The 144,179-nt window shown below is 41.8% G+C and overlaps 1 protein-coding gene across 1 annotated transcript; it reads left to right on the top strand.

The window, feature by feature from the left end:
* Positions 1-65,224: 65,224 nt before the first annotated feature.
* On the top strand, positions 65,225-135,350 carry LOC123747144 (uncharacterized). Its single transcript, XM_069336674.1, has 3 exons — positions 65,225-65,333; positions 66,190-66,365; positions 134,952-135,350. Exons 1-3 carry the CDS (start codon positions 65,225-65,227, stop codon positions 135,348-135,350), a joined length of 684 nt encoding a protein of 227 aa, XP_069192775.1.
* Positions 135,351-144,179: the final 8,829 nt, after the last annotated feature.

Raw genomic sequence — 144,179 nt, 5'->3', positions numbered from 1 at the left:
TTACTATATCCTATCATAATGCATCTTAAATTAATAGAACTTAAATTTACCTAAATCCAGCAAAATTCAACTTGTCCTAAAATTTTACCCAAACTCAACCTAACAGAGCTAAACTAATTAAATATCAGCACCCATATCCTCACATGTAAGTTTATGTGACCTCTGTCCATCAGGAGCTAGCTACAGTTCGAACCAAAATAGGTTAATTGACACTATTTTATGAACATGCTAGTTCATTACCCTTAAGGTATCCTTCCCAAAACAACCTTACCTAACCTTACCCAACACATCCCAAGCTAGATTTGATTAGAGTTGGCAAAATTTAAGCTGTCCCACTTAAATTTAACATAATTCAAGACAATTCCCACCAGTTTTATCAAACTTTTACCTACATATATGTACCTGAATACACTTTCCATCAAATTTACCCAAATTTACCGTATCATAGCACAGCCAAAGCCCAATTTACCCAAGTTTCACCTATTCCATATAAATCTGAATGTGTATTTCGAATATCCAATAACCAGTCATCGCATATCATACCCCCATTCCCAAGACCTTAGCACACATATCCTCACATTCAACCTTTAGTAGGCACCCCAGAAGGCAGCTAAATACAGTGACCCAAATGTGATTGAAACTAACGACTAGACCAACCCATAATATCCCATTTCAACTTCACTAACGTGTTGCTCCCTGGAGGTGTGCTGCCCGATGTTTCATTGTTTCCAAATCAACGAGTTTTCCCCATTTATTCTACTTCCATGTATACCAAAACAAAATATAGTAAGGACACTAAGAAAAACAGCACACCTTTAAGGAATAACCCAGCTTCCCATGCTAATAAAAGGAAAAGTGCAATTGTCCCGCCCTCGGGGTCCGCCGAGGGGGTGGGAGGGGTCGTGGGTGGGGAGGTACCGACTCTTCCCATCAATAACAACTCACCATCCCAACTGGGTGGCTTGACGTCTTCGGCGTGTTCGACACGGGCCATGCCACAATTTAGTCAACACTTGGAACACCTTAAACGGGCTGCTAGCCCTCGTCCCGAATTCAAGCGCTTTACGACAACCCATGGGTCAGGTTATTAGCTCAGATACTTGAAGGTTAAATGACGGTAATCGAAGAGCAGTCGACCCTAAAAATAAGCCTGCACTGAAGCTAAAGCCAGGCTTAAGGAAAATCAAGATCTTCTAGAGTCGGCCTCCTTGAACAGGAAATAAGCTCTATTAAGGACATAGTCACAAAATTAGAATGCGCAGAAACCATTAGAAAACAGGAAGAAACGTTGGAAAAGTTTGAGAATCATTTTAACACCCCACAGCAGCAACACACTGTTTCTCAAAGGAACTTGATCTACAAAAGCTCATTGATTTTGTCATTATGTCCTCACAAAATATCCCCCAATAAACCTGTGCTACCATCGTGATCCGGGAATTACGTGATAAGATGAATTTTGAAATTCAAGCAAGAGATATCAAAACAGCATATAGAGTGGATACCATATCATCTGGTGTATATAGCAGAAGAATTCGTGTGAAACTAGATAGCTGTTCACGCAAATCAGACCTTATCAGAGTTGCAGTGTCTTACAAACCCTCTGTTTATGTGAATGAATGTTTGATCTGGAAGAAATTATCACTGATAATTTTGTTTAACTCTTGTGAGTGAGTTAAACAAAATTATCAGTGATGAACTGCACATATGAATTGTATCAATGAAAAATCTTGAGCCACTAACCAACTTAAACTTAAGCTCAAGAATACCTCTTAAAAGTAATAAACTCGCCAAACTAATTATAATCCTTAATAGAAGATTCATGTTGACAATGAAAAATATACCCTGCTGTTAATATGAACATGTAATATACAGCTAAATCATATTCCGTAATATGTTTGAAAATTGGGCAACATTCGAACACTGGTTAATTGACATTTTTACATGAATGTTAACTGAGACATGAAGAACGTTGTTTAAATGGAGTGTTTAGAACGAATGTTAATTTGACATTGAAGCTTGTTGATTCATTGGTCGGTATTACACGAACGTTAATTGGACAATGAAGCATTTTGCTTGATTGGATCATATAGCAATCTAATTTTTAATTGTTCCATGTAATGCACTATTTAATTGGTAACTATGACTTCCAATTTAATTTAAACATATGCAAGTTAATTGGACAAAGTAGTACTCTGATTACTTGGACTGTGTAGCACATTGGTTAATTGGACTATGTAGCACAATATTTCTTTGATAAATGTTATTTGAAACTTCTCTATTAAACATTGTGAGGTGTTTATCTTATGAAAATATTAATTATTGAGAGAGAGAATATTTCACAATATGCTTCTATGGAGGGAGCACCAACAATAAAACCTTAACTGACATGTACAGTCCTCACTATTGTCACTCACCTCCAGTAAATTACAATGTTTCAGTCGTCCACAAAGGTCTCGCTCCGACATTCATAGTTAATAGTCTCTGATCAATGATTTTTGCCTCATGTTGGGTGGGTGATTTCGGGACTCAGAGCGGTCCAGTCCATGGTCGAAGATGGTGAGGTCCCTCTCCAGTACTCACTAACTCTGCAGTACCCTCAAGTCCGCGTCCCCACTTACAACAGTTGTCTCTGTTCCCTATCGTCTCCAAAGAACCAGTCCCTACGGTTCTCCAGTTCCCACAGTTTTCAACTCTTCGGGATCCTCAGTGAAGGAAGTTCCATTAATATTAATTCTTGCAGCTTAACGGAAGTGACTCTTCACCATGAGGTTGTTGAGTCTTTCTCTGTGGTTCCTCGCCGCTCAGGTCATCCTTGGGTTCCAGGCCACCTGGAACATGTCAGGTGAGGTCCACCTTATATTACAGTTACAATGTTTTCTGATCATCTTAGGAACGGTTCTATGAGGGGAAGTGAACAATTCACTTTTAGGGAGTGAACAGTTTACCTTTGGGAAGATTAATCAACGCCTACGATTACAGCTGTGATAACTATTTACACTCTCGTATGTACTTTAATTAATATTGTTACATTCTTAAACATTATTATTATTATTATTATTATTATTATTATTATTATTATTATTATTATTATTATTATTATTATTATTATTATTATTATTATTATTATTATTATTATTACTATTATTATTATCATTGTTATCTTTTTTGCCGATTAGAGTTACTTTTAAGTTAGGAAGTGAGAGTTGCACTTTTCGTGTAAAGATATCGCTAACTTTTCAGGGATGAGTATTATTAATGGATATTACTGTGCCCTTAGCAATACTTATCTTGAGGTTATCTTGAGATGATTTCGGGGCTTAGCGTTCCAGAAGCCCGGGCCTCGACCAGGCTTCTTTTTTGTTACACATTCCCAAGGAAGCAACCCGTAACAACTGTCTAAATCCCTGGAACCTATTTACTGCTAGGTGATCAGGTGCACCAGGGTGAAAGAAAACTCTGCCCATTTCTTTCCGCCTCCGCCAGCGATCGACATCGGACCTTAGGACTAAGAATGCTGAACGCTTTTCACTCAGCCGTCAGTCTTCCCTTTTTTATGCAGGGTTGGCACATATTTGCTGCCGAAACTTCCTTAGACAAGCTGGCTTCCAGCACATTTACAGACAATATTTTTCATGCATTTTGTCAAGGGCAAACTTTCATAAATGTTCACTGCGAGAAGGGAAACTGATGGATCATATTTGTGTGTTTTCTTGTCAAGTCTTGTGACATTAAATGTAATGGAGCGTCTGAGAGGTCGCCATCAGTTGGATCTCATCTTGGATCATATTAACTTGCTACTGTCGTCCCAAAGATAAGACAGTTTTAAAGATTTAATTCTGTGATTTGTACACCGAAAACGTTCGTGTACAATCATGTACATAGGTACGAGCTTCTGGTATTGGCTTCAGGATGCCATGGCAATAAATGTTGGGTCCACAGCCGGAATGATTGTTTACGTCAACCTAGAAAGTTCTGTTACTTAATTAAGTAGTTTCCAGTGAGGTGAAGACGATTCCCATAAAGACAAAACTCTTATGTTTACTCTCCAGTATTATTTGCCAGCTCCACCAATAAGCGCAAGAAATGTCCATGGATGTGACATGTGTATCCTCTCCACACTCGTGGCTCTTGTTCCATTTTACGAACGACTGTATTAGCAGATCTGATGAGATTTGTTCTCTAAAACTATATTGTTTCTTACTTAGCAAGTAGCTTTTGTTCATATATCTTTCCTGTGGCCTATATCTTTCTGCTCACATTGAAATCTTTTCTAGTGATGTCTGCTACAAGCCAGACCTTCTTGCAGATTAGTGGCCAGGTTTACTGGTCAAAGTCTGCTTAGAGAAGGGCTGCAACTGAGAATGCACGTTTCAGGATGTAGGGTGCATCCCTACATCCAGTCTTGGCTTTGCTTACATACGTTTTAAATAAGAATGTTTAAAATTGTCTTTTGTGATGTTACAATAAGTGAGAATGTAGGTCAAGTAGAGAAAGAGGGGGGGGGGGGGGGTCAGTAACTTGCCTCTTACTTGTTAAATGAGAAGCAGGATGTGCAGCCTTTTTTTATGTCACTGGTCTCTACAGAGTTATCAGGTCTGCATTAAGGTAGGCTACAGAGCTATCATATCTGTATAGAGCTAGTATGGTCATTAGATGCTATTCCTTGATCTACTTTTATTATGCACCACCAATAACCCATTTTTGCAATTGATATATTTAATTTCCTAACTTATCATAAAGAACGATGTCTTATAGGGATTCCAGGCTCTTAACTTCTCATCAGCTGCAATTCTACACTGATACCCAAACTAGGATTGATATCCTGGTGTGCATTTTTAATTATTTCTTGAATATGCGCATTTTGGTGTTTCAGGAGTTAAGATGGGAAACTGTGGCTGTCAGCATCTCCTGTCAGGACAACATCCCCATTTTCGTTCTCTACGAGGTCACACAGTCTCTGCCAGTCTACTGGATCTCAGAGCTAAAAGGTCTTCTTAGTTTATTTTCTTCCTCGGGACTTGGTCATTCATTTAAAATGCTAATTATGCTATATACATTGCATTCTGTCGTCCGTGGACGGGAATAATGATTAGTTAGACATCATATAGATCATATAGTGTAGTGAGTTACTGAACACTCATCTACAGGTGATTGTTGTTCTCTTAACATGCTGAACTGCAGTCATACATTCTCGTCTGTCTAACATTTACGGGGCTAGTGATCTGTTCTCCTGCATATAGCATAGTGGGTTATTGATCACTTAACAACGGATGGTGGTCCAGGCGCTTGATTTACAACACGTTCATTGACAATTTCAATCTTGATGTTAGTGTCAGCTGTCTGATGGTCCAAAAGTCCCACACAGCTCAGAGAAAATCACTTTTCAAGGGTTTCTGCCAGTTCAGTGATCAACGGGTCAAGTGATGATGCTGATAAGTAGGACGAAAAGTTGACATGGTTCATTAGACCGAAGAGAGCTTGGGAATCCTCAGTTGCTCCTGCGATCTGGTGATGGTTCATGTCTCCCATGAGCATGAACTGATGACACTGGTTTGGATGTATAAGCTCAACTAAAGCACTTGTCCATTAACGGCGTTAGCCTAAAGAAGGACAGTTATAAGAGACTGGGTGCTGCACCTGGAGTGTTTAATGAATGCTGACAGCAACCATTCACCTCTGACAGATTGTCTGTCTTTCCTTTTGATATTTAGAGAATTTAGTGACTCACTCAAAGATACTTGGGATCGAATCAAGAAGAATCAAACAGTTGCCACTATGTCAGGTTTATTAGGTATTAAGTAGCTTTGTGTTAGGTCTCCAATGTTTGTTCGGAACTCCTGATGTTAACAGAGACAATAGACAAGCTGTCTGTTGTTACTCCTCTACTGCTTGTTATTATTATGCTCGTGGTGCAGGGCATTCACTGTTTATTTGTATTCCATTGTGATGGAGTATCTAGATTATTGTTATTATTATTATTATTATTATTATTATTATTATTATTATTATTATTATTATTATTACTACTACTACATAGAGAGTAATCAGTCTAACGTGACTGCATCAGTTTCAACCCTCATTTGATATGACTTAATTTGAACCAATTTGAATCCTTAGTGACAGGCTCCAGTATGTTACTGTGAATGGCTCCGATTTTCCCACCTTACTCATCAACATTAATGTTCCACAGGGCAGTATACTTGACCCTCTCCTCTTTCTCACCTACATTTATGACCTTCCAAATTCTTCTCAACACCTAAAACCAATTTTGTTTGCTTATGCCACAACCTTTATTTTCTTCAGTCCCCGCGGCCCGGTCCTCGACCAGGCCTCCACCCCAGGAAGCAGCCCGTGACAGCTGACTAACACCCAGGTACCTATTTTACTGCTAGGTAACAGGGGCATACGGTGAAAGAAACTCTTTCTCGCCGGCGTCCGAGATCGAACCCGGGACCACAGGATCACAATTCCAGCGTGCTGTCCGCTCGGCCGACCGGCTCCATACAGTGTTGAACTACCTTACTGCACCAGAGTGCTTGGGGGGGGCATTCGTGGAACTTGGACTGGCTTCAGAAGATGCCTCCAGACTTCCTGTGATTTTACTGCTTTTTACATTAGCCCGACTTGATAGTAATGTTCTACAATCTAAAATGTATTCATATAACTGCTGTCTATAAGCATCGGAGCTGTACAACTCGCCCAAGTTTTCGCACCTCTTGATTAGATGGTTACTGTCAGCGGAGGCGGCGTAGCACAGTCCCGCGACATCCAGATGGAACCCGAACTTGGTGTCAATATCGGGAAAACAGGCGAACCTTACATCGATTTCTCTGTAAAGACGGTCGAGTGTTATCTTCATGACTCTTTCCATTTCCTCATTGGCTGTTACCCAGCGTCTCTACAGTTCTCATCATCCACTCATTTCTTTCGTCTTCGGGCCCCTTTCATCTTCAATATTCCATTTTTGACAGAGACCGATTCCTTCTTCGCGTGACTCACTGAACAACATTTCTCTTACATCATGAACATGATCTTGGAGGGCTTCAACTCCAGGGCAGCATCATAGAAGTTCATGCTTAGGCTTTTATGCAAGGTTAAATGAACATGAATATTGTTTTTTGTATATACGTGAGTTATGCAATATGTTTAATGTAGAAAATAAATCCTTTTACCTTATATTATAATAATACAAGCAAAGATAGATGATACATCTCAAGATTTTTTTTCACTATACGATGATAACTATTCTGACTTTAATAAAGCTACCCGTCCTAAACTTAATCAGTTCACTAAAAAATTATAAACACACGTAGTATATTATCTAACATTGACATAAGTATGTTAAGACACGATACATATTGTCAAGTTCGATTCTTTTAAACGTTATTAAGGTTACAATAAGAGTATTTTGGAAACATAACAAGTGGATGTTTGTCGTAAACAGACATTATTCTCAAAAAATAACTATAAATCTCATTATCGAAAGGAGTCTAGGCTAAAGAGTGCAGCGTAAATGAGTATAGGATAACCCGTTTATTTTTATATTACTTTGGTATGCCGTTTTCTCTTGTCAGTTTTGCGCACACACAAGCTAGTATGTTGAGGTTACTTGAACATGTGGTACACACCACACTCTAATAAAGCTTAAATATTATATGCCTAAGAAAGATGCAGAGATAATTGTTGTTGTGAATGCATCACAGGGAATATATTTTATGAGAGAACAAAGATATTTCAATTTTAAAGAACATTTCCTACACCCCATCGATGTTATATGTAAATTCATAGAAGATCAATGATTAGTAATAAATGTAATTTTGATATGTCATCAGAAAAATAGAACATGGAGAAAAAGCATTGACTGCGAAGTGCTTACATAAAGTAAAACTCTATGAATTATCACTCAAGCCTTGCCCTGTCAACACTCAAGCCTTGCCTAACTCTCAACACTCAAACCTTGCTTAACTGTCAACACTTAAGCCTTACCTAGCTGTCCACACTTAAGCCTTACCTTATTGTCAACACTCAAGCCTTGCCTAACTGTCAACACTCAAGCCTTGCTTAACTGTCAACACTTAAGCCTTACCTAACTGTCAACACTCAAGCCTTGCATAACTGTCAACACTCAAACTTTGACTAACTGTCAACACTCAAGCCTTGCCTACCTGTCAACACTCAAGCCTTGCCTACCTGTCAACACTCAAGCCTTACCTAACTGTCAACACTCATGCTTAGCCTAACTGTCAGCTGTGGTACAGTGGTAGAGTATGCGGCTGGCAATGCCTTGGTCGCGGGTTCGCGCCTCCTCACATTCCCCGGTAGATCTTAGCATTGATGTGTATCATGTTAGTGTGATTTTCTCTGTGTATCTAAAGTTGAGGCATATACGGAGTTGAACTACTTTGCCCTTCACACGAGAGTTTGAGGTCATATGTATAACTTGATCTGGCTTCAGGAGGGTCTCCAGATTTCCAGTGATTTTAGTAGAAATCTGGTAGTATATTATAATCACAACAATGGTATAGTATGCGGCTGACAATGCCTTCCATGGTAACGGGTTTGTGTTGCCTCACAACCTCAGTGGATTTTCTCAATAATAATTCAAAATACAATTCTAATATAAAATAAAATATTAATAATAATAATAATAATAATGATAATGATAATGATAATGATAATGCACAAAGGAATCACATTAGCGTGATGTATCAATGAGAAAATTAGTTTTTCTCCTTGATGAATCAATGAAATTGTCAATCTAATTGATATCAATGATTTTTGAATGACGATCATTGAAGGTCAATGATATCAATGATATTTGAATGACGATCATTGAAAATCAATTATATCAATGATATTTGAATGACGCTCATTGAAGATCAATGATATCATCTGAGATCATTGAATCTGAATATCTGTGTAACATAATGGAATAATATAGAAAGATGGAAAGATAAAAACGCAGAGGTGGAAGGGAGGAGTGAGGAAGGGTGATCAGGAGAAAGGGAAAGTTTAGAATGAGAGAAAATGGGTTAGAGTAGGTAAAGTAGACGGAAATAGAGTAGGTAATACATGACAATAACAACGGTACGGTACGTTAATTCCTGAGTGTCACGCCAACAGCTAAACAATACCAGTTGTAGCAGGATGCGGTCCCACCACTCTGGTAATCACGAGACCAAGTCTCTAGCCCTCTTGCATAGGCTAACAAGGAACAAAGTTAACTAACTAAACACTAGTGACCACTCGGACTTAACTACAACCGAAACTTGCAGGGGCAATCAACAATGATGGTAACACAAAACAATAACAATAATTAACCAACTTCAAACATTGAATCCCTTGTCACTTGGGCTGCAATCAATCAATTATATAATTACATTAAAACACACTGTCACACAGACAGTTAACCAAAGATAATGAACAATCTTACGTTAATCACACTGTCACGCAGTCAACATTCAATTTAACTATTATGTTAACACTTGTCCCTAAAGCATGCAACAACAACCAATAATACTTAACACTGCAATGTAACACAACACAATAATCAACACAACACAGTAATCAATATAGTGAAAAAATGAATCGCAGGTGTCACCTAGACACACACTCAATTACTTACACAACCACTGGTGGAATAAAATATGCAATGTATCACACAGACACAGGGATAACCAATAATGAAATGATAAAATAATATACTGTCAATAACAACACCGTACAACTTAAATGCACATAAAATGTGATGTATACGAAATGTGTGGCGTGTGTGTAACATTTATACCAGTGACCGTGAACGCATACAGTATCACTAGGACTGTTGTACCGACATCTGTCCCCTTGTTCCCACGACCAGTTTAACTCTCACCTGTTACGGGAAATGACGACATAACTGCCGATCATATGCTTGATCCTAGATCAACACAAGGAATCACTTTAAAAACAAGATAAATAATTTTACTCACTTTATGGCCGGCCGGTCACTCACACCTTGCCTACATGCAACTTTGAATTGTAGATGATCCGATGAAATACTCCACCAATTTCTGCACGTGGTGACATGCCAGTAACATGGTTTTGACACCAGGTGGCAGGTGAAAACTACCCCAGCAATGACCTCCACGTGATTCATGTAATTAACTCCGTCTACACTGGGTGGCGGGGCAACTACTCCAGAAAATGAGCCCACATGGTACCTGTGAGTAGCTCCGTAGTTCACTAGGTGGCAAGTGCAAACTGGACGATCAGGTGCACTGTGGTCGCGCGTGTCACGAAAGACCCTCTCTGTTTCAGTCTCTGTCTCTGTCTCTCTGTCTTTGTCTCTATATCTGTCTGTCTGTCTGTCTGTCTGTCTGTCTGTCTGTCTGTCTGTCTGTCTGTCTCTCTCTCTCTCTCTCTCTCTCTCTCTCTCTCTCTCTCTCTCTCTCTCTCTCTCTCTCTCTCTCTCTCTCTCTCTCTCTCTCTCTCTCTCTCTCTCTCTCTTTTTGTCTCTCTCTCTGTTTTTCTCTTTGTTTCTGTCTGTCTGTCTGTCTCTCTCTCTCTCTCTCTCTTTTTGTCTCTCTCTCTGTTTTTCTCTTTGTTTCTGTCTGTCTGTCTGTCTGTCTGTCTGTCTGTCTGTCTGTCTGTCTGTCTGTCTGTCTGTCTGTCTGTCTGTCTGTCTGTCTGTCTGTCTCTCTGTCTGTCTGTCTGTGTCTGTCTCTCTCTCTCTCTCTCTCTCTCTCTCTCTCTCTCTCTCTCTCTCTCTCTCTCTCTCTCTCTCTCTCTCTCTCTCTCTCTCTCTCTCTCTCTCTCTCTCTCTCTCTCTCTCTCTCTCAATGTTCAGATTGCTCGGGTATATAAGAGGGATCGGGGGATCGGGAGCTAAACCCAGTCTACCAGGAGATAGCCCCTGGCAATCTTCCTACCTCACCTACACAGATGACTTGTTTGATGGAAGAGACCCAAGCAACCGCCTGCAATAATCAGCTTAGAAGAAAGTCAAGGTCACTTGACCTGGCATGACCTAGGGAAATTTAAGGAAAATTTGAACTGTAGTCTCAAGGAGGAAATCAAAACTGAGCCACACACAGAAAGAATTTGGCTAGAATTAAACAAAAAATCTAAATATCTTATAATAGAAGTTATATACAAACCACCAAACTTAGACTGGAAGCAAAGCATCTATGGGATGACATATGTAGAACATTTAGGTCAAACAGTATTTGTGTCATGGGTGACTTTAATTTTAGTGGAATAAACTGGCTTAACAGAACAGGGAATAATGAAGCAGAAGATTTTCTATAATTAATTGACGATTGCTTCCTTGAGCAACACCTTAAGAAACCAACTCGTGGAAATAATATTTTAGACTTAGTGTTAACTCAGAGGGAAACGCAAATTAATGACATCGAAATAGGAAGTGAGCTAGGGAACAGTGACCACAAAGATATCATATTTTAGCATAGAATGGAATAGATTTGTAGGAGAAAATTCTGTTAAAGTGCCAGATTTTCGAAAAACTGATTTTCATGGCCTAAGAAATTTGTTGGGTAAAAACAAATGGAAACTCCTGGGCATGAGGGGTGGGCTGGTCTTGGACCGAGACGTGAGCCCAACGATGGTGATGTAAAAGGAGATTTTAATGTGGATTCAAAATATAACTTATTTATAAATATTTTAAGCAAAGTACAGGAACATAGTATACCATACAAACTGAAGAGATCGATTAATAATGACGCAAAATGGATAACAAAGGATCTGAAGAACTTTATAAGTAGAAAGAGAGCTTGGGATAAAAGGATTATGATTGGAAAAGTCAGTTTCGAACAAGAATTCGAGCAACCAGTTAAAAATGTTAAATAAGAGATAAGGAGGGCAAACGGAAACTATGAAATGTGCATAGCAGGGCAAGCAAAGACAAACCCTAAAGTTTTTCAGTTATATTGAACAAAGATTAGGGAAAGAATAAGTCCATTAATAACTGAGACAGGTTAGATAACTGATAATGATGGAGAGATGAGTAGCATTTCTAATAAATATTTTATGTGTGCATTTACTAAAGAGGAACTAAACATCATGCCTTCAGCTGAACAAGTCTAAGTGGGTTGGACAGGTTGACTAGTTTAGCAGTTACCATGGAGGATGTTATTAAACAAATAGTGAAACTCAAGCCAAACAAATCCCCAGGGGATTTGTCATTTGGGCCGGACGAAGTGTTTGCCAGGGTGCTTAAGGAATGCAAAGAGGAACTTTGCTAGCCATTGTCTACCACATTTAATAAATCATTAGAGTCAGGCAGAGTGCCAGAGTCGTAGAAGGTTGCTAATGTGGTACCAATTTTCCAGAAACAAGATAGATCACTTACGCCAAACTATTGCCAATTAGCTTAGCGTGTCGGAAAATCCGACACCATTTAATATATCATACAGACAGATAATAATTGCTGCTGTATTACCAACAAGTTACCCATAGAAAACGTAACTTGTAGTGGAATTACCGTCTATAGAAAACGGGATATCATCACCACATACTATTTTATATTCACCACCTATTATGGTGGGAATTATTCTTAAATACATTAGTCTTTGGACTTTACCATCATAAAAACATCTCATATAAATTAACTTAATTATCAATATTAAAGTAGAGTAAATGTGACCCTTCTATCACTTTCTGTTATCTGGACAATGTAAGCCAGGCGTGAGTGAGGAAGGAGGGGCAGCCATTGTTGTGTCACCTCCGAGACGCGTGGAGCAAATTCGGCTCCTATCATATCTGGACAATGTCGGCCAGTAGCGTCAGTAGTATGGAGTGTTAGACATTGCCATTGTTTGTACTAGACCAGAGGCTCACGGGAGCAAAAACGGCTCCTGTTAATTTTACTTGGACGTAGTGTTATGGAAACCAAAGGTGTACCATCTTCAACACGCTGTCAACAAATTCAAGTTAAGTGTTCTTTCCGAAACCCGTTTATCTATCATTAGTGGCCATTAATGTCATTGGGTAGGGTGGACAGGTTAGAGCACGACATAGCCTCAAACTAAAGGTAATTAAGCCAGGTCTTTATTGTTCCATGTATAGTGTTTCTCTGATATACCTGTCATATATAGGATTCTGGCTTTACAGCTAGCGCCCTTTTAACAGGTCAAGACGAGGAAGCATGCTTTGTACATCAGTTACCAGGGTGATGGAAGCTACCTCAAAGAGGGAAAATGTGGTGTCTACATCCTGGTTATACCTGCTGTACAAATAAGATAAGGAACCTCTTCAATGTATGTAGTCTAATACTGTAGTTTGATTGGCTGCATATATATAAATTTAATTAATATAAACCCCCCCCTAATGTGTAGAGGATCGATTTGTGAGATTGAGATTATTGCAGAAATACAGTCCACTTAACATCATACAAATTGCTATCGAAGTATATAAATTAACGTAAATATAAATTCATATAAATTACATAAATATAAATCTCACAGGTCGGTTCCCACATTATTTGGTCCTTCGAAACCGAATTATTTGGACCTTCGGAACCGGAATATTCGGTCCTTTGAACCCACATTTGGTCATCTTAGTACCGGATGAACCAGTTAACCAGTGGATTCATTAAATATACTAGTGCAGTGTGATTTAAACAAAGGCCAGCAGTCAAAGACGGCAGCGTAGCCTCGAGGGAGCTCAGAAGCCTCCCTCAGCCCAGTTAAGCCTTAGTCAGTGGTTTCATGTACACCCACAGATTTGGTGGTGTGTTATTCTGTGAAATGACAGCGCTAATATAGAAGCCAGCCAAATTAGTGACTGTGTCGCGAGATTGTTCACGGATTTCGTGGTGTTAAATTTCGCGAGAGATTATCTACGAATTTTGTGGACTTTATTTCGCGAGGTCACTAATAATATTTAATACTTCTTGATAATATTAGAAATTTCATAGAGGCTATTATCAATAATTGTATATATTATTTCTCCAAAATAGAGAATTATTTAATATATTGCACTAGTGATCACAGTATAATATTTACTAATTGCCAACCCACAACAGGGTAGGATATTAACCATTGACTAGTTGAACTATTATTGCTCATCCTAGTCCCATTATTACCATAGTCAGTTGTACTATATTGATCAACCTAACACCATTAATGAATGGTGCAGACCCTATTTTGGGTGTAATTTTTATCAACTCGAGTTGAGTTGTATATATAATAATTTACTTATGATCATTACACCTTTGAGTGATTAATTAGTGTCTCTACCATCCTAGGGTGATATAGAAGAGCTAACCTAAAGGTACTTCCAGTGACACTGGTTTATCACTCAAATCATTAGTGTGTATGATTGTATATATATAATGTGCATTAATTTTAAGTGCTAACCTCTAGTGGAGGTAGGATTACAGCCTAGTGAGTGCAGAATTTTCCCTAGGCTACCATCAGTACTTGTTCAGTATTATGAGCGACCCAAGTACAAGTCCCACAAGGCTTCTCCAACTAGCCAGTATGGATAATGCAGGGAGAATGAAAAGAGCCCTTGCAGGTCTTAAAGGCCACTTAACAAGTCAGATCAAGAAATGTGAAGATTTGTCACAACAATCTCAAGTTGATTATGCTGACCTGGAAAACTATTATCAAGCAGCTGCAGGTAAATTTGAGCAAATCAAATGCCAAATAGCAACATATGTGGCTGAACTTGCCAACACCAATTTATCAGAAACAGAAATAGACGACATTATGGTTGATCTTGCGAATTATGAAGATCACACTCAGGCCACGTTACAGCCTTATGTCAAATTAATTGCCCAGAACAAGGCAACAACAACAGTTGCATCTAATACGAGTCAAGCAGAAGCTCGACTCCCTCCAATTAATTTACCCACTTTCTCAGGAAAAGATGAGGAAGATTGGGACGAATTTTGGAACAAATTCGTTGACCTTGTAGACTCAAAACAATCTTTACCAAAGAGTAGTAAATTCTCTTATTTGCAAGGTCAATTATCAGGTGAGGCTAAAACAGTAGTATCCCATCTGAGATTAACTAATGACGGCTATGATCTGGCAGTAAAACTCCTCAAGGATAATTATGCTGATCCAGAAGTAAGAACATCACATTTAGTTCATGAGCTGTTGCATTTACCCCCACCGGAGGCTTCAGCTGATTCACTCCAAGTCTTCAAGCTGGAGGTAGAATCATTGATCAATGCCCTCAGCCTGACAGCAGATAAAAACGGGGCTGAGTGGGTCTTGAAAATAATTGTCCAGGAGAAAATACCTAGGGACGTATTGAGACAAATGAGTGCTCATTACAATAAAAGCATCTTATCCATGAATGAAATATCTGAAGGTTTAAAGTCAGTAGTTCATCAATTACGAACACATGACAAATTAAAACCACCAAGTAAACCCTCAGAAACCAATAATAGTAAATCACAGAGTACCAAAGGTACTCCAAATCAATCTAGACAATATAATTCAACACCAAAGTGGAACAGTGGCAGTGTGGGCGTATATGCAGTGGAACCCTCCAAGCCTATAGTTACTGTGTCACCCAAGAACGTGACACCAAAGGGTACTGGAAGCTATGGAACATGTTTGTTCTGCAATGAGAAACATTCAATGTACCACTTCCCTAATTTTCCTGATAGTGACGCCCGTGTTGAGCGACTCAAAGATTTGCAACATTGCACGAGGTGCCTCAGGAAACATAACATCAACGACTGTGATACCCAATTACACACCTGTAATAGGTGTAACAAAGGTCAGCACCATGCAGCATTGTGCAGAGACACCAAAACAACGTCTCCAAACCCCAAGGTGGAAGATAGCATTCCCACCTCAGTACAGTACTGCAAGGTGCAACAAACAAAGAGTGTCCAATCGGCAAAGTCTAAAGGTAATACGACTTTGCCTACTGCCCAAATTACCATCCTGAATAAGAGGGCCAAGGTCCATACCCGTGGGTTGTTTGACCAAGGATCCCAGAGAACATTTATCACTAAAAAGTTGGCAGATGAATTACAATTAAAGCCTGTAGCCCAGATGACATTCAACATCTCAGGGTTTGTAACAGATGCAGGACCTCAAGTCTACCAGGTGGTACAACCATCAGTACGTTTAGGCAGGTACATCTGTCGAGTACAAGCCATTGTGGTGGACAAAATACCAGTAGAGCTACAAGTTCAAGGTCTGAGAGCAACAGCCAAATTCCTGAGAAATAGAGGAATAAAATTGGCAGATAATATTAAGTCTGATTACCTCACCGACTTCGGTCTCCTTGTAGGGACAGACTATTGTCATCGATTCATCGGTAGCCCTACTAAATATCAGGGTATAACCATGTTAAACTCTGCAGGAGGTAAATTACTCTCAGGCCCAGTATCAAACCTGAGGAGACCTATGCCTGCAGATAAACAATACCAATAGAAATCTAAATTTGTCAGCTGATTACATTTCTCCAGTAGCATTATACTAAGGAGATTACAGCTGACTATACCAACAGAGGTTGATGTTAGTATCATCATTTAAAGCTGAAGATGAGTTCATGAGGCCTCAGTGGCAAATCAGTGAACAGTAGCCTAAAACAGCTACAAGTCACTACGACCAATGTCACTGAACCCACTGCAGTCTCAGAACCATACTTTACTTTAATGATGAGCTATTCAATCTTCTGAATCAATTAACTAAATTAAACCCCAATAAATCTGATGACTGATTTGATACATTTATTATTTAATCAAGATGTATTCCATGGGCCTCAGTGTTTATATGTCAGTGACCAGTTACCTGAACAAACTTCAAGTTATATCTAATGTCACTGATCTCACTGCAGTCCCTGAATCATACTTGACTGTAGTACTTGATCATATCCAGTCTTCTGGGTTAAATAATATGTAATTAGGCTTGAATATTAGCCTTTCAAGAGTTGACAGGGAAATGAAATCGCTTTAGGCTTCTAACCCCTGCAACTCTAGTATGGGACATCCGTCCTGTACGAACAGATGCACAAATGTGTGATTACTAACTACTAACATCAAATTAATCTAATAATCCAAAGGAGGAGTATCGGTGTTCGTCTGTTCTAAATAGGACTTCGACACGTGAGCAGCCACTGGGGAATTATGTCGGAAAATCCGACACCATTTAATATATCATACAGACAGATAATAATTGCTGCTGTATTACCAACAAGTTACCCATAGAAAACGTAACTTGTAGTGGAATTACCGTCTATAGAAAACGGGATATCATCACCACATACTATTTTATATTCACCACCTATTATGGTGGGAATTATTCTTAAATACATTAGTCTTTGGACTTTACCATCATAAAAACATCTCATATAAATTAACTTAATTATCAATATTAAAGTAGAGTAAATGTGACCCTTCTATCACTTTCTGTTATCTGGACAATGTAAGCCAGGCGTGAGTGAGGAAGGAGGGGCAGCCATTGTTGTGTCACCTCCGAGACGCGTGGAGCAAATTCGGCTCCTATCATATCTGGACAATGTCGGCCAGTAGCGTCAGTAGTATGGAGTGTTAGACATTGCCATTGTTTGTACTACACCAGAGGCTCACGGGAGCAAAAACGGCTCCTGTTAATTTTACTTGGACGTAGTGTTATGGAAACCAAAGGTGTACCATCTTCAACACGCTGTCAACAAATTCAAGTTAAGTGTTCTTTCCGAAACCCGTTTATCTATCATTAGTGGCCATTAATGTCATTGGGTAGGGTGGACAGGTTAGAGCACGACATAGCCTCAAACTAAAGGTAATTAAGCCAGGTCTTTATTGTTCCATGTATAGTGTTTCTCTGATATACCTGTCATATATAGGATTCTGGCTTTACAGCTAGTGCCCTTTTAACAGGTCAAGACGAGGAAGCATGCTTTGTACATCAGTTACCAGGGTGATGGAAGCTACCTCAAAGAGGGAAAATGTGGTGTCTACATCCTGGTTATACCTGCTGTACAAATAAGATAAGGAACCTCTTCAATGTATGTAGTCTAATACTGTAGTTTGATTGGCTGCATATATATAAATTTAATTAATATAAACCCCCCTAATGTGTAGAGGATCGATTTGTGAGATTGAGATTATTGCAGAAATACAGTCCACTTAACATCATACAAATTGCTATCGAAGTATATAAATTAACGTAAATATAAATTCATATAAATTAAATAAATATAAATCTCACAGGTCGGTTCCCACATAGCGTCTATTGTGGGAAAGTTACTTGAATCGATAATTTTCAAATACCATTCGCCTTCATCTTGAAAAAAATAAAATAATAAATGATTCACAACATGGTTTTACAAATGGACAGTCCAAATTTACAAATAATTTTATTCCAACATAGTTGAGGCAGTTGATAGTGGTAAGGTTTGTGATGTCGTGTACCTTGACTTTAGCAAAGCTTTTGATACAGTACCACACGAAAGACTGATTAAAAAGTTAGAGGCTTACAGTATTGGGTGTGCTATATTAAGTTGGATTAGGGCATGGTTATACTGAAGGAAACCAAGAGTTAGTATAAATGGGGTTAAGTCAGAGTGGGCAAATGTTGCAAGTGGAGTGCCTCAAGGCTCTATCCTGTGATTTTCTATCTATCTACTCTATGTTTCTGATTGCAATGACAAAATGAATTTTCATAGATTTCGATATATTTTTACTTTGATTTAATTGGTGTGACATTGGATAGGAATTGAGCTGTGTTGTTTACAATACCGTTAATTTCGTGAGTATAAGTATAGATGCCACACCTGTGACAGGTAAAAACATGTTTATTTTTTTTTTAAACAGCGCCATTTGTTTCATGTAAGAGCAACACACACACTATACTAAATATGTTACGATTTCATTTCAGTGTTTCCGATTTCATTGATAAATTAAATTTTCATAGATTTCAGTTTATTTCCCTTTTGATTTAATTATTTTGTGTGGCATTATTTTGGAATTGAGCTGTGTTGTTTACTATACCATTCATTTCGTGAGCATAGTGTATTTTTTATTCTTTCATTGTTTTTCATTTTGTTTTTTAACTGTTTTTCCTATAGGAACTTCAGATCTTTGGGAACTTCAGATCTTTGGGAACATCAGATCATTTGACGTTCCCAATTTTCTGATGAGAACAGCAGATCATTTGACGTTCCCAATTTTCTGATGGGAACATCAGATCATTTGGGAATGCATTGGAAGAGGTTGTGGAGAACGGTGGGAAGGACGACAGGACGGGAGTGGGGGATGGTGGGGAGGACGAGGGGCACAGGAGAGGGAGTAATGGTGGGAAAGACGTGAGATAGGGGAGTTGGGAATGGTGTGGACGTGGGGGATAGGGGAATGGAGAATGGTGGGGAGGACAAGGGGACAGGGGAGTGGGGGATGATGGGGAGGGGAGGGGGGATTGGTAGGTAGGACGAGGAGATGGGGGAGTGGGAGATGGTGAGGAGAACGATGGCACAGTGGAGTGGGGAATTGGTTAGAAGGACAAGGGGACAGTGGAGTGGGGGATGGTGGGGTGGACAAATGGACGTGGGAGGGGGGGGGGAATGGTGCGGAGGACGATGGGACAGGGGAGTGAGGAATGGTTGCGAGGAAGAGGGGATGAAGGAAGGGGGAATTGTGGGGAGGACTCAGCAATGCACATGCGTTGTTGAGCATGGCACAACGCACATGCGTTGCTGAGGCACAGCAAAGCGTGGCCGGGTACAGCTAGTAATATATTTATATTATTTAGATTCATGTTTGAGCAACAATATTTGCAAATTTGCCTATGATATAAAAATCGGGAGAGTAATAAATCTGGAAAAAGACTCACTATTACTTCAAGACGACCTACATAATGGTTTGAAATGATCAAAAGATTGGCAGATGCAGTTTAATGCTGACAAATGTAAGGTTTTGATGCTAGGTAATGATGACAGAGTTACAAGATTCGAGCTAGATGGTGTAGAGATTACGAAGTCAGATTGCGAAAGGGAGCTGGGAGTTATGATTAGTAAGAATTTTACACCAGAAAAATCAATGCATAAATGTTCGTAATAAGGCTAATAGGACACTGGGATTTATTAATCGAAGCGTTAGTAATAAAAAACCTGGTGTTGTTCTTCAGCTATATCTTGCTCTGGTTAGGCCCCATTTAGATTACGCAGCTCAGTTTTGGTCGCCGTACTATCTAATGGATATAAATTCACTAGAATGCGTTCAGTGTAGGATGACAAAGTAAACCAAACCACACACTAGAAAGTGAAGGGATGATGACGTTTCGGTCCGTCCTGGACCATTTTCAAGTCGATTGAGAATGACTTGAGAATGTTCTCTCAATCGACTTGAGAATTGTCCAGGATGGACCGAAACGTCGTCGTCCCTTCACTTTCTAGTGTGTGGTTTGGTCAACATATTTCAGCCACGTTATTGTGACTCCTCATCTGCACGACAAATTTCGAAGAGACCACGACGTTTCGGTCCGTCCTGGACCATTATCAAGTCGATTCTTAAATTACAGTCTTGAGAAAGGAAAAGAATTAGGGGTGACATGATATGGTGTACAAATGGATGAATGGACATAACAAAGGGATATTAATAGGGTATTAAAAGTATCAACACAAGACAGAACTAGAAACAATGGGTATAAGTTGGATACGTTTAGATATAGGAAAGTCGTGCGTAAATACTGGTTCGGTAACACGATTGTTATTTTGTGGAACCAATTACCGTGTAGCATAATAGAAGTAGGATCCCCTGATTGTTTCAAGCAAAGGTTAGAAAATTATATGAATGAGATCTGTTGGATATAAATAGGAGCTGTTTTGTTTGGGCCAATAGGCCTTCTGCAGTTACCTTCATTCTAATGTACTTATGTTCTTATGATCTCTGCCAGACATGTGGTCATTAAAACACTGCAGGTGAGACTTTTGAAATGCGAAGGGCCTACAGCCGGGTGCAGCCAATATCCTGCATGAACTGACTCTACTTGTATGTGAAATATTAAATACAACAGGACACGTTCCAGAGAAAACTAGTTATTTTTTTCATGAAGTGCCAGACCAACCGGGCTGTGGTAGATATGTGGGCCTGCAGACCACTCCAAGTAACAGCCTGTTGCACCAAGCTCTCACATGTCAAGCCTAGCCCCGGGCAGGCTTCGGGAGTAGAACTCACAGAACCCCATCCAGGTACCCTTAATGGTTTTACATCTGAATAATTGATCTCATTGATTATTGATCAGAATCATTTATATCTGAATATCATCTGAGATATCAATGATGACAGTGATATCATCTGATATCAATGATATCAGAATGAGATGAACAAATCCACAAGCACCGTGATGAGGGTTCGAGCCTACGTCTGGAATGATCCCAAACACGCCTTAGTCGACTGCGCCACAACATGGTTAAAAGAATCATGAAGCACTCCAGGTTGCAATTCTTTTAACCATGTTATGGCACAGTCAACTAGGGCGCGTCTAGGATCGTCTCAGACTTAGGTTCGATTCCTTTCCCCGGCCCTTGTAGATTTGTTCATTTGATATATCACGCTATTGTGATTTTTGTGTGTATTGAAGTAAAGGCGAAGAGGTAGAATATCTGGTTGACAGAGCCCGGGTGCATGGGGAAATTGTGTGAAACCACGGTTTGTGCTTCGGAGAAGCTGCGGAATCCTCGTGAGGGTAGTAGCACGCCAGGTTGCAATTCTTTTAACCATGTCGTGGCGCAGTCAACTAAGGAGCGTCTGGGATCATCCCGTACGTAGGTTCGAACCCTCATCACGACTCTTGTGTAATTGTTCATTTGATATATCACGCTATTGGGATTTCTGTGTACATAAATAAATTTTTATTATGACTGTAAAATCCCTGATTTTTTTTATTGAAACATCACGTTAATGTGATTTCATTGAACATTTGAAGAGAAGCTTTGGAGGTGGAACTCGTGGACTACGAGTGTATGGGAGCGTCATGTGAAACACTGACTATGTGTCAGTGGAAGCCTCACGAACACAAGAGGATTAAGTTGAATCGCAGGTTGCAATGCTTTTGAGCATGTCGTGGTGCAGTGGTCTAGAGCTTATGCCTGAGAGTATCCAGTGCATAGGTTCGAATCCTTCTCCTGTCTCCTACTGATTTTCTAGGTAATAATAATAATAATAATAATAATAATAATAATAATAATAATAATAATAATAATAATAATAATAATAATAAATAATAATAATATAAACAATAATAATAATAAAGCTGTTGATGCGTGGGTTTCGTGCGAGAAAACTATACTGTATCATGCGTTTGACTTCCCCTCAGCTCTCTCCCTCACAAATCAACAAGTACATTAACGATGCATCATTTAATTACTAGTCAGGTGTTCCATGTGCACGAGCAGACCGGCATCGAAACTGGTCTATCGAAATGTTTCTAAATCATTGACGTCGTCTCGACAACAGGTTTGCCGCCATCACAGTCAGTCATACAATAATTCAAGTGTCGTCTAAATCAATGGATAATGACACAAAATTACACACCATAAATTTCAAGAATACCCTGAGAAGTGAGGACGTATTGACATGAGGTTGAAGAAGTGTGGAGTGCCAGTGGATTGGAATGTGGAATCAACTTTTAACTGATCTAATAGAAATCAAATTAAGGCCTATGAACAGAGTATCCCATTTACATTGAGGAGGTGATATAACAATGACGGACAATGGATGGTCATGGAACTCAAAATCTTACTGGAAATGAGAAAGATCTATATTATCGCATTAAACAAAGGGGAAAAAATTAGTTGCTTCCTAGATAGGAAGCAACTAATTTTATTATCAAAAACAGTAAACAAAATATGAAGTGCATGTACAAGAGCGGGCTGAAAAAGAACCTAAATGGCTCTTCCATATACTTCAAGCAAAAGCCATTGAGAAGGCTGATACTTAAACAACTAAGATTGATCAAGTAACTGATAAGGCCAAAGAAATATGAAGCATTCCTAATACTAAGTCTCTGTTTATAAGAGAAGGACCATGGAGGAGATTATTTAGTAGAGAGAAAAATTAAAGACAAGCAAATCCCGAGCAACAGATTATGTCTCTGCTTGGGTGCTTAGAGAATGTGAAGATGAACTACGTGACCCCTTGCCGTAGTTTGATATTTGATATATATGATATATTATATAGTACAGCAAAGGACAAGAATCGTAATCTGGACTTTTCAGCTCAATCAGCTACGTTTTAAAATATAGATTAATAAAGAATTATCAATATGGCTTTAAAATGGGCCACTGTGACTATGTCAATGCCATCTATTGAGCGGACCACACCCCATTTTCTGTTCCCAGGTGGAAGGCTGTGATCTTTCTGACACCTGTGTAGTTTCCTTCTCACTATTCATACTTTACTCCACAGATGTGATGTAGGTGGTAATTTGGTCGACAGAAATCAGTTCACCCAGGGCAGTCCCGAACTCAAGACATGTTCCAGTGGGAACAAGTGGCCGAGTCGGTGTAGACTGTGATTTGTTTGTGATACTTAGTGAAATATTGATGATTGAACCAACGTACAAGGATGTCCTAGTTGAGTTACGAGATGGAATTAATGTCCGTCTGTTAATGCTTGTTATAACGGAAGCCTGTGTGGAAGCCTTCCAGCGTGTTGCTGGAGACCCCTGCCAGTGTGTTACTGGTGACCCCTGCCAGTGTGTTGATGGAGTTCCCTACCATTGTGTTGCTGGAGACCCCTGCCAGTGTGTTGCTGGAGACCCCTGTCAGTGTGTTGCTGGAGACCCCCTGCCCGTGTGTTGCTGGAAACACCTGCCAGTGTGTTGCTGGAGACCCCCTGCCAGTGTGTTGCTGGAGACTCCTGCCAGTGTGTTACTGGCGACCCCTGCCAGTGTGTCGCTGAAGACCATTGCCAGTGTGTTGCTGGAGACCTTTGCCAGTGTGTTTGTGGAGATCCCTGCCAGTGTGTTGCTGGAGACCCTTGGAAGTGTGTCGCTGGAGACCCCTGCCAGTGTGTTGCTGGAGACCCCTGCCAGTGTGTTGCTGGAGACCCCTGCCAGTGTGTTGCTGGAGACCCCTGCCAGTTTATTGATGGATACCCCCCTGCAAGTGCGTTGCTGGAGACCCCCCTGCCAATGTGTTGCTGGAGACCCCCCTGCCAGTGTGTTGCTGGAGACCCCCCCCCTGCCAGTGTGTTGCTGGAGACCCCCTGCCAGTGTGTTGCTGGAGACCCCCTGCCAGTGTGTTGCTGGACACTCTCTGCCAGTGTGTTCCTGGAGACGCCCCCCCCCGCCAGTGTGTTGCGGGAGACACCTGCCAGTGTGTTGCTGGAAACCACTGCCAATGTGTTGATAGAGATCCCTGCCAGTGTGTTACTGGAGACCCCTGCCAGTGTGTTACTGGAGACCCCTGCCAGTGTGTTGCTGGAGACTCCTGCATGTGTGTTGCTGGAGACCCCTGCCAGTGTGTTGCTGGAGACCCCTGCCAGTGTGTTGCTGGAGACCCCTGCCAGTGTGTTGCTGGAGACCCCTGCCAGTGTGTTGCTGGAGACCCCTGCCAGTGTGTTGCTGGAGACCCCTGCCAGTGTGTTGCTGGAGATGGAGAAGGAGAAGGGAGCCGGTCGGCCGAGCGGACAGCACACTGGACTTGTGATCCTGTGGTCATTGCTTCGATCCCAGGCGCCGACGAGAAACAATGGGCAAAGTTTCTTTCAACCTATGCCCCTGTTACCTAGCAGTAAAATAGGTACCTGGGTGTTAGTCAGCTGTCACGGGCTGCTTCCTGGGGTGGAGGCCTGGTCGAGGACCGGGCCGCGGGGACACTAAAACCCCGAAATCATCTCAAGATAACCCTGCCAGTGTGTTGCTGGACACCCCTGCCAGTGTGTTGCTGGACACCCCTGCCAGTGTGTTGTTGCTGGAAACCCCTGCCAGTGTGTCGATGGAGACCCCCTACTAGTAGGTTGCTGGAGACCTCCCTGCCAGTGTGTTGTTGGAGACCCCCTACTAGTGTGTTGCTGGAGACCCCTGCCAGTCTGTTGCAGGAGGCACATGCCAGTGTGTTGCTGCAGACCCCTGCCAGTGTGTTGATGGAGACCTCCTACCAGTAGGTTGCTGGAGACCCCCCTGCCAGTGTGTTGTTGGAGACCCCCCTGCCAGTGTGTTGCTGGAGACTTCTGCCAGTGTGTTGATGAAGATCCCTGCCAGGGTGTTACTGAAAATCTCTGCCAGTGTGTTACTGGAGACCCCTTCCAGTGTGTTGATAGAGATCCCTGCCAGTGTGTTGATGGAGTTCCCTACCATTGTGTTGCTGGAAACCCCTGCCAGTGTGTTGCTGGAGACCCCCTGCCAGTGTGTTGCTGGAGACCCTTGCCAGAGTGTTGATGGAGATCCCTACCATTGTGTTGCTGGAGATCCCTGCCTGTGTGTTGCTGGAGATCCCTGCCAGTGTGTTGCTGGAGATCCCTGCCAGTGTGTTGATGGAGACCCCTGCCAGTGTGTTGCTAGAGACCCTTTGCCAGAGTGTTGCTGGAGACCCTCTGCCAGTGTGTTGAAGGAGACCCCTGCCAGTGTGTTGCTAGAGACCCCTGCCAGTGTGTTGCTGGAGATCCCTGCCAGTGTGTTTCTGGTGACCCTTGCTAGTGTGTTGCTGAAGACCCCTGCCAGTGTGTTGCTGCAAACCATTGTCAGTGTATTGCTGGAGACCCCTGCCAGTGTGTTGGTGGAGATCCCTGCCAGTGTGTTGCTGGAGATCCCCTGCCAGTGTGTTGCTGTAGACTCCCTGCCAGTGTGTTGCTGGAGAACCCTGCCAGTGTGTTACTGGAAACCCCTGCGAGTGTGTTGCTGGAGGCTCTCCGGCAGTGTATTGATAGAGACCCCTGCCTGTGTGTTGCTGGAGATCCCTGCCAGTGTGTTGCTGTAAACCCCTGCCAGTGTGTTGCTGGAGACTCCCTGCCAGTGTGTTGCTGGAGATTCCCTGCCAGTTTGTTGCTGGAGACCCCCTGCCAGTGTGTTGCTGGAGACCCCCTGCCAGTGTGTTGCTGGAGACCTCTGCCAGTGTGTTGCATGAGACCTCCTGCCATTGTGTTGCTGGAGCCCCCTTTCCAGTGTGTTGCTGGAGACCCCCTGCCAGTGTGTTGCTGGAGATCCCCTGCCAGTGTGTTGACGGAGATCCCTGCCAGTGTGTTGCTTGAGACACCTGCCAGTGTGTTGCTGGAGAAACCTGTCAGTGAGTTGCTGGAAACCCCTGCCAGTGTGCTGCTGGAGACCTACTGCCAGTGTGTTGCTGGAGAAACCTGCCAGTGTGTTGCTTGAGACACCTGCCAGTGTGTTGCTGGAGACACCTGTCAGTGTGTTGCTGGAGATCCCCTGCCAGTGTGTTGCTGGAGACCCCATGCCAGTGTGTTGCTGGAGAGTCCTGCAAGTGTGTTGACGGAGATCCCTGCCAGTGTGTTGCTGGAGACCCCTGCCAGTGTGTTGCTTGAGACACCTGCCAGTGTGTTGCTGGAGACACCTGCCAGTGTGTTGCTCTATGGTACCTGTCTATGGTAAGGACCATAGAAGACAGACTACGGAGGGAACCTTGAGTGGTGTAAGATAGAAGATAGAAGTGGACTCGTCAGGAAAGAAGATTCGAGACGTTTATTTAAAGTGTCATGAGACATCTGAGAGACATCTGCTGTATTATGTGCTGTTCATAATTGTATGTAGTTAAGAAGTACTCATGGTGATTTTATTGGTTTAGTGTTGTTTACACCCCATTTCTGTTGAACTATTACTACCAGTTCTTAATAACTTACCCTATGACTCGGGGTTGGATCAAGTAAGAAGAGGCATTAAAACCCCACATAAAGTTTGACATAAAAAGAACCCGGTTATTGGCTAAGTGACACACATCACTACACACAGAGGTCACACTAACGTGATGCATCAAATGAACAAATTCACAAGGGCCGTGACGAGGATTCGAACCTGCGTCCGGGAGCATCCCAGACACTGCCTTAATCGACTGAGCTTAAAGCTCGAGCTTAGGGTAAAAGGGTTGAAACCGAAGTTCTACTGAACTTACTGGATCCCGTAGCCTCTCCGAGGCACAAACCAGGCTTTTACACAACCCCCCCCCCCCTGCACCTCGGGTGCATGGGGGGGGGGGTTGTGTTCAGTAGAACTTCGAAGTACAGTAGAACTTCGGTTTCAACCCTTTTACCCTGTCGTAGCTCAGTCGATTAAGGCAGTGTTTGGGATGCTCCCGGACGCAGGTTCAAATCCTCGTCACGGCCCTTGTGGATTTGTACACATCACTAGCTTAAAGTAAAAAATATTGGTTTTCATAAATAGAGAATTTTTTTTATTTGTACTGTTCTTGCCGAATTCATATGTATTGTTATTTTTTTGTATCATACAAGATTTTTTTAGTTAAACACTGGTTGATTTTGACTAAATCGTAGATACATATATTACAATATATTACAAAATACAAACAATTGGTAAATGGAGAATTTTTATGATACTGTATATTTTTCCTGGGAAGCATCCCTGGTGAGTGTCCGGAGCAGGTAGCCAGCATAATCGAACTTCTCGATTCTGGTCCCATTTTCCCATGATCTAAGTGTTCTGTGAAATCGTTCACTAAGTTCGTCACTGTCAGAACTCAGGGTTTCCTGGAAAAAATCCATGTTGTGAATTTTTGAGACATTAAATCCCAGATCTTTATGAGCTCAATAGTTCACACATTAAATTACGATAGTTTTCGGTTATTGAATTGCCCAAAATTATTTTTATGACATTATTGAAAGATGTCCAAAAGTTCAACACAGTTCAACTTTAACTCAAACTTTTATCTTGCATTGTCTCTCATCTTTGAGGACCTTCTAAAATCCTCCTCCCCCCACCCCTCCGCCCCCCCCCCCCCGTTATTTTTACTTCACAAATTCTTTGAACTTTGTCTTTTAAATATAAAAATCGGTACCATTTGTGTCCCTCGACATGACTAAGGTTATCAAAAGGTATATATATATATATATATATATATATATATATATATATATATATATATATATATATATATATATATATATATATATATATATATATATATATATTATTAAATATGACCGAAAAAGTAAGATTAATAATTCTAACACGAATTTTCTCAATCTTTCGTACATTACGCTTCACTGTTGGAGGTAAATCAAAAATCACTTCTCCAAAATTCATTTTTATTTCTAGTCTGACGCGACACGGGCGCGTTTCGTAAAACTTATTACATTTTCAAAGACTTCACAAATACACAACTGATTAGAACGTATCTCTGATTTTATATCTACATTTGAGTGAGGTGGGAAGGGTGATGTGGCATTAACACAAGACAGAACAGGAGGGGATATTAATAGGGTATTAAAAGTATCAACACAAGACAGAACAGAAACAATGGGTATTGAATAGAAGTGTTTGTAGAAAGCCTATTGGTCCATATTTCTTGATGCTTCTATATTGGAGCGGAGTCTTGAGGTGGGTAGAATATAGTTGTGCAATAATTGGCTGTTGATTGCTGGTGTTGACTTCTTGATGTGTAGTGCCTCGCAAACGTCAAGCCGCCTGCTATCGCTGTATCTATCGATGATTTCTGTGTTGTTTACTAGGATTTCTCTGGCGATGGTTTGGTTATGGGAAGAGATTATATGTTCCTTAATGGAGCCCTGTTGCTTATGCATCGTTAAACGCCTAGAAAGAGATGTTGTTGTCTTGCCTATATACTGGGTTTTTTGGAGCTTACAGTCCCCAAGTGGGCATTTGAAGGCATAGACGACATTAGTCTCTTTTAAAGCGTTCTGTTTTGTGTCTGGAGAGTTTCTCATGAGTAGGCTGGCCGTTTTTCTGGTTTTATAGTAAATCGTCAGTTGTATCCTCTGATTTTTGTCTGTAGGGATAACGTTTCTATTAACAATATCTTTCAGGACCCTTTCCTCCGTTTTATGAGCTGTGGAAAAGAAGTTCCTGTAAAATAGTCTAATAGGGGGTATAGGTGTTGTGTTAGTTGTCTCTTCAGAGGTTGCATGGCTTTTCACTTTCCTTCTTATGATGTCTTCGACGAAACCCCATCTACTTGTATAAGCAAGTAGATGGGGTCGCCATGGGTTCTCCCCTAGGTGTCCTGTTTGCAAACTTCTACATGGGTACCATCGAGCAAAAAGTCTTAGTCGACATGAACTTGAAACCGGCCATATACTGCAGGTATGTTGACGGCATTTTTACACAGGTACCTGATGTCAGACATCTGCAGGAGCTGAAGGAGGCATTTGAGCAGTTCCGTGCTGCGTTTCACTTACGAGATGGAAAAGGATGGGAAGCTGCCCTTTCTAGATGTAACAGTCATGGAAAAGGGCGGAGGTTTCCACACTGCAGTCTACACTAAGGAAACAAACATAGGAATGTGCCTAAATGCCAACAGCGACTGCCCAGACAGGTACAAGAGGAGTGTTGTTAACGCATATGTCGACCGTGCTCTCAGCCACAGCTCAGAATGGAAGCAAGTCGACGAAGAACTCTGTAGGGTAAGGCAGGTCCTAGTCAATTACGGCTTCTCCAATGGTTTCGTCGAAGACATCATAATCAGAGGATACAACTGACGATTTACTATAAACCCAGAAAAACGGCCAGCCTACTCATGAGAAACTGTCCAGACACAAAACAGAACGCTTTAAAAGAGACTAACGTCGTCTATGCCTTCAAATGCCCACTTGGGGACTGTAAGCTCCAAAAAACCCAGTATATAGGCAAGACAACAACATCTCTTTCTAGGCGTTTAACGATGCATAAGCAACACGGCTCCATTAAGGAACATATAATCTCTTCCCACAACCAAACCATCGCCAGAGAAATCCTAGTAAACAACACAGAAATCATCGATAGATACAGCGATAGCAGGCGGCTTGACGTTTGCGAGGCACTACACATCAAGAAGTCAACACCAGCAATCAACAGCCAATTATTGCACAACTATATTCTACCCACCTCAAGACTCCGCTCCAATATAGAAGCATCAAGAAATATGGACCAATAGGCTTTCTACAAACACTTCTATTCAATATCCATTGTTTCGTGTTCTGTCTTGTGTTGATGAAATTAATACCCTATTAATACCCTTGTTCTGTCTTGTGTTGATGAAATTAATACCCTATTAATACCACATTTTGTTCTGTCTTGTGTTAATGCCACATCACCCCTTCCACCTCACTCAAATGTAGATATAAAATCGGAGATACGTAAGTTCTATTCAGTTGTGTATTTGTGAACTAAAGTCTTTGAAAATGTAATAAGTTTTACGAAACGCGCCCGTGTCGCGTCAGACTAGAAATAAAAATGAATTTTGGAGAATTGATTTTTGATTTACCTCCAACAGTGAAGCGTAATGTACGAAAGATTGAGAAAATTCGTGTTAGAATTATTAATCTTACTTTTTCGGTCATATTTAATAATATATGTCTACAGGAAAGACTGCTACCAAAATATACTAATATATATATATATATATATATATATATATATATATATATATATATATTTTTTTTATATATATATATTTATAAATATATATTTATATATATATATATATATATATATATATATATATATATATATATATATATATATATATATATATATATATTTATGATCGATGTTCCCTTCGGGAATCTTAATTTTAAGATGAATAGGAAAACCAGGGATATACTGAACATCTTGTTTCAGATTCTTTACTTTAAAATGCATAACGTTTCGAATACTTGAATACTTGAATACGAGAACATGATGAATACGAGAAGTATTCGAAACATTATGCATTTTAAAGTAAAGAATCTGAAACAAGAAGTTCAGTATATCCCTGGTTTTCCTATTCATCTTAAAATTATATATATATATATATATATATATATATATATATATATATATATATATATATATATATATATATATATATATATATATATATATATGTATATATATATATATATATATATATATATGTATATATATATATATATATATATATATATATATATATATATATATATATATATATATATATATATATATATATATATATATATATATATATATATATATATATATGTTTCATTGAATATGACCGCATATTCTGTATTTATTATTTTCTGGTTTAGGGCTTCTATCCCTCTAACTATTTTCTTAGCATCAGGGCTTAATTGAAATAGGAGTTCTCCAAAACTCATTTTCGTACTTTTAAGGTGAAGAAAAGAAGTGATTTACTATAGAGTGTATTACACTTATTTGTATAATTTGCACGACGTTTCGAACCTCCATGGTTCATTCTCAAGTGAACAGATCTTACAATACTAGTTGATTTTATACCCGCATTAGGTCAGGTATACCTGACCTAATTAAGCCCTGATGCTAAGAAAATAGTTAGAGGGATAGAAGCCCTAAACCAGAAAATAATAAATACAGAATATGCGGTCATATTCAATGAAACATGTTTGAAAGAAAACCTGCTGCCAGTATACACCAATATATATATATATATATATATATATATATATATATATATATATATATATATATATATATATATATATATATATATATATATATATATATATATATATATATATATATATATATATATATATATATATATATATATATATATATATATATATATATGTCGTACCTAATAGCCAGAACGCACTTCTCAGCCTACTATTCAAGGCCCGATTTGCCTAATAAGCCAAGTTTTCATGAATTAATGTTTTTTCGTCTACCTAACCTACCTAACCTAACCTAACCTAGCTTATTTTGGCTACCTAACCTAACCTTACCTATAAATATAGGTTAGGTTAGGTTAGGTAGGGTTGGTTAGGTTCGGTCATATATCTACGTTAATTTTAACTCCAATAAAAAAAAATTGACCTCATACATAGAGAAAAGGGTTGCTTTATCATTTCATAAGAAAAAAATTATAGTAAATATATTAATTCAGGAAAACTTGGCTTATTAGGCAAATTGGGCCTTGAATAGTAGGCTGAGAAGTGAGTTCTGGCTACTAGGTACGACATATATATATATATATATATATATATATATATATATATATATATATATATGTCGTACCTAGTAGCCAGAACGCACTTCTCAGCCTACTATGCAAGGCCCGATTTGCCTAATAAGCTAAGTTTTCATGAATTAATTGCTTTTCGACTACCTAACCTACCTAACCTAACCTAACTTTTTCGGCTACCTAACCTAACCGAACCTATACAGATAGGATAGGTTAGGTTAGGTAGGGTTGGTTAGGTTCGGTCATATATCTACGTTAATTTTAACTCCAATAAAAAAAAATTGACCTCATACATAATGAAATGGGTAGCTTTATCATTTCATAAGAAAAAAAATAGAGAAAATATATTAATTCAGGAAAACTTGGTTTATTAGGCAAATCGGGCCCTGCATTGTAGGCTGAGAAGTGCGTTCTGGCTACTAGGTACGACATATATATATATATATATATATATATATATATATATATATATATATATATATATATATATATATATATATATATATATATATATATATATATATATATAAAGAGAGAGAGAGAGAGAGAGAGAGAGATACAAAAGTTGTTACATTCTTGTACTGCCACTAGTACACTAGTACACGTAGCGTTTCGGGCAGGTCCCTGGAATACGACCCCCTGCCGCGAAGAATCATTGTTACAACTAAGTACACATTTTACTGTTGCGTTAAACAGAGGCTACAGATAAGGATTTGCGCCCAGTAAATCCTCCCCGTCCATGATACGAACCCATGACAAAGCTCTCGCGGCACGCCAGGCAAGTGTCTTACCACTACACCAAAGAGACTGTTGATATATATATATATATGTATCTATATATATATATATATATATATATATATATATATATATATATATATATATATATATATATATATATATATATATTTATTTATAAATATATAAAAATATATATATATATATATATATATATATATATATATATATATATATATATATATATATATATAAATATATAAATATATATATATATATATATATATATATATATATATATATATATATATATATATATATATATATATATATATATATATATATATATATGTCGTACCTAGTAGCCAGAACGCACTTCTCAGCCAGCTATGCAAGGCCCGATTTGCCTAATAAGCCAAGTTTTCATGAATTAATTGTTTTTAGACTACCTAACCTACCTAACCTAACCTAACCTAACTTTTTCGGCTACCTAACCTAACCTAACCTATAGAGATAGGTTAGGTTAGGTTAGGTAGGGTTGGTTAGGTTCGGTCATATATCTACGTTAATTTTAACTACAATAAAAAAAAATTGACCTCATACATAATGAAATGGGTAGCTTTATCATTTCATAAGAAAAAAAATTGAGAAAATATATTAATTCAGTAAAACTTGGCTTATTAGGCAAATTGGGCCTTGCATAGTAGGCTGAGAAGTGGGTTCTGGCTACTAGGTACGACATATATATATATATATATATATATATATATATATATATATATATATATATATATATATATATATATATATATATATATATATATATAAATGGAAGGGAGTACCACTTCTAGCTGGAAGAAGGGGGACCCTTAGCCTCGGAGGAAACCACGCATAACGCATTAGAGGGAATGTTTAGATCCCCTCCAATACAGTTTCTGTGTGCTTTTCTCCTACCATATATATATATATATATATATATATATATATATATATATATATATATATATATATATATATATATATATATTTATATATATATATATATATATATATATATATATATTTATATATATATATATATATATATATATATATATATATTTATATATATATATATATATATATATATATATATATATATATATATATATATATATATATATATACTAGCTGTTCCCGGTCACGAATTGCAACCTTCCCCTGTCTCATCTCCCCCCCTCCCAGTCCTCTCTTCCATTCTCTTTATCCCCATCCCCTCTTCCTGCCAACAATTCCCCCCATCCGCTCGTCCTCCTAACAATTCCCCACCTCACAGTCTCCCTCGTTCTCCCCACCATTACCCCTCTCCATCCCCTTGTCCTCCAAACCATCTCTTACTCCACTGTCCCCACTATTCCCTTGTCCTCCCCACCATCCCCAACTCCCCCTTCCTCTCGTCCTCCCCACTATTACCTCCATTGCCCCTCATCCTCCCCACCCTTCCCCATTCCTGTCCCCTCATCCTCCCCACCATTCCCTACTCCCTCGTCTGATGCATTCCCAAATGATTTGATGTTTACATCAGAAAATTGGGAACATCAAATGATCTGATGTTCCCATCACTGAAAAAAGAAGAACAGTTACTAAACGTAATTAAAAAAATATAAAAATAAAAAATAAACTAGTCTCACGAAACGAACGGTATAGTAAACAACACAGCTCAATTCCAACGCAATGTCACACAAAATAATTAAACCAAAATTGAAATAAATCGAAATCTATGAAAATTCAATTTATCAATGCAATCGGAAACGTTGAAATCGAATTGTAATAAATTTAGGATAACGTGTGTTACTATTACATGCAACAGATGGCGCTGTTTTTCAAAAAAGCTTGGTTTTACCTGTCACAGGTGTAGCATCTATACAGTAGGTATATAAAAACATATTCGTATTCGAATTGAATGTTGTGTCAAAATTCCAAAGAAATAGGTGAAAAACTTTCTGAGATTCCAGCGTGTGTTGCTCTTAGGTCTAACAGATGGTACTGTTTAAAAAAAAAACATATTTTTTCCTGTCACAGGTAAGGCCTGTACATAGTAGGTATATAAAAACACGCGCCTATTCGAATGCAACGTTGTGTCAAAATTTCAAACCAATCAGTGAAGAGGTTTTGAAGATTTCCCTCACATGAAAACACAATTTTTCAGAAACAGCATGTTTCTTCCGGTCACAAACATGACATCTATATAATATGTTTATAAAAACTCGCTCGGATGCGAGTGGAAAGTCGTGTAAAAATTTCAAAGCAATCCGGGTATAACTTTCGGAGATTAGCGATTTTGAACAAACGAACATTTCCATTTTTATTTATATACTAGCTGTACCCGACCACGCGTTCCCGTGGCTCAGTAATGCATGTGCGTTGCTGAGCAACAGCAACCTTCCCCCTGTCTCCCAGTCCTCTCCACCATTCCCCCCTCTTCTTTCCCCTCGTCCTCCCAACAATTCCTCACTCCCCCTTCCACTCGTCCTCCCAATCATTCCCCACTCGCACGTCCCCTCATCCTCTCAACTATTTCCTACCTCTCCCATCCCTATGTCCTCCCCACCATCCACTACTTCACTGTCCCCTTGTTCTCTCCACCATCTCCCACTCCCTCGTCCCCTCGTCCTAACTACCATTCCCCCCTTCCCAATCCCCTCGTTCTCCCTACCATCCCCCACTTCCCTGTCCCCTTGTCCTCCCCCACCAATCTCCATTCCCCTGTTCCCTCGTCCTCACCATCCCCAACTCCCCCATCTCCTCGTCCTCCACACCATTAGCCCATTCTCTTTCCCCTCATCTTCCCGAACATCTCCCACCCCCGTCCCTTCGTCCTCCCCACCATTCCGCACTTCCTCGTCCAATACATTCCCAAATGATCTGATGTTGTCATCAGAAAATTGGGAACATCAATTGATCTGATGTTCCCATCACTGAAATATAAGAAAAACAATTAAAAAATGAAAAAATAACAAAATAAACTACACTCACAAAATTAACGGTATGGTAAACAACAAAGCTCAAATCCAACACAATATCACACAAAATAATTAAATCAAATTGAAAATAATTCGAAATCTATGAAAATTCAATTTATCAATGAAATCAGAAACATTGAAATGGAATGGAAACATATTTAGTATAGCATGACCTGCTCTTACGTGCAACAGATGGCGCTGTTTTTTTTAAGGTTTAGTTGAAAGTTGTTCAATGTCAACCAATATTATTTTACTAGTTGTATATGAAAAGTGCTGAAATTGTCCCAAGTTTCAGTACTGCAGCGTAAATAAGAAGGGAGATTTTTTTTTTTTTTTCAACGTTCTTTACACATTTTCAAGTCCACACTTCAGAACACACGTTTCAGATATAACTATTCTGTGACACTTTTCTGACACATTAGCATATAATAAAGGATTGTGGGCTTTATAATTTCCAAAACATTTTTTTTAGTTTTCCAAATACAAATGTTCAAAGTTCCCCAAAATTTTTTTGCAAATATGGCATGTTTATTGCTATTATAAAATCAATAAATAAACTTAGAGAAAAATGAAAGCCCCCCAATGTAGAGAGATGCCCTCCACATATACTATGTAAGTTTCATGTAAATTGAATAAAAAAATGAATCAGTTTTGTAAACGTTTGTGTCAATTGAAAAAAAACAGAAATGAATAAAGTCTAAGGTTCTAAAATCTGTGGCTGGATTTGACATCAACCGATTTTCTCCAAAATTGGCATCCTTACAGATAGGCTTACGTACAGTCAGGTGTGTAAGTTTGATGCAAATCGCCCGAAAAGAAATGAAAAAAAAAATATTGAAAAAAAAATCCTTTTTTTTTTCTTCAAATTTTTTTCCGATTAAACTAATTATATTATTTGTTAAATATATGCTATTGTGATAGCAAAGAGTCGTAGCTATGATTTCAGTTGACACTTTTGATTGATAATCGAATTTGACCATTTTTGCATAATTTTCACAACTACTTCAATATTTTTTTTCTCCCTTCCTATTTATGCTACGATGCTGAAACTTGGACCAGATAAAACACTTTTTATATAAAACTTGTCAAAAAAGTTTGATTGAAATCGAACGAGTTCTCATTTATTGCATTTTTGGAACCTAACGCACCCTTAAATCATGTTTTTACCTGTTAAAACTATAGGAGTGGCATCTATACTTATATTCACGAGATGAACGGTATGGTACACAACACAGCTCCATTCCAACCCAATGCCACCCAAAATAATTCAATAAAAATTAAATAAATAGAAATCTTTGAAAATTAAATATTTATTATTGCTTGTGTGTTGCTATGAAGTGCAACAGATGGCACAGTTTTTGAAAAAAAATTGTTTTTATCTGTCACAGGTGTGGCATCTATATAGTAGCTATACAAAAACATGCACATATTTGAATGGAACCTTGTGTCAGAATTTCAAAGCAATCGGTGAAGAACTTTGGAAGATAACAGCATGTGTTGCTCTTACATCCAGCAGATGACGCTGTTTAAAAAAAAAAAAACATGTTTTTTTTCCTGTCACAGGTAAGGCATGTATATAGTAGGTATATAAAAACATGCGCCTATTTGAATGCAATGTCGTGTCAAATTTTCAAAGCAATCAGTAAAGAGGTTTCGAAGATTTCTCTCACATGAAAAACACAGTTTTTCAAAAAAAGCATGTTTTTCCATCACAGACGTGACATCAATATGGTGTGTATATAGAAACCTGCTCGGATGCGAATGGAACATTGTGTGAAAATTTCTAAGCAACCGGTGAAGAACTTTCGGGGAATAACGATTTTGAACAAATGAACATTTCCATTTTTATTTATATAGAGAGCGTGATTTGCTCTTACGTGCAACAGATGGCTCCGATTTTTTTTTTTAAATCATGTTTTTACCTGTCACAGGTCTGGCATCTATACTTATACTCACGAAATGAACGGTTTGGTAAACAACATAGCTCAGTTCCAATGCTATGTCACTCAAAAAAATTAAATCTAAATGAAAATAAATCGAAATGTATGACAATTTGATTTGTCAATGCAATCGAAGACATTGAAATAGAATCGTAACATATTTAGTATTTGTGTGGCTCAAATGTGCAACAGATGGCGCTATTTCTCAAAAAAAAAAAATTTACCTGTCACAGGTGTGGCATTTATACTTCTACTTATAAAATGAATGGTATGGTAAACAACTCAGCCCAATTCCAACACAATGTCACACAAAATAATTCCATAAAAAATAAAATAAATGGAAATCTATGAAGATTAAATTTATCAATGCAATCAGAAACATTGAAATGGAATTTGTAACATATTTAGTATTGCGTGTGTGTGTTGCTATTATGTTCAACCGATGGCGCAGTTTAAAAAAAAAACATGTTTTTATCTGTCACAGGTGTGGCATCTATATAGTAGCTATACAAAAACATGCACATATTTGAATGGAACCTTGTGTCAGAATTTCAAAGCAATCGGTGAAGAACTTTGGAAGATTACAGCATGTGTTGCTCTTACATACAGCAGATGACGCTGTTTAAATAAAAAAAACATGTTTTTTTTCCTGTCACAGGTAAGGCATGTATATAGTAGGTATATAAAAACATGCGCCTATTTGAATGCAATGTCGTGTCAAATTTTCAAAGCAATCAGTAAAGAGGTTTCGAAGATTTCTCTCACATGAAAAAAACAGTTTTTCAAAAAAAGCATGTTTTTCCATCACAGACGTGACATCAATATGGTGTGTATATAGAAACCTGCTCGGATGCGAATGGAACATTGTGTGAAAATTTCTAAGCAACCGGTGAAGAACTTTCGGGGAATAACGATTTTGAACAAATGAACATTTCCATTTTTATTTATATAGAGAGCGTGATTTGCTCTTACGTGCAACAGATGGCTCCGATTTTTTTTTTAAATCATGTTTTTACCTGTCACAGGTCTGGCATCTATACTTATACTCACGAAATGAACGGTTTGGTAAACAACATAGCTCAGTTCCAATGCTATGTCACTCAAAAAAATTAAATCTAAATGAAAATAAATCGAAATGTATGACAATTTGATTTGTCAATGCAATCGAAGACATTGAAATAGAATCGTAACATATTTAGTATTTGTGTGGCTCAAATGTGCAACAGATGGCGCTATTTCTCAAAAAAAAAAAATTTACCTGTCACAGGTGTGGCATTTATACTTCTACTTATAAAATGAATGGTATGGTAAACAACTCAGCCCAATTCCAACACAATGTCACACAAAATAATTCCATAAAAAATAAAATAAATCGAAATCTATGAAGATTAAATTTATCAATGCAATCAGAAACATTGAAATGGAATTTGTAACATATTTGGTATTGCGTGTGTGTGTTGCTATTATGTGCAACCGATGGCGCAGTTTAAAAAAAAACATGTTTTTATCTGTCACAGGTGTGGCATCTATATAGTAGGTATATAAAAACATGTGCATATTCGAATGGAACGTTGTGTCAGAATTTCAAAGCAATTAATGAAGAACTTTGGGAGGTTTCAGCATGTGTTGCTCTTACATCCAACAGATGGTGTTGTTTTTCATAAAAAAACGTTTTTTTCCTGTCACAGGTATGGCATGTATATAGTATTTATGTAAAAACACGCACTAATTTGAATGCAACGTCGTGTCAAAATTTCAAAGCAATTTATAAATAGGTTTTGAAGGTTTCTCTCACATGAAAAAGCATAGTTTTCAACAAAAAATAATTTTTTGCCATCACAGACGTGACATCAATATGGTATTCATATAAAAATCTGCTCGGACGCGAATGGAACATTGTGTAAAAATTTCAAAGCAATTGGTGTAGAACTTTCGGAGATTATCGATTTTGAACAAACGAACATTTCTATTTTTTAATTATATAGACTAGCAGTACCCGGCCAAGTGCTGCTGTGGCTCAGCAACGCACATGTGTTGCTGAGTCACAGCAACCTCCCTAGTCCTCCCCACCATTCTCCCCTCACCCGTCTCTTCGGCCTCCCAACCATTCCCCAATCCACAGTCCCCCTCGTCCTTCCCACCATTCCTCACTCCACCAATCCCTCTTCCTTCCCACTGTGCCCCACTCCCCTGTTCCTTTGTCCTCCCCATCATTCTCCATTAGCCCATCCCCTTGTCCCCACCATTCAAACTCCCCCATCCCCTCGTTCTTTCCCACTATTACACCCTCCCTTGTCCCCTCATCCTCCCCACCATCTCTCACTTTCGTCCCCTCGTCATCTCCCACCATTCCCCACTCCCTCGTCCGATACCCTCCCAAATGGTCTGACGTTCCCATCAGAAAATTGGAAACATCAAGTGTTCTGATGTTCCCATCACTGATATATAAGAAAAACAGTTAAACACTTTAGCGCTCCCGGCAAACAAGAAAAAAACTAGCCCAAGTGCGCTCGGCGTTTCGGGCGATCGAGCGGCACCACTGAAAAGTGTATACTCCTTCCACTGTCCTGACATTAATTTTTGATGAACGTATTTCATTTTTTTACCAATGTGTTCGCATTAGAATATTCTAGAACATACGTATAAAATGTCACCAAAGCATGAGTTAGACCAGCACCAAATAAAGAACTACGCTGATCACTAGCTGTGAGCGCCAAACAGTGACAAAATGTTTCTACTTTCTTCAGGGTTGTCAACTCCACACTTGTCCTACAGCGTTAAATTTGGTATCACTGAGATCGCAATACAATTCCCTACACGAACATATGCATATAAATGTAGAATCAATGTCGCAGCCCACCCGCAAGAGTGTGGGAAGTGGCTGAAGTGTTACCCGTGACGGAACATGGGCAAAACCCCTATTGAAAAGTGTATATTCTTTTCATTGTTCTGACATTAATTTTCGATATACTTATTTCATTTTGTACCAATGTGTTCGCAATACGATGTTCTAGAAGAACATAAGTATAAAATGTCACACAAGAACGCGTTAGACCGGCACCAAATAAAAAACTACGTCGATTACACTCTTCGCGTCAACAATACAATGGTCTTACCACGATGATGCAATGCTATGCCGATCTCCCAAAAAGGCTATGCAGGTATTAGAGAAAACGAAAATTTCATGTAGAACATTTTCAAACTATCCCAAAGTCGATCGCATAACAAATGGAGTTTATAGAAATATTTTTTCTTGTCACTCGTGAGCGAGTCCTCTGTGCTACCTCAACACAAAAGGTGGTAACGCTCTCGAGCGCCGCGATTAAAAATGGAATGAAAAAATGAAAAAATAAACTATACTCACGAAATGAACGGTATGGTAAACAACACAGCTCAATTCCAACGCAATTCTCACAAAATAATTAAATCAAAATGAAAATAAATACAAATCTATGAAAATTCAATTTATCAATGCAATCAGAAACATTGAAATGGAATTGTAACATACTTAATATAGCATGTGTGGTGCTCTTACATACAACAGATGGCGTTGTTTTTCAAGAAAAGCACAGTTTTACCTGTCACAGGTGTGGCATCTATACTTATATGTACGAAATGAACAATATGGTAAACAACACAGCTCAATGCCAAAATAATTCAATACAAAATAACATAAATCAAAATCTATGAAAATAAAATTTATCAATTGGAAACATTGAAATGAAATTCGTGACATATTTAGTTTAGCGTGCATGTTGCTATTATGTGCAACAGATGACCCTGTTTTACAAAAACGCATCTTTTTACTATTCAGAGGAGTGGCATCTATATAATAGGTATATAAAAAGACGTGCCTATTCGAATGCAACGTTGTGTCAAAATTTCAAAGCAATCAGTGAAGAACTTGTTGTTGCTCTTACGCTCTGTGTTGCTCTTACGTCCAACAGATAGCGCTGTTTTTCAAAAAGATAATGTTTTTCCCTGTCACAGGTGAGGCATGTAAATAGTAGATATATATATATATATATATATATATATATATATATATATATATATATATATATATATATATATATATATATATATGTATATATATATATATATATATATATATATATATATATATATGGAATGTCGTGAATGAAATGAATATACATATACATATACATATACATATACATATATATATATATATATATATATATATATATATATATATATATATATATATATATATATATATATATATATATATATATATATATATAGGCGCGTCTTTATATATATATATATATATATATATATATATATATATATATATATATATATATATATATATATATATATATATATATATATATATATAAAGACGCGCCTATTCGAATGCAAATTTAAAAACAATCGGTCAAGACGTTTAGAAGATTTCCGTCACATGATAAACAAATGAAAAACAGTTTTTTTTCAGAAAAAGCATGCTTCTTCCGGTCACAGACAAGACATCTATACAGTATGCATATACAAACTTGCTCGGATGCGAATGGAAAGTTGTAAGAAAATTTCAAAGCAATCGGCGTAGAACTTTCGGAGATTAGCGATTTTGAACATGTAAACATTTCCATTTTTATTTATATACTAGCTTTACCCGGCCACACATTGCTGTGGCTCAGCAACACATGTGCGTTGCTGAGCAACAGCAACCCATCTTACAGTAGCCAAAAACTAGGTGAGTATGACCGGTTACTGAAATCAATGCAAGAAAAAGCCCTTAACCTCTCTCTTGATGACCTACAGTGGAAACAAGCCTCTCTTCCCATAAGACTTGGGGGCCTCGGAGTTCGAACAGCAAAGCAAAAATCTGTTACAGCCTTCCTGTCCTCCTCATCGGCATCCGACGACCTTGTGAAGGAAATTCTACCTGCCTACTTACATCAGCTGGCAGGTGTACATGATCCCAATTTTACACGCTGTGCCACAGAGTGGGCCTCTCGTGCAGACCAATCACCTCAACCACCATCCCCAAAAGCCCACAAGCAATCCAGCTGGGATGGCCCCATTGTAGACCAAGTTGCTGCAGAGTGCCTGGGTGCTGCAACAAGACAACACGACATTGCTCGCCTCACAGCAGTAGCAGCCCCACATGCAGGGGATTTCCTGTTAGCAACCCCAATGTCAGCAACTGGCACGCGTCTCACACCACACGCCCTCCGAATTACTGTGGCCCTCCACAGTAATTCAGTAACACAGTAACAAATACAGTGTTACCAGTGTCGTGATTAGTGTTGCCAGTGAACTCAGTGAACAGTGACAGTGTTACCCAGCAGTGCAGAGACTGAAATAGTGAAACAAGTGTGATATTAGTGCTATAGCTCAATTATAGAGATGGAGACCGATAAAGTGAATAAATTAACTGTGACGAGGGATGAGGAAGTTTTGGAAGAGTGTACCAAAGCCCAGCTCCAACAAGTAGCAAACCACATTGGGATCCGAATGAGGACAACTAAGGTAGCGGAGAGTAGGATAGATATAATGGCAGAACTCACAGCTTGAGAAGAGACGACAGGAGAAGAGCCGTCCCAAGAGGGGCCGTCCCAAGGTGGGCCGTCCCAAGCACCTGCCAGCGTGGAAAGAACCCGTAGTGAACGGGGAAGCAGTGGAGGGTCGAGTTGAGACACGTTGAGTGCCGGCTGCCCTGACTATCTGCACGGCGGGATGACCTCAAGGTCTTATCTACGTGTCTTACCTACTTTAAAACCTCAGGAGGCCGAGGGGTTCTTAAAACACTTCGAAAGGATAGTGACTTTGAAAGAGTGGCCAGAAGATGATTGGGCTGCTCTGGTCCAGGGCAGGTTGAGCGGTGAGGCCCGGGAAGGCTACAATATGCTGGACCTAGAGGAGTGTGCTAGTTACGATACGATTAAGAGTGCGTTACTCCACTCGTTCAGGCTGACTCCAGAAATGTACCGGAAGCGGTTCAGAGAGTGTACGAAAGCGTTGGGAAGATCATAAGCCGAGACAGCCCGGGATATGGAACGGAAGTTTCTACGATGGTTGAAAGCAGAGACGGCGGGTTAGATCAAATGACTGATGGTGATGGAGAAGTTTATGTCAGTGCTCTATCCTGAGTTACGAGTAAGAGTGAAGGAAGCAGGTATTAAGGACCTTAAGCCTGCTGCAGAGAGAGCTGACATGCTGGAGTAGGCAATGCAGCTCTGGAGGGAGGGACTACCCCAGACACTCGCCTTACCCAAGGTTTGGAGGGAACTTCAGGAGTTCAGGAGGAGCGAGGACTGGCGGGGACTCTCCCAAGAGTGGTTTACCCAGTCAAGTTAACCGGTTCAAGAGCTCGAGGAACGCGGGTAGGAAACCCCAAGCTGTGAGCGGAGGACCTAGCTCAGGAGCAGGTGCTGCTGCCCGGAAACCGACGACGGGGAGTCCAAGGAAGACCCAGGGAACGTCTGCTGTTGGTATTGCCAGGGGGACTGGCGAGTGGTCGCCCAGAAGAGGAGGCCGATGCTACAACTGTGGTGTAGGACATTATACCCTTGAGTGTGACGAGAACCAGAAGAATATGGGACTGATGTTAAAAGAGGAGAGAGTATTTATTCACACCCCGTACTATAATGGACCCAATGTGAATGGTTGGGAGATGAAGTTGGGTGAACACCCATTCGTTTTTTGGGGCAGCGTGAAGTTTAGGAAGTCAGATCCAGTGGAGGTTGCAGTTCTTCGAGATACGGGTGCTGACATAAGCATGGTAGCCAGGATAATTCCTCCCAACGAACTTAATGAATCACCTATGGGAGTGGTGAGAATACGTAGTGTGGGGAAGGGGCACAGGTTACCACTTCATGAGGTACAGCTGATTGCCGACTATGGAGTCGAGAAGGATATTGTAGCTGTAGCCCCTAAGTTACCTTAAGAGTATGTACATATTGTGCTTGGTAACGACCTCGGTGTAGGCAGGATACAACCCGATTGGGCCTGGAGCGCTTATGTATCAGGCAGTGGTACAGTCATGCCAGGCGAGGTGTCGGTGGACTCAGGTAGTGGTGAGAAAACTGACCGCACCAATGATAACGTCGCCAGGAGGGAGGACGACGCTGAGGCCGAGAGTGCAGAGTGCTCGTCGGAGGTCGTGGAGAACCCCGACGAGGACCTGCGGCTAAGCCTAATGATGCGTGAGGAGGAGTGGCGAGGAGCAGCTGTACAAGCGCCTGGAATGGTGAAGGTGCTGCAGGCCGCATTCCCTACACATAAAAGTGTGACTAAGGTGAGTTCAGTGGATGATCGAACGGTGTTGAGGGGCAGAGTGGAGAAACCGCGACGCATTGCAACCTACGCCAGCAGGATAGGAAGTTGTTGGGGTAAGAAGAACCACCGTGGCGAGGTGAGCCACAGTGAGGTGGATAAATTCAACCCCAATCCAAAGAAGGCGTCTACTAGGAAAAGAATCTCATGGAGGAATGAAGATGTTCGTCAAGAACGATGGAACGAATGGTATGGGAAAGGTAATAGGAAGAAAGCAGGGAACAGGTATACCCAGGGAAGGCGCCAGCCTAGCCAGAGGGACACTGGGCCACCGCAAAAGCCTAGTGTGGAAGAGAGGAAGTTGCTGGATGGAGGACAGGTAACAGATGTCGCTGTGAGGAGACAACGTACTTACGAGAGAAAAGGAACCGAGAAGAAAGAAGATTGAAGAAGAGGAGATCATGAGAGGAATCATGGAGTACCTGTAGGACGCAGTGGAAATGCAAGGGGTACCTCAGAATGTACGATGCAGTGGAGGCCCTATGTGCATTGAACCTTGCAGTGGCAACGAGTCGTTGGAATGTACTCGTAGATGCGGAAGGAGGATTCCTTATAGGTGTTCAGGGAACACCCACCCCACCTGGTCCTATGCAAGGTGGAAGAATAAGAATGCAAGTGACTGGCGAGGTGGTATGAGCCACGTCATCAATTGGAGGTTATCTTGAGATGATTTCGGGGCTTTAGTGTCCCCGCGGCCCGGTCCTCGACCAGGCCTCCACCCCCAGGAAGCAGCCCGTGACAGTTGACTAACACCCAGGTACCTATTTTACTGCTAGGTAACAGGGGCATAGGGTGAAAGAAACTCTGCCCATTGTTTCTCGCCGGCGCCCGGGATCGAGCTCGAGACCACAGGATCATAAGTCCAGCGTGCTGTCCGCTCGGCCGACCGGCTCCCATAACTTCAGGCAGGAGTGGCACTTCAGGAATGGAGGGATCAAGAGCATAGGTTGCCCTCTCCAGTGCTGTTCATTCGATATAAATCTTATTTTATGGGAAGAGTGGTAGTGATAATGCCCACTCCTATTTCTCTCCAAATCCGGCTTTAAGAGTCATATCTTAAGGCCAGGTATAAGGACATGATAAGGTAGATAATTTTTCCCTCCCGTATTTCCCTTGATGTTAGGCAAGATAGGCCTACTGTTATATGTAGGTATTTGCTACAGTGTTCTAAGACTCATAGGAGTAGATTAGGCTGTGGAACAGCACGTAGAATTTATCTCCTGGCTGGTGAACAAAGCAAGTGGCATGAGTAGCCAACCTGTGGAGGACTGTGGACCTACACTGACGGAGTCGCCCTTTCCAGTGAGGCGGCCAGTGGTCCATATAAACTGGATCAGCTGATGCGAGTTACCGGCGGCCACCAGAGGAACGCTGTTGTCACCATTATCATGTCTAATAATATTCATACTTTATATATATATATATATATATATATATATATATATATATATATATATATATATATATATATATATATATATATAATATATATATTGTGACGGTAACGCGTTGGTGTTCGGCTGTTCAAAGCTAGGGGTATGGCCTCGTCACATAGAATTAAAAAAAAAATAGAAAATCTGGAACTTCGTCTGTGGTAAGGTAAGGAGAAGACACACAAAACACAAGTAAATTTTAACAATGGAATTTTAATTACGTTAGATAAACAAAACATGAATAAAATGGACATACAAATTCGTATAATAAAATCAATCAATCAAAATAATAAGAATAATTAAATGACAAAATGAAAAGTTACGTTAAGACAAGTGAGCAATAACTAGCTGTGCAATATACAATAAAATGAGAGGTGCAGGAATATTGGCTTTAAGCTATCACCTCTCTTAGTACACGTAAGGCAAAGCTTAGTCTACCAGGAAGAAGTGTTAACCGTATGAAAGCACTGAATATTCTGAAGACTGAGGTCATGGTGGCCCCAGACATCAAGTAGTATGGTGGGTGGAGTGCAGTTGCAGCCAGACCGGCGGCCAATCAGCGAGGAGCCGGCAACAAGACAGGTAGTTTGGCGGTTTGAGGTTGTTACGACCCTCTCGGGACGCAACGGGGTTCTCACTCTGATGTTGTTAGAGGAAGATATATGTATCCGTTCCCAAGCCAGTAGTGGCTATCAAGGGATGAGATCCGTGACGCAAGTAACTAAAAGGGAGTAGGGAAAGAAATCTAAGAACTTAATATTATAATATTCACCATCACCGATTAAATATATAAAATAAAGAGTGCACAAGGGGGAGGGATATTAACACTTTACAAGGGGATTAATCCTCAATCGATGTCTTCTGCTGAAGACGCTGGTGCCATAACTCTCGGTGCCGAGTCCTTGATGCTTTCTTCGTGGCCTCAAGATTAATTCTCCAAAGAAGTTGAGCCTACCCTGGCCACAGGTCAGCCAAAACACGGGTCCACTGGGGGCACCGCCGTGGAGGCCGTCAACCACATGTCCAGCTGGTCCGCTGGCAGGTTCTGAGCCCACAAGGCTGGTACGGCCACTCCACGGACGATAAAAGGGGAACGCCCTAGACAGGAGCTTCGTGTGACACCACAAGTCACTCTCCTGTCTTCAGTACCCCAGTGGATGATCGTCTCCAACCGTCGGTCCCGGGTAAATCCTTTTACTGCCACTCCACTGGCAGGCTAACACACCACAGTGTTCTTCCGGGGGGGGGGGGGGACGACGTCACAACAGCTGCAGCAAGGTTCAAGGTATGGAGACTGGCTGCCTCGGGTAGACTGACTCAACTCCCTTAACAGTAGTCCCAGGTCGACTCTGTAAGCAGACACGTCATCAATAACTGGGACACTAAAACACCTCACTTACGGGCTCGGGCGCAAACACCTGACGTATCCAGTCCATAGATGGCGCTGTCGTCGGAGCACCACCTCACCAGAGATCATGAGCGGCGGTGTTGAGCGCTGAACCCGACTGGAAACTGGTCCTCGAGGCCAGTACACGCTGTCCTCACCAGGTGTCGTCGTCCGTTTGGCGGGGGTTTCGGGAGCTGACTCACAGATGGCGTGGTTGTCACTGCTCCAGGCTCGGACGCTGGATCCGGGTTCGTAACAGAGGTGAAGCAGGTGTTCCTGGCTGCATACGTTTTGCTCTCTGGCAAACCTTGGAGATGTTGTTGTCGTTGTTGGACATTTCTTCCATAGTAGTTTTATATAGATGTATCGACGTATTTTTGGAGGGAAGAGCAGGCTCAATCTCTTGAAGGAGATTATCGTCACAATATATATATATATATATATATATATATATATATATATATATATATATATATATATATATATATATATATATATATATATATATATGTTTCATTGAATATGACCGCATATTCTGTATTTATTATTTTCTGGTTTAGGGCTTCTATCCCTCTAACTATTTTCTTAGCATCAGGGCCTAATTGAAATTGGAGTTCTCCAAAACTCATTTTCGTACTTTTAAGGTGAAGAAAAGAAGTGATTTACTATAGAGTGTATTACACTTATTTATATAATTTGCACAACGTTTCGAACCTCCATGGTTCATTCTCAAGTGAACAGATCTTACAATACTAGTTGATTTTATACCCGCACTGGGTCAGGTGATAATACAATAAAGGTGAAAACATGGGGGGATACATAAGGGATAAATGTGAGGTGAAACATAGAGGCTGCAGAAGGCTTATTGGCCCATACGAGGCATCTCCTATCTAAACACAAAGATTAATCCAGTGTAATTGGCCTATTATGTTGGACATTGTCTTCTGTGTTGGCATCGATATGTTCTTGTCTTGTCCTTACTCTCATGGTGGGTAGAGTAAATAGTTCCGTGATTTGGGTGTTCATGGTAGGTCGCTTTATTCTTATGTGAATTGCCTCAAGAATTTGTAATCTTCTTGCATGTTGGGTTTTGTCTATTATGCAGGTATTCTTGTTCAACATTTCTCTTGTTAGAGTAATGTCATGGGCTTGTCTCATGTGATTCCTAGGGGCACCAGATTGAAGATGGCATGTCAAACGCCTCGTCAGCTTGGTCGACGTCATACGTATGTACTTACATTGAAGGTTACATCCTTCGTGGGGGCAAGTGTACATGTATACAACGCTTGACTGCTGTAGAGGGTTCTCCGTCGGCTTCGGGCTGTTTTTGATAAGGAGTTCGGAAGTCTTCTTGGTTTTGTAGAATATTATCAGGTTTATGTTTTGGTTAGGAGTAGTGCTTTTTACTCCTTTACGGATTATTTCTTTCATTATTCTTTCCTCTTTTATATGTTCACTGTGCATGGTTGATTTGTAATATAATTTTATTGGGGGTGTTGTGGTTTCTGTTCTAGGTTCTGAATTATACCAACGGTCCAAGTGTCTTCTTATAGCAGCGTTTATTTCCGCGTTGCTATATCCGTTGTTCACCAATACCTGAGTTACTCTTTCAAACTCTACTCACGTTGCTCCATTCAGAGTAGTGGGTAAGCGCTCGACGAACATAAGCATTGAGAACACTGGCTTTGTATCTTTGGGGGCACTCATTTCTACCGTTCAGGCATAATCCTATGTTGGTGGGCTTGGTATATACGTTGGTGCTTAAAGAGGTTCCTGTTTTTGTTATTAGTACATCCAGGAATGGCAGACTGTTATTTTCACTATTTTCATGTGTAAATCGGAGTACTGACTCTCTCTCTAGGTGTCTTTTTAGGTCAATTAGTTCATCTGAGTCTTTTACTATTACGAATATGTCATCTACATAACGGCAGTATACAGTTGGTTTTTGTCTGCTACTGAAGACCCTGTCTTCGATGGTTCCCATATAAAAATTAGCAAATAAAACTCCTAAGGGGAAGCCCATTGCTACTCCGTCTATTTGTAAATACATGTCTCCTTGTGGACTGATGAAAGGGGCTTCCTTTGTACATGCTTCGAGAAGACTTTTCAAGTGTGGCTCAGGTATGTCTAATTTGGGGGTGCTCTCGTCTCTGTATACTCTGTCCAGTATCATTCCTATGGTTGTGTCGACTGGGACGTTGGTAAATAGGGATTCAACGTCCAGGGAAGCGATGATTTCATCGGGCTGGGTAGATTTGATCAATTCTAGGAAATCTGCTGATGATTGTAGACTAAACTTACTTGGAGTGTATGGAGTTAGGAGTTCATTGAGTTTCTTTGCCAGGTGATAAGTTGGGGTTGGTATTTGGCTGATTATAGGGCGTAGTGGGTTACCTGGTTTATGCGTCTTAACATTGCCGTAGGCATATCCTAAGCCATAGTCGCCTTGAAGTTTATTGAAATGCACACTACCTTTCTTTGCGTTGATTGCTGTAATTGTTTTGTTTACTTTCCGCTTATGGTCTTCTACGGGGTTCCTCGTGATTCGTTGAAATTTGGAAATTTGAAAAAACAGAATATGCGGTCATATTCAATGAAACATGTTTGAAAGAAAACCTGCTGCCAGTATACACCAATATATATATATATATAGATTTACTATATATATATGTTTCATTGAATATGACCGCATATTCTGTATTTATTATTTTCTGGTTTAGGGCTTCTATCCCTCTAACTATTTTCTTAGCATCAGGGCTTAATTGAAATAGGAGTTCTCCAAAACTCATTTTCGTACTTTTAAGGTGTAGAAAAGAAGTGATTTACTATAGAGTGTATTACACTTATTTGTATAATTTGCACGACGTTTCGAACCTCCATGGTTCATTCTCAAGTGAACAGATCTTACAATACTAGTTGATTTTATACCCGCATTAGGTCAGGTGATAATACAATGAAGGTGAAAACATGGGGGGATACATAAGGGATAAACATAGGGGCTGCAGAAGGCTTATTGGCCCATACGAGGCATCTCCTATCTAAACACAAAGATTAATCCAGTGTAATTGGCCTGTTATGTTTGGACATTGTCTTCTGTGTTGGCATCGATATGTTCTTGTCTTGTCCTTACTCTCATGGTGGGTAGAGTAAATAGTTCCGTGATTTGGGTGTTCATGGTAGGTCGCTCTATTCTTATGTGAATTGCCTCAAGAATTTGTAATCTTCTTGAATCTTGGGTTTTGTCTATTATGCAAGTATTCTTGTTCAACATTTCTCTTGTTAGAGTAATGTCATGGGCTTGTCTCATGTGATTCCTAGGGGCACCAGATTGAAGATGGCATGTCAAACGCCTCGTCAGCTTGGTCGACGTCATACCTATGTACTTACATTGAAGGTTACATCCTTCGTGGGGGCAAGTGTACATGTATACAACGCTTGACTGCTGTAGAGGGTTCTCCGTCGGCTTCGGGCTGTTTTTGATAAGGAGTTCGGAAGTCTTCTTGGTTTTGTAGAATATTATCAGGTTTATGTTTTGGTTAGGAGTAGTGCTTTTTACTCCTTTACGGATTATTTCTTTCATTATTCTTTCCTCTTTTATATGTTCACTGTGCATGGTTGATTTGTAATATAATTTTATTGGGGGTGTTGTGGTTTCTGTTCTAGGTTCTGAATTATACCATCGTTGGTATAATTCAGAACCTAGAACAGAAACCACAACATATAAACACAATAAAGTTTACTCAAAGGTAAACTACAGACACATGATATATATATATATATATATATATATATATATATATATATATATATATATATATATATATATATATATATATATATATATATATATATATATATATATATATATATATATATATATATCATGTGTCTGTAGTTTACCTTTGAGTAAACTTTATTATTTTATTTTTACTTTAGGTGTCACCTCCATCTCATTGAGCATTGTCACTAAATGATATATGATTATACCAAACTGGGACTGTCATTACATAGAAAGAGACCCTGGGTCGGCAACACGACATTATATTTGAATTCTAAGACTGGCATTATATAGAACGAAGTCCTGGTCTGTCAATACGACATTATATTCGAACTAATAGCGTTGCTGGGACGCAGAGAAGATTACCCAACTGGCGACCGGAAAGGAAGAGGAAGAATTGTGGATACGGCCGAAAGTCCGGCTAAACTTTGTACGCACAGGTGGGCAGGCCTGGTTGGGGGAGTCACACATTGCAGGATTGAGATCAGGCAGTGTGTGCTGGGCCTTCTCCTCTCTCCCTTGGGTCCAAGGTCTAATTATGATGACCGGTCTTGAGGCATGACTTGGAGAGCTCCCTGGGTGTGATGCATGATACCCTAGTGGAGGGAGCTAAGTCCCACTGCGTGGGGTTACAGGATCAATAGCATGATCCCCCGCTGTTTACCTGTAATCTCACGTAACACGAGGCCAAGGTGAGTGATGCGTGACATTGGCTTGCTTTCAGAGCACTGGATCTCAATTTATATTTTCTACCAAAGAATAAATCTATATAAATTAAAATGGAAATGTTCGTTTGTTCAAAATCGCTAATCTCCGAAAGTTCTTCACCGATATCTCTGAAATTTTCACACAATGTTCCATTCGCACCCGAGCAGGTTTATATATATATATTATATAGATGCCATGTCTGTGTCGGAAAAAAGAACATGCTTTTTTTTTTAAAACTGTGTTTTTCATGTGAGTGATATCTTCGAAACCTTTTTACCGATTGCTTTGAAATTTTGACACAACGTTGCATTCGAATAGGAACGTGTTTTTATATACCTACTAAGTACACACCTCACCTGTAACAGGAAAAAAACATGCTTTTTTTTAAACAGCGCCATCTGTTGGACGTAAGAGCAACACACGCTCCTATCTCCGAAACTTCTTCACCAATTGCTTTGAAATTTTGACACAACGTTCCATTCGAATATGCCCGTATTTTTATTTATGTACTATATAGATGTCAAACCTGTGATGGGTAAAAACTTGTTTTTTTTTTAAACAGTACCATCTGTTGCACGTAATAGCAACACACACAAGCTATACTAAGTATGTTATGATTCCATTTCAATGTTTCTAATTGCATTGATAAATTTAATTTTCATATATTTTCATTTTGATTTAATTATTTTATGTGACATTGTGTTAGAATTGAGATGTGTTTTTACCATCCCATTCATTTCGTAAGTATAAGAATAGATGCAACACCTATGACCGGTAAAATCTTTTTTTTTTTTTTAAGAAACAGCACCATCTGTTGCATGTAATAGCAACACACGCTATTCTAAATAAGTTTTGATTCAATTTAAATGTTTTCGACTGCATTGATAAATTGAATTTTCATAGATTTCAATTTATTTTAATTTTGATTTAATTATTTGTGTGACATTGCATTAGAATTGAGCTGTGTTGTTTACCATATGGTTAATTTCGTAAGTATAAGAATAAAGGCCACATCTGTGACAGGCTAAAATATTTTTTTAAGAAACAGCGCCATCGGTTGCATAAAGGAGACACACACGCTATACTAACTATGTTACGATTCCATTTCAATGTTTTCAATTGCACTGATAAATAGAATTTTCAGAGATTTCGATTATTTTCATTTTGATTTAATTATTTTGCGTGTCATAGCATTGGAACTGAGCTGTGTTGTTTACCATACTGTTCATTTCATGAGTATAGTTTATTTTTTTTATTTTTTCATTGTTTTTCATCTTGTTTTTTTTCAATTGTTTTTCTTATTTCTCAGTGATGGGAACATCAGATAATTTGGGAATGCATCGTACGAGGGGACGTGAGAGGGGAGTAATGTTAGGGAGGCCGAGGGGAGAGGGGAAGGGAGAATGGTGGGGAAGATGAGAGGACTGGAGTGGGGGATAGTGGAGAGATCGAGGGAACAGGGGAGGGGATATTGGTGGGAGGATAAGGGGATGGGGGAGTTTGGGATGGTGTGGATGAGCGGACAGGGGAATGGAGAATGGTGGGGGAGGACAAGAGGACCGAGGAGTGGGGGATAGTGGGGAGGATGAGTGGATAGGGGAGGGAGGAGAATGGAAGGTAGGACGAGGGGACGGGGGAGTGGGAGATGGACGGGATGATGAGGGGACAGGGGAGTGGGGGATGGTGGGGAGGACAGGGGGGGGGGAACGTGGGAGGGGAGAATGGTGGGGAGGACTGGGGGACAGGGGAAGGTTGCTGTGGCTCAGGAACGCACATGAGTTGCTGAGCCACAGCAACGCGTGGCCGGGTACAGCTAGTGTTTTTATACATTAATTAGCCTAATAATATACAAACTCTTAATATATATATATAACCAAGAATACTAAGTGAGGCATGTTTCCCAGGCGATGATGGTTGGGGCAGTGAGTAATGGATATTGTGCCTCAGTGCTGAGGGGCGTTGCATATAAGCTGGAAGTTGATGGTTGACTGCGAGTTTTTGATATGATTCGTCCATGAATCGTTTCCTATTATCGTTATATATATCATTATATTTCAATGTTGATGGTCAGGTTCTCTTGTGACATTATTGGTTTGAGATGAAATTATATTTTCTTTGGTGGAGCTATGTTGTTTGTGCATTGTCAAGTGCCATGAAAGCTGTTATCAGAGGGACTAAGAGTTCTCAAGTGGACGCGTGAAAGCATACACAAGACATTTTGCTTGGTGCTGAGAGAAGACTTCACGTGCGATATTGTGGACATCTTGCTCCTATTGAAGATTGTCAGCTCTGTCATCTGGTTACTATTTCGATCAATAATCTTTTTCAAGACTCTTTCCTCCATTTTGTGCGACGTTCACTGTAGTGTTGATAGTTCTATCACATTTAGCAATACTGTTTAATTGATTTTAAATGCTATCTTCCACATATTCGTTAGAATACCTATAACCGACAAGAATAAGTCCTACTTCTCTTGCCTCTACGTTAGCTAGTGGTGATAATGTTGCAAAACCCGGCTATTGGGTTTGTTGAGATTTTAAAGCAATGTATGTCTATTTTCATGACTGTTGAATTAACACAGGGCGGGTAATTTTGGAGCAGATTGGGGATTTGCGTAATTTTCGAGGTCTGGGGGTGACTATCGTACGACCCGGGAAGTAGGTACTATCCTGCGGAGTGGCCAGACGTATGATCTTGTTAAACTGCAGTACAACATTTGGCCAACAACATATTGAAGATGGTCTAGAAAAGTAGGTGTTTGTGAGTTTGTTTGTTCGCTCCATATACTCTTGAGGTTAGGTTAGTTCCACAGTCATGATTTTTAAGGTGCCAATATTTATTAAAAGTTTTTCAATGTCCACCAATATTTTTTTACTAGTTGTATATGAAAAGGGCTGCAATTGTTCCAAGTTTCAGTACTGCAGCCTAAATAGAAAGGGAGATTTAACTTTTTATGTTTTTTTCAACGAATATTACACATTTTCAAGTGTGTATATACAACAACATGTTTCAGATATAATCATTCTATGACACTTTTCTGGCGCATTAGCATATAATAAAGTATCTGAGGCCGGAGATTTTCCAAAACATGTTTAGTTTTCCTAATACAAATAGTCAAAGTCCCCCCCCCCCCACACACACCCCCCAAAAAAAAATATGCACATGTAACAAGTTTATTGCTATTATAAAATCAATCAATGAACTTAGGAAAAAACGCTGGCCCCGGATTTTAGAGACATAAACTTTACATATAAGGTGTAAGTTTCATGTAAATTGAATAAAAAATGAAAGAGCTATATGAATGTTTATGTTACTTGAAATATTTATCAAAAAATGAAGTCTAAGGTGCTGCCATCTGTGGCTGAGGTTGACATCAACCAATTTTCTCCAAAATTGACACCCTTACAGATAGGCTTACGTGCAGTCAGGTGTATAAGTTTCATGCAAATCGTCCGATAAACAAATAAGAAAAATAAAATTAAAACAAAAATCAATTTTTAACATAATTTTTTTAATAAAACTAATTATAATTTTTTTTAATATATGCTATTGTGATAGCTGAGAGTCATAGACATGATTTCAGTTGACACTTATGTTTATTAATCGTTTTTGACCATTTTGTAAAATTTTTGACACCTAATTCAATATTTTTTTCCTTCCTTCCTATTTATGCTATGATGCTCAGACTTGGACCAGATGAAACCCTTTTCATGTACAACTCCCCAAAAAAGTTTGATTGAAATTTAACAATATAAAAAAACTACCTATTGGCCCCTAAAGATAATTATATCGGTTGCTCTGGAGATTTCATTGCAATGAGTAATGACATTGTAATTTTAACAGCAGTTAGCTCAGATATTTAAAGACAATGAGTAATAGATCCAAAATTTAAGTATTTTGTGTAAATGTGTGTGCTAGGTTTGGTCAGGTCATGTTAATGATTTGTATTTAAATACAATCATTTGCAAACCGATTGCAAGATATTATTAATAAAATATATGTTGATTCTAGTCATGATGCTGCATTTGACATCACACTGGTGACGTCATACTGTTAGATACTAATGACTCTTGGGTGCTAACGAATCTTAATACTGTTTGGGGTGAACTGAAAGGCGTTGTATCCAAGTTATTTGTTAAAATCTCCATTTATGAATTGCAGAGTATCTTGCTCTGCATAATAATGAATTAATAACAATATATTGGGCATGATGAATTGACAAAATGTAATTGAAAGATTGAATTATTTATATGGGTACGATGAAATGACAAAATATAATTAAAAGATTTAATTAATTAGATGGGTGTGATATATTGACAAAATATAACTGAATGATTTAATTATTTATGTTGGTGTGATGAATTGACAAAATATAATTGAAAGATTAAATTATTTATGTGAGTGTGATGAATGGACAAAATATAATTGAAAGATTCAGTTATTGTTATGGGTGTGATGAATGGACAAAATATAATTGAAAGATTCCATTATTTATATAGGTACGATGAACTGATGAAGTATAATTGAAAGATTGAACTATTTATATAGAAACAATGAATTGACAAAATATAATTGAGTGATTTAATTATTTATATGGGTGTGATGCATTGGCAAAATATAATTGAAAGATTAAATAATAAAATCTCATTTGTTAAGATTTTTTGTTGAGATATATACAAGAGTTGTTACATTCTTGTGCAGTCACTAGTACGCATAACGTTTCGGGCAGGTCCCTGGAATACGATCCCCGCCGCGAAGAATCGTTTTTACAACCAAGTACTCATTTTACTGTTGAGTTAAACAGAGGCTACAGTTAAAGATTTGCGCCCAGTAAATCCTCCCCGGCCAGGATACGAACCCATGACAAAGCGCTCGCGGAACGCCAGGCGAGTCTTTTACCACTATACCATGGAGACTGGTAGATGAGAAGGTGGGATATCCAGCTACTGAAAGCATTTAATATGGTAAAACCATGCTCCTAATGACATTATCTGAAACGGTGTTACAAAAAGCATTGTGACTTTAAGAGAATGTTGTTGTGAATTGTGTATATATTTTTATATATATTTTACTGATAGCTTGGAGATTTTAACACGGCATTGAGTCATGAACTCGCTGGTACAGTGTGCTGTTAAGATAACTTTAATGTGCAGACTAGACTCCTTGTGTGTATGTAATCTGTTTGAAGATTGGTAATTTATCATAGGACTTAGTGGTGATCTTAAATATAGATGTGAATGTTCACAGGGGAGTGTAGATCTAAACATTCTGGTGTACAGTATGGGGATTAAATACCCCCTCCTAAACCCCCAGATTTAGTCAGGGTAAATATTGGAATGCTATTACAACAAGACAAATGGATATAAATTAATTAAGATATGTTATGAATATATATTTGGTTTGGGATATTACTGAATGATTCGACAGTCACAGTGAGAGGGTGTGTTAGCTGGAGCTCCGATTGTAGTAATATTATTACAGCAATAATGGAAGGATTAGTGAAGGAACTGATGAATCTAGTTGGAGCTCTGAGGACAGAGTTGGATTCGCTACGGGAGAAGGTACGACAGCTGAAACAACATCAGGAAGAAACAAAGGAGGAGACCAGTATTAAAAAGATCTCGTCTTGGCAAGTGGTTATGGACAGGGGTCTTAAGAATTCCTTGGCAAAACCGACAACTAATATCCTAAGGACTTCTAACGCATTTGACGTGTTAGAGGACGAGTGCTGTGGTGAACCTGTAGATCAACGAGGAGGCAAAGGCAAAGCATTGAAGCGCAGGTCCCTCAAAGTGCTCAAAAAGAAAAGGGATGAACGAAGCGAATTTTGGTTGTGGGAGATTCCCAGGTGAGGTATTTAGACAGACCGTTTTGTGCCAGAGACAGGGGGAACAGGTTAAGGGTTTGCTATCCGGGAGCTGGAATTGGTGATATTGTTGGAAACATGAATGATATTATGACGGGAAATGGTAACAAACACATTATTTGTATTAGTGCAGGGGGAAATAATGTTGGACGAGTTAGGAGTGAGGAACTAATAGAGAGATTCAAGACAGCCATAGAATTAGTTAGGAGCAATGAAGGAATCCCGATCATGTGTGGCATTCTTCCAAGAAAGTGAGTAGGAAATTAATGGATGTCGAGGGCACTTGGTGTCAATTGCAGGCTGGAAAGATATTGCAATTCAAATGCAATATCTTTCATAGACAACTGGGAACACTTCTATGGAAGAAATGAAATGTATGCTCGTGATGGTGTGCATCTATCGAGAGCTGGGGTTGTTGCTGTTGTGAACTCGTTGGAACCAGTGGTTAGAGGGGTTTGTTTGGGTTTAAACTGTTAGTAGATAGTGGTACGGGAATTGATTTGGAGGAAGGAGTAATAAATGTATGTGTTTGTGGGAGAAAGAAATTGGCAAAGTGATCAGGGAAAGAGAAGGGCCTGAAAGTAACAATTCAAATAGGGTATATTACACTAACTGTAGAAGTCTAAGAAACAAAATAAACGAATTAAATGCTTTTGTCTGCACAGAAAAAATATATATTATTGCACTTACCGAAACGTGGATGAATGTAGAAAATAGAGAACTATTAGCTGAATATCAAATAAATGGATTTAAACTATTTCACACAGATAGATATATTAGACGAGGAGGGGGAGTAGCCATATATGTTAGGGACAATTTGAAATCTAGTCACAAAGAGGGAATCAAAACTGAGCCACACACAGAAACTATTTGGATAGAAATAAACGAAAAAGCAAATAATATTATAATAGGAGTTATATATAGGCCACCAAATATAGACAGAAGGGAAGTAAAGCATCTATGGGATGAAATATCTAGAGCATCTAGATCTAACAGTATTTATGTCATGAGTGACTTTAATTTCAGTGGAATAAACTGGGTGAACAAAACAGGGAATAATGAAGCAGAAGATTTTTTTGAATTAATTGACAATTGCTTTCTTATGAAACACATTAAGGAACCAACGCTGGAAAATAATATTTTATTATTTAGTGATAACTCACAGGGAAACACAAATTAAGGACACCGAAATAGGGAGTGAACTAGGGAACAATGATCACAAAAGATCAGATTTAGCATAGAATGGAATAGATCTGTAGGAGAAAATTCTGTTAAAGTGCCTGATTTTCGAAAAGCTGATTTCAATAGCCTAATAAATTTTGGGGGTGAATTAGATTGGAAAGTTTTAGGTATGGGGTGTGGGCCGGTCTTGGAGATAGACGTGAACCCAGCGATAGGTGACGTAAAAGGGGTTTTCGACGTGGATTCAAAATGTAACCTATTTCAAAATATTCTAAGCAAAGCCCAGGAACGTAGGATACCATATAAAATGAATAGATCGAATACTAATGATCCAAAGTGGATAACAAAGAATCTGAAGAACCTTATAGGTAAAAAGAGAGCGTGGTACAAAAGGATTAAGTATGGGGAAGTCAGTTTAGAACAGGAATTCGTACAACTGGTTAGAAATACTAAAAAAGAGATAGGGAAAGCAAAAAGACACTATGAAGTTCGCATAGCAGAGCAAGCAAAGACAAATCCTAAAGGGTTTTTCCAGTTATACCGGACAAAGATTAGGGAAAGGATAGGTCCATTAAAAACTGAGACAGGTCAAATAACAGATAGTGATGAAGAGATGAGTAGTATTTTTAATCAATATTTTGTATCTGTATTTAAAAAAGAGGAACTTAACAATATGCCTTCAGCCGAACAAGTCTATGTGGGTGGGGATGAGGACAGGTTGACGAGTTTAGCAGTTACCAGTGAGGATGTTCTTAAACAAATAGTAAAACTCAAACCAAACAAATCCCCAGGGCCGGATGAAGTGTTTGCCAGGGTGCTTAAAGAATGCAAAGAGGAGCTTTGTGACCCACTGTCAACCATATTTAATAAATCAATAGAGTCAGGCAGAGTGCCAGAGTCATGGAAGATTGCTAATGTGGTACCAATTTTTAAGAAAGGAGATAGATCACTTGCATCAAACTATCGGCTAATTAGCCTAACGTCTATTGTGGGAAAGTTTCTTAAATCGATAATTTCAAATAAAATTCGTCTTCGTCTTGAAAAATATAAATTAATAAATGAGTCGCAACATGGTTTTACAAATGGCCGTTCATGTTTAACAAATTTGTTATATTTTTATCCCAGCATAGTTGAGGCAGTTGATAGTGGTAAGGATTGTGATGTTGTGTACCTTGACTTTAGCAAAGCTTTTGATACAGTGCCACATGAAAGACTGATTAAAATGATGGAGGCTCATGGTATTGGGGGTGCTATATATAAAGCTGGATTAGGGCATGGCTATACCAAAGGAAACAGAGAGTTAGTATAAATGGGGTTAAGTCAGAGTGGGAAAATGTTGTAAGTGGAGTGCCTCAGGGCTCTGTACTGGGACCTCTGTTGTTTATAATATATATAAATGATTTAGATTCAGGTTTGAGTAGCAACATTTGCAAATTTGCCGATGATACAAAAATCGGTAGGGAAATTAACACGGAAGAAGACTCACTATCACTTCAAGTTGATCAAATAGGGTTTGGAAATGGTCAAAGGATTGGCAGATGCAGTTTAATGCTGATATGTATAAAGTTTTGAGGCTAGGTAATGATGATTAAGTTACAAGATACGAGCTAGATGGTGTTGAGATTGCGAAAGAGATCTGGGAGTTATGATTAGTAAGAATTTAAAACCAAAAGATCAATGCATGAATGTTCGCAATGAGGCAAATAGGACACTGGGATTTATTAATCGAAGCGTTACTAACAAGACACCTGGTGTTGTTCTTCAGCTATATCTTGCTCGTGTTAAGCCCCATTTGGATTATGTAGTTCAGTTTTGGTCACCGTATTATAGAATCTCTCAGTCTGTCAGGTGCAGTCGCAGTGAGAGGTTGTGTTAGCTGGAGCTCCGATTGTAGTAACATTATTATAGCAATAATGGAAGGATTAGTGAAGGAATTGATGAATCTAGTTAGAACTCTGAGAGCAGAGATGGATTCCCTACGAGAGGAGGTACGACAGCTAAAACATCGGGAAGAAACGAAGGAGACCAATATTAACAAGACCTCTTCGTGGAAAGTCGTTAAGGACAGGGGACTTAAGAAGACCTTGACAAGGCCGCCTACAGACGCCCTAAGGACATCAAATTCATTTGCCGTGTCGGAAGACGAATGCTGTGGTGAGCCTGCAGTTCACTCGAAACGGAAATCAACGAAGAGCAATGAAGCACAGGCCCCTCAAAGGGCTCAGAAAGTTAAGGAGGTACCTAAACGAATTTTGGTTGTGGGAGATTCCCAGGTGAGGTATTTAGACAGGACGTTTTGTACCAAAGATAGGGGGAACAGGTTAAGGGTCTGCTATCCGGGAGCTGGAATTGGAGATATTGTTGACAACATGAAAGATATTATGACGGGAATTGGGAATAAACCCATTATTTGTATTGGTGCAGTGGGTAATGATGTTGGACGAGTTAGGAGTGAGGAACAGATAAATAAATTTAACAAAGCCATAGAATTAGTTAGGAGCAAGGGAGGAATCTCGATCAAATGTGGCGAATGAATGTTCGTAATAAGGCAAATAGGACACTGGGATTTATTAATCGAAGTGTTAGTAACAAGACACTTGGTGTGGTTCTTCAGCTATATCTTGCTCTGGTTAGGCCCCATTTAGATTATGCAGTTCAGTTTTGGTCGCCGTACTATAGAATGGATATAAATTCACTTAAACGTGTCCAGCGTAGGATGACTAAGTTAATTCCCCAAATTAGAAATCTTTCATATGAAGAAAGATTAACAAAGCTTAAATTGCATTCACTGGAAAGGCGAAGAGTTATAGGTGACATGATAGAGGTTTACAAGTGGATGAATAGACACAACAAAGGGGATATTAATAGGGTATTAAAAGGATTAACACAAGACAGAACACGAAACAATGGGTATAAATTGGATAAATTTAGATTTAGGAAAGACTTGGGTAAATACTGGTTCGGTAACAGGGTTGTTGATATGTGGAAACAATTACCGTGAAAGGTGGTGGAGGTGGGGTCCCTCGATTGTTTCAAGCGCGGGTTGGACATGTTTATGAGAGGGATTGGGTGGTTATAGATAGGAGCTGCCTCGTATGGGCCAATAAGCCTTCTGCAGTTACCTTTGTTCTCCCTGTTTTTCACTACATCCCACTCTGACTTAACCCCATTTATACTAACTCGCTGTTTCCTTTGGAATAGCCATGCCCTAATCCAACTTAATATAGCACCCCCAATGCCATGAGCTTCTATTTTTTTTAATTAGTCTTTCATGTGGCACTGTATCAAAAGCTTTGCTAAAGTCAAGGTACACAACATCACAATCCTTACCACTATCAACTGCCTCAACTATGCTGGAATAAAAAGTTAGCAAATTTGTTAAACATGAACGGCCATTTGTAAAACCATGTTGCGACTCATTTATTAATTTATGTTTTTCAAGATTCTTATAATATAGAAAGGGGAAGATTTGGGGGTTAATATGTGGAAATGGATGAATGGGTAAAACAAGATTGCATCAATAGAATAAGTAATATATTAAAATAATATAAGTTTTAACGCAACTATATTGTCTACCGAGACTAGTGGATGCCTACTACTATAAGTTTGGATTTTTTTAGGAAAGACTTAGGTAAATTCAAGTCTGTGAACATCGTACAATTTTCTTACATCTTGTCTAAAGATCAACAGGTTATTTAATTCCAATAGGAAAGACATGAATGTATAGGGGTTGATATAAATTCGAGATGCTCTATGGCTCTAACACCTTCCGCATAGGCGAAGGGTGACATGCACTTCTGCATGTAGCCCTTAGATAGGCGAAGGGTGGCATTCTTGAAGTGTACAAGTGGATGAATATATGCATCTGAGTAAACGCCAAAGACCCTACAGCTGTTTTATTTTATTCTTTTGTTCAATAAGTAATATTTAACTAGCTATTTGGCAGAAATAAATAATCTTTAATAACAAAAATATATATTTCTTGCAAATAAACAATCTCTGAAAAATGGTAACATATTCAACATTTTTGAAAATGGGAACAAATGAACCTTCACTAAAAATGTACATGTACAGTCTTTGAATAGTCACTGAACAGTACTGTGAAAAACTATATTAATAAAAAAATAAAAGACTGTAGCTGCCTTTTGGAATAAGTGCTCTGGGAAAATTAGGGATGACTGCAAAAAGACATTAGCAAAAAAATGAAGACAGAAGACAACACTTTACAGAAAGTAAATCACGGAATATTTTGGGAGCACAAAAAGGCAATCGTCGTCTTGATTCGCCGGAAAAAAAATGAGGATGGAAGGCAATCGTTTAAAAAATTTGTTTCCGCTCTGGTTTACACTACTATATAGTACATATACGCACTATGGGTAGCCTTGGGAGCCGCACCCAATTGCCGTGGGAAAGGAGAAAGCGGATAAACGGCTGGGAGATCAACACCCACTGTTAGACAAAGACATGTCAGTCAGTCCGACCGGCGCAGGTCACAGTCCTAGCGCTGTATACTGCATTAGAGTCATCTGTTGGGGATCGCGACACCCGTCACCGACATCTTTCTTCCTTATCCCCGGCCGCTCAGTGGCTTCCGGCACCCACACCATAGAGAGAAAGCTGCAGGCGAAGACACTGCTCCTCTCGTTGACAGGGCCGGCGCCTGCCACTCTGGCGGCGTCTTGTGCTGGGTTTTCCTTGACACGCTTCCCAGTGGGCCCCTTCCCCTTCACTCTACTGTAAACGTAAATGTACGTGTGCGGCAGAGAATGAAGGGAAGGAAAAATAAGAGAGAGAAAAAAAAGCAATTCTGTGTCTTCTAGCCCACGTTTAGGGGAGCCGGTCGGCCGAGCGGACAGCACGCTGGACTTGTGATCCTGCGGTCCTGGGTTCGATCCCAGGCGCCGGCGAGAAACAATGGGCAGAGTTTCTTTCACCCTATGCCCCTGTTACCTAGCAGTAAAATAGGTACCTGGGTGTTAGTCAGCTGTCACGGGCTGCTTCCTGGGGGTGGAGGCCTGGTCGAGGACCGGGCCGCGGGGACACTAAAAAGCCCTGAAATCATCTCAAGATAACTATACTAAGCCTAGTAATATTTAGGTTTAGTTCTAGCTTGATTTTTCTGGATTCTATGAACTGAATAGTATCAAATTCTACTATCTTAATGTCCATGCTCAGTTGTGCACAGTAGGTGTAGTAAGGTTCCTCTTATGTTCAGGGGTGCTCAGTTCATCTCCCATGGCTTTGTGTGCACAGCCCAACTCCCATGACAGGGTGCGCACAGTCCATCTCTCATGCATCTGTGCACAGTCTGCACTTTCTAGGCCTTAGTCAATCACCTTTACGGGAATCAAATACAGTAACAGTTTTTTAATCGTGTATTTTATTCACGCATTGTTAAACCTAATTTATGTTTCATTACTATTATCCAGTTTGTTGTTTCCATATTGGTATATATAATACTTATCTCTTTGTCAGGACCAAATCAAGACTTTCTTTGGATCAGTTGGGTTGAGTAATCAAAATTTTTAATTGCAATTTTTTTCTCTTCCCTAATTGGTTTACTGTTTGACACATTTAGATCAAGGGGGGCATAAATGGATGTTCCCATATAGGTTTCCGTGTGAGTTTCAGATTTTGAATCTACTCCTACTATACATGTTTTGATCCAATACAGTTCAAAAAGGCTCAATTTTCTAAAAATAAATAGAGAGATGGTTTATGTATAAGAAGCTTTCATTACATAAATGTCGTTAAATCCCACAGCCATTTGAGAGAAAGCCTATTCCACATATTACCTGTGTACATGCTCTACCACATAGGTTCCAATATGCGCTACATGAAGAGCAGCAAAGTTTACCTCAGAAACCAACGGCAAGAGATCCTCTGCGCCATCGCATGCAGTAAGGATCCGTCATGCGCCTCCTTCAACCACAACAGTAAGTGTAGTAAGGATCCATCATAGGCTTCCTTCAACCACAATAGTAATTGTAACAAGGATCAATAATACGCCACTTATAACTACAACAATACGTGTAGTTCGGAGCAATCATATTCCTTCTTCAACCACAAGAATAAATTTAGTAAGGACCCATCATGTGCCTCCATCAACCACAAGAGAGAGTGTAGTACGGATTCATCATGCGCCTCCTTCAACCACAACAGCAAGTATACATGGATCCAACATGCGCCTCCTTTAATAACAACAGCAAGTATACATGGATCCAACATGCGCCTCCTTTAATAACAACAGTAAGTGTGGTAAGGATCCATCATGCGTCTCCTTCAGCCACAACAGCAAGTTCAGTAAGGATCAATCATGAGCCTCCTTCAACCACAACAGTATGTATAGTAAGGATCCACTATGCTCCTCCTTCAACCACTACAGTAAGTGCAGTTAGGATCCATCATGCGTCTCCTTCAACCACAACATCAAGTATAGTAAGTATCCATCATGCGTCTCCTTCAACCACAACATCAAGTATAGTAAATATCCATCATGCTCCTCTTTCAACCACAGCAGTAAATGTAGTACGGAACCGTCTTGCGCTCCTTCAACCACAACAGATGATGTAGTAAGGACCCATCAGCTCCTCCATCAACCACAACAGTAGGTGTAGTGACGATCCATCATGCTCCTCCTTCAATAACAACATTAGGTGTAGTAAGGATCCATCATGCTCCTCCTTCAACCACACCATAAATTTTTGTAAGGATCCATCATGAATCTCCTTCAACATACTACAGTAAGTGTAGTTAGAATCCGCAATGCGTCTCTTTCAACCATAACACTAGGTGTAGTAAAGACCAATCATGCTCCTCCTTACACCAACACAGTAAATGCAGAAAAAATCAATATTGCTTCTCCTTCAACTACATCAATAAGTGTAGTAAGGATTCATCATGCGACTCCTTCAACCATAACAGCAAGTAAAGTAAGGTTCCACAATGCTCCTCCTACAACCTTAACAGTAAGTTTAGTAAGGATCCATCATGATCCTCCTCCATCCACAACAGTAGGTGTAGTACGGATTCGTCTTGCGCTCCTTCAACCACAGCAGTAGATGTAATAAGGATCCATCAAGCTCCTCCATCAACCACAACAGTGTGTTGTGACAATCCAATTGCTGCTCCTCCTTCAACTACAACGGTAAGTGTAATAGGAAGCCATCATGTGACTCCTTCAACCAAACAGTACATGTAGTAAGGATGCATCATACACATCCTTAAACCACATCAAAAAGTGTAGTAAGAATCCATCAGGCGTGTCTTTCAACAGCAACAGTAAGTGTAGTAAGGAACCATCATGCACTTTCTTTAATAAGAACAGCAAGACTGCTAAATATCCATTATGCTCTTCCTTGAACCACACAACAGTAAGTGGAGTAAGGATGCACAATGCTCCTCCTGCAACCACAACAGTAAATGGAGCAAGGATCCATCATGAGCCTCCTTCAACCACAACAATAGGTGTAGTAAGGATCCATCATGAGCCTATTTCAATCACAGCAATGCGTGTAGTTAGGATCCATCATGTTCCTTCTTCAACCACAAGAGTAAGTGTAGTAAGAATATGTCATCCTCCTCCTTCAACCACAACAGTACGCATAGTAAGGATCCATCATGCTTCTCCTTAAACCACTACAGTAAGTGAAGAAAGGAATCATCATGTACCTCCTGCAACCATAACAGATAGTGTAGTAAGGTTCCATCATGCAATTCCTTTAACCACAACATTATATGTAGTTAGGATCCATTATATGCCTCTTTCAACCAAACAGTACGTGTAGTCACGATGCATCATTAAACCACAACAATAAGTGTAGTAAGGATCCATCAAGCAACTCCTTCAATAACGACCGAAAGAGTAGTAGGGATCCATTATACTCTTTCTTCAACTACAACAATAAGTGTATTAAGGATTCATTATGCGCCTCCTTCAACCACAACAATAAGTGTAGTAAGGATCCATCATGCTCCTCCTTCAACCACAACATTAATTGTAGTACGGATCCATCATGTGCTTCCGTCAACCACAACGGTAGTTGTAAAGGGGATCCATCATCCTCTTCTTTCAACCCTAATAGTAAGTGGAGTTAGGATCCATCATGCTCCACCTTCAACCAAAACAGTAAGTGTAGTAAAGATCCATCATGCTCCACCTTCAACCAAAACAGTAAGTGTAGCAACAACCAATACTGCTCCTCCTTTAACCACAACAGAAAGTGGAGAAAGAGTCCATCATTTGCATCCATTAACCACAAAAATAAGTGAAGTAAGAATCCATCATTCGCCTCCTACAATCACATGAGTAAGTGTAGTAAGAATCCATCTTGCTCCTCCTGCAACCACAACAGTACGCATAGTAAGGATCCATCATGATCCTTCTCCAACCACAAGAGTAAGTGCAGAAATGATTCATCATTGACACCTTCAACCACAACAGTAAGTGTAGTAAGGATTCATCATACTCCTCCTTTAGCCTCAACAGTGTGTAGTGAGGATCCATAATACGTCTCTTTCAACAACAACTGTAAGTGCATTAAGAATCCACCATGTGCCTCCTTCAATCAAACAGTACGTGTAGTAAGGTTCCATCATGCAAATTATTCAACTGCAACTGTAAGTGAAGTAAGGATCCATTATGCTCCTCTTAAAACCAACACAGTATGTGAAATAAGGATTCATTATGCGCCTCCTTCAACCATTACAGTAAGTGTAGTAAAGATCGATAATGTGCCTCTTTCAACCACAACAGTATGTGTAGTACCACAACAGCAAGAGTAGTAAGGATCCATTATGCTCTTCCTTCAATCACAACATTAACTGGAGTAAGGATGCATCATGCTCCTTCCCCAACCACAACAGTAATGGTAGCAAGGAGTCATCATGCTCCTTCAACCAAAACAGTAAGTGTAGCAAGAATCAATACTGCTTCTCCTTTAACAACAACAGAAAGTGGAGGAAGGGTCCATTATGTGCAACCTTCAACGACAAAAATAAGTGAAGTTAGAATCAATCATGCACCTCCTATAACCACAAGAGTAAGTGTAGTAAGGATCCATCATACGTCTCCTTCAGCACCTACAGTAAGTGTAGTAAAGATTCATCATGCGCCTACTTCATCCACAACAGTAAGTATAGTCTGCATCCACGATGCGCCTCCTTCAACCACAACAGTAAGTGTAGAAAGGATCCATCAAGCTCCTCCTTCAACACCAACGGTACGGGTAGTTAGGATCCATCATGCGCCTCCTTCAACCACAAAAGTAAATATTGTAGGGATCCATCATGCTCCTACTTTAACAACAACAGTAAGTGTAGAATGTATCCATAATGCGCCTCATTCACCCACAACAGTAAGTGAAATAAGGAATCATCATGCGCCTCCTTCAACCACAACAGAAGGTGTAGTAAAGATTTATCATGCGCCTCCTTCAACCACAACATTAAGTGTACTAAGGATCCATGATGCGCCTCCTTCAACCACAAAAGTAAGAGTAGTAAGAATACATCATGCGCCTCTTTCAACTACAACAGTAAGTGTTGTATGGATCTATGATGCGCCTCTTTCAACCACAAGAGTAAGCGAAGTAGGGATCCATCGTGATTCTCCTTCAACCACATTAGTAAGAGTAGTAAGGATCAAACATGCTCCTACTTTAACAACAACTTTATATGTAGTAAGGATCCAATATACGCATCCTTCAACCACTACAGTAAGAGTACTAAGGATCCATCAAGCTCCTCCTTCAGCAACAACAGTACATGTAATAAGGATCAATAGTGGTCCTTCTTCAACCAAAAGATTAAATGTAGTAAAGATTCATTATGCTTCTCATTGAACCCCAACAGTAAGTGTAGAAATGATTCATTACTGTCCTCCTTCAACCACAGCAGTACCTGCAAAAAGGATCCATCATGCTCCCCCTTCAACCACAACAAAAAGTAAAGTAAGGATCCATCATGTACCTCCTTCCACCACAACCATGAGTGTAGTAAGGCTCCATCATACCCCCGCCTTTAACCACAATAGTATGTGTATTAAGGATCCATTATACGCATCCTTCATCCACAATAGTAAGTGTATTAAGAATCCATCACGTGACCCCCTCCAACCAAACAGTAAGTATAGTAAGGATCTATCACGCGCATCCTTCAACCACAACAGTAAGTGTAGTAAGGATCCATGATGCGCCTCTTTCAACGACATCCGTAAGTGTACGAAGCATCCATCATGCTTTTCCTTCAAACACATTAGTAAGTGAAGTAAGCATCAATCATGCTCCTCCTTTAACCACAACGGTAAGTGTAGTAAGGATCCATTATGCTCTTCCTTCAACCACAACAGTAAATGGAGTAAGGATGGATCGTGCTCCTCCTCCAATCAAAACAGTTAGTAAGGGTCCGTCATGCCCCACCTTTAGCCACAACAGTATATGTTGTAAGCATCCATTATACGCCTCCTTCAAGCACTACAGTAAGTATAGTAAAAATCCATTATGCGCTTCCTTCAACCATATAGTTTGTGTGGTAAGGATCGATCATGCACATCTTTCAACCACAACAATTAGTGTAGTACAAGGATCAGTCATGCTCCTCCTTCAACGATAGCTGTAAGTGATTTAAGGATCCTACATACGTCTCCTTCAACAACATCAGTAAATGTAGTAAGGGTTCATCAAGCGCCTCTTTCACCCACAACGGTAAGTGTTGTATGGATCCATGATGCGCCTCCTTCAACCACCACAGTAAGTGTATAAGGGATCCATCAAGCTCCTCTGTCAACCACAACGGTACGTGTAGTAAGGATCATTATACCCCTCCTTCAACCACTACATTAAGTGAAATAATGATTTATCGTTTACCTCATATATCCACAACAGTACATGTAGTAAGGATCCATTATACGCCTCCTTCAACCACAGGAGTAAGTGTTTTAAGTATCCGTTATGTGCGTCTTTCAACCAAACAATACATGTAGAAACGATCCATCATGTGCCTCTTCCAACCACAACTGTAAGTGTAGTAAAGATCCATCATGCACCTCCATTAACCACAGCAGTAAGTAACCACAGCAGAGAGAGAGAGAGAGAGAGAGAGAGAGAGAGAGAGAAAGAGAGAGAGAGAGAGAGAGAGAGAGAGAGAGAGAGAGAGAGAGAGAGAGAGAGAGAGAGAGAGAGAGAGAGAGAGAGAGAGAGAGAGAGAGAGAGAGAGAGAGAGAGAGAGAGAGAGAGAGAGAGAGAGAGAGAGAGAGAGAGAGAGAGAGAGAGAGAGAGAGAGAGAGAAGGAGAGAGACAGACAGACAGACAGACAGACAGACAGACAGACAGCCAGACAGACAGACAGACAGACAGACAGACAGACTAAATAATAACAAAATAGAACAAGTATTTAGGCTTCATAACCCCTGGTGTTCACAGGTGTGGACAACACTTGCGAGCTGATGAACGCCACTAACTTTCTGGCCAGTGATCCATACTTAGTTGCTGCCCCCGGATGGTCTCACTTCAATATTTCCAGTCCTAGAGAGGTCAGTCATTTCACTTCATTATTGTTTTAAATACAAAGAAATGTTCTTGTTGTCAAGGCATTTATATATATATAAATGTAAATCTTTGCGTAATAGTGGCTTTAGGCATTGTATGTACTAGCTCTATCTATAAAGCCAACAAACTTTGTAAAATCTCTTTATGTATGTACCTTTGCCTAAATAAAAATTATTATTATTATATATATATATATATATATATATATATATATATATATATATATATATATATATATATATATATATATATATATATATATATATATATATATATATATATATATATGTCGTACCTAGTAGCCAGAACGCACTTCTCAGCCTACTATGCAAGGCCTGATTTGCCTAATAAGCCAAGTTTTCATGAATAAATATATTTTCTCTAATTTTTTTCTTATGAAATGATAAAGCTTCCCATTTCATTATGTATGAGGTCAATTTTTTTTATTGGAGTTAAAAATAACGTAGATATATGACCGAACCTAACCAACCCTACCTAACCTAACCTAACCTATCCTTATAGGTTAGGTTAGGTTAGGTAGCCGAAAAAGTTAGATTAGGTTAGGTTAGGTAGGTTAGGTAGTCGAAAAACAATTAATTCATGAAAACTTGGCTTATTAGGCAAATCGGGCCTTGAATAGTAGACATAGAAGTGAGTTCTGGCTATTAGGTACGACATATATATATATATATATATGTCGTACCTAATAGCCAGAACGCACTTCTCAGCCTAATATTCAAGGCCCGATTTGCCTAATAAGCCAAGTTTTCATGAATTAATGTTTTTTCGTCTACCTAACCTACCTAACCTAACCTAACCTAGCTTTTTTTGGCTACCTAACCTAACCTTACTTATAAATATAGGTTAGGTTAGGTTAGGTAGGGTTGGTTAGGTTCGGTCATATATCTACGTTAATTTTAACTCCAATAAAAAAAAATTGACCTCATACATAGAGAAAAGGGTTGCTTTATCATTTCATAAGAAAAAAATTATAGTAAATATATTAATTCAGGAAAACTTGGCTTATTAGGCAAATCGGGCCTTGAATAGTAGGCTGAGAAGTGAGTTCTGGCTACTAGGTACGACATATATATATATATATATATATATATATATATATATATATATATATATATATATATATATATATATATATATATATATATATATATATGTCGTACCTAGTAGCCAGAACGCACTTCTCAGCCTACTATGCAAGGCCCGATTTGCCTAATAAGCCAAGTTTTCATGAATTAATTGTTTTTCGAGTACCTAACCTACCTAACCTAACCTAACCTAACTTTTTCGGCTACCTAACTTAACCTAACCTATAAAGATAGGTTAGGTTATGTTAGGTAGGGTTGGTTAGGTTCGGTCATATATCTACGTCAATTTTAACTCCAATAAAAAAAAATTGACCTCATACATAATGAAATGGGTAGCTTTATCATTTCATAAGCAAAAAATTTGAGAAAATATATTAATTCATGAAAACTTGGCTTATTAGGCAAATCGGGCCTTGCATAGTAGGCTGAGAAGTGCATTCTGGCTATTAGGTACGACATATATATATATATATATATATATATACATATATATGTCGTACCTAATAGCCAGAACGCACTTCTCAGCCTACTATGCAAGGCTCGATTTGCCTAATAAGCCAAGTTTTCATGTATTAATTGTTTTTCGACTAACTAACCTACCTAACCTAACCTAACCTAACGTTTTCGGCTACCTAACCTAACCTAACCTATAAAGATAGGTTAGGTTAGGTTAGGTAGGGTTGGTTAGGTTCGGTCATATATCTACCATAATTTAAGCTCTAATAAAAACAAATTGACCTCATACATATTGAAATGGGTACCTTTATCATTTCATAAGAAAAAAATTTGAGAAAATATATTAATTCAGGAAAACTTGGCTTATTAGGCAAATCAGGCCTTGCATAGTAGGCTGAGAAGTGCGTTCTGGCTACTAGGTACGACATATATATATATATATATATATATAAATATATATATATATATATATATATATATATATATATATATATATATATATATATATATATATATATATATATATATATAACTTTTTAACACTCAAACCACCAGCAGACTCGAACCCTGGCCCACAGAGTGGCAGGTACACACTGTATCCATTGCACCATACTTCAAAGCCAAAAAGAGAGGTAGGAATTCTGTGGTATTTAACCCACAGAATTCCATTCTCTCCCAGGCAATGAGATGATGAAGGATCTCTGGTGTTCTTTAATCGAGCCCTGTTATGTGGGAAAACTCGGTGTAAATGCTCAATGCACAGACTTGCCTATATAACTCGCAAGCTGAAGTTTATAACTTTTTAACACTCAAACCACCAAGGAGACTCAAACCCTGGCCCACAGAGTGCTTGCGAGTTATATAGGCAAGTCTGTGCATTGAGCATTTACACCGAGTTTTCCCACATAACAGGGCTCGATTAAAGAACACCAGAGGTCCTTCATCATCTCATTGCCTGGGAGAGAATGGAATTCTGTGGGTTAAATACCCCAGAATTCCTACCTCTCTTTATGGCTTTGAAGTATGGTGCAATGGATACAGTGTGTACCTGCCACTCTGTGGGCCAGGGTTCGAGTCTCCTGGTGGTTTGAGTGTTAAAAAGTTATAAACTTCAGCTTGCGAGTTATATAGGCAAGTCTGTGCATTGAGCATTTACTCCGAGTTTTCCCACATAACAGGGCTCGATTAAAGAACACCAGAGGTCCTTCATCATCTCATTGCCTGGGAGAGAATGGAATTCTGTGGGTTAAATACCCCAGAATTCCTACCTCTCTTTATGGCTTTGAAGTATGGTGCAATGGATACAGTGTGTACCTGCCACTCTGTGGGCCAGGGTTCGAGTCTCCTGGTGGTTTGAGTGTTAAAAAGTTATAAACTTCAGCTTGCGAGTTATATAGGCAAGTCTGTGCATATATATATATATATATATATATATATATATATATATATATATATATATATATATATATATGTCGTACCTAGTAGCCAGAACTCTCTTCTCAGCCTACTATGCAAGGCCCGATTTTCCTAATAAGCCAAGTTTTCATGAATTAATATATTTTCTCTATTTTTTTTCTTATGAAATGATAAAGCTACCCATTTCATTATGTATGAGGTCAATTTTTTTGTTATTGGAGTTAAAATTAACGTAGATATATGACCGAACCTAACCAACCCTACCTAACCTAACCTAACCTATTTTTATAGGTTAGGTTAGGTTAGGTTAGGTAGCCGAAAAAGTTAGGTTAGGTTAGGTTAGGTAGGTTAGGTAGTCGAAAACGAATTAATACATGAAAACTTGGCTTTTTAGGCAAATCGGGCCTTGCATAGTAGGCCGAGTACGACGTTCTGGCTACTAGGTACGACATATATATATATGTCGTACCTAGTAGCCAGAACGCACTTCTCAGCCTACTATTCAAGGCCCGATTTGCCTATTAAGCCAAGTTTTCCTGAAATAATATTTTTTCTCTATTTTTTTTCTTATGAAATGATAAAGCTACCCATTTCATTATGTATGAGGTCAAATTTTTTTATTGGAGTTAAAATTAACGTAGATATATAACCGAACCTAACCAACCCTACCTAACCTAACCTAACCTATCTTTAAAGGTTAGGTTACGTTAGGTAGCCGAAAATGTTAGGTTAGATTAGGTTAGGTAGGTTAGGTAGTCGAAAAACAATTAATTCATGAAAACTTGGCTTATTAGGCAAATTGGGCCTTGCATAGTAGGCTGAGAAGTGCGTTCTGGCTACTAGGTACGACATATATATATATATATATATATATATATATATATATATATATATATATATATATATATATATATATATATATATATGCGAACAAGCCTGAATGGTCCCCAGGACAATATGCAACTGAAAACTCACACCCCAGAAGTGACTCGAACCCATACTCCCAGAAGCAATGCAACTGGTATGTACAAGACGCCTTAATCCACTTGACCATCACGACCGGACATAATGAGGTGATAGCCGAGGCTATTTGAACCACCCCACCGCCGGCACCCACCCCACCGCACTCGGCTATTTTACCAAATAGCCTTCAAATAGCCTCGGCTATCACCTCATTATCTCCGGTCGTGATGGTCAAGTGGATTAAGGCGTCTTGTACATACCAGTTGCGTTGCTTCTGGGAGTATGGGTTCGAGTCACTTCTGGGGTGTGAGTTTTCAGTTGCATATTGTCCTGGGGACCATTCAGGCTTGTTCGCATTTGTGTTCCTCACGTGTGCCCCAAAGAATGAGGTGATTTGGTAAAATGCTATGCCCAAGATTACTATCCGAGTGCCGGCGGTGGGGTGGTTCAAATAGCCTCGGCTATCACCTCATTATGTCCGGTCGTGATGGTCAAGTGGATTAAGGCGTCTTGTACATACCAGTTGCGTTGCTTCTGGGAGTATGGGTTTGAGTCACTTCTGGGGTGTGAGTTTTCAGTTATATATATATATATATATATATATATATATATATATATATATATATATATATATATATATATATATATATATATATTAGTATATTTTGGTAGCAGTCTTTCCTGTAGACATATATTATTAAATATGACCGAAAAAGTAAGATTAATAATTCTAACACGAATTTTCTCAATCTTTCGTACATTATGCTTCACTGTTGGAGGTAAATCAAAAATCACTTCTCCAAAATTCATTTTTATTTCTAGTCTGACGCGACACGGGCGCGTTTCGTAAAACTTATTACATTTTCAAAGACTTCACAAATACACAACTGATTAGAACTTGCGTTTCCCTGATTTTATATCTACATTTGCGTGAGGTGGGAAGGGTGATGTGGCATTACATTTGAGTGAGGTGGGAAGGATGATGTGGCATTAACACAAGACAGAACACTAGAGGATATTAATAGGGTATTAAAAGTATCAACACAAGACAGAACAGAAACAATGGGTATTGAATAGAAGTGTTTGTAGAAAGCCTATTGGTCCATATTTCTTGATGCTTCTATATTGGAGCGGAGTCTTGAGGTGGGTAGAATATAGTTGTGCAATAATTGGCTGTTGATTGCTGGTGTTGACTTCTTGATGTGTAGTGCCTCGCAAACGTCAAGCCGCCTGCTATCGCTGTATCTATCGATGATTTCTGTGTTGTTTACTAGGATTTCTCTGGCGATGGTTTGGTTATGGGAAGAGATTATATGTTCCTTAATGGAGCCCTGTTGTTTATGCATCGTTAAACGCCTAGAAAGAGATGTTGTTGTCTTGCCTATATACTGGGTTTTTTGGAGCTTACAGTCCCCAAGTGGGCATTTGAAGGCATAGACGACGTTAGTCTCTTTTAAAGCGTTCTGTTTCGTGTCTGGAGAGTTTCTCATGAGTAGGCTGGCCGTTTTTCTGGTTTTATAGTAAATCGTCAGTTGTATCCTCTGATTTTTGTCTGTAGGGATAACGTTTCTATTAACAATATCCTTCAGGACCCTTTCCTCTGTTTTATGAGCTGTGGAAAAGAAGTTCCTGTAAAATAGTCTAATAGGGGGTATAGGTGTTGTGTTAGTTGTCTCTTCGGAGGTTGCATGGCTTTTCACTTTCCTTCTTATGATGTCTTCGATGAAACCATTGGAGAAGCCGTTATTGACTAGAACCTGCCTTACCCTACAGAGTTCTTCGTCGACTTGCTTCCATTCTGAGCTGTGGCTGAGAGCACGGTCGACGTATGCGTTAACAACACTCCTCTTGTACCTGTCAGGGCAGTCGCTGTTGGCATTTAGGCACATTCCTATGTTTGTTTCCTTTGTGTAGACTGCAGTGTGGAAACCTCCGCCCTTTTCCATGACTGTTACATCTAGAAAAGGCAGCTTCCCATCCTTTTCCGTCTCGTAAGTGAAACGCAGCACGGAACTCTGCTCAAATGCCTCCTTCAGCTCCTGCAGATGTCTGACATCAGGTACCTGTGTAAAAATGTCGTCAACATACCTGCAGTATATGGCCGGTTTCAAGTTCATGTCGACTAAGACTTTTTGCTCGATGGTACCCATGTAGAAGTTTGCAAACAGGACACCTAGGGGAGAACCCATGGCGACCCCATCTACTTGCTTATACATGTGCCCATCCGGGCTCAAGAAGGGTGCCTCTTTAGTACAAGCTTGGAGTAGTTTCCTCTTTCCTCAAAAAAAAACCCAGTATATAGGCAAGACAACAACATCTCTTTCTAGGCGTTTAACGATGCATAAACAACAGGGCTCCATTAAGGAACATATAATCTCTTCCCATAACCAAACCATCGCCAGAGAAATCCTAGTAAACAACACAGAAATCATCGATAGATACAGCGATAGCAGGCGGCTTGACGTTTGCGAGGCACTACACATCAAGAAGTCAACACCAGCAATCAACAGCCAATTATTGCACAACTATATTCTACCCACCTCAAGACTCCGCTCCAATATAGAAGCATCAAGAAATATGGACCAATAGGCTTTCTACAAACACTTCTATTCTATACCCATTGTTTCTGTTCTGTCTTGTGTTGATACTTTTAATACCCTATTAATATCCTCTAGTGTTCTGTCTTGTGTTAATGCCACATCATCCTTCCCACCTCACTCAAATGTAATGCCACATCACCCTTCCCACCTCACGCAAATGTAGATATAAAATCAGGGAAACGCAAGTTCTAATCAGTTGTGTATTTGTGAAGTCTTTGAAAATGTAATAAGTTTTACGAAACGCGCCCGTGTCGCGTCAGACTAGAAATAAAAATGAATTTTGGAGAAGTGATTTTTGATTTACCTCCAACAGTGAAGCATAATGTACGAAAGATTGAGAAAATTCGTGTTAGAATTATTAATCTTACTTTTTCGGTCATATTTAATAATATATATATATATATATATATATATATATATATATATATATATATATATATATATATATATATATATATATATATATATATATATATATATATATATATATATATATATATATATATATGACCGAAAAAGTAAGATTAATAATACTAACACGAATTTTCACGATCTTTCTTATGTTTCTTTTCACTGTTGATGGTAATTGAAAAATCAATTCTCCAAAATTCATATTTATGTCTAGTCTGACGCGACACTTGAATGCGTTTCGTAATAACTTATTACATTTTCAAAAACTTTTAGTTTACACACCTGGCTAATGATTTGCCGAAGTGGGTTTCCAGGCTTATATGTCTTGACATTTCCATACACGTATCCAGGTTTATATTCTCCAATAATCTTTGGCAGGTGGAGTCCGGATTTCTTGGCGTTCACAGTTTCGATGTGAAATGGAAATGTCAAGACACATAAGCCTGGAAACCCACTTTGGCCAATCATTAGCCAGGTACCCACACGCACGTACAGACTGGCGAAACGACTCAACGGCTTGCTGACTCCTTATGTCCCCTGCACCTTCAGCCTGAAGTCTCCAAAGGAATTTGTTGACATACTGCGGGGAACACGGGCCACAGGGATAAGAGCCTCGTTGGACGTAGAATCACTGTTTACCAACGTACCTGTAGATGAAACTGTACCTGTAGTTACCAGTTGCGTTGCTTCTGGGAGTATGGGTTCGAGTCACTTCTGGGGTGTGAGTTTTCATTCGCATATAGTCCTGGGGACCATTCAGGCTTGTTCGCATTTGTGTTCCTCACGTGTGCCCCAAAGAATGAGGTGATTTGGTGAAATGCTATGCCCAAGATTACCATCCGAGTTGCCGTCGGGGAAGTGGCTCAAATAGCCTCGGCTATCACTTCCTTTTGACGGCCGTGATGGTCAAGCGGATTAAGGCGCCCTGTAGTTACCAGTTGCGTTGCTTCTGGGAGTATGGGTTCGAGTCACTTCTGGGGTGTGAGTTTTCATTCGCATATAGTCCTGGGGACCATTCAGGCTTGTTCGCATTTGTGTTCCTCACGTGTGCCCCAAAGAATGAGGTGATTTGGTGAAATGCTATGCCCAAGATTACCATCCGAGTTGCCGTCGGGGAAGTGGCTCAAATAGCCTCGGCTATCACTTCCTTTTGACGGCCGTGATGGTCAAGCGGATTAAGGCGCCCTGTAGTTACCAGTTGCGTTGCTTCTGGGAGTATGGGTTCGAGTCACTTCTGGGGTGTGAGTTTTCATTCGCATATAGTCCTGGGGACCATTCAGGCTTGTTCGCATTTGTGTTCCTCACGTGTGCCCCAAAGAATGAGGTGATTTGGTGAAATGCTATGCCCAAGATTACCATCCGAGTTGCCGTCGGGGAAGTGGCTCAAATAGCCTCGGCTATCACTTCCTTTTGACGGCCGTGATGGTCAAGCGGATTAAGGCGCCCTGTAGTTACCAGTTGCGTTGCTTCTGGGAGTATGGGTTCGAGTCACTTCTGGGGTGTGAGTTTTCATTCGCATATAGTCCTGGGGACCATTCAGGCTTGTTCGCATTTGTGTTCCTCACGTGTGCCCCAAAGAATGAGGTGATTTGGTGAAATGCTATGCCCAAGATTACCATCCGAGTTGCCGTCGGGGAAGTGGCTCAAATAGCCTCGGCTATCACTTCCTTTTGACGGCCGTGATGGTCAAGCGGATTAAGGCGCCCTGTAGTTACCAGTTGCGTTGCTTCTGGGAGTATGGGTTCGAGTCACTTCTGGGGTGTGAGTTTTCATTCGCATATAGTCCTGGGGACCATTCAGGCTTGTTCGCATTTGTGTTCCTCACGTGTGCCCCAAAGAATGAGGTGATTTGGTGAAATGCTATGCCCAAGATTACCATCCGAGTTGCCGTCGGGGAAGTGGCTCAAATAGCCTCGGCTATCACTTCCTTTTGACGGCCGTGATGGTCAAGCGGATTAAGGCGCCCTGTAGTTACCAGTTGCGTTGCTTCTGGGAGTATGGGTTCGAGTCACTTCTGGGGTGTGAGTTTTCATTCGCATATAGTCCTGGGGACCATTCAGGCTTGTTCGCATTTGTGTTCCTCACGTGTGCCCCAAAGAATGAGGTGATTTGGTGAAATGCTATGCCCAAGATTACCATCCGAGTTGCCGTCGGGGAAGTGGCTCAAATAGCCTCGGCTATCACTTCCTTTTGACGGCCGTGATGGTCAAGCGGATTAAGGCGCCCTGTAGTTACCAGTTGCGTTGCTTCTGGGAGTATGGGTTCGAGTCACTTCTGGGGTGTGAGTTTTCATTCGCATATAGTCCTGGGGACCATTCAGGCTTGTTCGCATTTGTGTTCCTCACGTGTGCCCCAAAGAATGAGGTGATTTGGTGAAATGCTATGCCCAAGATTACCATCCGAGTTGCCGTCGGGGAAGTGGCTCAAATAGCCTCGGCTATCACTTCCTTTTGACGGCCGTGATGGTCAAGCGGATTAAGGCGCCCTGTAGTTACCAGTTGCGTTGCTTCTGGGAGTATGGGTTCGAGTCACTTCTGGGGTGTGAGTTTTCATTCGCATATAGTCCTGGGGACCATTCAGGCTTGTTCGCATTTGTGTTCCTCACGTGTGCCCCAAAGAATGAGGTGATTTGGTGAAATGCTATGCCCAAGATTACCATCCGAGTTGCCGTCGGGGAAGTGGCTCAAATAGCCTCGGCTATCACTTCCTTTTGACGGCCGTGATGGTCAAGCGGATTAAGGCGCCCTGTAGTTACCAGTTGCGTTGCTTCTGGGAGTATGGGTTCGAGTCACTTCTGGGGTGTGAGTTTTCATTCGCATATAGTCCTGGGGACCATTCAGGCTTGTTCGCATTTGTGTTCCTCACGTGTGCCCCAAAGAATGAGGTGATTTGGTGAAATGCTATGCCCAAGATTACCATCCGAGTTGCCGTCGGGGAAGTGGCTCAAATAGCCTCGGCTATCACTTCCTTTTGACGGCCGTGATGGTCAAGCGGATTAAGGCGCCCTGTAGTTACCAGTTGCGTTGCTTCTGGGAGTATGGGTTCGAGTCACTTCTGGGGTGTGAGTTTTCATTCGCATATAGTCCTGGGGACCATTCAGGCTTGTTCGCATATATATATATATATATATATATATATATATATATATATATATATATATATATATATATTTATATTTATATATATATATATATATATATATATATATATATATATATATATATATATATATAGATATGTAGACCTGACCAAATGTAAACTGTGTCAACAAAATTATTCGCACACCCTCCGTCACTATGTGATGGAGTGCGAAAAAATACGTGAATTTAGAGACAATTCTATAACTAATGTTCCAGCGATGTGTCAATATTTCATTTAAAATGATCTGTTACCAGAAATTTTAGCCAAATATCCCCAGTTTGCTAACTGTAGGTAGTAACTAAGTGATTGTAACCTATCCACAGCTGCCCACTGGATGGGGGGCGGTGTGCAGGACAAACATATAAATTTTGACACTAGCTCTCCACATATGTCAGTTGCTTAATTTAGAACCGGTACTTGAGGTCGATCTCGAACCCATTGTTGATGTGATGACTTATATTGAATTTTGTAACTAGCTCATCAAGATTGTAACTTGCTTAGCTAAATGAATTGTGGGGTTCAGTCCCTGAGCCCATTATGTGCCTCTGTAACCCTTTCCACTACCGTCCACAAGATGGGTATGGGGTGCATAATAAATGAACTAAACTAACTAATATATATATATATATATATATATATATATATATATATATATATATATATATATATATATATATATATATATGACTGAAAACTCACACCCCAGAAGTGACTCGAACCCATACTCCCAGGAGCAACGCAACTGGTAACTACAGGACGCCTTAATCCACTTGACCATCACGACCGGACTAAGGAAGTGATAGCCGAAGCTATTTGAACCACTTCCCCGCCGGCACTCGGATGGTAATCTTTGGCATAGCATTTTATCAAATCACCTCATTCTTTGGGGCACTCGTGAGGAACACAAATGCGAACAAGCCTGAATGTTTTCAGTCGCATATAGTCCTGGGGACCATTCAGGCTTGTTTGCATTTGTGTTCCTCACGTGTGCCCCAAAGAATGAGGTGATTTGATAAAATGCTATGCCTAAGATTACCATCCGAGTGCCGGCGGGGAAGTGGTTCAAATAGCTTCGGCTACCACTTCCTTTTGTCCGGCCGTGATGGTCAAGCGGATTAAGGCGCCCTGTAGTTACCAGTTGCGTTGCTCCTGGGAGTATGGGTTTGAGTCACTTCTGGGGTGTGAGTTTTCAGTCGCATATAGTCCTGGGGACCATTCAGGCTTGTTCGCATGTATATATATACATATATATATATATATATATATATATATATATATATATATATATATATATATATATATATATATATATATATATATATATATATATACATATACTTATACACATGCATACACATACATACACATGCACATACATGCACACATACATACAAATACAGACCTCAGTTTGGCGAGAAGTCACCTGTGGAGTCCCACAGTGCTCTGTACTCGGTCCTATCTTGTTTCTGATACATGTAAATGATCTCCCGAAGGGTATAGATTCATTTCTCTCAATGTTTGCTGACTATGCCAAGATTATGAGAAGGATTAAGACAGAGGAAGTCTGCTTGAGTCTTCAAGAAGACCTAGACAAGCTGTGGGAATGGTCGATCAAATGGTTGTTAGAGTTTAACCCAAGCAAATGTAATTTAAGGAAGATTGGTGTATGGAACAGGAGGTCAGATACTAGGTATCATCTGGAAGATGAAATTATTCAAGCGTCAGAGAGAGAGAGAGAGAGAAAGAATTAGGGGTTGATATCACGCAAGACCTGACCTCTGCAGCCCATATCAAGAGGATAACATCAGCAGCATATGCCAAGCTGGCCAACATAAGAACGGCATTCAGAAACTTGTGTAAGGAGTCATTCAGATCTTTGTATACCACATATGTCAAGCCAATCCTGTAATGTGCAGCCTCAGCATGGAGTCCATATCTAGCCAAAGATAGGACCTAACTGGAAAAGGTTCGAAGGTTTGCCACCCGACTAGTACCCGAGTTGAGAGGTATGAGCTACTAGGAGAGACTACGGAAATTAAACCTCACTTTGCTTGAAGACAGAAGTTAGGGGGGGGGACATGATCACCACATTCAAGATTCTCATGGGAATTGATAGGGTAGATAAAGACAGGCTATTTAACACAAGGGGCACATGTACTAGGGGTCACAGGTGGAAACTGAGTGCCCAAATGAGCCACCGGTAATATACCATTAGAAAGAACTTTTTTAGTGTCAGAGTGGTTGATAATTTTAATGCATTAAGAAGTGATGTGGTGGAGGCTGATTCCGTACAGAGTTTCAAGTGTAGATATGATAGAGCGCAATAGACTCAGAAACCTGTACTCCGGTTGATTGACGGTTGAGAAGCGGGACCAAAGAGCCAGAGGTCAACCCCCGCAAGCACAATTAGGGGGAGTACATTTATGGCTCTTTTACTCTGACAGGGTAAGATTGCTGATAGACTAGTGTGTTATTAAGCACTTAACCACTGAATATGATTAAAATGCTTTTACAAGCTCAGGTTATATAGTTACTTCACATACATTGTGTAATTGATACATTATACGGTCAATCTTGGGTACAAGTCCAATATATCAAGTGTTCCAGCATTTATATAGTAGTTACAGAGTCCAGCATATCACAGCCTTGGAGGCGAAAGTCAGTCAATATGGGACATTCTACAATATAATGTTCAAGGGAGTGCATGTTTTCTCTTTCACAAGGTTAAACAAATTTGTACTCGACATTTGAATTTTGAGATAGCTGCCAGATACGTCTATATCCCAGACGTATTCTGGCCATTATAACATCACATTGCCGAGATCTTGCTCTATGAGTCCTATATGTGAATATCTCCTCACGATATTTATCATAATGTTTAATGCTAAAACTTTCAGGTCTTTGTGAATTTGTTAGGTTATCTTGAGGTTATCTTGAGATGATTTCGGGGCCTTTTAGTGTCCCCGCGGCCCGGTCCTCGACCAGGCCTCCACCCCCAGGAAGCATCCCGTGACAGCTGGCTAACACCCAGGTACCTATTTTACTGCTAGGTAACAGGGACATAGAGTGAAAGAAACTTTGCCCATTGTTTCTATCCGGCGCCCGGGATCGAACCCGGGACCACAGGATCACAAGTCCAGTGTGCTGTCCGCTCGGCCGACCAGCTCCCGACCAGGTTGGTGAGATTTTCATTACATATTTGTTTAAGTATTCTCTTTGTCTCTGCTAATGAAACACCCATATCATTTAATACCCTGGTTTTCTACAGGCGGTCTTTGCATGCATATGAACAGTGTTAAGTCATGAGATGCCAACATGTGATGGAATCCATGGAAATTTACTTTCAAACCTGTTTTTTTTAGCAGCTAAACATTCATTCGAATATCACTGACTATTTTTTGGGTGTTACTACTATGTGCGTTCAATGCCAGGAGTGCACTCTGCGAGACACATTATGTAAGTCCACTTTCTTTGTCTTTTAAAAATTCAGTGACAAGGTGCCTGCAAGTTCTGTTTGAGTTGTACTTGCCCAATCTTTGACGCGCTTCATTGCTGAATGTACGAGAGAAGACTGTTCAAATATATTACATGCACATCCGGTACATCGTCCACCTTCTTCTACAGAATCGTCGGAATAGCACTGATACACATCGTTACCCATACCCTGAGTACTCTCATTGATGCTTTTCCGTGTTAACTCTTAATAATGTAGAGTGTACAATTTTTTTCTTGGGTACATTTACAAAATCAACTGATAGATCCCAATTATTCCATGGAGTAATTGGTTGATTATTCATTAATTGAGTTGGGTGCATATTTAATATTTTGATGTAGTTGGCTACCTTGTGGAACCAAAATGCATAATCAGATTTCGCTCTTCTTCAATAGACCTCAGGTGAGTGCAGCATATTATAAAGTTTAGCTTGAAACTTCATGTGTTGCCGAGATCTACTCAATGCCTTCACGCCGAAAACTGTGCTAATGGACAAAATTCTCTCACTTATGGTAGGTAATTTTAGCTCTGCTGTCATATTAACTATTCTCGTGCACTTTGGAGCCCCAAGGATGAGACGCATAGCTTCATTTTGCAAGATTTTAAGAGATTTTAGCTCTTTGTCTGTATACAGAGTGAAACGTAGAGGACTGTAGTCAATCACAGAGCATAAAATGATACATAATGATACATAAAACATTCTAGCGAGTCTCACGTTAATTCCATGATTGACACCAGCAATGTCGGGTCAATCTTTAATCTGTCCCAGAGTCTCCTCTTGAGAGAGGTAAGGTACCTTGGGTCGTTAATGGGGACACCAAAGTATCTGTCAGACTCGCAGTTCTCAAGTGCTCGCCCATCTATAGGATCATTTTTGGTTGGTGTGGTGGAATATCACAGGGAATGAGGGCCCAAATTTTCTGTACAGAGATATAGAGTCCACATTCCTCAGCTCTAGTAGCAAAAGCATCGAGCAGAACTTGCATTCTAGGCTCGGAGGCAGCCTATAAACATATATCATCAGCATAACAAATGACCGTGTCTTTATTATTAGTTGGAAGATCTTTAATAAGTTTATGTATTAGAACGTTGAATAACAAGGTGCTGAGGACCCCTCCTTGTGGAGTTCCCAGTTCAAAGTGTTTGCTCTCTGTGCTTATAACACCATTAAACAAAACATATGTTGTTCTATTATACAAATAGCCTTTAGCCATTTTAGCAATTTTCTTTGTACTTCTAGCTCAGCAAGCTATTCTAGTATGATTTCCCTGTTTGCTGTCTTAAAGGCTGCTACTAGGTCGATGAAGACTGCTTGAGGGAAATCTTCAATATGAGCAAAGTTCTCAGCAAAACAGTGTTGTGTACTGAGCCCAAGCATAAATCCAAACAGTTGGGGTGACAGGTGCCTCCTGTATACGATACATGAGTCGGTTAAGAACAATACGTTCAAGCACTCTACACATTCACGATGTTTGAGATATGGATCTATAATTATCTGAGTGTAGTTTGGGGATAGGAACAATGACACTCTTTGTCCAAGCATCAGGTAATACTCCTTTGCTTCAACTCATTCTGAATAACACTAAAAGTGGATTACCTGGTACTTGTGAGACTAATCTCAGTAAACTGTAAGTAATACCGTCCTCTCCAGGAGCAGTTAATTTGCCCATCTTAAGTGCATGATTTAGTTCTCATTCAGTTACATCATTAAGATCCGTCACGTCGATAGCTGTATAGGCAAGATTGATGGTTCGTTGTCTGTTGTGGCGTGTCATTAAATTTGTTCTGTATGTTAATTGGGAGTGAGTTGTAACCTGATGTTAGTGCCCATTGATCAAGGAAAATGTTTGCTTGTTTTAGTGGGCTATGATGCAGTGGTTTGGTTGGGTTGCTTCCAGATATTTTTTGTATTTTTTCCCAAACTTCAACAAGTGTTGTTTGCTTAATTATACTGTGTAGGAACTCTTTCCAATGTTTATTACGTATAACGTTGCTCATGTTTCTCACCTCTTTCAATTTGCGACAAGAAATGCATGCAAGTCAATTTGTGCTTCGGTTCGTTTGCATGTATCTCCAAGCACCTTTACTCGTTCATATTCTTTAAAAATATGGAGTCAAGGACCCACTTGTGTGTTAGGTAGATGTTGGTATATGTTTAGCATTATTATGGAGTCCACTACCGCCCACAGAATGGTTACTGGGGTCCTCTACCGCCCACAAGATGGATATGGGGACATTACTACCCACAGGATGTATATGGGGTCCACTACCGCCTACATATGGATGTTTATAGGGTCCACAACCGCCGACATATGGATGTATACCCCTGTATAGTCCACTACCCCCTGCAGGATGGGTATATGGTCCTCTACCGCCCACAGGATGGGTATGGGGTCCACTACTGCCAACAGGATGGCTATGGGGTCGCTATTACCAACAGGATAGGTATTGGGTCCACGTCCGCCCACAGGATGGTTATGGGGTCCATTACAGCCCTTAGGATTGTATGGGGTCCATTACCGCCTACAGGATGGGCATGGGGTCAACTACCACCCACAACACGGGTATGATGTCTAGTACCGCCCACAGGATTGGTATGGAGTTCATTACCGCCCACAGGATGGGTATGGGGTCCATTACCACCAACAGGATGAGTATATTGGGTTCACTACCGCCCACAGGATGGGTATGGGGTCCACTATCACCAAAAGGATGGGCATGGGGTCCACTATCACCCACAGGATGGATGGGGGGTCCACTACCGCTCATATGGGGGCAACTATAGCTCACAGGAGGGGGTATTGGGTCAACTACAGATCACGGGTTGGGGTATGGGGTCAATTACAGCTCAATGATAGATATAAATTCCACTACTTCCCACTGGGTGTTGGTGTTGGGAGTGGTTGTGGTGTTGGGCGTGGTTGTGGTGTTGGGAGTGGTTGTGGTGTTGGGAGTGGTTGTGGTGTTGGGAGTGGTTGTGGTGTTGGGAGTGGTTGTGGTGTTGGGAGTGGTTGTGGTGTTGGGAGTGGTTGTGGTGTTGGGAGTGGTTGAGGTGTTGGGAGTGGTTGTGGTGTTGGGAGTGGTTGAGGTGTTGGGAGTGGTTGTGGTGTTGGGAGTGGTTGAGGTGTTGGGAGTGGTTGTGGTGTTGGGAGTGGTTGTGGTGTTGGGAGTGGTTGTGGTGTTGGGAGTGGTTGTGGTGTTGGGAGTGGTTGTGGTGTTGGGAGTGGTTGTGGTGTTGGGAGTGGTTGTGGTGTTGGGAGTGGTTGTGGTGTTGGGAGTGGTTGTGGTGTTGGGAGTGGTTGTGGTGTTGGGAGTGGTTGTGGTGTTGGGAGTGGTTGTGGTGTTGGGAGTGGTTGTGGTGTTGGGAGTGGTTGTGGTGTTGGGAGTGGTTGTGGTGTTGGGAGTGGTTGTGGTGTTGGGAGTGGTTGTGGTGTTGGGAGTGGTTGTGGTGTTGGGAGTGGTTGTGGTGTTGGGAGTGGTTGTGGTGTTGGGAGTGGTTGTGGTGTTGGGAGTGGTTGTGGTGTTGGGAGTGGTTGTGGTGTTGGGAGTGGTTGTGGTGTTGGGAGTGGTTGTGGTGTTGGGAGTGGTTGAGGTGTTGGGAGTGGTTGTGGTGTTGGGAGTGGTTGTGGTGTTGGGAGTGGTTGTGGTGTTGGGAGTGGTTGTGGTGTTGGGAGTGGTTGTGGTGTTGGGAGTGGTTGTGGTGTTGGGAGTGGTTGTGGTGTTGGGAGTGGTTGTGGTGTTGGGAGTGGTTGTGGTGTTGGGAGTGGTTGTGGTGTTGGGAGTGGTTGTGGTGTTGGGAGTGGTTGGGAGTTACAAGTGGAAATTTGGATTTCAAGATAGAACAAGTATATACTATGCCTAAAGCCACTAATACGCACAGCGTTTTTGGCAAGATCTGGGAAAACCTTAAAAACTAAGACTTAAGACTAATTGAGATCAAGAGCATGAACTGAACTGACATATGTTGACATTTAGGAGGTAAGGTAGGTTACAGGGAGTTGTTTATGTAGTACTTACTTGTTATTTCTTAAACTTGATGACAGAGGGGCAGTTGTTACCTTGATTAGGAATTCATACACACATACATAAATACATAGATACATACATAGATACATACATACATACATACATACATACATACATACATACATACATACATACATACATACATACATACATACATACATACATACATACATACATACATACATACATACATACATACATACAACCGGAATAACGGAACACCAGAAAGCAGAGAGAGATACCAGAGAACCAGGAATGAGTACGTCAGGGTGAGAAGAGAAGCATAGAAAAGTTTTGAAACTGATATAGCAAACAAAGTCACGACCGAACCAAAGCTACTCCACAGTCACATCAGAAGGAAAACAACAGTGAAAGAACAGGTATTGAAACTTATAACAGGCGAGGACAGGCATTCAGAGAATGACAGAGAGGTGTGTGAAGAACTCAACAAGAGGTTCCAGGAGGTCTTCACAATAGAACAAGGTGAGGTCACTGTGCTAGGAGAAAGGGAGGTAAACTAGACGGCATTGGAAGGGTTCGAAATTACGAGAGAGGAGGTCAAGAGACACCTGCTGGATCTGGATGTTAGAAAGGTTGTTGATCCAGACGGGATCTCACCATGGATACTGAAAGAGTGTGCAGAGGCACTTTGATTGCCACTCTCCATAGTGTATAGTAAGTCACTGGAGACGGGAGACCTACCAGAAATATGGAAGACGGCGAATGTGGTCCCAATATACAAAAAGGGCGACAGGCAAGAGGCACTGAACTACAGGCCAGTGTTCTTGACCTGTATACCATGCAAGGTGATGGAGAAGATCGTGAGAAAAAACCTAGTAACACATCTGAAGAGAAGGGACTTCGTGACAAATCGCCAACATGGGTTCTGGGAGGGTAAATCTTGCCTTACAGGCTTGATAGAATTCTACGATCAGGTGACAAAGATTAAGCAAGAAAGAGAGGGCTGGGCGGACTGCATTTTCTTGGATTGTCGGAAAGCCTTTGACACAGTACTGCATAAGAGGCTGGTACATAAGCTGGAGAGACAGGTAGGTGTAGCTGGTAAGGTGCTCAGTGGATAAGGGAGTACCTAAGCAATAGGAAGCAGAGAGTTACGGTGAAGGGTGAGACCTCCGATTGGCGTGAAGTCACCAGTGGAGTTCCACAGGGCTCTGTACTCGGTCCTATCTTGTTTCTGATATATGTAAATGATCTCCCGGAGGGTATCGATTCATTTCTCTCAATGTTTGCAGACGATGCTAAATTTATGAGAAGGATTAAAGCAGAAGAGGACTGTTTGAGGCTTCAAGAAGACCTAGACAAGCTGAAGGAATGGTCGAACAAATGGTTGCTAGAGTTTAACCCAAGCAAATGTAATGTAATTAAGATAGGTGTAGGGAGAAGGAGGCCAGATACAAGGTATCATCTAGGAGAGGAAATTCTTCAGGAGTAAGAGAAAGAAAAAAACTTGGGGGTTGATATCACGCCAGACCTGTTTCCTGCAGCACATAGCAAGAGGATAACATCAACGGCATATGCCAGGCTGGCCAACATACGAACTGCATTCAGAAACTTGTGTAAAGAATCATTCAGAACTTTGTATACCACATATGTCAGGCCAATCCTGGAGTATGCAGCCCCAGCATGGAGTCCATATCTAGTCAAGGATAAGACTAAACTGGAAAAGGTTCAAAGGTTTGCCACCAGACTAGTACCCGAGCTGAGAGGTATGAGCTACGAGGAGAGACTACGGGAATTAAACCTCACTTCGCTGGAAGACAGAAGAGTTAGGGGGGACATGATCACCACATTCAAGAATCTGAAGGGAATTGATAGGGTAGATAAAGACAGGCTATTTAACACAAGGGGCACATGCACAAGGGGACACAAGTGGAAACTGAGTGCCCAAATGAGCCACAGAGATATTAGAAAGAACTTTTTTAGTATCAGAGTGGTTGACAAATAGAATGCATTAGGAAGTGACGTGGTGGAGGCTGACTCCATACACAGTTTCAAGTTTTTTTCCGCGAAGAATCGTTTTTTCATCCAAGTACACATTTTACTGTTGCGTTAAACAGGGGCTACAGTTAAGGAATTGCGCCCAGTAAATCCTCCCCGGCCAGGATCCGAACCCATGACAAAGCGCTCGCGGAACGCCAGGCGAGTGTCTTACCACTACACCACGGAGACTGTAGACATGATAGTGCACAACAGAAGTGTAGATATGATAGAGCAAAATAAGCTCAGGAATCTATACACCTGTTGATTGACGGTTGAGAGGCGGGACCAAAGAGCCAGAGCTCAACCCCCGGAAACACAACTAGGTAAGTGCAACTAGGTGAGTACATACATACATACTTACATACATACATACATACATACATACCTACATACATACATACATACATACATACATACATACATACATACATACATACATACATACATACATACATACATACATACATACATACATACATACATACATACATACATAGGCCAGTGTCCTTAACTTGTATACTATGCAAGGTGATGGAGAAGATTGTGAGAAAAAACTTAGTAACACATCTGGAGAGAAGAGACTTCGTGACAACCCATCAACATGGGTTCAGGGAGGGTAAATCTTGCCTTACAGGCTAATAGAATTCTTCGAGCAGGTGACAAAGATTAAGCAAGAAAGAGAAGGATGGGCGCGGACTGCATTTTTTGGGACTGTCAGAAAGCCTTCGATACAGTCCCCCATAAGTGGCTGGTACATAAGCCGGAGAGACAGGCAGGAGTAACTGGTAGGTGAGCTCCAGTGGATAAGGGAGTACCTAAGCAATAGGAAGCAGAGAGTTACAGTGAGGGGTGAGACCTCAGATTGGCGTGAAGTCACCAGTGGAGTCCCACAGGGCTCTGTACTCGGACCTATCCTGTTTTTGATATACATAAATGATCTCCCAGAGGGTATTGACTCATTCCTCTCAATGTTTGCTGACAACGCCAAAATTATGAGAAGGATTAAGACAGAGAAGGACAGCATGAGGCTTCAAGAAGACCTGGACAAGCTGCAGGAATGGTCGAACAAATGGTTGTTAGAGTTTAACCCAAGCAAATGTAATGTAATGAAGATAGGGGTAGAAAGCAGGAGACCAGATACAAGGTATCATTTGGAAGACGAAATACTTCAGGAGTCAGAGAGAGAGAGAAAGACCTGGGGGTTGATATCACGCCAGACCTGTCACCTGATGCCTATACGAAGAAGATAACATCAGCAGGATATCCCAGGTTGGCTAACATAAGAACGGCATTTAGAAACTTGTGTAAGGAATCTTTCAGAACTTTATATACCACATATGTCAGACCAATCCTGGAGTATGCGGCTCCATCACGGAGTCCATATCTTGTCAAGCATATGACTAAACTGGAAAATGTTCAAAGGTTTGCCACCAGACTAGTACCCGAGCTGAGAGGTATGAGTTACGAGGAGAGACTACGGGAATTAAACCTCACTTCGTTGGAAGACAGAAGAGTTAGGGGGGACATGATCACCACATTCAAGATTTTCAAGGGAATCGACAAGGTAGATAAAGACAGGTTATTTAACACAAGGGGAATACGCACTAGGGGATACAGGTGGAAACTGAGTGCCCAAATGAGCCACAGAGATATTAGAAAGAACTTTTTAGTATCAGAGTGGTTGACAAATGGAATGCATTAGGAAGTGATGTGGTGGAGGCTGACTCCATACACAGTTTCAAGTGTAGATATGATAGAGCCCAATAGGCTCAGGAACCTGTACACCTGTTGATTGACGGTTGAGAGGCGGGACCAAAGAGCCAGAGCTCAACCCCCGCAAGCACAACTAGGTGAGTGCAAATAGGTGAGTACACACAAACACACACACACACACGAGTCGAGCCAGCCATAGAGGGAGGGTCGAAGGGTCGCGCTCTATGATAAACACCAATATTTTTGGGTTAATTAAGACTACAGAGAAGGATCACAGATCTTGGGGTATCACAACAACCCGTCCTCTTAAAAATAACGTCACTTTTGGCCCGTATGCGCGATATGGCAAAATTTTTACGTAATTTGAAATGAAATCGACTCACAAAAGTGACGTACTGTTCCGTTTTCTGTTTGAGACGTCCGGCCGACTCTGTAAGGTTAGAATAGATGACTTTCAATTCACGTTTTCCATAACGTTTTGAAACTTTATGAGAATTTCCTCCCCACCTAACCTATCAGAGGACCCTTAACTTACTGTTGTTGAAAAAAAAATCCCAAATTTATTTTTATTTTTTTTTTCATTTTCAAATTACGTCCAAATTCGGCCATACGGACAAACGGCCAAAAGCGACGTTCTTTTTAAGAGGACAGGTTGATCACAAACGTGTATAACCGCCGCGAATAGGAAAGAAAAATACTGTGCTATCACTAGAGCTTTGTGTTAAACAGTGAATTCACCAGACAAGCCACATGGGACGGCCCACGAGGCTTTGTTTACATATGGGTTTACATTTGGGCTCCAGTGATCAGTGGTGCAGTAAATTAGCGAACTATAACACAACGATACAATGACTGACTCCAGAGCTTTGTGTTAGATAGAGAAGAACCGCCATCATCAATCTATTAGAACTTAGTGAATCACCACGTGGGAGGCGACGATGGATCACCACCGTCATTCATCCATCGTCATTACTCATCTAGTTGTGTGAGCGGGAGGCTGACTTGTATGTACCCTCTCTGGTCAATTAATCAGGTGTTCAAAGTGAGGTAAAATATTATCAAATTCTTGTTCAGGATATCATATATATTTAAAATCTCAAAGTGGCTCATTTTGGACACAGGTTAACGCTTACGGGAACATGTGACACACGCACGCACGCACGCACGCACGCATGCACTCACGCCCACGTACGTATGCATGCACACATGCACGCACATGCAAAAAACACACACCCACACGCACACACACACACAAACGTTCAGTCAGGGGAAAAAGGATTAACACCTTTTGTGAAAAAGGGATAAGACCTCACTATACTCCACCCCCTCTCTTACCCCCCATCTCACTAACCCAATACACTCCCACTCCCCTCCACTCCCAATCCTCCCCTCCCCCCACGACTGACCGCAAATACAGCACACACACACACCTGACCTGACCAACCAGATCTGACCTGGTCGCCATCTCCGCCACCAAACACCTCCCAGTCCCCCGCATTCCCCATACACACACTCTCCCCCTCTCTCTCTCACCCCTCCTCACTCTCTCTCCCTCTTTCCCTCTCCTTCTCCCACTCTCTCTCTCTCCCATCTCTCCCACTCTCTCTCTCCCACTCTTTCCCTATCTCTCTCTCTCCCACCCCCCCCTCTCTCTCTCTCTCTTTCTCTCTCACACACACACACACACACACACACACACACACACACACACACACACACACACACACACACACACACACACACACACACACACACAGTAGGACGGCGGTCAGGGAGCAAGTGTAGGACAGCGGTCCGCGAATTACTTCAATATTCTCGGAATATTTACGTACCAGTGAGACCAAAACATAGTTTTTGGTCATATGAAGGTTACAGCAACGCAGTGATAACGCAACATAGTGAATTCTGATAACGGTTGATAAGAAAGAAATTGAAAAAGAACGAGATTGTGGCAAGACGGTGGCACCAGAGGCCTGAGAAGGGAAGAGCTTGGACCACCACGTGGGAGGACCTCTGGCGGGGACGTCAACAATTAAGGCGGACATCGCTTCATAAATCACCTAATTGTGCTGTGGGATGCTTACTCGGAGGTGAGTGCCTCTCAAAGTCAGTCATACAAGGTGTACAGTGTTTTTTTTTATATAGTAATTAGCTTTGAACATAAGTTAAATAAAATAGGAAAAAGTAGCTCAAGAGCCTCAGCTTGGTACTAGCTTCTCACACCTGTGTGTTACATTACACCTCCACTGACTAGACCTACCCCCCCCCCTCCTCCTCACCATAACAAGCCAGTGTAAACACACACACACATGCATGCACGCACACACTGGTGACCGCTCACCCACCCTCACCCCTCACCTTCCCACGCCTTACACTGCCCCAAGACACCCCGCTACCCCTCCCCCTATACACAAACACCCCCGCACTCAACACACACACACACACACACACACACACACACACACACACACACACACACACACACACACACACACACACACACAGACTTGTCTTGTGACCATCGTGTTGGGTGGACGTGGGTTGGGAGCTCCAGGTTCACTAGTGGAGTGGGAGGGGTAATCAGGCAACTTCGAAGTGAAAAAGTGTGTACAAGTGAATGAAAAAACCTTGAGTTTTGGCCAGAGCCATAAAGTAGTGAAGAAAAACAGTTTAAATAGCGTAATTCAAAATAGTTGTAGTATTGTGGCAGTGTGTAGTGTGGAGCAGACCTCACCGACCTCTGACCGCGTGACCTCACCCCGGCAGCAACCCTCCTACCACCACGGGGACGACGCTTGGAGATTCACTCACCTATTGTGTTAGCAGGACGGTAAGATACTTGGAACCCCTGTGGGTAAGGTTGCATTATAGCAATGACTAGGTCAGGAAGGGCGTCTAGGTCCAGCAGTATTATGATTGAGGAAGAAGATAGGTTTGTGGAGAAGATGATTGGGAAATTTGTAGAGAAGAGGGATGTTTGGATAGGTGATCTAATCCAGGGGATTAAAAGTGAAGTCTTTAATAAGATACAGGGCGAGGTTCAAAGACTCAAACAAGAGTTTATGGATTATATTCAAGAGGAAATCAGGAAGAGCAGGGTAGAATGGCAAGGAGAAATATCTAGGCTTACTAATGAATTTGGCAGGAATAAGGGAAGCTTGGCAGGGGAAGGGGAAGTAGTAGTAGTAGGTGGAGTAGCGGGTGTAGGAGGGGTGGGGGTCAGCCAGGGAGAGGGCCACCAGCATGACCCTGAACTGAGAAAGAGGACAATCATAATCCATGGATTACTTGAAGCCAGGGCACCATCGAGGCAGGAAAGGATGGAGATTGAGGATTTGGAACTACAGGGGATCTTGAGAGACATGAGAGCCCAGATGGCAGGGAATGAGGTGCAAGTCCACCGACGCATTGGACCATACAACTGTAACAGGAAACGACCTGTCCTGGTACAGTTCACTAACGAAGAGGCAGTGGATTACATACTGCATCACAAACACCTACTCAGAGGTAGCGAAAATTACTACAACGTATTTATTGACAAATTCATGACGAAGGAGGAACAGATTGCCCACAGAGCAAGCAAACAACAATACGACTCTTCCCATTTGAGCGCAGCTACACACCCCAGTGCTAATCCACCCCATGCTAACCAGCTCACACGTGCTTCTCAGGTCACCCCTTTCCCAAATCAGCCGCCCCTGCTTATCTCCCCAGCACATCCCTTGACCCCTCTGACCCCACTGGAGTCAAATTCATCCCACATTCCAAGGACCCCCTCATCACCTCAACCCCCAAAACCCGTCCAGCCCTCGTCCCCTCAACCCCCAAAACCCACCCAGCTCTCATCTCCTCAACCCCCAAATCCCATCCAGACCTCATCCCCTCAACCCCAAGAACCCACCCAGACCTCATCCCCTCAACACCCAAAGCCTACCCTGCCCTCACCCCTCCTCATCCCCTCTCCTTCCATGTGACCCCCCACCCTTGCGAGGGAGGTGGGAGGTCCCCCCCACCCCCTCTATCCATCCCCCTACCAACCTCTCAACCTCTATCTGTCTCCCAACCTTACGCCATCTCCCAACCCCTCTATGCCCTCCCTAATCTTCAGACCCAGTATGCCCTTCCTACTCCAGACCTACCTACCCAGGCCCTACCCCAGACCCTCCTACCTACCTTCCTAGAAGCCCAGCCCCCAGTAGCCCCCCAAGCACCCCTCCTGAACTCTTTCACCCCCCATACACCCCCCGGACCCCCCCAGACACCCCCTGGATCCCCCCGGACATCCCCCGGACCCTTCCCGCCCCCAGTCATCCCCCAGACACCCCCCAGATCCCCCAGATCCCCTCTGCCCCCAGTCACCCCCCAGACATCCCCCAGATCCCCCCAGACCCCCAGAGAAAGGGAGAACTCTGGTACAAGAGTTTCCATGAAGAATCTCAAGGTTTGGTACACCAATGCTGATGGGGTATCTAATAAAGCAGAAGAGATAAAAGAAAGAGTGAGTGAAGCAGATCCTGACATAGTTGCAATTGTGGAAACTAAAATTAATGACATGATCTCAGATGCTATCTTTCCTGAAGGGTACCAGGTGATACGAAAAGAGAGGACACAGAGACAGGGAGGGGGAGTAGCACTCCTAATAAAGCGGAAATGGAAGTTTGAAGACCTGGGAAATCGAGTTACCAATGAGTGCACAAGCTTCATACATGGAACTCTGACAGTAGATGGGAGGAAGATTGTGATCATGGTAATCTACAATCCCCCACCAAACAGTAGAAGACCCAGGCAGGAGTATGATGACAACAACAAAGCATGTATTGATGAACTGCAGAAGGCAGCAACACTAGCCCACAGAATGAGAGCGAAGCTGCTGATCATGGGGGACCTAAATCATGGAGAGATAAATTGGGAATCAAGGAATCCCCATGGAGGGGATGAAACGTGGGGAGCAAAATTAGTAGATGTTATAGACAGGAATTTCCTGACACAACATGTGAAGGAAGACACAAGGGAAAGAGGAGGAGATGCACCGAGCCTATTAGACCTGATTTTCACCCAGAACGTAGAAGATATCGAGAATTTAGAGCATGAAATACCTCTAGGGGCCAGTGACCATTGTGTCCTAGTCTTTGACTACATGATGGAATTCAAAATTATGACCATGGGACAAGAGATCTGGGAAAGGAGAGCTGACTACAGGAAAGGGGACTATATGAGGATAAGGGACTATCTGGGTGAAGTGCAGTGGGAGGAAGAAATTAGAGGAAAAACAGTCCAAGATATGATGGACCTAGTCATACAGAAATGCCAGGAGGCCGAAGAGAGATTTATACCAACGGTAAAGGGAAAAAATAAGAAGGAATATAATAACCCATGGTTTAATAGACAGTGTCAGGAAGCAAAAATGGCCAGCAGGCGGGAGTGGAGGAAGTACAGAAGACAAAGAACAGAGGACAACAGAAGCAGATACAACAGAGCTAGGAACGATTACATTAACATAAGACGAACATCGGAAAGGGACTATGAGAACGATATTGCAATCAAAGCGAAAAAACAACCTAAGTTACTACACAGTCATATAAGAAGAAAAATGTCGGTGAACGACCAAGTGACAAGACTAAGGAAGACAGAGGGGGCATATACTGAAAGTGACAAGGAAATCTGCGAGGCACTGAATGCCAGTTTCCATGGAGTGTTCACTACCGAGCCTGAGCAGCTCCCATTGTTGGAAGGGGTTACCCTAGATGAAAGACTATCAGATATAGAGGTGACAGCAGAGGAGGTAATGAAACAGTTGACAACTCTAGATGCAACTAAAGCAGTTGGACCAGACAAAGTATCACCGTGGATACTAAAAGAAGCAGCACAGGCCCTCAGCGTGCCTCTGGCAATGATCTTTAATGAGTCACTTATGTCAGGAGAATTGCCCAGTTGCTGGAAGAAGGCAAATGTCGTGCCGATCTTCAAGAAAGGAGATAGGGAGGAGGCACTTAACTACAGACCTGTATCACTGACAAGCATCCCCTGTAAAATACTGGAAAGAATAATTAGGCTACGACTGGTTGCACACCTGGAGAACATTAGGTTTGTGAACAAACATCAACATGGGTTCTGGACAGGGAAATCGTGCCTAACAAACCTTCTGGAATTCTATGATAAAATAACGAGGATAAGACAGGACAGAGATGGTTGGGCAGACTGCATATTTCTGGACTGCCAAAAAGCCTTTGATACAGTACCGCACATGAGACTGCTGTTCAAGCTCGAGAGGCAGGCGGGGGTGGGGGGAAAGGTCCTAGAATGGATAAGGAACTACCTAACAGGAAGGAGCCAAAGAGTTACGGTAAGGGGCGAGAAGTCGGACTGGCGAACAGTAACAAGTGGAGTACCACAAGGATCGGTGCTGGGACCAATTCTATTTCTTGTATATGTTAATGACATGTTTACAGGCGTAGAGTCCTACATGTCGATGTTTGCGGATGATGCAAAGTTGATGAGAAGAGTTGTGACAGATGAGGATTGCAGGATCCTCCAAGAGGACCTGAACAGATTGCAGAGATGGTCAGAGAAATGGCTACTAGAATTCAACACGAGCAAATGTAAAGTTATGGAAATGGGACTAGGAGATAGGAGACCAAAGGGACAGTACACAATGAAGGGGAACAGCCTACCTGTAACGACGCGTGAAAGAGACCTGGGGGTGGACGTAACACCTAATCTATCTCCTGAGGCACATATTAATAGGATAACGACAGCAGCGTACTCTACACTGGCAAAAGTTAGAACATCATTCAGAAACCTAAGTAAGGAGGCATTTAGGGCGCTTTACACTGCCTACGTAAGGCCAGTCTTAGAGTATGCCGCCTCATCATGGAGTCCCCATCTGAAGAAGCATATAATGAAACTGGAAAAGGTTCAGAGGTTTGCAACGAGACTCGTCCCAGAGCTACGAGGGATGGGGTATGAAGAGCGCCTGAGGGAACTGTGCCTTACGACACTAGAAAGAAGAAGGGAGAGGGGGGACATGATAGGAACGTATAAGATACTCAGAGGAATTGACAGAGTGGACATAGACGAAATGTTCACACGGAATAGTAACAGAACGAGAGGACATGGATGGAAGCTTGAAACTCAGATGAGTCACAGAGATGTAAGGAAGTTTTCTTTTAGCGTGAGAGTAGTGGGGAAATGGAATGCACTTCAGGAACAGGTTGTGGAAGCAAATACTATTCATAATTTTAAAACCAGGTATGATAGGGAAATGGGACAGGAGTCATTGCTGTAAACAACCGATGCTCGAAAGGCGGGATCCAAGAGTCAATGCTCGATCCTGCAAGCACATATAGGTGAGTACATATAGGTGAGTACACACACGTACGTACGTGAACACGAGAGTAAAACCCAATGCATTCGTGTTCCCTTTGTGCTCCATTCGTGTACCATTCGTGTCTTAAATCTGTCAAGTCAGAACCAGGAAGACAATCATATATTTTGGTAGTCACCCATCCAAGACTCCAGAATACATATATCCTTTACATATCGGCTCCTCCCACATAATTGAAAACTGATGCAAGGATGAGTTAGGAGTTTGTAATGATAGGTTCTTGACCAATGCAACAGTGGTCCTTCAGAGGGGCTGGTTAGCCAGTCAATATGCAATTCACCTTTCCGCTCCGATTGCTGACCCGGCAGTTAAGGTTGATTAAGGCAGTTAAGGTCGGTTGAAATGCGTAGTTTGGTCGTGAATTTTGTCCGGTTTCGTAACAAGATTTGAGGCAATTTTTCCTTGCTAAGGCCAGAGTGTATTTGCTCAAGACGGTAGTTTGTGGCCCTGGGGGATAGTTTGATGTCTTGAGGGGGATAGTTTAGTATCCTGGGGGGGGAGGATAGTTTTGCAATCAAGCGCCTCTTCAGTAACGACTATCTTGAGGTTATCTTGAGATGATTTCAGGGGCTTTTAGTGTCCCCGCGGCCCGGTCTTCGACCAGGCCTCCACCCCCAGGAAGCAGCCCGTGACAGCTGACTAACACCCAGGTACCTATTTTACTGCTAGGTAACAGGGGCATAGGATGAAAGAAACTCTGCCCATTGTTTCTCGCCGGTGCCTGGGATCGAACCCAGGATCACAAGTCCAGCGTGCTGTCCGCTCGGCCGACCTGCTCCCTAATCGACTATCCAAGGAACACACAAACACCTTGGGAACACACACGCAACACATTATAGACTTCATTATAGACTTCAAGTAAACAGCAAGAAAGAAGAAATTCCGGTTGATTATAGACGCGATCAAGTGTGTTTCGGCCGCTTACCGGCTGCGGCGATTATAGATAAGTTTAGATTTAGGAAAGACTTGGGTAAATACTGGTTCAGTAACAGGGTTGTTGATTTGTGGAACCAATTGCCGCGTAACATTGTGGAGGTGGAGCTCCCTCGATTGTTTCAAGCACGGGTTGGACATGTATATGAGTGGGATTGAGTGGTTATAGATAGGAGCTGCCTCGTATGGGCCAATAGGCCTTCTGCAGTTACCTTTGTTCTTATATTCTTAGATGAGTGAAGGAATCTATAATCCGCTTACCGGACTGAACACATTTAACACTGTATAAAGACCTTTTTAAAGACCTTTTTAAGATGGGATTTATTAGGGGAAAGCGCCAAGCCATTACGACTATATAGCACTGGGAAGGGATCAGGATAAGGATTTGGGATGGAACGGGGGGAAAGGAATGGTGCCCAACCACTTGGACGGTCGGGGATTGAACGCCGACCTGCGTGAAACGAGACCGTCACTCTACCGTCCAGCCCAAGTAGTTGGCTGACCTTTTTAAGAGCAAATGTCTTCTGTAGACACTATACGAACTCTTAGATGACAGATCCAGGGTCGGCTTTCATAAAGAGGTCTTACGTGCTCACTTACGAGATCTCAACTTCAGACCTCGATCATAGGTGCTTAATCTGCATATATACTCGAGTTTACGAGGTTCGTAGCGACATGTCATCCATAATAATTCTATCCTTGAGGTGGTGATGGTGATTTCATAGTGAATTGGGGATCGTAAACTATTAAATACATCCCCCAGCCGCCATGATCGAGGTAGGAGGTCGTAAGTGGACGCGTAAATGCTCTCGTGAATCCTACATTGGCATTCAAACCATACCTGACTTAAGGCGGTGGACGCGTTAGGAACTTACGCACCAGAATGCATCTTAAGAGCGCAGGTCTTTTAACTTCTGATTCATCATCTTCACTCCTAGGAGGTCGTAGAGGCAGGGCGTCACGGAGGAACAATCAGTAATTCATCTTTTTCACTCAAATTCACTTTATTTCGGATTTATGAGAACTTTAGAGTACTTGAACTGTATACTAACGATCTTCATGTATAAAACAGATATTTTTCTCTCTGGATTTTATGCATAGAAGCGATTATCTCGTGATTTAAGCGTCTCCTACAGTTAGAAAGTTTATGATACGAGTATATTGGTTTATGATATTGGGTGGTTATATATAGGAATTGGGTGGTTATAAATAGGAGCTGCCTCGTATGGGCCAATAGGCCTTCTGCAGTTACCTTTGTTCTTATGTTCTTAGTAAAATATTGCAAGATATGATTCAGATCGCCTCGTGAAGCCCCCCCACAATCGCCGTATATCCCCCTCCACAATCCCCCCACAATCCGCCCACAATCCCCCCCAATCCCCCCCAATCGCCCCCCATATCCCCCCACAATCCCTCCCATATCCCCCCTCCACAATCCCTCTACAATCCCCCCTTATCTCCCGCCATATCCGCCCCACAATCCTCCCATATCCCCCCCACTATCTCCCTGCACCCACCGTTTCTCCTTTTCCGGTAGAATTCGGCCCATTGAATATTAAATAAAATGTCTGCCGTATCCGGAACCATCAATAACATGCGAGATCTGAATATAAAGTTAACCGGAATGTTTGGGGAAGGAAGGAGGTGAAGGAGAAATAGGAGAGTGAGAAAGAGAGGTAGAATAAAAAGGCCGAATGATGAGGTGAAGGGAAAAGGTGGAAAGGACTATCAGGAGGAAACCCCAATTAGCCATTACGACTACATAGCACTGGGAAGGGGTCAGGATATAAGGATTTGGGATGGGACGGGGGGAAAGGAATGGTGCCTCAAGCACTTGTGGACGGTCGGGGATTGAACGCCGACCTGCATGAAGCGAGACCGTCGCTCTACCGTCCAGCCCAAGTGGTTCGGAAGGGATAATGAGAAGGAAAAGAGGGAAGCAGGAGAGAGAAGAGGGAACAAGAGGAACAGACACGAACTCGAAATGAATCAGACGAAATGAGTCAGTTCACCGGAAGTCGACGATTTTCGGACCGTCCGTTCGTTGAGGGGAGTGCCCCCCCCCCATAACCCCTCCCCTCCCCCCCCCCCCCTACGCTTCATACAGGTCGGCGTTCAATCCCCGACCGTCCACAAGTGCTTGAGGCACCATTCCTTTCCCCCCGTCCCATCCCAAATCCTTATATCCTGACCCCTTCCCAGTGCTATATAGTCGTAATGGCTTGGCGCTTTAACCTTGATAATTCCCCCCTCCCCCCCCCCCCCCCAAGTCCGAAACCACGTGGCTGAAACTGTGAATTCTAACCCTTATCGCCAGGTGTCTTACGGGTCATTTCCGCTTCGTACGACGCCCGCTACATATATCAATAGCAGTTTGCAAAAGACAGATTTTGCAGTGCCAAATCTTGCAAGAGTATTGATCTGAGTTGTGCGTCTTGAAACTTGCAAGAGAAGCAGAGGAATAGGTGATTGGGAGGAGGGGGGGAGTAGGGGAATGGGTAGTAGGAGAGGTTATCTTGAGGTTATCTTGAGGTTATCTTGAGGTTATCTTGAGGTTATCTTGAGGTTATCTTGAGGTTATCTAGAGGTTATCTAGAGGTTATCTAGAGGTTATCTAGAGGTTATCTAGAGGTTATCTAGAGGTTATCTAGAGGTTATCTAGAGGTTATCTAGAGGTTATCTAGAGGTTATCTTGAGATGATTTTGGGGCTTTTTAGTGTCCCCGCGGCCCGGTCCTCGACCAGGCCTCCACCCCCAGGAAGCAGCCCGTGACAGCTGACTAACACCCAGGTACCTATTTTACTGCTAGGTAACAGGGAAGAGGAAGGTTGGGTTAGGGTACGAGGGGGTAGGGAGAGAGAGAAAGTATGATAACTACGTCACTCTACGTCTCGGCGGCGACAATGACATCACAATGACATCACAATGACATCACAATGACATCACAATGACATCACAATGACATCACAATGACATCACAATGACATCACAATGACATCACAATGACGAGAGATGTCACAGAGAGAGACAAGTAAAATTAATACAATCCCATTGTAGAGATTTCAACGCCGCTAAGTACCGAGCTGTGAGCGTGTGTGTATTCACCTAGTTGTGCTTGCGGGGGTTGAGCTTTGGTTCCGCCTCTCAACCGTCAATCAACTAATGTACAGGGGTCTGATTCACGAAAGCACTTACGCAAACACTTACGAACTTGTACATCTTTTCTCAATCTTTGGCGGCTTTGTTTCCAGTTATTAAACAGTTAATGAGCTCCGAAGCACCAGGAGGCTGTTTATAACAATAACAACAGTTGATTGGCAAGTTTCATGCTTGTAAACTGTTTAATAAATGTAACCAAAGCCGTCAAAGATTGAGGGAAGATGTACACGTTCGTAAGTGCTTGCGTAACTGCTTCGTGAATCTGGCCCCAGGTTCGTAAGTGCTTGCGTAAATGCTTCGTGAATCTGGCCCCAGGTTCCTGAGCCTATTGAGCTCTATCATATCTACACTTGAAACTGTGTATGGAGTCAGCCTCCACCACATCACTGCCTAATGTATTCCATTTGTCAACTACTGACACTGAAAAAATTCTTTCTAGCTTCTCTATGGCTCATTTAGGCACTCAATTTCCACCTGTGTCCCCTAGTGCGTGTTTCCCTTGTGGTAAGTAGCCTGTCTTTATCTACCCTATCAATTCCTCTGAGAATTTTGCACGTGGTGATCATGTCCCCTCTAACTCTTCAGTCTCCCAGTGACGTGAGGTATAATTCCCGAAGTGTCCTTCGTAGCTCATACCCCTCAGTTCGGGTACTAGTCTCACCTACTGTGTTTGTGCGTGCGTGCGTGCGCGAACGACATTGGTTCGTAGCCAAGTTTATAATATTTATAATTTAGTTAATTGAGTATCAACTGGCTTTCTTTATCTAGCTGTTTAGAAACTCATTTAGCATAAGTAATTTATTGTAGAGTATCGGAAATGATGCACGGGGGGGGGCTGTACCCCATGGCAACCCCCCCCCCCCTCTTCCATGGCAACTCCCCCCCATGGCATCTCCCCCCCCCCCTTTACTTCACGTGTGTGTCCAATAGAATCACAATATATTGTGATTCTCTTGAGGTAGTCCCTGATCACTGAGATCTCTCTGAAGTGTGTGTGTGTGTGTACTCACCTAGTTGTACTCACCTAGTTGTGTTTGCGGGGGTTGAGCTCTGGCTCTTTGGTCCCGCCTCTCAACCGTCAATCAACAGGTGTACAGATTCCTGAGCCTATCGGGCTCTGTCATATCTACACTTGAAACTGTGTATGGAGTCAGCCTCCACCACATCACCCCCTAATGCATTCCATTTGTCAACCACTCTGACACTAAAAAAGTTCTTTCTAATATCTCTGTGGCTCATTTGGGCACTCAGTTTCCACCTGTGTCCCCTTGTGCGTGTTCCCCTTGTGTTAAATAGACTGTCTTTATCTACCCTATCAATCCCCTTCAGAATCTTGAATGTGGTGATCATGTCCCCCCTAACTCTTCTGTCTTCCAGCGAAGTGAGGTTTAATTCCCGTAGTCTCTCCTCGTAGCTCATACCTCTCAGCTCGGGTACTAGTCTGGTGGCAAACCTTTGAACCTTTTCCAGTTTAGTCTTATCCTTGACTAGATATGGACTCCATGCTGGTGGGTGTGTGTGTGTGTGTGTGTGTGTGTGTGTGTGTGTTTACTATTGGCCAGACCACACACTAGAAGGTGAAGGGACGACGACGTTTCGGTCCGTCCTGGACCATTCTCAAGTCGATTGTGTAGCCCATTCTCAAGTCCCGCCTGAAGCAGCTCAAGGATGGGCTGGTCCAGGATGATTAGCTTTCTAACTGTCGGTTGTTTAATGTAACGACTCCAGAAATATTTTTCCTTTATCATATTTACTACATATTTCACACGCGCACATTCCCAGGATGAAGCCCGTAGCAGCTGACAACCAGATACCTATTTACTGTTAGGTAAACAGCTAGGATATTAGGGTGAAAGAAACTGGCTATTTGTTTCTGCCTCGGCTATGCGTGTGTGTGTGTACTCGCCTAGTTGTACTCACCTAGTTGTGCTTGCGGGGGTTGAGCTCTGGCTCTTTGGTCCCGCCTCTCAACTGTCAATCAACTGGTGTACAGGTTCCTGAGCCTACTGGGCTCTATCATATCTACACTTGAAACTGTGTATGGAGTCAGCCTCCACCACATCACTGCCTAATGCATTCCATTTGTGTGTGTGTGTGTGTGTGTGTGTGTGTGTGTGTGTGTGTGTGTGTGTGTGTGTGTGTGTGTGTGTGCGTGTGCGTGCGTGCGTGCGCGCGCGTGCACTCATGCGTTTCGGAGCATCTGTTCCCCTCTGTCTAATATGTCTTCGTAACGACAGCTGCGACAGGGACTTGAAGATTTTCTCCTATATGACGCATCAGCTGACCAGCGGTGAGTGTGAGTGAGAGGCCGTGAACACCAGCGATCACTCATTCATTACTCATTTCCATCTATAAACCTCTCTCATTTCCCTCATTTCTTGCTTTGTTGACATGACCTTATGAGGGCCTTAAACGAGTCTTCACCAGCTTGCATCTCCACCTCCCTTCCATTCAACAATCAAGGTCTCGTTGTAATTGCTGAATTAGCATTTTTATCACGTAATAAATCAATTAGACGTCCTCTATCGGTCCATCTACGACTGTCGTACTCTACGAGTATATCATCCCTCGTGGTATATTTATCGTATAATCCTTATAGACGGATGTCGCTGTATATCACGTCGTCCGATTGGGCTGTCTGACCGTGGCTTCGTCTACTGTGGAGTTCTCTAAACAATGAGCATTCGCCATTTTATCCAAATGATTAAAATAATACAAAATATATATTGTTAGAAAATCAAATTAGATTATTTTTTACGTTAAAACTGTAGTATAGTTGAGCTTTGAAGAGGTCTGTGGTAAGGAGAGATGAAAGAGTCGGTGTGTTTTGCTGAGCTGAGGAAACAGATCTTATCACAGTGAGGTAATTACAGTATTATTACTCAAGAACGACGCACGGAACAAGACGCTCAATAAAGGAGAATAATCTCCATCGGAAGGACGGAGCTGATAACAGCGATAATAAACAAGATAGACAACATAATAAGTGGGATAAACAAGTCGGTACGAACCACTCTGCCACCTCGCATAAAACAAACGTTATATCAATGTGCCATCGACCTCCGACAGTCAACATGCGGTTTTCCTTTGGTTTTAGTCTCCCCCCTGAATTTTTTTCCCCATTTTCTTCAACATACAATTAACTCGGAGATTATAATTTTTTACATTTTTTTTGGGGTGGTCAATAAATAACGTCTTGGAATTTCACATAAAATTTATTAACTTTGATTACAAAATTTAGATATTATAATATTATTTTTTAGAATGTTGCGGTATCCATCATGAAAAATTTTTCTTGACAGGGTAATATATTTAACGGAAATATGCATAATTCTCGAATGATTATACATACTATCGAATTCTTTCAAATTGTTTATTATTTTCATATGTAACTTGAATGTTTTTCAGAAATTAGTGTTTATGTATAAGACTTTTTCTGTCTAAATTCGGTGCATTTAATTTTCCCATCACTTTTACGTTATAAGAAATAATCATAACTCATTTCTCAAGTTTTCATTCATGCCCGTTGCTCTATTGGTACTTATTGTGAACGTGTCCTCATTTTCCACTGTTAATCCAAGTATTTTATACGTCGCTATCATGTCCCCTCTGTTTTCTCTCTCCATATACATCCCTCGCAATTCTGGGATGAGCCTCGTTGCATTGCTCTGTATCTTAGAGTTCTGGTGTGCTTTTAAGGGCTAGAATTCCACAAAGGGGCTGCATACTCTTGCACTGGTCTCACGTAGAGTATTCTAAATGCCACCTTATTCTTCCAGGAAGGAAGTTTTCCTTCGCTGTGTACTCTCCTTTTATCTTTACTCGTGTAAGTGCAACACCTTGCACTTACTGGTGTTGAAGTCTAGATGTCATCTCTCGGATAAGTATAAATGTGTGCGCACGCGCATGTGCTCACTCACTGTGGATGTCTGTGCGTGCGTGCGTTTTTTCCGGAGTGGTAGCCGTGAGCATCTCTACAATTGTACACAGTTTAAACTGCTTGATTTCCACACTTTTCTCTTGCCACTAATGTTGATATTATTTAGTCTCTCTCTCTCTCTCTCTCTCTCTCTCTCTCTCTCTCTCTCTCTCTCTCTCTCTCTCTCTCTCTCTCTCTCTCTCTCTCTCTCTCTCTCTCTCTCTCTCTCTCTCTCTCTCTCTCTCTCTCTCTCTCTCTCTCTCTCTCTCTCTCTCTCTCTCTCTCTCTCTCTCTCTCTCTCTCTCTCTCTCTCTCTCTCTCTCTCTCTCTCTCTCTCTCTCTTCTCTCTTCTCTCTTCTCTCTTCTCTCTTCTCTCTTCTCTCTTCTCTCTTCTCTCTTCTCTCTTCTCTCTCTCTCTCTCTCTCTCTCTCTCTCTCTCTCTCTCTCTCTCTCTCTCTCTCTCTCTCTCTCTCTCTCTCTCTGCTACTCAACCAGACCGGATGCTGTAATTGCCGGTATGAGTTACGTCTGACACTCCCCCAGCCGGCCTGTACTCTCTTCCGGAACGTCGACCTGCTCTCTCTCTCTCTCTCTCTCTCTCTCTCTCTCTCTCTCTCTCTCTCTCTCTCTTATATACAGTCAGGATTGACCTCTAATGCAACTACGTTGTTGCAATTTCATTTATCTCGACTATTTTTGAGGTGTTGGTCATAGTGTCAATCGCAGCTTGAAGAGAACGTTGAGAGAGATACTTGCCTCTTTTGTCTCATTATACACTACTCGTAATACCTTTTATGGAATGAGACACAAGAAGGTTTTGCGAGCCATTGCGATGTGCACCCGTCGATTGATTGAGTTGAGGCTCAAATTCAGTCTTTTGGGATCATAGTTGAGAAAAAAATGGAATGTTGAGAGAACATTGTTCTTAAGTCAGTTTAAGAATGTTCGTAAGTGGAGTTCTTCAAGGCTCTGTTCTGTGATCTCTGTTGTTCTTCTGTAGGACCCAGACCTCTGGGTCCTATAGATGACCCTTATTCATTATATAGATGACCCTTATTCATTATATAGATGACCCTTATTCATTATATAGATGACCCTTATTCATTATATAGATGACCCTATAGATGGTCCTATTCAGGGGTGTTAATTTGTGGAACCAATTACCGTGTAACATAATAGAAGTAGGATCCCTTGATTGTTTCAAGCGTAGGTTATATATATGAAAGAGATTAGGTGGTTATAAATGGGAGCTGACTCCTATGAGCCAATAGGCCTTCTGGAATTACCTTCATTCTTAGGTTCTCAGGAGACTTTTCTCAGCTCAGACCTTCCTCAACTCAGACCTTTCTCACCTCTCAGGAATCTCTCCTTGGGTAAAGTTGCCCTGCAAATAGCCTCCTCTTGATGCTTTAATTTACTGCTCCAAGATAACTGGTTATGTAAAGTAGTAGTTTGAATGGATAAAGATGAATTGTTTTATAGAAATTTGCTGTTTTTTATTGTTTTTATTTAAGTCAGTGTGAGAGTGATTAAACAGGAGGTTATCTAGAATGAAGTTCAATGTCTTGTTAACATCTTACCTTGCGATGGTTTCTGGGCTCAACGTCTCCGCGGCCCGGTCCTCGACCAGGCCTCCATTGCCCTTACAACAAGGCTTGAATATTGGACTGGCAATTTGATAACATCTGCCGTATATGCGAGTCTTGGAGGGGGGGGGGCAAGTGTGATCAATTCCTGACAAGATTTCTAGAGACACTTCAACTGTAAGATTGAAGTGAAGTTAGCCGCAATTGACTTGAGAATGATCCAGGACGGACCGAAACGTCGTCGTCCCTTCACCTTCTAGTGTGTGGTTTGGTCAACAACTGTAAGGTCTTTTGTTGTCCTTGAGTGTGTTAATATATTGATATGACTGGATTAGAAGCTATCAATGAATGGCCGTTGAGATGGGGAGAGAAAAGAGGGATTGATGCTTGAATTGCTGGAATGATAAAGGCCTTTTCTTCTTAGTATGGAAGACAACGATGTTCTTACCTTGACCGGAAGTGATTCAGGATGAAGCAGCCGCGCTTAACTACCGTTACCTGTCGTTAGGACCTGTTGGGTCGGTTCTTCCTTCCTTGAAATATACCTTGAGTGTGTGGTCACATCTAGGTAATGATTATGCTTTTCATGACCCAGGCGTAGGGAGTAAGACACCTGACTCCTGTTAGCTGGCTGAGAGCTTTCCCTTCCCATAGCTCATGGTAAGCCTTACCCTACTAGTTTTACATACAGGTGGGTACAGGAGCAGACGACTGCTGGGTCCTGTTAGCTGGCTGAGAGCTTTCCCTTCCCATAGCTCATGGTAAGCCTTGCCCTACTAGTTTTACATACAGGAGGGTACAGGAGCAGACGACTGCTGACTCCTGTTAGCTGGCTGAGAGCTTTCCCTTCCCATAGCTCATGGTAAGCCTTACCCTAATAGTTTTACACACAGGTGGGTACAGGAGCAGACGACTGCTGACTCCTGTTAGCTGGCTGAGAGCTTTCCCTTCCCATAGCTCATGGTAAGCCTTACCCTACTAGTTTTACACACAGGAGGGTACAGGAGCAGACGACTGCTGACTCCTGTTAGCTGGCTGAGAGCTTTCCCTTCCCATAGCTCATGGTAAGCCTTACCCTACTAGTTTTACACACAGGTGGGTACAGGAGCAGACGACTGCTGACTCCTGTTAGCTGGCTGAGAGCTTTCCCTTCCCATAGCTCATGGTAAGCCTTACCCTACTAGTTTTCCCTGGAACACAACCCGCCAGTAGGTTAACAACCAGGTATCCAAATCCTGCTGGGTGAACAGAGGCAAAAAGTTAAGAATTAGCTCTGTCAATCCTTTAAGTCCCAGGATTCGAACCCATGCTAAATCGCACACGGGGGGCGGCTGAAATTGGGTGTTCCATCATCACTGTTGAACTTGTCAATGAAGACATTTTTAACCTTAGTAAATTATTCTTTACCTGAAGTCAGATTAATGGCTACGAAGGGTTAAATACTGTTAATTCCGTATGACAAAAGGAGATTGCAGAAGATGAGTCACAATAACGGAGCTGAAGATATGTTGATACCTGGTTGATGGGGTTCTGGGAGTTGTTCTACTGCCCAAGCCCGGCCCGAGGCCAGGCTTGACTTGTGAGAGTTTGGTCCACCAGGCTGTTGCTTGGAGCGGTCCGCAGACCCACATATACCTGGTTGATGGGGTTCTGGGAGTTGTTCTACTGCCCAAGCCCGGCCCGAGGCCAGGCTTGACTTGTGAGAGTTTGGTCCACCAGGCTGTTGCTTGGAGCGGCCCGCAGGCCCACATATACCTGCTTGATGGGGTTCTGGGTGTTGTTCTACTGCCCAAGCCCGGCCCGAGGCCAGGCTTGACTTGTGAGAGTTTGGTCCACCAGGCTGTTGCTTGGAGCGGCCCGCAGGCCCACATATACCTGGTTGATGGGGTTCTGGGAGTTGTTCTACTCCCCAAGCCCGGCCCGAGGCCAGGCTTGACTTGTGAGAGTTTGGTCCACCAGGCTGTTGCTTGGAGCGGCCCACATACCCACCACAGCCCGGCTGATCCGGAACTTCTCTTAGAAAACAGTCCAGTTTTCTCTTGAAGATGTCCACGGTTGACCAAACCACACACACACTAGAAAATGAGACGACGACGTTTCGGTCCGTCCTGGACCATTATCGACTTGACAATGGTCCAGGGTGGACCGAAACGTCGTCTCCTCCTCAGTCTCTGGTAGGTGATTTAGTCTTCAAAATGAGATTAGTAGTTTATGAACTATTTTCTTCATATGATGTCGACATCAAACAAGACTAGTCACAATGCGTTCCAGGATGAATAACTCGAGAGTTCTGTTGGTAATTACTTCCCTGGGTGTATTACCCACCTACGAAACCTTTACATCATGTCCTCCAAGTATAATTTAGCTTACCAAGGTCACCAATTTTTGTCTGACCCAAAACTCGCAAGAACTCAAGAGACGCCATGCAGTAATTGTACTTCAGAGTAGGTGTTAATGACCCCCAAACTGCCTTAGACATTTCTTTAAACTTTCTGGCCTTTCACCCACGGGAGTTATGACTTTGTCTTGAGTTTTCCTTCTTAGTTTTGGTTAAAGATTGGGGGGAAAATGCGAGTTTTAAGATGCTACAAAAGATTGATTTGAATTGAAAGATTTTATTTAGCTTTTAAATCAGTTAAAAAACAGCTTAGGTGTTGAAATAGATTAGCGCAGTATTAAACGTTGTTTAGTAAAAGTTCAACAGGATTTTAAAGCCTTACAACAGTAAAAGTTCAACAGGATTTTAAAGTCTTACAACAATAAAAGTTCAACAGGATTTTAAAGTCTTACAACAGTAAAAGTTCAACAGGATTTTAAAGTCTTACAACAATAAAAGTTCAACAGGATTTTAAAGCCTTACAACAGCAAAAGTTCAACAGGATTTTAAGTCTTAAAACAGTAAAACAAGATAGCAAATAACGGACTGTTGAACTGAGCGCAGAGTCTTAAAAGCAAAGGAGATCGCCTAGGAGAGGTTCGAATCCTCATCACGGCCCTTGTGGATTTGTTCAGATCGCCTTGCTTCCCAGAACCTTAAGTGGTTGTTGTTGTTATAGATTCAGCTACTCGGAACAGGTTCCAAGTAAAACGGGCTATGGTGAGCCCGTAACTTACCTGGCACAGGAGCGGGGCAAGTAGCACGGGCTATGGTGAGCCCGTAGTGGACTTACCTGGCACGGGAGTGGTGCAGTCTCTGCTTAAGTGGTGATGTGACTCTTTCTTAAGCTCATGATTGATGAAGATTAAGCCACCCAAAAGGTGGCACGGGCATGAATAGCCCGTAAACATGCCCAGTGTTGCATTTCCTCTTATCTCTTGCCCATTCTATCTCCTCCAAAAACACCCTGACCTGGTATTGACCTGCTATATACTTGGCTTGCTTGCTTGTTTCTTGCTTGCTTGCTTCCTTTTTTCAATCGTTTTCATTGTCACTTTATATTCAAAGCGTGAAATAAAGTGATCACTGGCTATACATTGCCCAACCACTTCAGCTGGACGGTAGCGCGACAGTCTGGCTTCATGCAGGTCGGCGTTCAATCCCCGACTGTCCACAAGTGGCTGGGGCACCATTCCTTTCCCTCCGTCCCATCCCAAATCCTTATATCCTGACCCCTTCCCAGTGCTATATAGTCGTAATAGCTTGGCGCTTTCTCCTCATAATTCCTTCCCATTTGAATTGCATGGTCAATATTTTCAATGTTTATTTCGATCTTGTGATGACCAATTCAAGCCTAGCAGATAGTCAATACTCCTTCTTTGTTGCCTTCGACCTGTGTGTATTCGTGCCTACAGGATCAAGTTCTATCTCCTAAGATCTACAATAGATTGATAAAGATTAAGCCACCCAAGAGGTGGCATGGACATGAATAACCCGTAAATCTACAGTAAATGTGTGTTTATAACCCCGTCTCTCCCTCCCATATTAAGGATCCCAATCATCACAATCCTGCCATTGGGGATGGGATTAGGTGGAGTCCCCTAATCCCCCACCCCAGACTAGTGGAAACTGTTTAATAGCGATGTTTACCCTTAAGACTGCTTCCGTCTCCCATTTTCTTTGATTTGTCACTCGGTGTCCAGACAGTGATTGCGTGAGACAGTCTTTCCTGTCAAGCAGGACAGTTTCCGCCCAAGGGTCTCTTCCCACCCGTCCTGAAAATGGTAATTAAATGGTATTTTTTATATATTTTTTTTATTTCTGTCGCGATTGTAATTTAAAAATATTTTCCCGTTTTTGTGACTTTTTTTATATAAATGTTATTTATTATTTATGTAAATATGTGACATTTTTATGTAAATGTGTTCTATGTAAATATTATTAAATAAATCTGCTTTGGTTAATAAATTGTCTTTAAATTAGGATATTTGATTATATTAACTAATCGTAGGAAATACACAGTAATTGATAACAATTTGTGAAAATTATGTATGACGTTATTAATGTTTGAATGTTAGTGGATACATATGGAATTGGTTGAGTTAAATAGGCACGTAATTGGTAAGATAAGTTTTTTTCTGGGCGAATGAAATTGGGCGTTGATGTATTAATAGACTGTGTGGCAACAACGTAACTATCGTAAGCTTGTATGTACCTGCTTATCGTAAGCTATTCGTATGTACCTGCGAATCGTAAGCTTGTCGTATGTACCTGCGTATCGTAAGCTATTCGTATGTACCTGCGTATTGTAAGCTTGTTGTATGTACCTGCGTATCGTAAGCGTGTCGTATGTACCTACGTATCGTAAGCGTGTCGTATGTACCTGCGTATCGTAAGCGTGTCGTATGTACCTGCGTATCGTAAGCTATTCGTATGTACCTGCGTATCGTAAGCTATTCGTATGTACCTGCGTATCGTAAGCTTGTCGTATGTACCTGCGTATCATAAGCGTGTCGTATGTACCTGCGTATCGTAAGCTATTCGTATGTACCTGCGTATCGTAAGCTATTCGTATGTACCTGCGTATCGTAAGCTTGTCGTATGTACCTGTGCATCGTAAGCTTGTCGTATGTACCTGTGCATCGTAAGCTTGTCGTATGTACCTGTGCATCGTAAGCTTGTCGTATGTACCTGCGTATCGTAAGCGTGTCGTATGTACCTGCGTATCGTAAGCTTGTCGTATGTACCTGCGTATCGTAAGCTTGTCGTATGTCCTTGCGTATCGTAAGCTTGTCGTATGTACCTGCGTATCGTAAGCCTGTTGTATGTACCTGCGTGTCGTATGTACCTGCGTATCATAAGCTTGTCGTATGTCCCTGCGTATCGTAAGCTTGTCGTATGTCCCTGCGTATCGTAAGCCTGTCGTATGTACCCGCGTATCGTAAGCTTGTCGTATATACCCACACATCGTACGCTAATGGCATTGTGAGATATTTTTTGCATTCATATCTTACAATTAGCTTAACTAACTAATTTGCTAATTATATTCGTTCCTCCATAAATTAGTTTTTATTTTAATAGCCCTCGTGAACAAGAAAATTATGCCTTTTGGCGTAATATAAAGTTGATGTATTGTATATGTATGTCTGATATATTTCATCCTCCCTATTAAGCTCCCATTTCTCGTGCAATTGCTGGCTATATGCATTAGCAATTAGTTGCTTCTGCAACCCGAATTACATGCATATGAATTAACAATTATTTGTGGGGGTAATAGTAATGATATGCGCGTGTGTGTGTGTGTGTGTGTGTGTCATTCGTCTCCACACACACACACACACACACACACACACACACACACACACACACACACACCCTCACCCTCACTCCGCCTGTCCCCTAAGCGTACATTTCCTCGACAGAATTGCTTGTGGATAATTGGTCTGGGTTTACCATTTCTATGATAATTCTGACTGTTGTGTCACGCAGTTGGCAGATGTTGATACTGGGTGTGGGGGGGGGAGGGTTGTTTGGCTCTGTTAATCATTAGTGAACTAATTGAGCCGTTTTTCAGGCTTATATAGATGTTTTGTCGCGATCTAATTACCTAATATTGATCTTGAGTGCCTGATCACTAACTACCTAAAATTGACCCTTGAGTGCCTGATACTAACCACCTAATATTGACCCTTGAGTGCCTGATACTAACCACCTGATATTGACCCTGAGTGCCTGATCACTAACTACCTAAAATTGACCCTTGAGTGCCTGATACTAACCACCTAATATTGACCCTTGAGTGCCTGATAATAACCACCTAAAATCGACCCTGAGTGCCTGATACTAACCACCTGATATTGACCCTTGAGTGCCTGATACTAACCACCTAATATTGACCCTTGATTGCCTGATACTAACCACCTAATATTGACCCTTGAGTGCCTGATCACTAACCACCTAAAATTGACCCTTGAGTGCCTGATCACTAACCACCTAAAATTGACCCTTGAGTGCCTGATCACTAACCACCTGATATTGACCCTTGAGTGCCTGATCACTAACCACCTGATATTGACCCTTGAGTGCCTGATCACTAACTACCTGATATTGACCCCTAATCACTAACCAGCTAACATTATATAACGTCATTAACCATATATAATTATTATTATTATATAAGACCAGCTAATATATACTGAATCTTCCCGATCAAATGCGGCTGTTGTGGTTCGCGCTGCGTGGCCTAAGTCTCGGTGCTTTATTGCCTTTCAAGCCTCTAGCTTTCTGTTGGTAATTATTTACCCAGGGTAGTAAGTATCTACGAAACAGATTCATCTTTCACTCATCATGGCTAGCTTAGTTTACTACACTCTAAGGTCATTATAGTTATAAACAACCTCATTACACTTCGGGACTCATAAACTATTTACTGTAAACAAAACAGTTTACGCCATGGTTAAGATGTAAAGGTTTCGTTAATGAGTTCTGGGTAAATGGTACGAAAAGTGTTTGGGTAAGATTTGAAATCTTCAATTAAGTCCTTTCGACTACCAATTGTGTTATAGATTTAGATTCATGGAACAAAAAGTTCCAAGTAGCACGGGCTATGGTGAGCCCGTAGTGGACTTACCTGGCACAGGAGCGGGGCAAGTAGCACGGGCTATGGTGAGCCCGTAGTGGACTTACCTGGCACAGGAGCGGGGCAAGTAGCACGGGCTATGGTGAGCCCGTAGTGGACTTACCTGGCACAGGAGCGGGGCAAGTAGCACGGGCTATGGTGAGCCCGTAGTGGACTTACCTGGCACAGGAGCGGGGCAAGTAGCACGGGCTATGGTGAGCCCGTAACTTACCTGGCACAGGAGCGGGGCAAGTAGCACGGGCTATGGTGAGCCCGTAGTGGACTTACCTGGCACAGGAGCGGGGCAAGTAGCACGGGCTATGGTGAGCCCGTAGTGGACTTACCTGGCACAGGAGCGGGGCAAGTAGCACGGGCTATGGTGAGCCCGTAGTGGACTTACCTGGCACAGGAACGGGGCAAGTAGCACGGGCTATGGTGAGCCCGTAGTGGACTTACCTGGCACAGGAGCGGGGCAAGTAGCACGGGCTATGGTGAGCCCGTAGTGGACTTACCTGGCACAGGAGCGGGGCAAGAAGCACGGGCTATGGTGAGCCCGTAGTGGACTTACCTGGCACAGGAGCGGGGCAAGTAGCACGGGCTATGGTGAGCCCGTAGTGGACTTACCTGGCACAGGAGCGGGGCAAGTAGCACGGGCTATGGTGAGCCCGTAGTGGAGAGAGGTTAGGTGCGAAGTCTCGCTGTGTAGATGCTAAGCAGTAAAAGTTCAATAGGAGTAAAAGTTCAAAAGTTCCATTGAAAGTCTTAAAACAGTACAATAAGATAGCAATTAACAGACTGTTGAACTGAGCGCAGAGACTTAGAAACAGAGATAAGGCTTATTATCTCTGATAAACAGAGATAACACTTCTCAGTCACTTTGCTCAAAGAAACAATCTCCATTATCTCACAAATAGAATCTTTCGGTAGGCCGGTCGGCCGAGCGGACAGCACGCTGGACATGTGATCCTGTTGTCCTGGGTTCGATCCCAGGTGCCGGCGAGAAACAACGGGCAGAGTTTCTTTCACCCTATGCCCCTGTTACCTAGCAATAAAATAGGTACCTGGGTGTTAGTCAGCTGTCACGGGCTGCTTCCTGGGGGTGGAGGCCTGGTCGAGGACCGGGCCACGGGGACACTAAAGCCCCGAAATCATCTCAAGATAACCTCAAGATAGGCCTTCGTAGCCTATAGAAATTTTAGTTAGTTGCATGTACAAAAGGTGATGCTTAGGCCTAGTTATCAATTTTAATGGTTTGATTAACGACTATAATAAAAATAATACAAATTGATTAGTAATACTAATAATGGATAATTGCATATGGTTACTTATTTATTAAACGGGGAATATTAACCCCAATTGCATTGCATTCTTGAGGTTATCTTGAGATGATTTCGGGGCTTTAGTGTCCCCGCGGCCCGGTTCTCGACCAGGCCTCCACCCCCAGGAAGCAGCCCGTGACAGCTGACTAACTCCCAGGTACCTATTTACTGCTAGGTAACAGGGGCATTCAGGGTGAAAGAAACTTTACCCATTTGTTTCTGCCTCGTGCGGGAATCGAACCCGCGCCACAGAATTACGAGTCCTGCGCGCTATCCACCAGGCTACGAGGCCCCCTCGTATTGGATGCATTGGATGGAAATAAAGATTTTTTTAGCAGTATTCGAGAATGAGTTTGAAGGGAATAAATTTTGTTTATTCAGCATGTCTGAAATGTAAAGTTTACTGTAACTCTACTGCTTTGAAGTAAACTCATTTTATACAAAAATTCATCTTGATGTTCAGAAATCAAACGTTCCAAGCGTATTGGAACTTTGGCGTTGTTCCGGGGCTTAGCGTCCCCGCGGCCCGGTTACAGGCCTCCTTGTTGCTCGACTGGTCAACCAGGCTGTTTGACGCGGCTGCTCGCAGCCTGCTAACTACAATTAAACAAAGAAAACTATCATACCTTTAACGAAACAAGCTTTATCGACCCAATTAAGTAACGTCGTTACAAAACCAATTTTCACCAAAGAATTGGATCCGTAACAACAATACAATTTTGGCGAAATTTCTGAGATTTTAAATCTTACGATTTTCAGTCTTATAAAATATGGACAGTTACTCCTTACGCGTCTAAATGGCAGAGGCGTCACTCAGAGGTGTTCTTCACCAGGAGTTCTTCAATGGTGTTCTCACAGCTGAAGTTGGGGTTCATCAGGCATGTACGAAACATGTACATCTTTTATTTTAATCATGAAGGCTTTGGTTACATGTATAAAACAGTTTGAGAGAGTTAACATCAGATTACGAGTGTTTTTATGAAAAAGGTACTATTGCTTTAGAGCTTATATACAGCTCTATGGACAGTATATACAGCTCTATGGACAGTATATACAGCTCTATGGACAGTATATACAGCTCTATGGACAGTATATACAGCTCTATGGACAGTATATACAGCTCTATGGACAGTATATACAGCTCTATGGACAGTATATAAAATTCCATGTTATAGGACCATGTTATAGGGTTATAACACCTCTGTGAATTAAACAGTGCTAACCAACACAAAACTGGTAAAAAATTGTCAAAAAAAAGAAAAGACACAGTTTAGGGTTCACGAGTTTACAAAATGCTGAGTAAAAGCTGGAATACGGTTTACATTAAGCAGACAGACATAGAATTAAAAAGTAGAGTAGTTCGCCACAAAATGTCTATTAGAAAACGGGGGCAGAGGAGTTTATTTGCCCTTTTCAAAGATGTGAGTGAAAAAGTTAGTAGATTTGTAGAATTAAACTGTTTGGTATCCTTAGTATTGTACTTAAAAAAAAAGAGAGGTGGACTCCATGTACGTAAATAATCCTGGGAACTTAGATATATCTACCAAGGTCAAAAGATATCTTAATCTTGTTTGTGTTTACATATAGATAAGTGCAGGTAAGGGAGAGCTAGCTCTTTGTCCCAGCTCTATTGGAACTGTTGAGTTATTGATTAACTCTTCTGGCGTTTAAATTCTGTGGCGAATCTGGCCTTAAACTTGTGGAGAGAGCTGACCAAATCACACACTAGAAAGTGAAGGGACGACGACATTTCGACTTGAGAATGGTCCAGGACGGACCGAAACGTCGTGGTCCCTTCACTTTCTAGTGTGTGGTTTGGTCAACATATTTCAGCCACGTTATTGTGACTCCTCGTCTGTTTGTGGAGGGAGGTGGCTTCTACTAATGTTTTTTTTCACTTTTGGATTTTGCAGGATTGGAGTATTTCTTTATATTTCCTACTCATTTGTGATTGCAGTTTTCACATCCGTTCGTTCTTTCTCTCAATTTATGGAGGGTTGCCTTGTCTATTGCCTTAAGTATTTGGTATGCTGTGATCATATCTCCTGTTTCTTCTGTACTCAATGATTGTGAGGTCCATTTTTGCACAATCTGTCCTCTCAGCTTAACCCTTCTTAAGTCTGACTCCAATCGTCTTTGAAATCTTCGTACTTGTCTCAAACTATAGTTTTATGGTTTACAAATCCATACTGTTAATTTCTTTATCATCTCTAGGTGTTCCACTATTCTCAACCTTGTTTCTCTCTCTAGTAATAAGGCGGCCTGACAGCTTAGTGAACAGCGCTCGGGATTCGTAGTCCTAAGGTTCCGGGTTCGATCCCCGGTGCAGGCGGAAACAAATGTGCAGAATTTCTTTCACCCTGATGCTCTGTTCAGCTAGCAGTAAATAGGTACCTGGGAGTTAGACAGCTGCTTCGGACTGCTTCCAGGGGGATGTGTAACAAAAGAGGCCTGGTTGAGGACCGGGCCGCGGGGACGCTAAGCCCCGAAATCATAAAGATAACTTTAAGAACCTCAAGATACTATCAAGAAGATAATACATTACATGGAATACCTGTCAGTGACACTGGCATGAAATTATAATGCCTACTATTTGTTCTTTTTTCCTGAATATCGGGACTGTTTTCTTTTTTGCACAATCGTTGCCGTTTTCTTGTCTTAAGTGTTTTATGGGCCTCGTAGCCTGGTGGATAGCGCGCAGGACTCGTAATTCTGTGGCGCGGGTTCGATTCCTGCACGAGGCAGAAACAAATGGGCAAAGTTTCTTTCACCCTGAATGCCCCTGTTACCTAGCAGTAAATAGGTACCTGGGAGTTAGTCAGCTGTCACGGGCTGCTTCCTGGGGGTGGAGGCCTGGTCGAGGACCGGGCCGCGGGGACACTAAAGCCCCGAAATCATCTCAAGATAACCTCAAGATGGGTAACACCAGTTAGTCTGACACTTGATTTTATTGCATCAAGTTCTTCAAGATGTTTAACCTCTTGCACGGTGGCTACTGTGTCATCCAGTGTTTCCTCTAGCCTTTCATCTTACAACTCTGGTCCCCATGTGTTGGCTCCTTTGTAAAGACCTCCTGAAATATTTTATAGAGTTCCTCATATATCACCCATATGGTTTTCGATGAGAATTCTCGTATGTCTCTCTAATCTGATCCATATGATCTCGTACAACTTTTTTCTCCTTAATATGGCCGTAGAACAGATTGGGCTACGTTTTTTTAAACTGCGTTTTCTGTCTTTGAGTGTGTGTGACTCTGCCTCTATTGTCCTCTGTTCCCAGCTCTGTAGAGTTTCCCAACGTCATATAACCGTCGTACTAAAGTTCCCCCTTAACCTAATCTGAAAGAGGACCTAAAACAGAAAACGGGACACTACGTAAATTTATTTTTTTCTAGTACAATTGTTTGGCTTTAGGTAGACTATACGTCAAAAATGCGACGTTTTATTTGAAAGATGGGTTAGAGCAATAATTCCCGTTATCTTATTGTCTTCCCTGCCCCCCCTCCATTGGATATCACTCAAAGTCTCTCACCTTCCTGGTGAGGAGTGAGGGAACTCCTCACTCCTCACCTGCAATCTCTCATATTCCTACCATTCCCTTTCCCTCCGTCCCATCCTTAAATCCTTATCCTGACCCCTTCCAAGTGCTATATAGTCGTAATGGCTTGGCGCTTTCCCCCTAATAATTCATTCATTCATTCTCATATTCAACACTATGCTTCTTACTTTATCCAACTCCCTCAAACTCCGTAAGTTTAATCAAATCAAAAGTTTTATTAAAAGGTCAAAATCAAATCAAAAGTTTTATTAAAAGGTCAAAATCAAATCAAAAGTTTTATTAAAAGGTCAAAATCAAATCAAAAGTTTTATTAAAAGGTCAAGATCAAATCAAAAGTTTTATTAAAAGGTCAAGATCAAATCAAAAGTTTTATTAAAAGGTCAAGATCAAATCAAAAGTTTTATTAAAAGGTCAAGATCAAATCAAAAGTTTTATTAAAAGGTCAAGATCAAATCAAAAGTTTTATTAAAAGGTCAAGATCAAATCAAAAGTTTTATTAAAAGGTCAAGATCAAATCAAAAGTTTTATTAAAAGGTCAAGATCAAATCAAAAGTTTTATTAAAAGGTCAAGATCAAATCAAAAGTTTTATTAAATGGTCAAGATCAAATCAAAAGTTTTATTAAAAGGTCAAGATCAAATCAAAAGTTTTATTAATATGTCAAGATCAAATCAAAAGCTTTAGTCACAAATGGTATTACGTTTTGAGGAAAGTTTGCATACCAAAGTACGGTAGACTGGTAGACGTTATCAAAAAATTGAATTGATAACTTGTATAAATAATTACAATACTGGCTTGAATAAAGAGATGTATAGCAATATAAATTAATTATATTCTAGGCATAAAGTGAGTGCCATTTAGCTACGAATTAAGATTATATAGTTTCTACAATCTATCACAAAATTAAAATATGAGAGCAGTAGAGGTAGTATAAATCTACTTCTCCCTCCCGGTACCTACGGGATCACCATAGCCCGTGCTACTTGGAACTGTTTGTTCCAAGTAGCGAATCTTTAACAACCCTCCTTCAACACCACTACCACTACTCACCTCCGAAGATATTCATTTGAGGTTAGGAATCTTAAATTTTCATTGCAAGAAACGGTGAACGCAACACATTTCCTCTTGCTGTAGATCTACGTGACTCCCGCTAACCACACCATTTAAGCGCCGTCCGACGCCTGAGTCACACCAATCAGGATGCGAATACATAAATGTGAATTTTTTGCCGAGTTTCAGACATCTGAGTGGCTTCCTGATGGGGCTGCGCAGCCGAGCGGTTATCGCGTGTGGTGGGGGACCACGGAGACTTTACCCACGTAAATCAGTTACAATAATCAGAGGATTGTGGATTGGTGGGGATTGTGTCTTGTCTCTATCGTCGCCTTAACTCATCTTGAGGAATATTTTGTAAAAAGTTATGACTCCTACTTATTTTCTATCTATTTTTAAGTTAAATTTCCTGAGAGAACTCTCAACTCTTACGACTCTTGAATCATGAACCTGAATTTTTTTCAGGAAAATTTTGCGTAAATTTTTTTTTTTTTCTTTTTTTTTTGCGAGATGCCGTTTCAAAGGCTGGAAACGAGGCAGCGTCTTTCATATATATATATATCGATTCAATTGTTTTAAGTGAATCTGTGTCGCTACAATTCGAATTTTTTTTTAATGTCTTATTTGATTATATAAATTGAGACATTAATATATGGCTTCTTGGAAGTTTTTTAATGAAAGTTTGTTCTATTATATGATCTTAAATGCATAATAATATATAGAGGAGCCGTAGAGCGTTATCAGATTTAATAATTCAATGTAGGCCTACTTGCCTGAATGCCTATTTATTTCTGCAGAATAGAGATTCCAATTTGTCATTTTTGACAGGATAGAACATACTTATTCTATTGATATTGTAAACATTTCCTCTTTCCACCCTGTCAATTTCTTCAAGTATTTTATACGTCTGTAACATGTCCCCTCCTCTCTAACGTCGTCAGGTTTAGTTCCTTCAGTCTGTCTTCATACCTCATCCCTCGCAGCTCTGGGACGAGTCTCGTTGCAAACTTCTGCACCTATTCGAGCTTCCTTGTGTGATTTTAAGACGAGGGCTCCAGGATGGGTCGGCATACTCTAAGACTGGCCTAACATATGTGGTATACAGTGATCTTAAAGCCTCCTTATTCAGGTTACTGAAGGATGTTCTGACTTTTGCCAGAGTAGAGTATGCCGCTGATGTTATTCTGTTTATATGAGCCTCTGGAGTTAGGTTTGGTGTTGTATCCACTCCCAGGTAGGGGTGTCTAGTTATAGGGAGGCCTTGCGGTCTCTTGGCTCCTGTGCGTGCGTGTTTGCGTGCGTGTTCTCAAGCAAACGCTCACGCACTTCAGTCGCTACCTTTAAGGTTGTATTGACCTCGTGTGTGTGTGTGTGTGTGTGTGTGTGTACTGATACCAGCTACTGCTACCACCACCACCACCACCTTGCTACTGCTACCACCACCACCACCACCACCACCTTGCTACCACCACCACCACCTTGCTACCACCACCACCCACCTACCAACACCACCACAATAAGTGTGTTCTTGCTGCCAACAAGGGGGGTACACACCCCCCTCTTCCCCCCCCCCCCCTCCCCCCACTCTCCAACATGAACAGTGAACTTAATTAACCCTCGATAAAACTAGGGTGGGGGGGTTGGGGACGGTAGGGAGGAGAGGGGAGGGGGGGAGGGGGGGAGGGGTGATGGGGAGGGGGGGGGAGGTTGATACCTCCAACTTTTTCTAATGAGATGAAAGGTCAAAGTGGGAACTTTAGTTTTAATTTTTTTGTCATATTAACTTGGAACTGGTATTTTAGTCTCTCCCTTTATCTCCGTTTATCTGTTTTTTTGTGTGTTTATCTGGTTTTTCCCTTTGTTGTCGGTTTTCCTGCCTCTGCTTTCTCTGCTTCTCTAGACTCACTCTCTTCTCCCCTATTCTCTCTGTCCTTCTGTTCCTATGTCGTTGACTTTATCCTTCTCCTCTTCTGCTTCTCTCCTCCTTTCTTCTCTCTCCTCCTTTCTTCTCTCTCCTCCTTTCTTCTCTCTCCTCCTTTCTTCTCTCTCCTCCTTTCTTCTCTCTCCTCCTTTCTTCTCTCTCCTCCTTTCTTCTCTCTCCTCCTTTCTTCTCTCTCCTCCTTTCTTCTCTCTCCTCCTTTCTTCTCTCTCCTCCTTTCTTCTCTCTCCTCCTTTCTTCTCTCTCCTCCTTTCTTCTCTCTCCTCCTTTCTTCTCTCTCCTCCTTTCTTCTCTCTCCTCCTTTCTTCTCTCTCCTCCTTTCTTCTCTCTCCTCCTTTCTTCTCTCTCCTCCTTTCTTCTCTCTCCTCCTTTCTTCTCTCTCCTCCTTTCTTCTCTCTCCTCCTTTCTTCTCTCTCCTCCTTTCTTCTCTCTCCTCCTTTCTTCTCTCTCCTCCTCTCTTCTCTCTCCTCCTCTCTTCTCTCTCCTCCTTTCTTCTCTCTCCTCCTTTCTTCTCTCTCCTCCTTTCTTCTCTCTCCTCCTTTCTTCTCTCTCCTCCTTTCTTCTCTCTCCTCCTTTCTTCTCTCTCCTCCTCTCTTCTCTCTCCTCCTCTCTTCTCTCTCCTCCTCTCTTCTCTCTCCTCCTCTCTTCTCTCTCCTCCTCTCTTCTCTCTCCTCCTCTCTTCTCTCTCCTCCTCTCTTCTCTCTCCTCCTCTCTTCTCTCTCCTCCTCTCTTCTCTCTCCTCCTCTCTTCTCTCTCCTCCTCTCTTCTCTCTCCTCCTCTCTTCTCTCTCCTCCTCTCTTCTCTCTCCTCCTCTCTTCTCTCTCCTCCTCTCTTCTCTCTCCTCCTCTCTTCTCTCTCCTCCTCTCTTCTCTCTCCTCCTCTCTTCTCTCTCCTCCTCTCTTCTCTCTCCTCCTCTCTTCTCTCTGCTTCTCTCTCTCTGCTTCTCTCTCTCTGCTTCTCTCTCTCTGCTTCTCTCTCTCTGCTTCTCTCTCTCTGCTTCTCTCTCTCTGCTTCTCTCTCTCTGCTTCTCTCTCTCTGCTTCTCTCTCTCTGCTTCTCTCTCTCTCTGCTTCTCTCTCTCTGCTTCTCTCTCTCTGCTTCTCTCTCTCTGCTTCTCTCTCTGCTTCTCTCTCTCTCTGCTTATCACACAGTTTAGAGGAAGTCTGGTCGTCACAACCACTGCCTCATGTGTGATAAACAATAACACATGAGACGAACAAAATGTCTCCCAATATACCTGTCGCCAAGTTACACATGTGGACCAGTCACATATGTGGACCAGTCACATATGAGAGCCGGCGTGCGCGTCGCTATGCCATGATCTCCCTCTTGTTAAACTCGTTTTTACATTGACATTTATTCATACTTAGGAAGTATCTCTTAAGTAGGGCTGCCTGCTCCACTTTGTTTAACACGTGGAGAGCAGGATCTAGCTGATGGCTGAGTGGTTAGCGCTCGGGATTCGTAGTCCTAGGGTCTGGGGGATCGCATCCCGGTAATGGCGGGAACAAAATGGGGTTCTTTCATCCTGATGTCTCCTGTTACCTAGTAGTAAATAGGTACCTGGGAGTTAGACAGCTGCTACGGGCTGTTTCCTGGGGATGTGTGTGGTTTGGGGGAAAAAAATAGTAGTAGTTAGAAACAGTTGATTGACAGTTGAGAGGCGGGTCGAAAGAGCACAGCTCAACCCCCGCAACCACAACTAGGTGAACGCACGCGCGCACACGCGCGCACACACAATATCACAGATATTTGAAAGAACTTTTTTAGTGTCAGAGTGGTTGACAAATGTAATGCATTAGGAAGTGATGTGGAGGAGGCTGACTCCATACACAGTTTCAAGTGTAGATATGATAGAGCCCAATAGGCTCAGGAACCTGTACACCTGTTGATTGACAGTTGAGAGGCGGGACCAAAGAGCCAGAGCTCAACCCTCACAAACACAACTAGGTGAGAACACACACAATCTTGAAGACAAGCCTATTACACGTCTTTGGAATGCAAGTAATAGTTAGTTGAACTCTCCATTATCTCGTTAAACGAATCTGACATTAACACGTTTTGAACGAGACACGTAATTGTGAAGAGCCTAAACTATTCAGTTAAACGTAGGCAAGTTGATAAGTTTATAACACACCCATGCGGCTAAGGGAGCAAGGGTGTGTTAAGGTAGGGTGTGTAGGGTAGGGTTGTGGGGGTGTTGGGGTGAAAGGGACATCATTAAGGTATGTACTAAGTGTGTGTAAGGGGGGAGTGGGGTGGTTTTAGGGTGTGCTTCGTGTGTAGTGTGTTTGGGGAGGTGGTGAAAGGGGGGAGAAAGCTATTAGCTTGGTTAAGGTATTTACCCTAATGGTACTTCTGTTGCTGGTACCAGGTACTTTAGAATGAAAGTTCCTGGTACCAGGTACCTTAGAATGAAAATTCCTGGTACCAGGTACCTTAGAATGAAAATTCCTGGTACCAGGTACCTTTTGAATGAAAATTCCTGGTACCAGGTACTTTAGAATTAACGAAGTTGAGACCAAGTCATTTACTACAAAAGAAAATTAGCTGCCAAAAAAGGGGGGTGTCTAGCCTATTTGTAGTGTCTAGCTTACGATTGAAACACTCTAGCCCTCATCTATTATGTACCAGATAATTTGATTCATAAATCAGCTTTGTTTTCAAACCAGTATTTACCCAGGTCTTTCGTGAATCTAAACTTTATGCTCGTTTTGAGTTTTGTTTTGTGAATATATATTTGAAATCTTGTTTATATCTCCATTTGTTGGACAATTTCTTCAGTTTGTCTAGGTCATCTTGTAGCTTTTTTCTTGTCTTAATCCTCCTCATAATTTTTGTATCGGCAAACAATGAGAGAAACGAGTCTATTCCCTCTGGGCAACCCGTTCTCGCAAATTTAATAAGTCAATATTGACTTATTAAATATGTGCATAGGTGACATACTTAACATAATAGATACCCTTAAAAAGATTCATAGAAAACACCAACCTTACCTAACCTACTTAGTATGTTAAGATAAGCATCTTATTGCTTCGTAATTACAATTATTACCTAACCTATAATAGGTATAGGTTAAGTAATAATTGTAATTACGAAGCAATAAGATGCTTATCTTAAGATACTAACAAGGTTAGGTAAGGTCGGTGTTTTCTATGAATCTTTTTAAGGGTATCTATTATGTTTAGTATATCACCTATGCACGTAGTTAATAAGTCAATATTGACTTTACGAATTTGCGAGAACGGGTTGCTCTGTGAGATCATTTACATTTATCAGTATAGGTCCAAGGACTGATCCCCGTGGGACTCCACTGGTGACGTCTCGCCAATATGAGACCTCACCCCTCACAGTGACTCGCTGTCTTATGTTGCTTAGGTACTCCCTTATCCAGTGGAGTACCTTCCCTTTCACTCTTGCCTGCATCTCCAGGTTGTGCAGTAGTCTCTTGTGTGGTACTGTGTCAAAGGCTTTCTGGCAATCCGAAAATATGCAGTCTGCCCAGCACTCTCTATCTTGCCTGATTTGTGTTGCCTGGTTGTAAGAATTAAATTAATCCTGTGAGGCAGCACTTGCCATACCTGAACCCATGTTGATGCTGTGTTAAAAAGTTATTTTGCGTCAGATTTTCCACGTGTGTGTGTTTTGTGTGTGTGTGTATGGGTGTGTTTTGTGTGTGTGTGGGTGTGGTGTGTGTTTTGTGTGTGTGGGTGTGTGTTTTGTGTGTGGGGGTGTGGTGTGTGTTTTGTGTGTGGGTGTGGTGTGTGTTTTGTGTGTGGGTGTGGTGTGTGTTTTGTGTGGGTGTGGTGTGTGTTTTGTGTGTGTGTGTGTGTGTGTGTGTGTTTTGTGTGGGTGTGGTGTGTGTTTTGTGTGTGTGTGTGTGTGTGTGGTGTGTGTGTGTGTGGTGTGTGTGTGTGGTGTGTGTGTGGTGTGGTGTGTGTGTGGTGTGTGGTGTGTGTGTGGTGTGTGGTGTGTGTGTGGTGTGTGGTGTGTGTGTGTGTGTGGTGTGTGTGTGTGTGTGGTGTGTGTGTGGTGTGTGTGTGTGTGGTGTGTGTGTGTGTGTGGTGTGTGTGTGTGTGGTGTGTGTGTGTGTGTGTGGTGTGTGTGTGTGGTGTGTGTGTGTGTGTGTGTGGTGTGTGTGTGTGTGTGGTGTGTGTGTGTGTGTGGTGTGTGTGTGGTGTGTGTGTGTGTGTGTGTGTGTGTGGTGTGTGTGGTGTGTGTGTGGTGTGTGTGTGTGTGTGTGGTGTGTGTGTGTGTGTGTGTGTGGTGTGTGTGTGTGTGTGGGGTGTGTGTGTGTGTGTGGGGTGTGTGTGTGTGTGGGGTGTGTGTGTGGGGTGTGTGTGTGGGGTGTGTGTGTGTGGGGTGTGTGTGTGTGTGTGTGTGTGTGGGGTGTGTTTTGTGTGTGTAGTTGTTGTAACCGGTCCAGTAAATCATCTAATCCGTTAGCATCTTAACTGATGATGTTGATTGCCGTCAAGAATTTTTCTATACAAGTTTTGTGTTAACTCGCAAACATTAACTGACACGAATTATAACAGGTTTCGCATATTTTTTTGTGAATTTACCGTTGATGTGGATTTCTCCATTGCAACGATTCATCAATCAACCAAATAAGGATTTATATATTCACTGAATCATGTTATTAAAATTTCATTAAATCTGCTTTATGGATTTCTTAAGTATAACAAAGTCTATCAGAACTGAAAATGAGGAGATTTAGGCTAATAAATATCTCTCGTTTAATATTAATTTGTTTTTTAAGTTTGTATAATTTTAATTTGTTTAATATAATTTTTAATTTAATTTATTTTAATTTTTGTTTAAGTTTAAGAATGGTAGAATCGATAGTTGAATTGTATATACGTTAATATGTAATTATGGTATGTTATTTAGCATGTTAAAAACGCCTCCCCCTTCACACATACGCACGCACGATTCCTGAGCCTATTGGGCTCTATCACATCTACATTTGAAGCTGTGTATGGAGTCTGCTTCCACCGTAGAAGGCGCATCCAGGGTATATTTACTCACCAAATAGTGTGTGTACGTGAGAGATGTTTTGCAACCGCTGCTGTCGAGAAGGTGCGATGCACCCTAGTTCGATTTACAGTGTTTAGCCTAGTTAAATTACCTGTTTCCTCAGCCGCAAAGGTGACCTGCCATTTTCCATAGCTAAAAATCATTGAGATTTTCGTGATTAATGAGTCTTGTAGCAGTTGGCATTTCTTCCTGTTCATATGTAAAGGTTAAAGGGCACTCGTTAGCATAGACCTGAGCTTCAGGAATGAGATGAGATTGTTGAAATTGACATTCCACAGCAGAGGGCCAAGCACAGTACCCTGTGGCACGCTGGCACCAATTAAGTGGCTATCGGATTATGATCTACTTGTGTACACTATATACGGTGTTTACTCTAGCACTAGTATGTCGTCACACAAGGGCACGTGTTGAAGTCTTGATCTGTTTAATTAAATTAGAGCAAATCTGTCAGTCAGAAGCGAGGCAAAAACCCGCACGCGGGCTAGTTCTATCAAGGGAATCAGAAAAAGCCGCATGCGGGTTGATTTCCGTCAGAACCAACCCACATGCGGGTTTTTGGCGACCTTGGCAGAACCAGTGTGTGGTTGGGTGGGAGAGGTCTAAGAATCAACACATCGTATCGCGAGCTAGTGGCGTATCGCGAGCTAGTGGCGTATCGCGAGCTAGTGGCGTATCGCGAGCTAGTGGCGTATCGCGAGCTAGTGGCGTATCGCGAGCTAGTGGCGTATCGCGAGCTAGTGGCGTATCGCGAGCTAGTGGCGTATCGCGAGCTAGTGGCGTATCGCGGGCTAGTCGCGTATCACCACGCGTCTGAAGGGAACAGAGCGATGCGATCAGCGATAATCACTGAAAGATTCAAGAGCTTTACAACAACTGTGTAATTTGCAAGTACGAAACTGCCTTTAATACTTATCGGAAAGTTATTTAGGGGGGAGGGGGCAGTATGACTGACATTCACACTACAGTATAGTTATTACGGGCGATCGGGGGATGACAGTGACATGTGCAACAGGGATCAAAGTATGTTGTGACTTTTTCAAGTTGTGCCGAACTTTGTGTCAACTGGAAAGTTTTTAATGCAATTTTTATATCATAGTTGCTCCTGTAGGGCTAGTTTTGTTTTTATCTGTCAAGCGTTTTCTGTTCAAGATGACTATTGTATTGTTGTATCTATAGCAGCTAGTGGTTACTGTATTGTATTGTATCTATCGCAGCTAGTGGTTACTGTATTGTATTGTATCTATCGCAGCTAGTGGTTACTGTATTGTATTGTATCTATAGCAGCTAGTGGTTACTGTATTGTATTGTATCTATCGCAGCTAGTGGTTACTGTATTGTATCTATCGCAGCTAGTGGTTACTGTATTGTATCTATCGCAGCTAGTGGTTACTGTATTGTATTGTATTATCATATTGCTGTATCGTATTATCATATTACTGTATTATCGTATTTATTACTGCTAGTGGTATTACTGTATCGCTTTGTATCGTAGCTAGTAATTGCTATATCGCAGCTAGTGGGTACTGTATCGCAGGTAGTAATTGCTATATGGCAGGTAGTGGCTACTGTATCGCCTTGTATCGTAGCTAGTAATTGCTATATCGCAGCTAGTGGCTACTGTATCGCCTTGTATCGTAGCTAGTAATTGCTATATGGCAGGTAGTGGTTACTGTATCGCCTTGTATCGTAGCTAGTAATTGCTATATCGCAGCTAGTGGCTACTGTATCGCCTTGTATCGTAGCTAGTAATTGCTATATCGCAGCTAGTGGCTACGGTATCGCCTTGTATCGTAGCTAGTAATTGCTATATGGCAGGTAGTGGTTACTGTATCGCCTTGTATCGTAGCTAGTAATTGCTATATGGCAGGTAGTGGCTACTGTATCGCCTTGTATCGTAGCTAGTAATTGATATATCGCAGCTAGTGGCTACTGTATCGCCTTGTATCGTAGCTAGTAATTGCTATATCGCAGCTAGTGGCTACTGTATCGCCTTGTATCGTAGCTAGTAATTGCTATATCGCAGCTAGTGGTTACTGTATCGCCTTGTATCGTAGCTAGTAATTGCTATATCGCAGCTAGTGGTTACTGTATCGCCTTGTATCGTAGCTAGTAATTGCTATATCGCAGCTAGTGGCTACTGTATCGCCTTGTATTGTATCGTAGTGATTACATATCGTTCAGTATCGCTGCATAGGTGTTTCCTATCGCGCTCTATCGCTGCGATGTGGTTGCAATATCTCTACTACGATCACCTCAAACATCACCATTGGTCTGTCGAACCACTTGGGCTGGACGGTTGAACGACGGTTTCGCTTCATGCAGGTCGGGGTTCAATCCCCCGATCGTCCACAAGTGGTTGGGCGCCATTCCTTTCCCCCGTCCCATCCCAAATCCTTATCCTGACACGTTCTAAGCGTTATATAGTCGTAATGGCTTGGTGCTTTCCCCCTGATTTTATTCTTCACTGGTCTAGCGACTTTAAACAACCCTTGACCTATCTTGGTTATCTTGATTTCGGGGCTTAGCGTCCCCGAGGCCCGGTCCTCGACCAGGCCTCCTTTTTGTTAAATTTCCCCAGGAAGCAGCCCGTAGCAGCTGTCTAACTCCGAGGTACCTATTTACTGCTAGGTGAAGAGGGTGTGTGTGTGTGTGTATATATTCACCTAGTTGTGCTTGCGGGGGTTGAGCTCTGCTCTTTCGGCCCGCCTCTCAACTGTCAATCAACTGTTACTAACTGCTAATATGTCTCTCTCTCTCTCTCTGTCTGTCTCTGTCTCTCTCTCTGTCTCTGTCTGTCTCTGTCTGTCTCTCCTCTCTCTCTCTCTCCTCTCTCTCTCTCTCTCTCTCCTCTCTCTCTCTCTCTCCTCTCTCTCTCTCTCCTCTCTCTCTCTCTCTCTCTCTCCTCTCTCTCTCTCTCTCTCTCTCTCCTCTCTCTCTCTCTCTCCTCTCTCTCTCTCTCCTCTCTCTCTCTCTCTCTCTCTCCTCTCTCTCTCTCTCTCTCTCTCTCTCTCTCTCTCTCTCTCTCTCTCTCTCTCTCTCTCTCTCTCTCTCTCTCTCTCGAAGTAATCTTTCTAACATTGGGTCTTCAAACCTTTCATGCGTGTTCCACACCCTGATGGCTTGGTGCTGCAGTCTGATGTTTAGTGGCTGTATGTTCAGGAGCTCATGGAGCTCCTGGATTGTCTGATCATATGGTGGACGGTGTTTTGCTGCTCTCCTTAGCTCCTTATTTTCCACCGCTTAACAGATGGTTTTCTTTAAGGTATGTAGTGGTATTGAATGGTATTCTAGATGCGTATAAGTGTTCGGAATCTTCTGTTTTCCTAAGGTGTTCGATTTCCTAAGATCCTACCAATCTAGAGACCCAATAGTCTGCCTATCTCCACGTATTAGATAAGACGATTGTCAATGATTAAATCCACAAAGGCCGTGACGAGGATTCGAACCTGCGTCCGGGAGCATCCCAGACACTGCCTTAATCGACTGAGCTACGACAGGGTTAAAAGGGTTGAAACCCTTTTGTAGCTCAGTCGATTAAGGCAGTGTCTGGGATGCTCCTGGTCGCAGGTTCGAATCCTCGTCACGGCCCCTGTGGATTTGTTCATTTGATGCATCACGTTAGTGTGATCTGTTTATTGTCAATGATGATTGGGGTCTGAGTTTCTTGTTGAAGTCTGCATTATCTGGAACTTTATCTGTATTTTCATTGCTTTTCAGAGTTCTGTAAGAATTCAATTGCAGCCTTGTTGGTCAGAATCGTCTTTGATGGGGATAGTTGGCATATTCCTGGGGTGAGGGGGATAGAGGATACATAGAGGATACATAGAGGATACATAGAGGATACATAGAGGATACATAGAGGATACATAGAGGATACATAGAGGATACATAGAGGATACATAGAGGAAGACGTATATAGAGAGAATATCGAGATGAACCGAAGATACAAGATAGGAAAGATGACACGATTGCCTCTAAAACGGAAAGGATAAAGCTAAATAGATATACAGAGGCCAGAGAGGGGCTAGGAGGCAGAGGCTAGGAATATCTCTGGCTAGGATCCCCTGGCTAGGATCCCTGGCTCCTAGCCAGGGAGGTGAGATGAAACGATGGCCCTGACTCTGAACATAGTTGATAACGACCATTAGCCTCCAGTGATACCCGAGCAGCGTTGAGGTTAGGGTGTTTGTGGTTTGTTTATGATCGTCAGCTGATTACAGTTCTAATGTTTTGAAAAGTGATTATTTGTGGGTGTAATTTTATATGTTTATTGTAGAATTAGTTCGTTAAATTAGCAGGTTGTGTGCTCTCTCTGTCCTCCCCCCCCCTCCTCCTCTCTGTCTGTCTGTCTCTCTGTCTGTCCTGTCTGTCCTGTCTCTGTCTGTCTGTCCTGTCTCTGTCTGTCTGTCCTGTCTCTGTCTGTCTGTCCTGTCTCTGTCTGTCTGTCCTGTCTCTGTCTGTCTGTCCTGTCTCTGTCTGTCTGTCCTGTCTCTGTCTGTCTGTCCTGTCTCTGTCTGTCTCTGTCTGTCTCTGTCTCTGTCTCTGTCTGTCTCTGTCTCTCTGTCCCTCTCTCTGTCTCCCTGTCCCTCTCTCTGTCTCTCTGTCCCTCTCTCTGTCTCTCTGTCCCTCTCTCTGTCTCTCTGTCCCTCTCTCTGTCTCTCTGTCCCTCTCTCTGTCTCTCTGTCCCTCTCTCTGTCTCTCTGTCCCTCTCTCTGTCTCTCTGTCTCTCTCTCCCTCTCTCCACTTGGTTCCTTAATGGTCATAGTGTATTGTAGTGTGCCTATTGCACCTCTGCTTTTGAATAGGGGTATTTTTGCACTTCCTGCCATGCCTCCTGGCCTCATATAAAGAGTTGTTTCCATATGCAGATTTAGAACCCAATCCCAATCACTCGCGAGACACGGATTGTGTATTCACTTAGTTGTGTTCATCTAGTTGTGCTTGCGGGGGTTGAGCTCTGCTCTTTCGGGCCGCCTATCAACTGTCAATCAACTGTTTCTACTACTATTTATCCCCACCCCACACACACACAGCCCAGGAAGCAGCCCGTGACAGCTGGCTAACTCCCAGGTACCTATTTACTGCTAGGTAACAGGAGCATCAAAGTGAAAGAAACTCTATCCATTGTTTCTCACCGGTGCCCGGGATCGAACCCAGGATCACGCGTCCAGTGTTCTATCCGCTCAGCCACCAGCTCCTTGGCACCGAGAGGTGGCGGCACTAACCCACAGACCAGTGCCACTGATAAGTATACCACATAATCCGCTGGAGAAGGTATAATCAGGCCAAGAATGATGAATCAACACTTAGTGAGAAGCAAGTTTAAGACAAGCAAGTTTAAGACAAGCCTTCGTGGCTTTTAAAAGGGAAAGTCTCACGCCCTGATAAACTTGATCAAGTTCTATCACTGGAAAAAAAACAGGTTTGGGTAGAATGTGTTTTTCTAGATTGTTAAAAAAAAGTTTTGGGCGTGGTTCCTTGTGGAGGGCTGGCGGGCATGATGGAGCCATTTAGAGGGGGGGGGGGAGCTGGGAAGACATTGTCCTGGGTAAATAACTACCTGACAGAAAGCAAATCAGTTCTGCTATTTCACCACTTCTGTATCACTAACGCCTTGTTCCACACCACAACCACCACCACAGCCACCATCACCCCCCCCCCCCACCACCACCACCACCACACAACCACTCTTGCTAGCCACGACCATCCCCCACAATTCATCACCTAATTAGTAACGTTGATTTCTGGCTGTCAAACGTCAAATCCTTGTTAATATATCTCCAGCAATATAGCCTTTAGGAACACATCTCTCCCCTGTCAAAAACATCGAAGCCCGCGTCGGACCCCGCGTCGGACCCCGCGTCGGACCCCGCGTCGGACCCCGCGTCGGACCCCGCGTCGGACCCCGCGTCGGACCCCGCGTCGGACCCCGCGTCGGACCCCGCGTCGGACCCCGCGTCGGACCCCGCGTCGGACCCCGCGTCGGACCCCGCGTCGAAACCCCGCGTCGAAGCCGGCTTCGAAACCCCGCGTCGAAGCCGGCTTCGAAACCCCGCGTCGAAACCCCGCGTCGAAACCCCGCGTCGAAACCCCGCGTCGAAACCCCGCGTCGAAACCCCGCGTCGAAACCCCGCGTCGAAACCCCGCGTCGAAACCCCGCGTCGAACCCCGCGTCGAAGCCAGCCAGTAATTGGGTAGCGATCAATCACAAACTATCGACTAATCACGTCAGGACTGCCAATCAGAGGTGCCTGTTATGCCGTATTCCAGGCGCGGTCGTAGGCCCCTTAACACATGTATCAGGTGAGGAAGAATGTGGCATGTGTGATTTATGTGTCCATGTTGAGGAATGTGTGGGAGAGAGGGAGAGGGAGAGGGAGGGGGAGGGAGAGGGAGGGGGAGGGAGAGGGAGGGAGAGGGAGAGGGAGAGGGAGAGGGAGGGAGAGGGAGGGGGAGGGAGAGGGAGGGGGTGGGAGAGGGAGGGGGAGGGAGAGCGAGGGGGAGGGAGAGGGAGGGGGAGGGAGGGAGAGGGGGAGGGAGAGGGGGAGGGAGGGGGAGGGAGGGGGAGGGAGAGGGAGGGGGAGGGGGGGGGAGGGAGGGGGAGATGGAGACACAGAATTCCACAGAGTAAATAATCCTGTCATTCAATGCATATGATAATTAGACAGGCAATAGGCACTTAAGATCATACAATCAACTGGAACAGGTGAAAGATTGTTAGCTGAGCTGAGACACGATTGGGAGCGCACCCCATCCCCCCCCCCCCCAATCCCCTCCTCATCATTTCAGACCATCGACCTGTTTGAAGCTCCCACTGGATGAATCATTACACCACCTCCAACTTGGGGCTCATTTCACGCCACATAAATCCTTAATGCCGGTGCTATTGAGGCGATAAGTGTTTGACCGCTCACCGTGCATTGATAAACTCTTCCTTCTTCTTGACCCGTATTTCGTTTCTCGTATTATTTTTTCCCCTTTCTCAAGCTGGACTAGGAGGGAAACAGGAGGAAGATGGAGAGATTAACAGGGCATAAAGAGAGAGGTTTATGGAGTGACAGATATGCGAAGATGTTGACACATTTGCACTGTCTTATCTGGCCGATGGAGAAGAAATGCCAGCTTCTTGACTAACGGCCCTATCCCCCTCTCTGAGTCATCCTAGACTTGTTAAACGGGAGCGTTTTAATGCAATGTGATTATTGAATTGCAAGTAGTTTATAACGTTTTAATCTGACCTGGTCTATCAGACTGGTAACAATATTCCATACTTAATTGAGGGGATCTCAGAGATCTACAGAATTTTGGATTTTTAAAACAAGTTCTACTCGAGCAATTTGGTAAAATGCAAACCCCCCCCCCCCCCACACACACACACACAGGACATAACACCAGACCTAACTCCAGAGGCTCGTATAAACAGAATAACATCAGCGGCATACTCTACTCTGGCAAAAGTCAGAACATCCTTCAGTAACCTGAATAAGGAGGCTTTTAGATCACTGTATACCGCCTATGTGAGGCCAGTCTTAGAGTATGCCGACCCATCCTGGAGCCCCCATCTTAAATAACACACAAGGAAGCTCGAAAAGGTGCAGAAGTTTGCAACGAGACTCGTCCCAGAGCTGCGAGGGTTCAGGTACGAAGACAGACTGAAGGAACTAAACCTGACGACGCTAGAGAGGAGGAGGGAGAAGGGGGACATGATACAGACGTATAAGATACTTAGAGGGATTGACAGGAAATGTTTACAATTAATAACAATAGAACAAGGGGGGGGGGGCACGGATGGAAGCTTGACTCAGATGTCATAGAGATGTTAGAAAGTTTCCTCTAAGCATAAGGGTAGTGAGTAAATGGATTGACCTAAATGAGCAGATTGAAGAAGTCAACTCCATTCTTAACTTTAAAAGCAGGTATGATAGGGAAATAGGGCAGGAGTCATTGCATTAGACAACGGCTAGAAAAGCGGAGTCAAAGAGCTAGAGCTCGATCCTGCAGGCACAAATAGGTGAATAGAACAGACAGCTGAGAAGCATAGCCGTCTCTGAAGAAATTATGGATTACATAAACGTAAAAAGTAAGGAACCAGAGACTAATTTCACACCACCAACAGTACTTCGAAACTCCCCTAAGAGGATGACCTTCTCACGCAAGGAGGATTAAAAGGGGCAGATAATGGAACAATTGCCTTGGGAACTCAATGTGTTAGAAATAGGAGGCATGACGTGGAATTGAACCCGCACACTGGGTTCACACCCCCACTCACACGGACCTATAAATCCTTGGACCAGTGTGCAAGTTCGAAGCCTCTTCCTCATGGCTGCTCCTCATAATCTCATTGATACACAACGTTAATGTTTCTTATTTGCTTGACAATATTGGTGTTTGGCCCTCCAGTACATCCTGGCTCTTGGGCAAGCAGCTGTGGGGGGACACGACTTCTTGAAAGCATCGTCTCTGTGGGTATTGAAGCAATGAGATCGAAGACCATTGGTGGGTTCTTGTAGTCTGAGTTCGAGTCTCTGAGCAAAGACTTTTGTAGCTCCTGGACTGTCTGGTCATATGATGGTGTTTTGCAACTCGTTAGTGACTAAGAGTTCTTTAAGAGTTCTTTAAGACCTATAGTAGCACAAGTGAGGATTATTAGAGATGACTTAAGTGGCTTAAGATGTCTTAGGACCAGCTTACAGCTTTGCTTATATAAGGCTAAGGGATATAGAATCCAATTCCTTTGCTTAAGGATATCTCTTTCCACTATCCACTGGCGATCCTGCCAGGCTAAGATACCCCCCTCCCCCCCCCCTCTCTATCGTGATGGATAGGTCACGTTCCCTGTATTTCACGGCTATCCGTCAAGAGGGCTGCCATGCTTGACTGGGTCTTCGCCAGTGCTGCTACTATTCTCACTATCCAGCCCCTTGAGATGCGTTCCTCGTCGCGGTCTGTTGGTAAAGTGGTCCTCGTTTTGTGTCCACGTGACCCCAAGTTTGGTATATTGGTGAATAGTGGTTATAGGACAGTTACAGCCCCGCTCCTGTGTTAGGGAAGTCCACTACGGGATCACCATAGCCCGCGCTACTTGCCCCGCTCCTGTGTTAGGGAAGTCCACTACGGGATCACCATAGCCCGCGCTACTTGCCCCGCTCCTGTGCCAGGTAAGTCCACTACGGGCTCACCATAGCCCGTTCTACTTGCCCCGCTCCTGTGCCAGGTAAGTCCACTACGGGATCACCATAGCCCGCGCTACTTGCCCCGCTCCTGTGTTAGGGAAGTCCACTACGGGATCACCATAGCCCGCGCTACTTGCCCTGCTCCTGTGCCAGGTAAGTCCACTACGGGCTCACCATAGCCCGCGCTACTTGCCCTGCTCCTGTGCCAGGTAAGTCCACTACGGGCTCACCATAGCCTGTGCTACTTGGAACCTTTTTGTTCCCGGTAGCTGAATCTTAAACGACAATGGTTATAGGAACACTTGATTGCTCTTTGTTGCTGGGTTTTCAGGAGAGTATGAGGAGTTGTGGTTGAGTTAGGTCACGGTACATGGTGATACGAGCACACGTACACACACTCACACACTCAGGCACGCACGAACAGAGACAGACAGACCCCAAAATGGTGTGTTTCACACTATCAATTACGCAGTCTACACACCTTCACACACATACCCCCACACACCACACACATGGAAACACTAACGTAATTGATTCTGTGGGTTGAGGTCCGGCTCTTTGGTCCCGCCTCTCAACCGTCAATCAACTGGTGTACAGGTTCCTGAGCCTACTGGGCTCTATCATATCTACACTTGAAACTGTGTATGGAGTCAGCCTCCACCACACCACTGCCTAATGCATTCCATTTATTAACTACTCTGACACTGATTTCTTTGTCCCTTTGGCTCATTTGGGTACTCAGTTTCCACCTGTGTCCCCTTGTTCAGGGGCCAAACGAGGTGAGTAGTCTTTAGGGGGGTGTCATCGTTTGTGTGGGGGTGGTGATTAGTGTGTGGGGGGATGGTGATTACACTGGATAGTCACGACTCAGCTTCCAATATCAATCATTCAAGACTACTTCCTTAGACAAGACTCATTCCTCGTGATCCAGTTAAATCACTTTGTGAGAATATAATTTTTCCAGAGAAATATTGGTATTTGGTGTGAAATTTTGCCATTAATCTAATTATTAATTGAAAATTTGATAATCAAGAATTTTTTACACAATTCACCTGTGACGGAGCCACAATTATCTTACTGAAATTATATTTTAATAAAATAGCAGAAACATGTAAAGTAGTTTATAGAAACACAATTTATTTTTAAGATTACATTAATATTGTTATATAAAAATTTTACTTTATAAATGTAATGACTTCACAAAGTGTTTAGTTATATTTTTAAGTGTAAATAACATAAGTCTTTATTAACCCTCTCCAAGCGGTCGAGGCCATTATCGTGTCAAAGGGGAGGAAACATGAAAGCCTGAAGAGGGGGGGGGGGGGGGTCTGCAAGTTCTTTGTGGGGGCGGGGGGGGGGGGGCGACAACCCCTTCCCATTTATCGGAAATTGTTCACGAGATTTCCCCCTCTTCATCTCCCTCTGCCCTTTGACACCCTTTACCCATTTTGACACCCCCTTCCCCTTGTCCCAATCCCCTCATGCTCCCCAATCCCCCTTGAAGGCTACTTGATTGGGTTCTGGGAGTTCTTCTACTCCCCCAAGCCCGGCCCGAGGCCAGGCTTGACCTGTGAGAGCTTGGTCCACCAGGCTGTTGCTTGGAGAATGCTCCTTACCCTACCTACAGGAGCCGGTCGGCCGAGCGGATAGCACACTGGACTTGTGATCCTGTGGTCCCGGGTTCGATCCCGGGCGCCGGCGAAAAACAATGGGCAGTTTCTTTCATCCTATGCCCCCTGTTACCTAGCAGTAAAATAGGTACCTGGGTGTTAGTCAGCTGTCACTGGCTGCTTTGTGGGGGTGGAGGCCTGGTCGAGGACCGGGCCGCGGGGACACTAAAGCCCCGAAATCATCTCAAGATAACTTCAAGCTATCATGTTGCCATGATAAATGAGGCCCTGTCATTGGACTTTATCGATATCCGGCTATATATAGGTGGTTATCTTGAGGTTATCTTGAGATGATTTCGGGGCTTTTAGTGTCCCCGCGGCCCGGTCCTCGACCAGGCCTCCACCCCCAGGGTGGAGTGAAAGTGAAAGAAACTCTGCCCATTGTTTCTCGCCGGCGCCTGGGATCGAACCCAGGATCACAAGTCCCGCATGCTGCCCGCTCGGCCGACCGGCTCCCTATGGTTGTATGACTTCTTAACCGGATGCTAGATTGTTTCCTGAAGCAGCTGGGAGACTGGTAGCCAAATAGCTGTCTAGTAGTCTAGTAAATTGGTGGCTGACTGCCTTGTTAACCTGGTTGATTGACTGCCTTGTTATTTTGGTGATTAGCTGTGTGATTATCTAGTTAAGTTGCCGCTTGCGTTTAGCTGTTTTCTCAACGGAGCGCGCACGCACGCACGCGGAAGACAAGAGTAAGGGGGAGACATGATCACTACCTACAAAATTCTCAGAGGAATTGACAGGGTAGATAAGGATAAACTGTTTAACACGGGTGGTACGCGAACAAGGGGACACAGGTGGAAAGCGAGTACCCAAATGAGCCACAAAGACGTCAGAAAGAACTTTTTCAGTGTCAGAGTAGTTAACAGGTGGAATACATTAGGCAGTGATGTGGTGGAGGCTGACTCCATACACAGTTTCAAGTGTAGATATGATAGAGCCCAGTAGGCTCAGGAACCTGTACACCAGTTGATTGACAGTTGAGAGGCGGGACCAAAGAGTCAGAGCTCAACCCCCGCAAGCACAACTAGGTGAGTACACACACAGGGGGCCTGACGGCTGAGTGGACAGCGCTCAGGATTCGTAGTCCTGAGGTTCCGGGTTCGATCCCGGTGGAGGCGGAAACAAATCGGCAAAAGTCTTTCACCCAGATGCCCCTGTTCACCTAGCAATAAATATATACCTGGGAGTTACAGCTGCTACGGGCTGCTTCCTGGGGGATGTGTAACAAAAAGGAGGCCTGGTCGAGGACCGGGCCGCCGGGATGCTAAGCCCCGAAATCATCTCAAGATAGATAAACTAACCAAAAGTGGAATATGTTGACCAGACCACACTCTAGAAAGTGAAGGGACGATGACGTTTCGGTCCGTCCTGGACCATAATATAGCCCGAAATATTTTTTGAAATTGCGAATTATAATTTGCCCGAAACGCTATGCGTGCTAGTGGCTTTACAAGAATGTAAAATCAACAGAGTTTCTATGTTCTTTATTAACCCCCAATGTACCTTCTTGTATATAAATAAATACTCACAATCGACTTGAGAATGGTCCAGGACGGACCAAAACGTCGTCGTCCCTTCACCTTCTAGTGTGTGGTCTGGTCAACATACTTCAGCCACGTTATTGTGACTCCTCGCCTGCATATGGAATAGGCAGAGGTTGTATACATTTACGGGCTCACCATAGCCCGTGCTACTTGGAACTTCGTTCTAGGTAGCGAATCTTTAACAACAACAGAGGTTTTATAGTGCGCATATCTCCACAATCACATAATTAAACTGGAAACTGTATAAACGCATGCAACAAAATGGCTTCCGGGCTTGATGAACAAGATACGAAGAGAGGCTAGAGGCATTAAATTGGCCAAAGTTAGTATATAGGAGGAAAAAAAATGGGCGATATGATCACTACATACAAAATACTTACAGGAATCTACAAAATTGATTCCAGTTAAGGAAACAGGTGCATCGTCTGACTAGACACATTGCTAAGGGGAGCCCCCCCCTTTTTGTGGTCGAGAGGGAACTATCAGGGTAAAAGCGCCAAGCCATTACGACTATATAGCACTGGGAAGGGGTCAGGATATAAGGATTTGGGATGGGACGGGGGAAAAGGAATGGTAGAGAATGATTTGACTAATTATCAACATACTCGGGTATATTATATGAAACGTATAAGGGTTATATGAAAGAATTTGGGTGATTATAAATAGGAGCTGCCAGTTATATGGGTCAATAGGCCTTCTGCAATTTCCCTGATTATGTTCACTTGAATATGTTGATATCCACTTAATGCCAAATAATAATCTTAAAATATTAAGTCTTCTATGCTGCAAACCAGTTTTGTGCATAATGCTTTTCAGTATCATTATAATGCTAGCCCACGTCGCATGCAATCTCTTATGGTGCATAATATGTAAATAAATAAATAAATAAATGTTTATTTAGGTAAGGTACATAAAAGAGATTTTACAAAGAATGATGGATTTATTGATAGGGCTAGTACATACAATGCCTAAAGCCACTATTACGAAAAGCGTTTCGGGCATGAAAAACTTTAATGACTAAAACTTGTAAACAATGTTGAAATGAATCTCGTACGCATTAAGCAATATGAAAGTTATGATAAATTTATTTTGTGGGGGAAGAGGGGGAGGGAATGACCTATAATTGGACCCTTAAGTTTTGTTTGACTCGTTGAATGACAACCATGAACTACCACCATGAAACAACCACTATCAACAATCAACAACCACCATCAATCACAACATTCCATCCCAAAAAATTGACATATTAATATGAACAAAACTTGTAAAACAGATTTCAAAAATAATTTCGCGGTAGACATATATAAAATCTCGTGTTTATGTATGTTTAAAAATGTGTAAATCACGAAAATTAACACATGAAAAATGTGACAGTGTCAGACCACGAAGGAAGAATTGAAACAGGAATTTCTTTAAGTACTTTCGTATATTAATACATCTTCAGAAGGAATAATATATATATATATATATATATATATATATATATATATATATATATATATATATATATATATATATATATGTCGTACCTAATAGCCAGAACGCACTTCTCAGCCTACTATGCAAGGCCCGATTTGCCTAATAAGCCAAGTTTTCTTGAAATAATTGTTTTTCGACTACCTAACCTACCTAACCTAACCTAACTTTTTTGGCTACCTAACCTAACCTATAAAGATAGGTTAGGTTAGGTTAGGTAGGGTTGGTTAGGTTCGGTCATATTTCTACGTTAATTTTAACTCCAATAAAAAAAAATTGACCTCATGCATAATGAAATGGGTAGCTTTATCATTTCATAAGAAAAAAATTTGAGAAAATATATTAATTCATGAAAACTTGGCTTATTAGGCAAATTGGGCCTTGCATAGTAGGCTGAAAAGTGCGTTCTGGCTACTAGGTACGACATATATATATATATATATATATATATATATATATATATATATATATATATATATATATATATATATATATTATAATATGTGTAAATAATAAGCGTGCAAACATTCTGCGTTTGTTTTAGCATAACAGAAACAAATGATTGTCGATGTATAATTGACTGAAAGGTGGTTTGAGGAAAATATAAATGAAAGAGAGAGAGAGGGGAGAGAGAGAGACGGACGGACCGTTTGGGGGCTGTTGAGAGAGAGAGAGAGAGAGAGAGAGAGACTGTAATTTGGAACCCCAGTGTGGAAGTAGCCAGACAGCTTTACCTTGGGTCCATCACCACTTCTGGCGAGGTAGCGCGGAACTCACTCTTCCTCCCCAATTACTTCGTTCGCTTTGGTCCTCGCTAACGCCCAGGCAGGCTAGCAAGCAGGGGGGTTTTTGCTATTCTTTGTGGCATGTTCTTTAGGTGTTTGACCTCTCGCTCGACCCCCTACCGTTGTTCTCTCCCGCTTGTTGGGGTTGGCAACGCTGAAAGAGGTTCGTGGGGGTTTGGGATGACTGTTTTCCAGGCCCCGTTAAGGGCCGGAGTGTAAACGAACTTGTTGGAAAGGGTGTGGAAAAAGTGTCTTCCAGTGGCTGGTTCTGGCTTTCGTGGCGGCCGGGGCTTTATAGCCGAATGCCTTAGCAAATCACAGGTTTGAGGCCAGACGCCGACTCCTCCTTGAAGGGATTGGAGAAATTTTTTGGTAG

The sequence above is a fragment of the Procambarus clarkii genome, chromosome 36 (assembly GCF_040958095.1).
Source record: "Procambarus clarkii isolate CNS0578487 chromosome 36, FALCON_Pclarkii_2.0, whole genome shotgun sequence".
Taxonomy (NCBI): Eukaryota; Metazoa; Arthropoda; class Malacostraca; order Decapoda; family Cambaridae; genus Procambarus; species Procambarus clarkii.
The sequence above is the reverse complement of the archived record's forward strand: the minus strand, read 5'-3'. Positions and strand labels throughout refer to the sequence as shown.

What these genes read in the sequence shown, in the direction of transcription:
- LOC123747144 (XM_069336674.1), top strand. Translation starts at nt 65,225, where the DNA reads ATGCGCTACATGAAGAGCAGCAAAGTTTACCTCAGAAACCAACGGCAA. An exon ending in CGCCTCCTTCAACCACAACA is followed by an intron (nt 65,334 to 66,189) that starts GTAAGTGTAGTA and finishes CCATAACACTAG; the next exon opens with GTGTAGTAAAGACCAATCAT. An exon ending in CTCCTCCTACAACCTTAACA is followed by an intron (nt 66,366 to 134,951) that starts GTAAGTTTAGTA and finishes TATAGCCTTTAG; the next exon opens with GAACACATCTCTCCCCTGTC.